We start from the raw sequence: 102,913 nt of genomic DNA on the forward strand, positions 1-102,913 counted from the left end.
TCATAAAAAGGGACATTGGGAGCGTGTATGTCACTCTAAAGCGGTGAGAGAAGTCACTGAAGAGGTTAAACAGCTGTACTTTCTGGGAGAAGTTGGCAAAGAGAGCAGTCAGGAAGATTGGACTGTTAGTTTAACAATAAGTGATGTACCAATAACCTTTAAAATTGACACGGGGGCTGACGCTACTGTTATCAACCAAGGGACATTTAAAAAGCTGAAGCCAAACATAAAACTGGGACCTCCTGACACATGCTTCATAAGCCCAGGTGGAAACATCAGCTGCATAGGACAGTTTCAAGCCACAACCAGCTACAAGGAGAAACAATACTCCTTTCCAGTGTATGTGATCAAGGGGAGAGGCAGCTGTCTGCTGAGTCGTCCAGAGGCAGTGGAGATGGGTCTAGTGAAGCGGATGAATGAGGTCAGTGGAGTTTTCGGCTCAAGTGGACTGCTGAAAACAGACCCAGTGAAAATAGCTCTGGTGGAGGGTGCCCAGCCATACGCGGTGCATACAGCCAGACGGATACCGCTGCCACTTGTACCACTGGTTAAGAAAGAACTGCAGCGCATGGAAAATGAGGGCATTATTGAAAAAGTGACTCAGCCCACAGAATGGTGCGCCGCTATGGTGCCGGTGCTGAAACCGAACAAGAAAGAGGTTCGCTGCTGCGCTGACCTCAGGAGGCTGAATCGAGCGGTGAAACGTGAGAAATACGTGCTGCCCACTATGGAGGAAATAATGCCAAGGCTCGCAGGGTCAAAGTTCTTCACAACGTTGGATGCAGCAAGTGGGTTTTACCAGATCCCCTTGCATGAAGACAGCAGGGGGCTCACCACTTTCATCACCCCATTTGGGAGGTATGCTTTCTGCCGCCTTCCATTTGGTATAACGAGTGCTCCAGAGATTTTCCAGAGAAAGATGGCGGAAACTCTGACCGGGCTAGAGGGCACAGAGGTGTACATGGATGACATCCTTATACATGGAGAGACTGAGGAAATCCATGACCGGCGCCTAGCAGAGGCGCTGGGGGTCATTGAAACAGCAGGTCTCAAACTGAACCAAGCAAAATGCAAGTTCAAACAGAAACAAGTCCGCTTCCTTGGTCATATCATCAACGAGGCAGGCATCAGACCTGACCCGGACAAAGTGGCCGGAATAGAGAACTTTCCTCAGCCCCAGAACGTGACGGAACTCAAGAGGTTCCTCGGGATGGTGAACTATTTGGCAAAATACGTCCCAGAGCTGTCCACTGTAGGTCAGCTGCTTTATGGACTGCTTAAAGCAACGACAGAGTGGCTGTGGGGACCTGCACAGAACACAGCATTCCAAGACCTTAAAGCAGCACTCGCCACTGCCCCGGTACTCACCTTTTACGACGTCACTAAGGCTACGGTGGTGTCAGCAGATGCCAGCAGCTACGGGCTGGGAGGCGTTCTGCTCCAGCAGCACGGGGAACACTGGAAGCCCGTGGCCTACTGCTCCCGACGGCTGAGTGACGCAGAGACAAGGTACGCACAGATCGAGAAAGAGTGCTTAGCCAGCGTCTGGGCATGTGAAAGGTTCGAGAAGTACTTGTTTGGGCTTGACAATTTCAGACTTGTCACCGATCATAAACCACTAGTGCCTCTCATGAACAGCAAAGACTTGGATAATGTGCCCATTAGGTGCCAGAGACTGTTAATGAGGCTGATGCGTTTCAATGCAGTGGCTGAATACGCACCAGGCAAAACTTTAGCTGTGGCTGATGCACTCTCCAGAGGCCCAGAGCAGCGCTACGGAGATGGTGCTTCTCATGATGATGTTGCAGCGCACATTGATGCCATCGTGTGCCAGGTGCCTGCCACACCTCAAAGGATGCAGGAGATAAAACAGAGCACGGATGGGGATCTGCAGCTCCAGACAGTGTTGGGCTTCATCAGACACGGCTGGCCTGAGTATGTCGATAAAGTGCCGGAGACAGTCAGAGACTTTTATCAGGTGAGAGGGGAGTTATCTGAGGTAGATGGTTTAGTCATCAGAGGCAGTCGTATCGTCATTCCCACAGAGATGAGGGAGGTGATCTTAGACAGAATACACGACGGGCACCAGGGGATAGTTAAGTGCAGAGAGAGAGCTAGCCAGTCAGTGTGGTGGCCCAAAATGACAGAGCACATTACAACAAAGATACAGCAATGTCAATTCTGCAGAGAACACAAGAACACACAGAGAAAAGAGCCTTTAATGTCAAGTGAGCTCCCATCCAGACCATGGCAGAAAGTTGGCATAGACCTGTGTGAGTACAAAAAGCAAAACTACTTGATAGTGTCTGACTATTATTCCAGGTTTTTGGAGATTCTAAATCTACCAACAACTACTAGCAGTCAGGTTGTAGCTAGGCTGAAGGCTACATTTGCACGTTTTGGTATCCCTGAAATTGTAGTTAGTGATAATGGGCCACAGCTAGTTTCAGAAGAGATGAGGAGGTTCAGTGAGGATTATGATTTCATCCATGTGACTTCAAGCCCACACTACCCCCAGAGTAATGGACAGGCAGAGAGGGCTGTTCAGATAGCCAAAAGCATATTAAGGCAGGAAGACCCTCTCCTCGCCCTGTTGACATACAGAGCTACACCCTCTTCTTCCACTGGAGCCAGTCCAGCGGAATTGCTCATGGGTAGGAGACTCAGAACCACCTTACCCACATTGCAGCATAACCTGAAACCGGCCTGGCCTAAAGAGGAACTGATCAAAACCGCTGACGCCGCAGCCAAATCGAGGCAGGCTTTCTACTACAACCGCAGGAACGGCGTGCGGACACTGCGCCCACTGAACTCGGGTGACGCAGTACTCACCAAACCTGATGGACAGAAAACATGGACAATGCCAGCAGTTGTTCACAGTCAGAGCTCCACTCCCAGATCCTACATAGTGGAGACAGCTCAAGGTGAACATTACAGAAGGAACAGGCGCCACCTGTTGGCCACACCTAAAACACTCACCTTTGTCAGCAGGGATCCTGACCATGTCACTCCAGGGGAGAGTGGAAACACGGATGAGTCCCGAGCAGCAGAAATGCCAACTTCCACACCATATGTTACTCGCTCTGGCAGGGTGAGCAAGCCTGCAATCCGGCTGGATTTGTGAGGCGTATGGACTTGTGTACTGTGGGAGATTTTTTATTTTTTTGTGAAAAGGGGGGTGATATACAGGTTAAAATTGTTGGCAGTAAATGTTCAGAGAAATGTTTAGAAAATAATCTTAGAGGGGGAGATGTAATGAATGAAAGGTCACGTGTTTAACTTGACCTACTCACGGGTGTACGTGCAGTGCGTGTGACGTATACAGGAAGTGAGAAGCGCATGTTATGAAGGTTGTATGTCGGATGAACGCTAGTAAAAGCTACACAGTTAAGAACCTACGAAGTCGGCTCGTTCTTGAATCATTCTTATGTCAGTAAGACAAGGCGTCTACGGACATTACACGTGGGTTTCCTCCGGGTGCTCCGGTTTCCTCCCACAGTCCAATGGATTTTGGGATGTATCAAGTGAGGTTTCACTCCTTTAAACTTCATTAATCTTTTTGTTTGCAGGATAGAGTGAGCAGCCCGCACTAATTTTCTTATTATTCAGCCTAAAAAGAGAGGTGAAGGGAAGAGGATTCGATGGGATGAGGGTGACACGCCTGGTAATGTACAGATGTTTAGATTTCGATTTCTTTCTCTCTCTCTCTCTCTCTCTCTCTCTCTCTCTCTCTCTCTCTCTCTCTCTCTCTCTCTCTCTCTCTCTCTCTCTCTCTCTCTCTCTCCACCCTCCTGATTATTGAACCATCTGATTCTCGGGCACAGGAAGGAGGGCAGTGCAGAAATATGTGAGGAATGTGGGTGGGGCTTGGCAGTAAGTCAGGACAGCTGATGTACAAGACATCATCCAGACTGTAAATTGTGCACTCTTATTGTGCATCCTCCCATTAAAAAAAAGCCATTCTATTCCACAGCGGTTTTAAAATCCCTGCTCTTCATCAGTTTTCACGACCGTGTAGTTTGCACCTCTAATGCTGCTTTTAACAGAACATTTTAGTTGACCTGCATTCTTCTATTTGATTAATAGTAGCCAAGATAGGTTTTCTATCTAAGTTACAGAAATATTTTTGGGAGTAGTTTTTTTTTATGTTGTTGAGCCGGCATCTAGGCACAGGTCTTCTGTAGTTTCAGGTAGATTGAAAAGATGGCAAATTTTAGCGCAGCTTTGTAGATTTTTATTTTAACATGTGAATGAGAAAATTTGCCTCCGGTACATGTAAAAAAAAAAAGCAAAAATCTAACCAATTCAAGTGGCCAGCCTTTGGTTATTATGTCTCTGTAATACAACAATAACAACAGGTTGATAGTAAAATGGTCGCTTCGTCAAAAACGTAATTTGCTCAGCTCTTTGTAATACGGGGACGCTATCTCATTCTCCACAGAGGTAAAGCACAGTTTCTCTTTCGTTTATTGCAGAATACTCAAAAGTGTAACGTTGTCGCGCCTGCGTACTGACGTGTAATTAGTCAGCTGAAGGGGCAGGGGGCGGAGTTAGAGGGGGCAGCCCGGGCATAGCCGACCAATCAGATGACGGAATGAGACGCTCCGGCTACCGGCCGGGTGACAGCCGGGGCGACAGCCGGGGCGACAGACTGACAGCGGCTGAACGTGGCAGACAGACAACAGGTCTCGAATTCACCGACCCGTCTGTATTGAGCAAGGTACACGTTTTTTTTTGTTTTTTTTGTTTTTTTGTTTTTTGTTTAATTTCTAACTATTCACATGAATCGAATCTCACCCGAATAGATTTCGTCAAAGTTGGGCCGGCCCTTGTTTGTTTATTTCCTCTTATACAGTTACCGACCACTCGGGATAACGCTGTGTAAAAACTACGCTGTCCCGGCCGGTAACCGGACTACGGAACTCGACCTGATAGGATACGGCGCCGGGTCTGTCCGCGGCTTAAAGAGCCCGCATGTGTTTGTTTTGTTTTGTTTTGGTTTTGGTTTTTTTAGGTAATCGAAAGTTAGTTGGTTTTTCACAAACGAAGAACTTCAACTTCATCATAACTCTTCAGGTTAGATGGAGGGTGTGGGGGTCCAAGCGTGACGCATTACGTCACTACTTCCCCGGTCCCATCCACTGTCCGTGCATTCCTGAGTCTGTGTGTGCGCGCGCGCGCGTGTGTCTGTGTGTGCGAAGTCATCGTGGGACCAAATAACATTTCGCTAAGTTTTAGTCGGCTATTGACGATACTTATGAAGGCTATTTACTAACAACTGAAAGATGACGAAGAGAAAGAGTGCTGCCGAACTTAGCGCGAAAATGAAAGCTGAAACTTAAGTTGCTGAGGGTGTGTCCCTCCTTTTGTTTTCCCCCAGTCCAGAACTGTCTCTCCGGTCCTGCTGAGTCTTTGTTGATTTGTATGATGTATGGCACACACACACACACACACACACACACACACACACACACACACACACACACACACACACACACACACACACACACACACACACACACACACACACACACACACACACAAACAAAACAAAACAAATCAAACGGATGACTGCTGCCATTTATTGCAAATGCGTGTTGCATATTTCTCTGTGGGGCGTAATGGCACTGCGAAAGTGTTAGTCTTTGACTTTGCAGTAAACGAAACCGTGTGCTTTCCATCTAGAGTTGGGAATGTAACTGGCTGTCAACAACAGACCCGAAAAGATGCCTTGCATGGAGAAATAGACAGGACTAGTTTAACCACACAACAGAAGTAAAAGAAAACATCCATCCATTATCCCAACCGCTTATCCTGCTCTCAGGGATTCTGGAGCCTATCCCAGCAGTCACTGGGCAGCAGGCGGGGAGACACCCTGGACAGGCTGCCAGACCATCACACACACCTAGGGACAATTTAGTATGGCTGACTGGCCTGACCTGCATGTCTTTGGACTGTGGGAGAAAACCCACAGAGACAACATGCAAACTCCACACAGAGGACGACCCGGGATGAACCCCAAGGTTGGACTACCCCGAGGCTCGAACCCAGAACCTTCTTACTGTGAGGCGGTCATGCTACCCACTGCGCCACGGTGCCACAGACAAAAAGACAAAACAGATTGTATTCTTATTTATAACGTGTGTTTGTTTTGTCTTAATTACTGTTGTCTTAAATGTCAGAAATAAATAAATCAAGCAATCAATCAACCAGTTAATCAAAAACAAAGAAGAGACAAGTGAATTAACTTGCTATTATTTTAGACCCCTTAAAAATCATGAAAGTAAATATCAGTGCAATAATTGATTGAAAATAAACTTTTTATTTGCTCATTTGAAAGGGAGAAAAGACAGCGGTGCCAAAAAATAAAGAAATTATGCAAAAATAAGGACTTACTTAATTGCTCTGTCTCCTAAAATAAAACAACAGCCACAAAAAGGTCCCCAACGCCCAATTCACAGTGCCCCCCCTCCACCCCCACCCCCAGGCTTGCATTGAAGAAAAGGACTGGAGCCTGAGGGAAATTCACTGAGTTGACATTTGTGTTTAATGTGGAAATCTGATCAGGGTTTGGAATAGAAACCTGCCTAACAAGTCATTGATTTGATCCGCGGGGTAAATTTAATCCGGCGCTAGGCCACTGCCATGAACTGAGAAGCAAGCACGTACTGTCAGCAACATTTGAAAGGGGTTGTGTTATCATCAGCTGAAGTCACATACGGACCTACCACGAGCACTGACTGCATGTATAGGCAGCATTGGCACTTGCAGAAAATGTTGAATGAGGTGACTAAAGTGATAATTGTGGGCGGTGCACAAACTCTTCTCAAAATTTAGAGCAACTGCAGCTTACATAGGCATGCAGTCAAGAGGAGGAGACATCATTTGGTAAATTAATGCAAATGACTATATTAGAATGACTACGAATATTAGTTTATTTTTGTGTGTGTTTACTAATTAGACGGTCGGAGCTGGTAATGCTGCTTTTAGATATCCTTATCTGCCGGTGCATGAATCTGTTATTTATTTTGTTTATTGTTTATGCTATATTCTTTCCTCTTCTTTTCTATTTTTTGTTGTTGTAGATGGCTGATGCTGAGCTGGTGAAGAAGATGCTTCGAGCCATCCTCCAGGCCAACAAGGGTGGAGTGTCATTGTCCCGCCTGCAGACAGAGTACAAGGAACTGACAGGGGAGCAGATACCAAACAAACAGATGGGACACAACCAACTGGATGCACTGCTGGCCAGCATGCCCTCAGTTGTCCGCATGGAGCGCAACCGCTCTGGAGAGGTGGGGGGGGGTTGGCTTGATCTGTATTCATTAGTGCGATGTCATGACATAGAATTGCACGTATGAAAATTGACGGTACACACACATTTAGTCTCAAGTTTTACACCCTCAAATATGCAGTGTGATTCACCTCATTGTCAGCATCTGCTTCCAGCTCTCTCTTCTGCTCCTCTTACTCTCTCGTGTCACCTTCCACTTCTTTCTCCCTCTCATCCTCCTTTTTTCTCCCACCTTTTCTCTTTCCTTCTCCACCCTGAACCCTGTCTTCTTTACAGACGGTTTATTTTGCTTCAGTGGCCAATGAGGCAGCTCATGTAGCCAAGGTGGTGGCCCGTCAGCGCAGCTCCAAGAAGACGGGCCGACCCCATCTTGTCAACACCCAAATGAGGGTCAAACCGGCTGCACCACTCGTCCTCAATGGTAAGGCTTAAATGAAACCATAATTTCTTGAGACGTTTGATACGTTGTTTGACACCTGAGTATTATTAGTGCCAGGTGCATAGGAGATGATCAAATAGTTAAAAAAGCTGGGGCGTCCGGGTAGTGTAGCAGTCTATTCCGTTGCCTACCAACACAAGGATCTTTGACTTGAATCCCTGTGTTACCTCTGACTTGGTCGGGTGTCCCTACAAACACAATTGGCCGTGTCTGCGGGTGGAAAGCCGGATGTGGATATGTGTTCTCGTTGGTGCACTAGCACCTCCTCTGGTCGGTCGGGGTACCTGTTTGGGGGGAGGGGGGGACTGGGGGGAATAGTGTGATCCTCCGACACACTACGTTCCCCTGGTGAAACTCCTCACTGTCAGGTGAAAAGAAGCGGCTGGTGACTCCACATGTATCGGAGGAGGCATGTGGTAGTCTGCAGCCCTCCCCGGATTGGCAGAGGGGGTGGAGCAGTGGCTCGGAAGAGTGGGGTAATTGGACGAGTACAACTGGGGAGAAAAAGGGGGAATTTTTTTTTTAAGTTAAAAAAGCAAGTGACAAAACTTCTGCACACTGTCTCATACTTATTTTTATATTGCAATGTCCTTAAAAGTGTAACAGAATAGCAGAACAGAAGTGATGTTTCTTTTTCCATTCCACTGTGGTTTGTTTCTTTATGGCTTGGAACCTGAATCCTGTGCGGTATCGTTTGTGGCCAAATGAGCACTAGCTAATGCACCAATAAGCTAATATTGACTTTTATTTTTCCACAAAACCCAGTGACACAAAACAGCCACGTGGGCGATGTCCTAATCCAATATTCCTCACAGTGCTACAGTTGCATGCATTTCTAGCATGGGTGGCCCATGGCCCAAATGAGAAATAAACCCCTAATGCCAGCAATGCTAATGGCTTTGCGCTTTCACTGATAGCTATACAGGGCCAGAGGTATCATATGCCATAATGCTTCGGTTTCTTTTAGGGAGAATGAAAGCTCATGCACTCATGAAATACACAGAGAGGCATTGACTTATCATTACAACATATACATGAGAAGACTACAAGACTTTTTTTTTTAATTGCAAATAGTACACTCGAACTCTAATGTAATACAGCAGAATGTCCCTTTCATAAATGTCCAATGATAAAACACAATCAGCCCTATGAAATTATACACACAGTTTATACTTACTTTCTACACAATTGCTTCATGCTCTATTCTGTGGCACAGTGGGTCGCTATGTAAGACTAAATGTACTCCGAGGTCTCTCTGTAGTTTCTAACGAGTCCACCAGGATTTGGATTGCCATTGTAATTACAAAAATAACGGTATAAACACTGCATATGGAGTTTAGATAACTTGAGCAATGTATATCAAAGCACATCCAGAACATTTAGCTAGGGCTGATATGCTCAAAAATCATTCTTTAAATTATTCACACAACTAAGTCAACACAGAAATTGAAAAGCTTGATTATATTGAACAGCTCCACATTTCAAGTGCTTGATCAACCTTTGTGTGTTGTTAAGAATTGGAATAATAGCACAGCAAGTTCTCATAAAAGACTGCTGGCCTGCGGCTAAGTTTGCAGCTCCCAAAACACACCTGATGACTGTAGGACAGACAAATAACTGAGCAACGTAAGCGAGGTCCTTGGCCTGCACAGGTATACTGTGTCACACAAAGTGCCCATTGACCTTCCTTTGTGCCGTTGTTTCCTTTTGCTGCCCTCGAGGTTGATATTACATCCCTTTTAGTACATAGCCTTGAACACTTTTGTCTTTGCTACCTTCCCTGCCTCCCCTTCAGGAGCTACATTTTGACTTTGCATCATTATGAATAATGTCGGCTGCACACAGAACACAGTTTTAACTTTTCAGACTTTCTCTTTGGGTTGCCTCCTCAGTGCAGCCCGTGGTGCGGCAGGCATGAAGTAAAAAGTCAAACAACGTCTGTGAAAAGTCTTACTCAGTTTCTGACAAGGGTGTAGCAGGTAGTAGATGAATGACTGTCCCATTTTGCTTGTCATGCTGTAGGGGATCTGCAGTTCCCCTAACCCTTACAAAAGGGAACAGCTGGATGCATGTCATAGAAACACACACACACACACACACACACACACACACACACACACACACACACACACACACACACACACACACACACACACACACACACACACACACTCACACACTGATGTCTGGTGTACACTGTGTAGCACCATTTGCAGTGCATACACCCCCCACCAGACTGTGATGCTGCAGAAAGGGGACATCTGTATTCTGAGAGAGAGAGAGAGAGAGAGAGAGAGAGAGAGAGAGAGAGAGAGAGAGAGAGAGAGAGAGAGAGAGAGAGAGAGAGAGAGCAGTGGTGGTGGTGTGTAGGAGGAGAGGAAGGCGAGGCGGAGGAGAGCAACAGCAGAGGCAGAGAGGAAGTGAGGAGAGGGTCGTCAGACATGAAAGGAGGGGATTTGAATTTCATTGAAAAGCAAGAGTGATTTTGTTAAGAGAGAGAAGACGGGGTAACAGAGACAGAGAACAGGGGGCGGTTGGAGAAAAAGGGGGGGCTGAAGAGGGAGGGGAAAGAAAATGGGGAACAGTGGGAGGGAGAAGCCAGAAGAGAGGGAAGGCAAGAGAGAGAGAGAGAGGGAGGGAGGGAGGGAGAGAGAGAGAGAGAGAGAGAGGACCATAGAGGTGTGGAGACTTTAGACTAACACTGTCTCAAAGCAGCCAAGATTCAGCTGCACGCGGAGAGCAGCTGATTCACATACCAACGCAACCTCTCTCTCTCCCGCTCTATCTCTGTCATCCTCTCTCTCTCTCTCTCTCCCTCTCTCTCTCTCTGTGTCTTTCTCTCTTTTCTTTTTCACTCTCTCTCTTCTAATCTTTTCCTCTGCCGGCTGCACAATATTGATATTCAGAGAGAGAGAGAGACAAACCGGTGACTCTGCTTCTACGCTGGTGAGATGACGTTGCGTCTGCTCTGAGTGTGTGTGTGTGTGTGTGTGTGTGTGTGCGCGCATGTGTTTGTGTGTAGTGTGTGTGAGCATGCTCACTGTGCCATGGCAAATATAGTATGTGTGTCTGTCCACACTTGTGCCTGCCTGTTCTTGGGTCTGCTTTGTATATGCGTGTGTTTTTAGTGTGTCAGCGGATGTAGGCGTCCACTTGCTGCCTGTGTGTCAGTGGATGTCGACTTGGTTAACCCTAGATGGTGCGGCAGAGCCTTTGGGAGATGAGGGAGAGATGGGGGCGCATCCTGTGGTGCACTGTAGTAAGTTAGCGAGGGCTGTTTAGTTCGGGAAAAGGGTCAATTCATTGGGGTTAAGAGCACATAAAGCCAAAGGAAAGGGACAGACGCAGAATGAGACTGCCAGAGATTTAAGGGGGGGGGGCAATGGAGAGAAAAAGAATGACTATTGATTAGTTTGAAAACAGGGGTGAATGTAGCTGCTGGCTTTGCTTTGTCACAGCAAACAGTGAACTGTTTTCTGCGGAGAGAGCCGGTTGAAAGAGAGAGGATGTGGAGGAGAGAAGAGGAGAGATGATGAGAGCAGTATCGGATGGAAAGTACCAGATTATTCTAGGAAAGACAAATGATGGGGTGAGAGAGAGAGAGAGGAGGTTGGAGGAGAGTGGGAGCTGGTATGACTCAGGGATTCAAATAAGGAAGCTCTGTGGTGATGTCACATTTCAGATATATGATGTCATGTCAGCCAAACTATGTGAATGCCTGAGTGTGACTGCATGTTTTATGTATGTGTGTGTGTGTGGGGGGGGTGTGTGTGTGTGTGCACATAACATGAGGTGGAACATGAGCATACATGTGTGCATGTGTATAAAAGTGTGTGTATGAGCTGAGCAACACTGCTGCTTTGCAGAGTAACTATAATGGGTTACAATTAGTATATATAATCAGATTACTGTAATCTCATCACAAATTATCCCCTGATCTCCGAGCCTGGTGTGTTTCATTAGCCCAGGATGGTGCCATGAATGGGGTCAGTAACTCAGACAGTCAGTCTGAAGCCGGTGAGACTGTACCAATGTGATATTTAATTAACGGCCCGTCGGTGTTGTGCTGTCTTCTCGGAGAGCTGCATGACTGGGTCAGACAATTACGATAACCAGACAACCCCGTTTTTAAAGTCCCATTTTTTATATACTTGGATGCACTGCTGCTCCACCGCAACAATGACTGGTTTGGAACTTTCCACCATGCACACGCAGGGACAGAAGCAGGGTTTGAATGCAAGAAATAAAAAATAAAAAATGGGACATCTATGGTTACCAAAGGTGTAAACCATGCCTACAAAAAGCAATTTTTATCCTTCTCTAAAGAGCAATGATTTAGAAAATCCCACATCACAAATGCAGAATTGGGTTGGGGGATATTTTCCACAGCCACCGCTATAGATTTTGGATTCTGTGGATGATGTCATCTTAAAGTGACAGCACATTGTTTGTGCTGTTGGCTGTCTGTCTAATGAGAGCTCTCCTGTTAGTCAGCATAACAACCACGCCTTTAATACACACTTGACTTGTGACTATGCAGCTTTTATGGCACAGACATGCTGCCCATTGTCAGCACTGCGTGTACAACTGCACATGACGCATGTGACACATGAACAAACATACGGACCCAGGATGATGAATGTACTCTTGTCCATGGACAAACAAACAGTCACACTTGGAATTTCCGGTCAGGGATTCAGTACAGGTCACTTTTGGACAAGGCAGATTGCAAACAAAGAGGGAACATTGGCTGGCCAGTTGCAATCATCTCTATGCGTGTGTGTGTGTGTTTGTGTGTGAGTATGTGTAGGCCTACTAGTTTGTATCTTAAGTCTTGCCATGTACACTTTGCAGATTTGTGTTTATTTATTCCATAATTTTGCATCCCTCCATTGTTCGATCAAACAATTAAAACTTTGTACGGCACATTTTGTGCATAAAAGTGGAATACGGTGCATTATAATTAGGGGAAGTTAAAAGTGAACCAAAAAAATTAGCATTTAGCTATGAATAGAATTAGAGCATATGTGGGCTGTGCATGTGTGTTGTTCTATCTCTGTCTCGTTCTTTCTTACTCACTCATTCTTTCTCTCTTTCTCTTTATCTCTCTCTATTCCTCTCTATCGCTCTCTGTCTTCACACAGCCAAACCTCAAACCTCTCTAAGGCAGCCCGACCACCGTGGGCGAGGTGGAGGGAGAGGAGGGGGTGGCGGAAGGGGAGCAGGCCATGGAGACTTCAGACAGACGAGGGACGTGAGGGACGGCCAATCAGAAGGCAAGGCTGGGACCCATCCAAACAAGGCATCCAATCAGAACACATCCACTAAGAAATCGCACACGCCCACAGAGAAGTGAGTAGCAGAGATAGAAAAAAGTTATTCCATCACTTGACTTTGGATCAGATTGTGCTTTTGAGTGGTTCATGTTGGGGTCCATGGTAGACGGGGCTTGCACAGATCTTGTCGCTGCACTTTAATTCACAGGTGTTTATCATTCTGTACTGTTTACTGCAGGGCTGGAGGTTAAATTTGTGTTTGCAGGTCAACTTGTTTAGATGCTCATATTGTTTTTTTACCTTGTCAGCTTCATTCTGCACATCATGCAATTAAAGTGAATTAGTTAAAGAACCTAAGTACACTTAACTATACCAAAGCAAAAATATGTATGATATACAGATATACAGTATATTTAAGAAAATTCCCTTTGAATCCACACAGTCTGACTTGCTTGTAACTGATTTAGTTTGCAAAGAAACTTAGATACAAGACAGAATATTGGATTCCTATTTTCACATTGTTTGCTTTTATTTAGCCAACCTGCAAGCAAGTTACAAACAACCCACATTTTATTATGCTATATTCCAAAACCCATACTAAAGAAGAAATTATTACTGAAATAGTGTTATAACTATTGCCCACTCATGGCATTGTGCCATAACCAGTAAATCATAGACCGTTATGAGGTTTTCTCAAGCCACTTGAAACTAATATTGGTGGTGTCTGCCCCGGCATCTTTGGGGATTAAACGACAGCAGCTATATTGTTAAAACCTTTGCTGCTAAGTCACTGCATCCATTTTACCATATAAACCCTTCCTCTGAAGACCTGGTTGTGTGTGTGTGTGTGTGTGTGTGTGAGAGAGAGAGAGAGAGAGAGAGAGAGAGAGAGAGAGAGAGAGAGAGAGAGAGAGAGAGAGAGAGAGAGAGAGAGAGAGAGAGAGAGAGAGAGAGATTTGCATGTGCATATGTGACTGTATGTGTGTGTGTGTGTGTGTGTGTGTGTGTGTGTGTGTGTGTGTGTGTGTGTGTGTGTGTGTGTGTGTGTGTGTGTACAGGTCTGCTTTTTGTTTTTCTTTACTCATTATTTTTGTTCTGTTTCCGTTTTTTCTTCTTCTTTTTTTCCTGTCCTTTCTCTCTGTCTCACTTACTTTTTTTGTTGTTCTTAATTCCTGTCTTTTCTTCTGCCAATTTATCATTCTTTATTTCTTTCTTTCTCCAGCTTCATTTTCCTACTCTGAGTTCTCGGTCCCTGTCTTCCCTCTTGCAGTCTGAGCTGAATCAGAATAGGTTGGTGGTGAATGGGAGACTGCCGGAACAGTGGTTGAATTCTGAGGGCCTTCAGCCTCCCTATTCATTCATTGGCTTTCCTGAAGCGCCCCCCCCCTCTCTCTCCTCCCCCCCTCTCTCTCTCGCTCTCTGTGCATTGCATGCTGGGAGGTTGAGTAAGTGAGGGTGTCGAGTGAGCTCGAGTGTTTTTTGAAATTGTTATTTTTTCTACTGCTTTTCACTTTACTGTATGGTATGGTAAGAAGAGTTTACTTTTACGTCGTTGCTGGTTGTTGGAAAGTGGCTGGAGTCAGTGGCATAACCAGGAGTATTTTTTTAGGTGGGCCTGAGTGAAAATGGGTGGGCCAAAATTTTCCAGCAATAATCCTTCAAACAAGACGCAAATTCGAACACATTACAGCAGTAAACACATAACACAGGTTTTTAGTACGTGACCAAGAAACATACTAAAACTTTAATAAAAACCCACTTAAACAAATACCACGCCAGTCATTCTCGCCAGGCTCTACACAACCATTTAAACATCACTGAGGAAAACAGCCCGACTCAGTCTAAAAGATCATGATACAACATGTAAGCTATAGGCCTATAGTACATGTTTTACAGTACAATGTGTAGACGCCGAGGGCGAGCGTTGAAGATCGAAATTATTTCATCATAGTCCAAAGAGTCAGTAAGTTCCCTTTCAAAGGACAACAGGGATAGATTGTTGAGGCGTGCAGTTAGCATGGAAGATCTTGGACATGTTTTGATATGGCCTGGTGTGGAGAAGAGTCTTTCAACAGTACATGAAGTCAGGGGAATGGTGATCATTGCCCTTAACAGTCTGTTAATGTTTGGGAAAACGTCAGAGTTGCAGCTGTCCAGCACTTCAATGAGGGATGGGTAACACTGACCCCTCTCCACTTTACGACGCAGTGCCTGAATGAAAACGGTCCATTCCGCGTCCTCGATAGATATCCGGTAATGATCACACGAATGCTGCAATGATTCTTTCTGGGCAAACGTAACTGATCCTGGTAAACAAGCAGCGGCTGCTCGCATGATGCCATACTGATCTTGCTGAAAGCGACTGTCCAGCTCAGTAATCTGCCTGTCCAGAATGTTAATCCATAGCTGCTTCAGGTCAGCGTTGTTCCTCACGTTTGTAGCTTTGCCCAAACTAGTGGTAACCACCGACTCATTGAATCTCGCGGGCAGCTTTCTCGCCCGAGCGCCGGTGACATCCCAGCTGGAGACGTCATTCTTTTCCATCAGTTCCTCTGTTAGTTTTAACACTTTGTTGAAATCACCTTGTGAATTATCTCTAAACTGTGCAAAACTGTCTTTGAGGCCTTGAATTAGATCTATGCAGTCAGTGACAGTCAATGAGCCACTCTGTAAACCTTTTGTTGCAAAATCGCTGCTCTCGAATAATTTCCCGAATGTAACCAGCAAAAACAAACATTTCTTCGTCTGAATTTGTTGCAAAAGTGATTCGGCTTCAACTTTAGTGTGACCACTAGTTTCGGAAAATTGTGCTAGCGTTTCCAAGATAACGTCAAGTAACACCAAAACCTTGCTCACTGATCCTGACTCCGAGCGCCACCTGGTGTCTGTTGAGCGCTCTAACTCCAGGCATCGCCTGTTAGGATGAAGCTCTTTCTGTATTTCGAGGAGTTTAGCGTGTCTGTGCGCACCTGTCATGAAACTGTATAGAGAGTTCAGTGTCTCGAAAAAAGTGCTGACGTGTCCCGACACTTTCCATGCGGTGCAAAGAACTAAATTAAGACGGTGGGAATTACAGTGGACGTATACCGCGTCTGGAAAAGTGCGTTTTAAAACAACATGCACCCCCCCCTCTGTTCCCTGACATTACGGAAGCCCCGTCAAAGCTTAACCCACGCACAGAGAGGGATCAAGCTCCGGTGGTTGCAGCACTTCTAAAATCTTCTCAGATATCGCGTTTGCACTCATATCACCAGTGTCTACAAATCCAATTGCTCTTTCTTTTATTGTCCCTGCATGAATGTACCTAATACACACAGCGACCAGTTCACGCTTTGACATATCCTTATATTCGTCCGCTAATATGGCATGGTAGGTGGCGGGTGATTCACGCAGCTCTGCTTTTATCTTGCGCAACAGTAATGAGGCAGCAGATTCCAGCAATTCCCTCTGAATTTTTGCACTCATGAGCGTTGCATTTTTAGGCATTTGTTGAAGGCGACTTTGAATTTCTGGGTCGTATTTGGAAATGAATTTAAACAATTCTAAAAAATGTCCCTTGTTTAGTGCTTCTGCTTCCTCGCTTTCTTTGTGTCCACGTAATGACAGTTCTTGTTTTGCACAGAACATAACAATGTCCAGAACCACCTTTAAGTGATCACGATTTCTTTCCACAAATGAGCGGTCCATTGCCTCAGAGTTTAGTTGGTCTAGAACAGTCCCCCGACCTTGCAGGCTTGCTCTGTAACCCTCAAATTTACCAAGTGCAATACAATGGGGTTTGCTAGCCTGAAGTTTCGAGCATGCCTGGCGGAGGTGCTTCCAACCTACAAACCCGCTTCGAAAAAACGTGTTTTCCATATGGGGCTCGGGGAAATGCCTACACATCTTACAGAAAACAGCGTTCCTTGCTGAGCTGTATTCAAGCCACTTAAATTCTTCATACCACTTATGGGAAAAAGAACGTAATTTTCCTGAAATGTTGGTTGCGGGGAACACTAATTTAGGCTGCGTGGGTGGCTCATCCACAGCAGACAAATCTGACGGTGGCATGGTCAAGGGAATCGTCTCACCGTCGTCAGAGGGGGGAGGAGAAGCTGCCTGCAACGGAGAAGCTGTAGCCTCCTCTGTCGTTCTCTCCGGCGGTATCTCACTCTCATTGGGCGGCTCAGTCGGTGCTGGAGCAGGTGTGCTTTCCTCCTCCTCCATCCGTGGCTTTTTAAAAAAGCGGAAGATTGAACTTTGTTTCGCCATTCCATAAGTTATGGCTAACTATTGGCTATTGGCTAGTTAGCAGCAGTGAAAAATACAGAGCGTGATGGTATGCGCGCTCAGATTTTGCAGTTCTACGTACGTAAAAGGGGCCGGCCTACGTGCTTGTAAGCCAGCGTGGTTGGGTGGGCCTGGACTTGAAATGGGTGGGCCTGTGACAGGCCAGGCCCACCCGTGGTTACGCCCCTGGCTGGAGTATCCGGTCGGAGTTTGGTGGTGTACAAAATGGCGCCCACCCCTGGTGAGGGATGGCCTCGCTTGCGTGTTCGCAACAAACGCGGCGCGGATTCCCGCCTCGCTTTACGTGCGCGAGTTTGATCGCGGGATCATTTGTTTTTATTCGCGTTACTCGCGCGACTTCGGCCGCAGGATCGAACCCGCGAATTCTCATCGGGAAAATAGGCGAGGACGTTGAGATGCGTTGAAATTCTCACGACTTTCGCGAACTGCGTCACGCGAATTTCTCGTTCAAGTATAATATTTTCAACTCGCAAAAAAAAATAAACAAAATAAAATAAAATAAATGTATATATTTCACGTATATATTTTTCATTCATACATTTTTTTCAACTCGCGCGAATCGCGCCATCGCGTGGCGTTATTAGCGTCATTCGCGTCGCCCGGCGCGAATACGCGCGAACTCGCTGCTTCGCGTTTGGTGTGAACGCAACATTAGATACGGATTAGCGTCATGGCTGACTCGCGGTACACTGCTGAACAGGTTCTCTTGGCTGTAGGACAACAGGTCGGCCATGAGGACCATCACACATCTCTACTACTACTACTACTACTATCGCTGCTCCCGTTGAGAACATCACATGTATGGCTCTCAAATGAATAAAGCCGCGGCGGCTTTTGTCCGAGAGGGGCGTTTGGTCCACCTGTTGGTAGGGCTGTCACAACTATTACGTAATCGCCTGATCGCGATTATTTGACCTGGCCGCGATCATTTTGCATAATCGTTAGAATCATTTCCATTCATTTGTATAAAAACAGCTGGATGAAACTAACAGAAATGTCGTCTTTCCATCACTATTTCCACGTCGTTTTCCACCGTTTGTTTGACTGTCGCTCTTAATGAAGGCATCTTGTTGCGCCCCTTCTGCGATGGTTTAATGGCAACTGGGTGGTGAATTATCGCCAACAAACTGTTTATCTTGAGACGCTTATTCTCTAATATTCGACGACTGCATTTCGATGAGCATCAATTGACATTAACATCATGGATGTAGTTGCAAAGCCAAACACCACAGCAGCGCTGTGGGCAGATTTTGATTTTAAGCCAAATGAAAAAGGAGAGCCCAATAACTTGGAGGAGGTGATTTGTCGGATTTGCAGCAAAAAAAAAGTGGCGCTCAAAAGCGCGAATACCACACATTTAAAACATCTACGGATCCACCACCCCACCCAATTCGCCGAACTTGGAAAGCCAACCACCGCTGCACTTCCATCCCGGCAATTGGCTGTTCCTGAAGCTTCTGGACGAGTGTCTAACGTGACAGTACCAGATGGCGCACGTTAACAGACAGTGTAACGCGGTATATAGCCACAGAAATGCAGCCGTTCAATACGGTTGAAAAACCAGCATTTAAAGAAATGCTGCAAACATTTGACAAGCTGTACGAATTACCAGGAAAAACGTGCATCTCCAAAACTGCAATCCCCAATTTATACAACCAAGTGAAGGATAACATTCTCAAGGATTTAAAAGAAACCGACTTTTACTCAGCCACCACAGACATGTGGTCAAGCTCAAATATGATCCCATACATGAGCTTAACAATACATTACCTCACCACGACTGGACTCTACAGTCGTAGTGTTTAGAAACAAGATATACACCAGAGAACCACACAGCTGATACACTTGCAGAATGCCTTCAGTCTACTTTGGCAGATTGGGCATTAGAAGAGCAGAAAATATCCTCCATAACCACAGATAACGGTTGTAACATTGTGGCTGCAATAGGCAAACTCGGCGGCCATAGCTAAATTGCTTTGGCCATAATCTCCATTTAGCTGTCACAAATGCCATAGCAAGTGAGAAGGAATGCACAACTTGCGCCTTGGGATTGTGTGGAAGCCTGGTCAACACTTTCAACTGCTGCTGGTTAAAGAAACGAGACCTAAGAAAGGCACAGACTGAGGCCAATCTCCCCCAACACAGTCTAATTCTGGTGAGTTATTCGTTTATTTATTTAAAACATTTATATGTCAATTAGTAAACATAGTCATTTTTATTCATACCTTTTACATTATTTATCATCCATCCATCCATTATCCAAACCGCTTATCCTGCTCTCAGGGTCGCAGGGATGCTGAAGCCTATCCCAGCAGTCATGGGGTGGCAGGCGGGGAGATACTCTGGACAGGCCGCCAAGCCATCACATGGGTTTCCTCCGGGTGGTACGGTTTCCTCCCACAGTCCAAAGACATGTAGGTCAGGTGAATCAGGCATACTTAATTGTCCGTAGGTGTGAATGTGTATATGTGTGTGTGTGTGGGGGGGGTCATTATTTATCATTTACACTTGAAATCAGGGCATGAGCAGTGATTTCTCTCTATTAGATGCTGTAGAAAATGTTTTGAAATTGAAACCATAAATGTTAGGTCATTGTCATGTAATGTTGGTATATTGAACAAAAGCTTAAATAAATGTGTTAGCTTTCCTGCAGGATGTCTGTACATGATGGGGTATCAAGCCAAAAATGGTAACGAGAGTGCTGGAACAACCCCCCCTGCCATAAGACGCATCCTGATCGATGACAGAAAACATGGGCAGCTAAACCTGACCTGGCAGGATACAGCTGTCTTGGAATCCATCAATGCAGCACTGAAACCAGTTTACTGATGTTCTATCAGGGGAAAGGTATGTGACCGTGTCCTCTGCAAAGCCTATGCTAGACCTTCTAAAGGAGGAACTCTTATCCCCAGACCCCAAGGACACCACACTCGCAGCAAACATCAAGAAAAAAATGTGCTGTGTTCTTGAGGAAAAGTACAGCGCAACGGCACTTCAAGAGCACCTGAGAAAGGCCACCCTCCTCAATCCAAGGTATAGGGGCAACATCGGGGATGCAGTGGTCGTGGATGATTCTAAGGACCAGCTTTTAAGAGCGATGGTGGATATTAGAGAGGAAGGAAGCAACAGTGACGTAGGTGGGGACTGTAACAGAGCTGTGGCAGAAGATGATGGATCTGCATCTCCTGCACCCAAGAAGAGGCTGTGTGACCTGTTGCAGAACAGAAGAACCCAAATTGCTAACCAGGAAGAGACACTGGATCTCTTGGCGGATCCTCTGATGTGGTGGAACGACAACCAAGCAAGGTTCCTTTTGGTGGCCAAGTTAGCAAGAAAGTACATGTGCACAAGTACTGCCTCTGAGAGAATGTTCAGTACGGCTGGCAACATTGTGACCCTAGTGTGATGTTGCCTTAGGCCAGATGAGGTCAACATGTTGGTGTTCCTTGCCCGGAATCTACCTAACCAGTGAGAAGCATGACTGGCTGTGGTTGTGGTTGACAAGAATATGGCCTGTTTTGGCCATAGTAAATTGTTTATTTTGATTATTGGTATATTCCATTTTTAGTCATTTCTTTGTATATTTCAGGAATTGGCTTTATATATTTAAGTTGTTATTTATGTCATATCTGCCCTGTGTGATTTTTGTTTACAAAGTCAAACAGAAGTTGAATTTTTATTTATATGTTCCAATGTTCAATGCCAATAAATGGCTCTTCTTCTTCATAAGGTATTTGTGTATTATTAAACTATGATTAGGCTTATACTATAATAGTGGCATAAAATGATCAGAAAAAGACAATTAAATTGTTAATCGCAATTATTTGTATGACAATCAATCGTCAACTAAAATTTCATGATCGTGACAGCCCTACCTGTTGGTTGAGAGAGGTCTGGTGCTAGACAATCTGTTTGTAGCCGTCTCGCCATTGTTTGTGCCATCGACATGTTTTACAGTGTCAGGCGTACCTCTGTTTTTCCCAAACGAGCTCCTTGAAAGAGAACCGAGTCAATTCGTAAAGTTTGCTAGTGGGTTCAAAGCAATTCGTCTGGGTTGTCAAGACGCTAGACTACAGCATGTTCACTCCCTGCGGAGACAGGCGTGCATGTATTTAAATGATTCTTCGCAACATCTAGAAGTGTCATTTAAAGTCAAAGATGAAAACAGTTTCCACACTGTGTATGCAAGTTCTGGCAGTATGAAATGTTTTGAGTGTGGCGATGTCGGCCACAAATGTTTGTCCTGCCCGCACAGGGAGCCCACAGTGGGCAGTAGTTCAGGCGAGCCACAGCCCGGAGGCGCCGCTGAGAACGGCAGCCCACAAACAGCGCAGCATGCAGCAGGAGATACCGCAACTGGTGATTCGCAACCTGGTATAAAGAAAAATGAAACTACTGAGCAGGATAGCAAGAATGACAATAACAGTATTCTAAGTGATATTGAAGCAGTCTATGGATGTATACAGATGAGGAGGACAGACAGAACCAGTGAGAGACAGTCAGAAAGCTGAGGCTGAGAGTCAGGTCTCAGCAATAGGTGATTCACACTATGAAAACATTGAAAATGAAGATGAGGAAATGTTAGCGGGTGATAGCCTATCACAGTTTACTGATATTGTGTAACAGGATGATCAGCAGTCATTCATTAAAGGAGATTAATGATTTCCTTGATGAAACTTATGGCAGACAGTCTGTGGAAATAACATATTTCTTCTCTAATGTGGACAGTTTTGTTAACTCGGTTATAGGGAGTGGAAAAAAGCTGGATATGAAGAGTTTAGTAAACAGAAGAGGTTTCATCGAAAGAAGATTTTGACTAAACTTAGGAAAGAAAAGCAAGGAAATGTTCCTTTAAATGCACAAAATTAAAAGTCGGTGATGCACAAAAGGTGTTTTCCTCTTGGAAAGGTTTCACTGTCTTCTTTTCCTTCCTTTTCTTTCTTTTTTTATGGAAAATTTGCAGATAGGAAGTTTAAATATAAATGGAAGACGGGACAGGAATAAGCAAGGTATGGTAGCTGAGCCGAGGAGAGTTAAAAACGGATGTGCTCTTCTTACAGGAGACACATAGCTCAATAGACAATGAGGTAGAGTGGGGAATGAGTTGGACAGGCCAGTTTTTTTTTAACCATGGTACCAACCTTAGTGCAGGTATAGTTGTTCTCACAGCACCTCATTCTAACAAATGTTTTGGTATGTGAAGTGAAGCAGGGCAGAATCCAAGTAATTCAGGCAACAATCCGACATATGTATACCTTTTGTTTTCATAAATATGTATGCTTGTAATTCTGGAACTGATCATTTGAGATAGTTCAACAAATTGAATGAAAACAAACAAACAGTTCAATAGTAGCTCAGTAATAGTAGTGGAAGGAGGCTGGAATTGCACTACACATCCTACAGTTGAAAATCAAAATCTCAAGAGAGCCTCATCCACCATCAGCTTCATTTCTGTCCAGTGTGGTCACAGAAAATGACCTCACAGATGTTTGGAGAAAACTTAACCCAGCAAGTAGGCAGTACACATGGGTGAAAGCTGTCGAGGGTAGTATGAGGGCAGCCAGGTTGGATAGGATTTATCCAAATCAAACATATAACAACAGGTTAATTAAGTCACAGTATCCCCTGTTGGATTTTCAGATCACCATTTAGTCGTGGCAGATTTTTCCTTACTAGTACGATTTCAATGCTGTCCCTACTAGCACTTCAATGTACAGTTAACACATGATAAAGCTTTCTGTCAGTTCTTCTCTGACTTCTGTAGTCAATGGAGGCTGAGAAAGAAAGATTTTGAAAACTTAGCTCAGCAATACATAAAACACATTAGCTGTAGAGAAAATCTGCTTTGAAGAATTAGAGAAAGAAATTAAGATATTAGAAGATGAAGTGATTATTGGGAATGATGGCAATAGCAGGACCTGGAAGAGTCGGAGGAAGGCTTTAGGTAGGTTTTTACATGAGAAAGCAAAGGGTGCTATATTCATAACTCGAATCTCTACCATCAAAGATATGGATGTTCCAATTTTTTTTTCTTTAAACTTGAGAGAAAAATTAGAAAAAATAATGTGATAATGCATCTCAAGCTTCCAAATGGGGCAATAACAACTGATCCATCAGAGATTAGGAACCTGGCCATAGACTTCTGCAGTGGCCTGTTCGGTGCAGAGAACCATGACTCTGATTGTGTGGGGGAGATACTGGAGTTACTGCCTCAGCTGGGTGAAACACAGTTAGCCTCGCTGGAGTCCCCCATCTCCTTTGATGAGATGTCTGCAGCGGTTCAGCAGCTTCAGCTGTGGCAAAACCTCTGGACTTCCTTCGGGGTTTTACAAGATGTTCTGGACTCTAATTGGACAATACTTACATGAAATATTTAAAGACTGTTTGGATTCTGGGACTTTACCCTTTGAGTTGTAGAAGGACTGTTCAAACATAGTTACCCAAAAAGGGAGAACTTGGCTTACTGAAATAATTGCAAACTCTCTTTCAAATAGACTCAAAGAATATATGGATACTGTTGTACATTATAGCCAGATGTACTGTGTTCCTCTTGGTAAAATCAAGGATAATCTGTTTTTGATACAGGACATTATTGATATATCTAAGCTCCAGGAGATGGGGATTGGCCTTCTCTCCATCAAGACAAGATCAAGAGAAGGCTTTTGATAGGGTTGATCATTGTTACTCGTTTAAAACACTTGACGGTTTTGGTTTTGGAGAAACATTTCATGGGTCAAATTGTTGTATTCTGGAGCCAGTGTTGTGTTAAATTTAGGCGGTGGACTCAGCTGACCTGTCTCTGTTCAGAGAGGTATAAGATAGGGTTGTCCCTTATCTGAAATGCTGTATTCCCTGGCCATTGAGCCTCTTTTAATTCAGCTCAGGCAGGGTTTCTTAGGGCTAACCTTTTCTGAGAATATCACTAATTTGGTTGGTTTGTCAGCATACACTTATGATGTCATAGTTTTCATATTGAGTTGAAAATTATGTTAAAATTCTTAAGCAGAAATTGGCCTTATACAAACAGGCTTCTTCCACAAAAGTCAATTTGTCGAAGTGTGAGGGTTTATTACTTGGGAATGGAACAATAAAGGGAAGCCAATATTTGCCTCGATGTTCTGGCACCGGTTTACAGTTGTAAAACCTCCGTACACACTCATAAGAGAAATACAAAAGAGGCTGGTGAACTTCTGGGGAGGCTTTCACTGGACTAAATCTGCTGTATTGTTCCTACAGTGTTAGAAGGTGGCCAGGGCCTGACTGACCTCTACAGTCGTATCACAGCTTTTTACCTTCAGACTATGCAGCGACTATTATATCATAAACAACCGCTTTGGAGTGAAACAGCGTCTGTGTTGCTTCATAGGATTATGAACCTGAATTAGGACAAGCACTTGTTCTTTATGGAAGTAGCTGGCATGGAGTTCACTACAACACCTTTCTATCAGGCTGTCCTCTGAGCTTGGGGAACAGTTTTAAATACCAAGCGAGACTGCTCCTAGATCTATGGCAGTGTAGGGGAGGAACCCCAGCTCTATAACCCGCTGATACACTGCAGGATGCTCAGCTCCGTTAGTGTACGAAGATGTCTCACAAGAGCTGGACTTACTAAGACAGTGTGTCTCAGATCAGGAGAACAATGGAAAACGGCTACCATTTTGAGACTGGTTTTAAATCTCTTCGTCTATTGGAGAGGTTGTTGGAGGAAGTGATCAGTGCACTTCCTGGTTTCTTCAGAGAGGCACTAGGAGCAGAGTGTGGGGAAGGTCAGCCAGTTATGCGGCCTGGTTTTCCATCTTTGTCCATCCGTGCTGCAGTGGAGGAGCAGGAGGAAGTGAGCGGGGCCCTTCTGTCTTAAAGCCCTAGAACTACAGGACTTCTCAAGAACATCAAAGACTTTGTATGCAGTCACTGTAAAGGTTCTCAACTGAACATCATTAACCGGTGTACTAACAGGTGTACAGGAGTCGAGGTGGTTGGGTGTGTTGACACCAAGTTCATCTCGCAAAGGCAGCTGGAGGTCCCTGTACAACCCCCCCATAGAGAAACGCACTGCGGATCTACAGTAGAGGATGGTACATGGGGCTGTGGCTACAAACAGACATGTGGCACATATAGCTCATAGAGAAAGGAGTCACTGTTTTTTTTTCTGTAATGATGAAGAAATTCTACAGCACTTGTGGCTCAGCTGTCCCATATTGAGCCCTCTTCTCTGTGCTGCAGCGGTCATGCAGAGGTTTGTGAGAGGTTTTGGAAGACAGCCTGTTTTTCTTTGGTTCTAGGTACACGGCAGCACAGTGCAGATGCGTCACCTTGGTTGACTTTCTGATAGGTCAGATAAAAATGAGCATTTGGCTTAGTAGAAGAAATAAAATGAAAGACACAGGTTCCACAGATGCTACATTCATGTTCAGGGGTCTAGTGGCTGCTCAACTTAAAATTGAGTTCACATATTACAAAATGACTTCAAACTTGGAAGAATCTGTTTCTGTTTGGGGACATGGAGATGTTCTGTGCACTGTAGCAAACCAATTACTTGTTCTTAATTTATGAAAAAGGGATGGTCTGTATCTTTGTTTTTGCTGCGTATGGGGTTTGTTGTTCAATATGTACAGGATTATATGCGTTAATTCTTTTAATGTAAATGAAAAATTGGGCCATTAAAGGACTGGTTAAAGGTCAAAGTCTCTCTCTCTCTGTCACTCTGTCTCTGTCACTCTCTCTTTCCTTCTTCATCACTCGCTCTCTTGTTTATCCTGTCTCCATCTTTGCATTTGAGCATCTATCTCTGTCCCCTTGTCTTTCCCATTCTCTTTCTTTACTCCCACTTGGTCATCTACCTGTTTCTCCCATTTTTCTGTTTTTCTTTTCTCTTTCCACCCTCCCATCCACACACAGACTCTTATTCTTAATCTACAGAATGTTTAAGATCGCGTTGTATATTTACTCTGTATATTTACTCTTGTTTCTCTCTCATTTATTCCAGCACTTGTTTGTGCCCCCTGCAACAGTTAAACATAATACAGCAAGTGTGCTGAAATGTTTTTTTTAATCTGCTGTTCACTTTTCTTTTGTATAAAAAAAAATCCCTCATCCATCCTGAATCATCAAATTCATCTCTCTCTTTCCTATTTCCTTTCCACCTCTCCCTTTGAATCATCTGCACCGGTTTTAGAGCCAACTCATCTTTTTCCCTTGCAAGGTAAACAGACTCTCCAGTAGCCCTGATTCATTCTGCAGACCAAGAAGATGCATTGCTAGCTATCTAACAAACTGTGTTGCTTTGGCAAGTAATCAGGATGAAACCTCTGACTTTAAATGTGCTCTCCCGGTTGCATTCATTGGTGGCTCTGTGTCATAGTCAGCCCATATGAAAACAACTGACATCAGTCTTCTGTCCTTCTCTGTCACTCTCTCGGCGCTCTGTCTGCTGGTGGCCTTCCTCAGCACAATGGGGGCACGGGGTGGGAAGCCTGGGTGTTGGCACCGGACACGAGCCCAGCGCTGGGGGGACAAGAGCCTCGCTAATCCCCCTTCTATTCTCTGCTGGATTAACACTTCTAAACCGACACAGAGTGAATCAGCACATCTCTCTGTGTCCCTCTGCATCTACCTTTGGGCAGTCTGTAGCCATGCAAGCTTTATCAAGCGATATGTGGCGTGTGTGCACGTGTGTGTGTGCACGCGTGTGCGTGTGTTTGTGATGTGATGTGAGACTACAGACATTGCTGGAGCAGAATGCAACAAAGTGGATGAAATGAGAGAGCCGATGTAGTGTCATAGTCACTTATCATCACTTTTATAGATTTGAAAATAAAGGGCAAACGTAGTGTGTTGGCAAACCAAAATTGAACTTCCTCCATGCAGAAATGGGTATTGTTGTTGAGGTTCAAGAAGCAGTTTTGCTCTGCCAAGGGACAGAGAGTGCAAGCTCATGGGGGTGAGGCACGACAGGGTCACAAAACAACAGCGTTAAAGTCTAAGCTCCAAGCTACAGGTTGCCTTATCATGAAATATATCAAAAATATATAATTCGATATTTTTGATAATGATCAAATTCGAGTTTCAACAATTTATTCCTTGCACACAGTCAGAGAGCGTTTGTCTGGATGAAAAGGAAAACAGGATAAGAGTGATGTGTGAGGAACTCTACAGGGATGATGTGTCCTGCAGAGGAAGAAGCATTTTACACTGTGATGAAGAACGAGTCAAACCAAGTCAGTACTGCGAACCTAGAATCCAAGCACCCCATTTTAAGTTTCATGACCTACACTGTCAAAGCCTGCACTGAAATATAATCCTAAAAGAAGGTCATCAGTTGCTTTACTGAAAGCAGCCTCTGTGCTATGTGTCGCTCTGAAATCAGACTAGAATCATTCGAAAACACAGATTTGACTCATAAAAGCTATTTACTGGAAGGGAGGGATGGAAATGGGGATTTGGAGGCGGTCCCTCCGTCAGTTCATCAGTCCGGAACAACCCAAGAAGCAGTGTTAATTTCTACAACAACAGTTCCCATTACCAAATTTCACAGAAGAGTGCACCCAAGTTAACTTAAAGAGACTGTTTTTCTACATTCAAATTCTTTGTTTGTCGACATTATGGCATGCAGTAAGCATGTAGTGCAGTATAATATCTATTCTGATGACCTGTTGTTGTGGACCAATGGATAGAAGAAACAGTGTGATTCATGAGACCTTGGGTCAAGTCAATGAACAGGGCTCTCTTCTCTTCTCTTCTCTTCTCTTCTCTTCTCTTCTCTTCTCTTCTCTTCTCTTCTCTTCTCTTCTCTTCTCTTCTCTTCTCTTCTCTTCTCTTCTCTTCTCTTCTCTTCTCTTCTCTTCTCTTCTCTTCTCTTCTCTTCTCTTCTCTTCTCTTCTCTTCTCTTCTCTTCCCTTCCCTTCCCTTCTCTTCCCTTCAATCAGTCAAAGAAAGTTACCCTTCCTTGACATGTTCTGTTCTTTCTCTATACCAAAAGGTCAGACAAGAGAATGACCCTCCCATCACGGTTTCAGAAAGAGGTGCATGCTCACCTTTCCAGGAACTCCCAACAGTCCAGCTGTAAGTAGGACTTTCTACTTTGGTTTTCTAAAAATAAAGCATTTGGGTCATCCATCAAACTTTCCTGAAAAGAGGAAATATTGGCCAATTGGTGAATTATTTTGATGAGTTCAAATGCAGTGCAGCCACTCTGACTTCCTTCAGAAGATATATGGAGCCTTACCAAAGGAAATATAAATCACCTGTACAGTTAGACAAGAGGATGCTCTTGTAAGTCGCTTTGGATAAAAGCATCAACAAAATGAGTAAATATAAAGGTATGATTAAAGAAGGAAGACAGACATGTTTGATAAGATTTCAAGTTCCATCCAACTCGTGAGTGAAAGTATGTGTTCCCCCGTCCACAACTGTATTGAAGCTAATCTTCCACAGGCCTACACTAATCAACCAAAACAGTCTTTTTAGTCTTCTACCACAGTTTAATTAGGGTTACCCCTACTCTGCCCGGGGTGTCTGCATCAGCCTATAATGAACTACATAGCTTTGAGACATGTGTTTAAGGCCCTGGTTATTGCAAATGTGTGTTTAAGCACCTCGTTATGTTAGATCCCCATAGGGAGACTATTAAAGCCGTGTTATTGGCTGTTTCATGAGCGTCTCCTTCCTGGATGTAAACAGCCAATCTATATGTGAAGAAGAGGAATCTAATAGTTTCTGTAGACGACAAACAAAACAAGGGACCAAAATGTGATATGCTCAGCTGGCCATCCCTCCTCCAGCTGTACTTCTTTTGCACTTTGATCAGCACATTTTGAATATTTTTATAGGCTTGTTTTACTTAGCTTTTTTTTGAGTCTGTTATATCATGAGCGTTTAGTATTTAATTCAGGGTAACATCCATAGCTGGTAAAGACCTGCAGGATAGTTTGGAGAACCATCTAAATGTTACTGAGAACCACTCTCAGGTCCTCATTCTTTTCTTTTCCAGTTATAACAAGAGTGGAAGTTGAACACCGTAAAGTTGAAAGAAAAACCGTGCTTTAGTAAATGTAAGCTTCGTGTCATTCTTCCTGACCTCTTTTCTTTCCTCTTCTGTCAACTTTGAACTTAAAAAGTGTTGCACCACATGCAGAGGCAAAACCAAGAACACCCTAGGCGTGCATATGTATGAGCATTTTCTCCTCTTCTTTTCTCACCCTCTTTTCGGTGTTTTCCTCTTTGGTTTTCAATCAAATCCCTTGAACCTAGACATACTGTGCCCCAGTTTGGGAAGAGCAGATTCATGTCATTCAATGGGTCCAGTAGCAAGTTAAAGAAGCTGTTATGTTTGTTTCATTCTCTCTTATCCTCTTCATCTTCTTTTCAATTCCAATCCTTTCAGCTCCATCAAACTTGAACGAGAGCCTGGGCTCGGGGAAGGGGAAACCCTACAACCCTCAGCAGGTTCAGGGCCGCATCAAGGAGATCCTTGCCAAGTACAGTAACGGGTTCTGGGTGTCCAAGCTGCCTCAGATCTACAGAGAGCTGTACAAACATGACCTACCTACAGAGGCCATCAAAGACCTGGAGACCTGGACGCATATATGCACCGTACGCTCATGCTATCATGGTCATTTTGTCATTCTTAAGTATCATGGCGTATCATTTGAATATGCGCACAGCAGTTGCAAACCAAAGCGTATGCAGATTTTCTTTCCAACTGAAACACTACGTGGGCTGCTTTCCCCTTTCTCTTTGAGTGCCATTGCTTGAAATTGTGCTTCTCAGTTAAATCAGCTGGTGTAGAGTTGTGCTGTAATGAATATCTGTATACACCCGCATGGCGCAGTTGGGAGCTACTGTATTAGAATGAGGACACTGCAAGAAAATCAGCAAGTCACTACCAACTGTGCCACACATTCTGTTCAATTTGATTTCTGTGTTGTGGTGCTTAAGTGCCAACTGAAGGACCAGAAGACAGACATTTTAAATCGCTGCTATGGGTATGATAATATTTTGGGCTTGCTGATGGATTTTGGGTAAACAAAATGTCGGCGTAGGAGCTGTCACACGTATTGTCTAATGCTGGGAATCATTTTCTAAAAGTCCATTTCAAAAAGCAATTTTTCCCAATTTTGAGGCTAAGGAAACACAGTGGGCACCCAGGGCCAAATCTAATCATTGCAAATTAATTTTAGAACCTATTATTAGTATCAAAAACAAACTAATGTAGACTTGACAACACTGTGAATTAAGGATGGATCCTAATACCCGAGTATTCGGATATTCGTTCACTGGGTAGGCATTCGGTTTCAATTTTGGGATTCGGATATTTGGGTTTTGGTTTTTTTTGGTTTTTTTTTTTGCTCAATGTAGGCTATCAATAAAGGCGAACTGCAAACTATATTTATACTTTTTAATTGCACTGTTAAAATGTGTAAATATATTGTAACCATCACGGATGAATAGACTCACTGGCCCTTGGCTAACGGGCCAGGCCCTTTAGTCAACTGGTTAACGTAGTCGCCCGTGGTGCGGGAGATCTGGGCTCACGTCCTGGCTGTGGCGGTTCCCGGCTGACCCCCAAATTTGCTACAATTAAACTCAGCTGCAGTGCCTGAAATCCCTGTCACTCACAGCAGTGGCATCACGCTTCAGTTCACGTAGGCCGTTAAAGGGAGAACAAAATGTCGAATACCTCAGCTGTATGGCGACACGAGGTAACGAGGTAATGTGCCAAATACATAATTTGAAACTGGCCTACCATGGTGGCACAATGAGTATGATAATCATCTGAATGCTGTAAGTAGTAGGCTATTCTTCCATCCATCCAGCCATTATCTTAACTCCTTATCCTACCCTCAGAGTGGCGGGATGCTGGAGCCTATTCCAGCAGTCATTGGGTGGCAGGCGGGGAGACACCGTGGACAGGCCGCTGGGCCATCACACACACACACACACACACACACACACACACACACACACACACACACACACACACACACACACCCATTCATTCATAGGGACAATTTAGTATGACAAATTCCCCTGACCTACATGTCTTTGGACTGTGGGAGGAAACCGGAGCTCCCGGAGGAACCCACGCAGACACGGGGAGAACATGTAAACTCCACACAGAGGATGACCTGGGATGAGCCATCAAGGTTGGAGTACCCCAGGGCTCGAACCCAGGGCCTACTTGCTGTGAGGTGACCGCGCTAACCACTGCGCCACCGTGCCGCCAGGCTATTCTTATACGGAGTAAAAAATTGAGACTACTAGCTAGCAAACTTAAGTTTAGCTCATTTCTGTTTTCCAGTCGCCATTATCAAGCTGCTTTTGTCCACCGTTTAAACTGTAACATTAAACAATAAAAACACGCACTTACTTTGCTTGGAAAATAGTTGCAATGGAATACTTAAAATTCCTCCCATATATGCAATAGTTAAAGTTCCTCCCACAGTCCAAAGACATGTAGGTCAGGTGAATTGACCATACTAAAATTGTCCCTAGGTGTGAATGTGTCGGCCTTGTGATGGCCCGGCGGCCTGTCCAGGCTGTCTCCCCACCTGCCGCCCACTGACTGCTGGGATAGGCTCCAGAATCCTCCGATAGGGATAAGCAGCTTGGATAATGGATAGATGGAATAGTTAAAAATATTACATCTGGGGTTAAGGCAATCATAGGCTTCAAAAGCCTAATAATAATTGTTATGGCTATCTCATTAAAAGTATTGTTATAACAGAAATAAACGTGTTTTCTATCTGTTTGACTTGTTAGGTTCAGGTTGTAAATTTTTTTTTTTTAAGCATGCACGTGAGCGTGCAAGGATTTTGAGAAAATGCGCGTCTTCCGGGAGCTGCCGCGGGGCACACACCAAGCTCTTGGACCCACCACGAGGAGTGGGTGGGGTGGGGGGGGGAAACCTCGCAGCGGGAGCCATGGTAGGACAACTGGGGCAGACGGTCCGGCTGAGCCCCTTCGTAAGGGCTGAGTCCGGAGGAACGCAGAGGAAGGGGCCACGAGAGCCCCTCCAACCGGCGCGTACCCTCTGCTTGCTGAAAATATAAAAAATAATATTGATAATCGGACCCACAAGACCTCCATTACCATTTGCCCATCTTGTCACTGCAGCATTGAATGTTAATGACAACTGGGATTTCTCTGGTCTTGAGTGACAATCTTCTTGTATTTGTCTAACTAGGTGGAGAAACCCTGCAGCAGCAACCCCTCCGAGCTGCTTCTCTACCCCACCAAGACGGAGACGCACCCACCCTCCCCTTCCCCGCTGCCTAACCCCGTCCCCACTCCCAACAGCACACCCGCAGACAAACCCTCGCGATCCCCGGCTACACAGAGACCGCCCACCTCCCATCACCGTCCCCACCCTCGCTCTCCGCCATCCTCTTCCTCCACCTCCTCCCCCAGCCCCCCCTCATCCCCCACGGTGCTCTCCCCAGACCTGAGGCAGAAACTGGAGGAGCTGCTGGTGAAGTACTCTAACGGACTGTGGGCCCACGCACTACCCAAGCTCTTCCAGGACACCTATAAAGTCAGTCAGTCATCTTTTAAGTCACATTTAAATGGAATCGTTTCATAAACTGGCTGTTACCAATTTTATTAACAGACTGTTTGAGTAGTAGAATTTGTCGTAGCAGTAATATTTATTGTTTTTCATAGGTCTTACATTTTTGTACTTATTGTTCTACTTATTGATATTATATTTACTATTATTGTTGTTATTTTACAAGAGCAAACTGCCTGCACATGTCCTGGAGAACCTCCAGCTCCTCTCTGACTTCTGCACCATCGACTACCCCATGCCTGACAACCCCAAGAGGGCCATCTTGTACAGGAGGAGCAGCAGCGGAGACGGGGGGAGAGAGGATGAGAACTGCAACCGGAGGGACTCCTCAGCAAGCGAGGAGGAGCTGAGGGTGAGGCAGGAGGTGGGCAGGAGGCTCAGTAACCAGGCGGTGCCCCCCCTGCAGATCCCCAGGGAGGAGTACCCCTCTGTGCTGGTGGTGGAGGCCACCAATACCAATGGAGTTATACTCAGGTGAAGGGTGGCATGTGTGTCCATGTGTGTTTTTGCGTATGTGTGTATATATGTAAACTGGAATACAGTGTGGATGTGCAATCAGTTCTCTCTCTCACTCTCTCTCTCTCTCTCTCTCTCTCTCTCTCTCTCTCTCTCTCTCTCTCTCTCTCTCTCTCTCTCTCTCTCTCTCTCTCTCTCTCTCTCTCTCTCGCTCTCTCTCTCTCAGGTACATTGGTGAAGGTTACTCACAGGCCCAGGAGTCGATGGAGGATGAGATGAGGGAGTTTTATGGGACGGACCGCAGCAGTCCCACCCCGCTGCCCTCTCCTACCTCAGGCCAGCTCGCCGCTGTCAGGGCTGAGGAAGAGGAGGAGATCCTTAGGGCACAGGTCTGCGAAGTCATGACCGACAAAGTTAAGGTGAGGGGTCAAAGGTCAGATTTGTAGCTTGTACGGTGTTTTCAAATAGTGTTGGGCTGTTTACTTCTACTCACTTCCCCACATTTTTCTCGGAGATTTACAGTCTTGTCTTTCTTAAAATCTCTTCTTAGAGTGAAATGTTAGTTAATTGTGTAATTCGCTCTGCAGGTGTACTATGTGGATCATGGCTTCTCAGAGGTGATCAGCAAAGCCAAAGTGTTCGAGCTCAATGAGAAGTTTTTTAAGCTGCCATTCCAAGCGACCAAGTGTAAACTTGCTGGTGAGTGTGGCTCAAGTACAGCTTCTCACTTGCAGCTTCACTTGCTGTCTCAAACACACACATAGACACAGACACAGACACACACACACACACACACAAAATCAACTCCCTTTCTCAGTTAATCATTCCTACTCAATCACCTGCTCACTCTCACACATCCATTAGCATTCTTATTCATTCAGTCATTATTGACTTATTTACTCGCATAGATTAACTTTCTATATAGACTTTAAAGGGCTGTTCCATCCTGAACGTTTTGTTTCTGTTGTTTCTGATTCTGCACACAGTCAACATCTGATTTTGATTATGACGGCAAGGATTCATCCATGCACACCATATATCGATGCATTTTTGTGTCTCTGTGCATGTATGTACCTGCACTTGTGGAAGAAATCAGATTTTTCTAGATTCGTGTTACCTTGTACACTAGTTCTACTGTAATTTGTTTGTTCAAATTTAAGCCATAATTTTTTCTGTGCGGCGCCATCTTAAATAGCATTCTTTTCTCAACATTTCTGGACGAGAATACACCATAATCTAATTTAGCCGTGTGTGTTAGTGTAGAAAAGACAAGTCATATAAGAGGGATAATGTCCCTTTTTCTGAGAATTAACAGGAGCTAGCTGTTATTGTGTTCACAACAATCAGACTTCGTGATATTGACCTCGAAGTTGGTAAGGGGGATTTAACAAGTATATATGTCTGTGTGTGTGTTCAGGCCTGGAGCCTTTCTGTCAGGAGTCTGCTGTTCTCAAGAAGTTTGAGGCCATGGCCAGTGGAAGGATCCTGTTGGCTGAAATCCTGGAGAGAGGGCCAACCCCACTTGTTGTGCTGTATGACACATCACAAGATGATGATGTCAACATCAATGCTGCCTGCATGAAAGTCCTGCAGGACAAGACGCTAGCCAGCCCTTTACAGGTACAGCAGATAATGTGGGTAGCTCTGCTGGAGGAACACCCACACACACACACACACACACACACACACACACACACAAATAAACTCTCTCTCTTTCTTTCTCTCTCTCTATCTGAGTACTTAACCCTTGGTCTGCGGCTCTCCTCAGGTGAACAGTGCCTATATGAATGTGGCTGTCAGCAGTGTTTGTTCTGATGGGACCATATACTGCCAGTTGCCCTCCAGAGGCCTTGCTAAGCTTAATGAGATCCTGGAAAAGACAGAAGCCTACTTTCACACACAGGTGAAAAAAAAAACAACACTTCATTTGATGTCATGGTGTCCTTGCGTAGCCATTTCGGAAGTCCTGTAAAGCCATTTACAATCCCAACTATAGTACTGGTCAAAGCATAAGAAACAGAAAGACTGCACTTGGCAAGTAAACATACATAAATTTGCCTAGATGCCTAGATATTGATGTGGAGACCAAGTGTCCACGGTGTGTTGTCATATAGATCCTGACAGACAGGATACAGTGAGAACAGGATCACCCAAAGAGAGCAGAGAGGTAGTGTAAATTATGTAGTACACTGTACTCTAAAGTACATACAGTATAACCCAATATGTATGTTCCTTATAACTTACAGTATAGTTGCCAAATGGTGACACACAAACAGACTGCACACACAAACATATGAACTCACAGACACACCACACATGTACAAATATATCCCGCTTGTGTGCTCTCCCTCTCTCACACGCACACACACATACTACATAAGCGTTACACTCCTCCACTGTTATGCTATGGAGTGACTGTGATTCCTGACCACAGAAATCCAGACTAATTAACCACTTCCAACAGCAGTTTACATTTAAATACATCTCTTCACAAAAATGTGGCTAGCAAGCAGTTTGCAACCCCTCTTAGTTTTGTGACTGTGTGGACATTTGTCTGTGGAAAAGATTTAAATCAGTTAACATCAAAGTGAATGCTGTTCAGCGATTTTATTTTTACTCCCACTAGAAGTTTATGATGTGTATGTGTGTGTGAATGGAAAAGACCTCGACTGGCACAGACCAATCAATGTGAATGTGTTTGTGCTGTGTCTGTAGTGGAGTTGTGAACAGATTGAGATTAGGACTATAATCTGGGGTTAGCATTGTCAAACCACTTAATCTGTTGGCAGTACAGTGGAGCTGAAGTTGCTTTGTAGAAGTGTGCTACCATTGGGGTTTACAGGGGTAGTTCACTGTTCAAGTCAATCCAGAATGGAGTCAAAAGGAACTTGAGACTTTTAGTCCCTTATAGTATTTCTAGTCTCTTTAAAATTGTTCAATCTGGTGGAATATTTTACTTGAAAACGAGGAAAAGTTTTACAATGCAAATGTCAATGCGTAACAAGCAGGTCGCACTAAGGCTATTCTCACATATGATATGTCATGGGAGACTCAGGATTTATTCTTACTGTTCTCACCTCAGATTACACTGACCTGGACTGCATGTAAGCAAGGTGCTGATGCAAGAAAACAAAGTCACACATATATTACCATTAGATTTTTCATGTAGCCTCCAATGGTGACGGTTTAATGCCTTGCGCTCCCCTACCCAGAAGTGGGGCTAACTCTGCTAGGACTGAATTAGATCACAAACTTTTCCCCTTAAGTGAGTGAGCGAGAGTACCTATTTTTATGCATAGATATGTCTCTACCAGCATTACAGACCACACAAAGGTATGGCCTAAAGATGCTCCCTGGACAACTGACATTCTTTTTAGTTTCCAAAAAAAAAAATCTGATAAAAAGGTACAACTGTGTACCTTTTGTTTAAACTTTTACCCCCATCTGGTGTGGTAGACCCCTGCCTCAACAGATCTGGTGTTCAGTGCCTGTTCTTGTGCTGCTATGATCACAGCCTCGGTGCTGTCCTTCAGTCCAGCCTTTTCCAGTCACTGGCATGGAGGGGCTTAATCTTCCATGATACCTCCTCTTCTTCTTCCTCCCCACTCTCTCTCTTTTGCTGCCTGAGGTACTCACTCAGCAGTTTGTCTTGGGGGGCCCTCTTTCTGATGTATTAATGGATGTTCCTTGTTTCATCCTGGATAGTGGCTCTTAACACTCACTAACCCTCGGCCCCAATCTCCCATTGATTTATTGTATAGTAATATCTAGGTTATAATTATAATTAAAGAATTATTTTAAACATCGCAATGATATATCTATTGATATATCATTGAGAGTGAAGGCAGGGTGGAGTGGATGGAGAAGAGTGTCAGGAGTGATTTGCGACAGAAGGGTACCAGCAAGACATAAAAGGAAGGTTTACAAGATGGTTGTGAGACCAGCTATGTTATATGGTTTGGAGACAGTGGCACTGACCAAAAGACAGGAGGTGGAGCTGGAGGTGGCAGAGTTGAAGATGCTAAGATTTTCACGGGGAGTGACGAAGAAGGACAGGATTAGGAACGAGTATATAAGAGGGACCGCTCAGGGTAGACAGTTTGGAGACAAAGCAAGAGAGGCAAGATTGAGATGGCTTGGACATGTGTGGAGGAGAGATGCTGGGTATATTGGGAGAAGGATGTTGAATATGGAGCTGCCAGGGAAGAGGAAAAGAGGAAGGCCAAAGAGGAGGTTTATGGATGTGGTGAGGGAGGACATGCAGGTGGCAGGTGTGACAGAGGAAGATGCAGAAGACAGGATGAAATGGAAACGGATGATCCGCTGTGGCGACCCCTAACGGGAGCAGCCGAAAGTAGTAGTAGTAATGATATATCTATTGATACAGTGTGTTTTAATAATTGTAAAGAATGATGTTAAAAGTTGGTGAGAGCTACATCACATGGGCAAAATGGGAAATATATGTTTAATGATTCCACTTCTTTTTGCCCTGTGATGGCCTGGCGACCTGTCAGGGTGTCTCCCAGCCTGCCGCCCAATGACTGCTGGGATAGGCTCCAGCATCCCCGTGACCCAGATTTGGATAAAGTGGCTTGGATAATGGATGGATATTTGATTTGGCAAAGAGGTGAAGAAGAGTGCAAGCAGGGTGGAGTGGGTGGAGATGAGTGTCAGGAGTGATTTGCGATAGAAGGGTACCAGCAATAGTTAAAGGGAAGGTTTACAAGATGGTTATGACGAAAAGACAGGGGGCGGAGCTGGAGGAGGCAGAGTTGAAGATGCTAAGATTTTCATTGGGAGTGACAAAGAAGGACAGGATTAGGAACGATTATATTAGAGGGACAGCTGAAGTTGGACAGTTTGGAAACAAAGCAAGAAAGGCAAGATTGAGATGGCTTGGACATGTGTGGAGGAGAGATGCTGGGTATACTGGGAGAAGGATGATGAATATGGAGCTGCCAGGGAAGAGGAAAAGAGGAAGACCAAAGAAGAGGTTTATGGATGTGGTGAGGAATGACATGCAAGTGGCTGGTGTGACAGAGGAAGATGGAGAGGACAGGAAGAGATGGAAACAGACGGTCTGTTGTGGCGACTCCTAACGGGGGCAGCCAAAAGTAATAGTAGTAGTAGTAGTGATGATCTGACTGAGGTGGTTCAGGCCTATGCAGTGGGGGTAGTGCATCACCTTGGTATATGCCACATTTGATGGTTACATGTGTGTTTGTGTTTGAGTTGGCCTTTATTCTTTAGTGTTGTTTTCCACTGCCACATTGAGTTCTTGATGAAGGCTATTAATGTCCTGTTGGCTTTGTGTAGTGACAAACACTCCAGTAACCATGTGTGGGGCATTGAATTATAGGCTTTCTTGTAGTCAGTCCAGGCTGTTCTCAGGTTGGTCTGTCTGATCTTAGAGTCTTGATTGACTTCTCTGTCAACCAGTGCTGATGCTGTGACCCTCTGGTGTTGTTCTCAATTCCTTTCTGAGTTTCGCTCATGTATTGACTGATGTGCCCATTCAGCTTAGCGGCTATATATATATATACATATATATGCCAACAAATTCCCCCACCCCCCCACCCCACCCCACCCCAAAATGTAGTCGTGTCACACTAATGATATTTTTGCTGCTGTTTTCTCCCACTTCGACGATTATCCCCCATCACAGGTAACATCTGAGTTTCTGGTCTCCAGACCCTTCTGTGGAAAGATTTGTCTGGCTCGCTACAAGGGCAAATGGTCCCGTGTTGAGGTGAGACTGACTGTTACTCACAGATTCTCCAACAGGAAGCATTTAGTTGTTAGTATGCACTGTCAAATAAAGTCCAACATTGCCAGCAAAACATTTACATGGTTTTTAAATCTTTTTTATTTTGCATGATTATAGTAAAGAGAAGCTGTTTCATTCTGACAAAATTCCATTTTCCAAAAAAAAAAACCCTACATAGTTGAACACTTGAATTGAATTGAGTGAGATAAGGTTATTGCAATTGTTGATTACAAAGCTCAGCTAAACTAAAGGGTTTATGTTTGATGGCGTAACTGCTAGCTGTATCATTAGCTTCAGCGCTGTGTAGTTTTCTTATGGTTTAATGGTGATCTTTTTGCTTCTGTCCAATTTCCCTACAGCACCCATCAAACTTTTATCTGTGTTGATCAGATTAAAATTACCCTTAAATCTCAATTTATCCCTCTGGAGCTCTCTCAGCTCTGCTGGCAGGTTGTTGGTCAAGTACCATTCCAACAAAGTATAATAGACCCCCCCCCCCCGCAGAGGCCATGTGTAGACTTTGCCCCCTCCAAGTAATCATATTACCTTGCAGCAAAGAGCCGGACATTCAATTCACCGGCTTTAATGGCCTGGCTTTTTATTTGAACCAAGATAGTTCACGAGACTCCTCTCACCTCTTCGGCTTTCTTTTTGTACACTTCTGTAGAAGTGTTTGACCTGGAAAGACAATGTGAATTAAAGATAACTTCCTCTTGCTCTGTCTACCTGTCTGTCCAACTGTTTGTCTCCTTCTCTGTTCGTAGATCACCAACCTGCATGGCAGCAGAGTCCTAGACATCCTGTTTATTGACCTGGGTGTCCAGGCTTCTGTGGAGGTGTTTGAGCTACGGGAGATACCGCCGCAGTTCCTCCGAGATCTCATCACCACCCCACCCCAGGTCAGTTTGTGTGAGTGTGTGTGTGTGTTTTGTAGGGGGAGAGACAGAGATAGATAAAAAGAATGAGAAACATAGACACACATTTCTGCAACACACTCTAGGGTTTTGTGTGTGTGTGCATTTGCATGTGTGTGTGTGCGCGTGTGTGCGCGAGTGTGTGTGCTTGTTTGAGAGACATTCCACTTTTGCATGTCAAGAATATGGGGGGCGTCTGGGTAGCGTGGTGGTCTATTCCGTTGCCTACCAACACGGGGATCGCCAGTTCGAATCCCAATGTTACCTCCGGCTTGGTCGGGCGTCCCTACAGACACAATTGGCCGTGTCTGCAGGTGGGAAGCCAGATGTGGGTATGTGTCCTCCTGGTTGCTGCACTAGCGCCTCCTCTGGTCGGTCAGTCGGGGCGCCTGTTTGGGGGGGAGGGGGAACTGGGGGGAATAGTGTGATCCTCCCACCGCGCTACGTCCCCCTGGCAAAACTCTTCACCGTCAGGTGAAAAGAAGCAGCTGGCGACTCCACATGAATCGAAGGAGACATGTGGTAGTCTGCAGCCTTCCCCAGATCAGCAGAGGGGGTGGAGCAGTGACTGGGACGGCTCGGAAAGTGGGGTAATTGGCCAGGTGTAAATGGGGAGAAAAAGGGGTAAACCCCCCCCCCCCCAAAAAAGATAAGAATATGGATGCAAATGATGTGGGTCTGTGTATCGGTGCACATAATAAGAGCAAACATCCATCCATCCTGTGAGCATGTCGCCATGTGATCTTACCTCTAGCCATCTGTGTCTAGGCTGTGAAGTGCTGTCTAGCAGACTTGGCCATCAGTTTGGGATCCTGGACACCTGAGGCTGTCCAGTGGCTGCGAGAGAGAGTTCTCAACTCAACTGACTGTAGCATGAAGGTATTCGTGAGTCGTTGCTTTAGATGTGGTCCTTAACATGTATGTGAGGATGTATATTGAGCTCTACTGTCTTTTAACCTAACTGGAATATTCTCATAGCATATGTTTTGCAGTTTCCTTAACTCTACTGTACATGAATTGCACTGAATCTCATCCATTCAAGTCAAACCAAATCGAATTTGACTGTTTGTATTTGTCTGCTGCCGACACTATTACTGCTATTGCTACTACTCGATGTTCATCTCACCATTCCTTCTGTCTCATACCACTGTCTTTCCATCTCTATCTACCATTTCACGTCTTCCTCCATTCTTTCCTCCTTTCTGCTCTCCTTCCTCTCTCTGCCTCTCCACCCCGCCATCCCCTCAGGTTGCCAAGTTGGATGAGGCCAAGCACTGCATCTATGTCCACCTCTTCACCGACAAGAACTTCCACGACCCGGCACGCAGCCTTAACCATCAGATGGCCCAGTCGGACCTCTTCAAGCAGCAACCGGACGTCTTTCTGACCAGCCACAGGTTTCTGTCACATTAACATTCAGCTTCCATATCCTGTTTTTCAGCTTTGTGCCGTTTATCTTGAAACCTAATTTTTCCTATTTTTGCATAAATTGCACTTTTCCTTTACATGCTGTCATCTACTCATGAGACAATTACTTTAAATGTGTGTACTTTAGAGTGTAAAGTAGACAGCTTTTCTTATCTGCTGAACTTTGTAGGTACAAGGTTTTGATTTAAGAGCAGCAATGTACCTTTTTTTGTGCATTTGTCTGTTGGCTGATGCGCTTGTGCAGAACAAATGAAACGGTTTTCTAAAATGCTACGTATCCATTTTTTAAAAATTATTTGCTGCCTTTTGCCTCACTTTGTATTTAAAAATAGACGACTCTATCCCATTAAGACACGTAGGTCAGGTGAATCGGCCATACTAAATTGCTGTGGCTGTATCTTCAGAATAACTTCTTGTCACATGACAGGTTTCTTTTTTTAATGTTTCAGCACAATGTATGTACACTCCTTTTAATAAAGTAAATCTGATTTCATTTCATAGTCCCACCAAGATCTCCACAGCCACCTTGTCCTCCAAAACACCAACCGGTGACACCACCAATGGGAGTCCAACCTCAAACTCTATTCCAGCCAAGCCACATCTCAGGAGGGCTCTGTCAGGGTCTGGATCCAGAGGAGGAGGAGGAGGAGGAGGTGGAGGAGTAGGAGAGAAATCCATCAATGCTACTACCCCACCAGGAACACCCCCACCCCCCTCATCCTCTCTCCAGCTGCCCTCTTTACTCGAGCTCCCTCCAGTAGGTAATGATGATAATTGAAATTCTCTTCTTCTCTTCTCTTTTCTTTTCTGTTTTTTTTGTACTGAACTTAGAATCTCCCTGGTGAGTAGTGAACCTTGGATGGCTAATGTACAAAGTCTAGTGATATTTATTAGCATGTTTGTCAAACAAGAAATAATCCTGTATCCAAATTGACACTGTGACCCCTAAGAGTGAATGTATTTTTCCAGTAAATATTGTTTATTTGACTCTAACCTTGGTTCATTTTCATACAAAATTGTAATTTAATTTGAGCTGATTTCTTGTAATCAATCCACTTATGGTTGAACTTTATGTCTAGATCCGTAAAGTAGCAGTTGTGGGAAAATATAGCTACTTCATTGTAGCTACCAACTCATATATTTTTGTACTATTTACAAAAGGAATTGAAATCAGAATCAACTCCTTTTTCTTTCCGCTGAGCTGAAAGGAGACTGTATGTTAGGGGTGTGGTCGGGTCAACGCAAAAAACTAGAGATATTGGAGAGAAAGAGGAAAATAGAATCCCTCAGGACTCGACATTGGAGGCTGCGATCTCCAGAGAAGATGAATTTCTGATAAATCTTTTTAAAAACCACGTCCTTGATGTCAGTCTTTTCTCCCCTCAGGTAACAACCTGGACATATATGTGTCTGTGGCCTGCCATCCTGGCCACTTTGTCCTGCAGCCCTGGAGAGACATGTACAAACTGGTTGTCCTGATGGGAGAGATGATTCTCTATTACAACAAGACAGAGGAAAAACCGCTCAACATTGAGAAGAATCAAATCTACGCTGCCAAGGTGGAGAACAAGTGAGTAAAGGGGTCAGTTTTGGTGTCTTTTGTCATAGTATGGTAGGAAACAAAGTGCCCCATGTGAAAGACGGATCAAGGAGAATTACATCTATCAGAAGAGATGCAAATACATAGATATGTGACCATGAGGTCTTGGAAGAGCACCCTATTCATATCAGTCTGATGTACACCTAAGATTAACTTTTCCAGATGCCAGATGAACAATCTGTAGTGATGTTCATCCTTATTTGTAATTAATTGATCTGTCTTGATTCTGTCCTCTCACCCTCCCACTCCAGCTGGCACCGTGTGTTGGTGAAAGGAGTTCTGACCAATGGGCTGGTGTCTGTCTATGAGCTGGACTATGGAAAGCATGAGCTAGTCAGCTGTACCCAACTCAGACCTCTGATCAAGGAGTTCAGACAGCTGCCGTTCCAAGGAATCACCGCTCAGCTAGCTGGTGAGTAGAGAGGAGCCCTATGGGCGCCTGAAAATGTAAACCGTATGTATCCCTACTTAAAGAGGAACTAAAACCTTGATCATTTTTAACCTGTAGATGTCCATCTACAGGTTAAAAAATGCAGGGCTGGTCTTGGTGTTATGTGACGTTAGCATAGCAGGATAAACATGGCTGCAGCTAATAACATTAAGAATGGGTCTGTTGAATGTAGGTGTGCCAAAGAACCAGCATTGACAGTACTATTGACAATTGTTAGTGCTGGCTCTGTCTGTCAATGCTGAGGGGTGTACTGGCATACATGATACAATGTGATGCCAATATGACATGATGCAAATGTGCATATCTGAAGTATATGTAGCAATAAACCAAAGCTTTATGACTGTCTAGTTCTCTCGCCACAAATAGGAGTGAAACCAAGGCAGTGGTCAGAGGAGGCATCCATTGTCTTCCGTAACCATGTGGAGAAGAAACCTCTCGTGGCCCAGCTGGAGGCCGTGCAGGAAGCGACTAACCCCTGGGACAGGAAGCTGACAGTGTTTCTGGTCGACACTTCACAGGAGGAGAGAGACATCTGGGTGCATGACATCATGGCTGAATTTGCTGACGAACTGACAAACGAGTTGTAGACAGAAGGACGACAACAGCAACGAGTGAAACTATCCAAGTAATTGACCTGTTCGCCGCACGGATACCATGAGTTAAAAGTGAGCTAAACTAGACGACGAGTCTTACTCACCTACCTATCAACCACTCTGAGGACAGAATGGAAGAAACGACAGAATGGAGGAAAGGAAAGAAATGTTAAAAGAGGAAATGAGAAGTCTGAAAAAAGAAACGGTTGAAAACCGTTTGAAAACTGGCAATGAAAGATGAGGAGTAGAAGTCTAGCTGTTTGCTAGTTGTTTTATGATATGTTCAAAAAGGACATTGAGATGTGAGTTTGAGTGACTACTATGTGATAGATGGACATCATGCATGCATGTTAAGATGCTTTGGTCAAAGCCCAATTTTGTGCTGATGATGCCACAAGCTTGCAACACAAAAAAACACACTTATAACAAGCTGTTGAATCTATCCATAAGGGTTTCACAGAGCTGTGGAAACAGTGCAACATGCATAACTATGCCATGTAATGGCAGCTTTTATCCAAAGCAACACTTAAGAGAACCATGACTCCAAACATTCTTAGGGCAAGCAGTGCCTGGCAAAACTGACCATGTAAAGTAAGTGTCATGACATGCCTACTGAGGACCGTAATACATAATTATGATGCATTCTAAGCAACAAGGCACAAATAATGTTTAATGATACCAGTTGTTAGATTGTTAGAGTCTAGGTTTACAGAAACCCAATTATAGGAAGGTGGTAGGAAGCCTTCAGACAGTCACAAGGTTTACAAGTTAAGTCTACACATTCCCCTATGTGGAGAAGGATAGGAGGAGTCAATGATGTCGTGAGAATCAGGAACTGTGATAACCAGTGGGCAGTTTCAGATAGCAGGATGTGAATGGACAGGGAAACATGCTCACGTCTGTCTTCCCTTAAATACCCAAATGCGGACAAGATTGCCTATGTTTTGTCTGATCAAGAATAGAAGTGTCAAAGATGTAGGAACATAGCTTTGTTTTTGGGATAGGCCTCTACCAACTGGGAGCATTACTTGGGTACTATAGGCCAGAAGTTTATTTAAGCTAGTGAAAAGTATCTTTATCTTTTGGAGATGCTCCTGATTTACACATGGCCGGTTACGGACAAAGTTAAGTAAAATGGACAAAGATTAAAGTTGATATGGTCTCAGAGAGCAAGGATGTCGCTGATGTCAGTTACGATCCATCTTTAACGAAGTGAAACTGGTTATCAGTTGGTGGGTTTTTTTTGTACCTCCTGCTTCTTGAACATTTGTGGAAGTTCCCTGTTCTTGCAGGGACCTCTTTACATTGATAGGAAGAGTAAAGCAAGGTGTTCCGCGTTGCTTTTCCCTCTCAAAAACACTGATGCCACTTTGGCGGCCATTCTATTTTTCTCCCCCAAATCATGTGACTTTTTGCTTTCTTAAGGAGTGCAGTATCTATTATTTATTTTATTTTATTTTTTTCTGACAGCACCATCATTCCAACAGATTACCAGCGCTGCATGATAGGTTGGAGATTTTGGTGAATTGTGTGCACATATAGTTTATTATTATTATTATTGTCATTGGATTATTTAGTTTAAAGTGCCCATAGTGTTAATAAGCTTATGGTGTTTACAGAGTAGGAGATGACTCTACATGCTGCTTGTGGTTGGCATCACTAACAAATGTCGGCTCTGCCAAGTGTTGTCAAGCAGGTGCATGACTTGGATTTGTCTTCTGAAATGTGACCCCCCCCCGCCCCCCGACGCATCTATATAATGGTACGTGACAAAGCTCCGAGCTACATTGCCATTAGTGAGTGACCTGAAGTTAACTTAAATTGCTCACCCCTAAATCTTCTCTGCATTAAAAGATATCACTCCAGCGTTTCCATTCTGTTAAACGGTTAAGAGAGAAAAAAAAAGAGTTTTGGGAATAAAGTTAATTTGAAAAGTCTTGACTTGGTTCATTCGGTGAGTTATTCAGAATTGGGATGTGTGAGTAGTTGCTGTGATGTCCAATACATTGTGTGAAATAGATTTGGAAGACTCGTAATTTTGATTTCTTTATTAAAATAGCAAAATCATACAGCTTTATTTACATGTCAAATCACGGCAGAGTCCACTTATCTGCCGCAAATTCCAGTGTCAGCGTTCATGCCGAATGATTGAACCGTATTTGTCAGAGGCGGCGTACGCGTGGTTGCAGATTGAAGCTTGTGAAATATCCCCACTCCTGAAATCGCTCTGTTCGTTTAAGTACAAAGTTAGGCACACATGGTGGACGCCCATACCCTCAATACAGAGACAGCTTCCCGGACAGTGGAGATGTGTAGTATCGATACAGAAGTGCTGATTTCGGATAATCCTGGTAGCATGGCAGTCTATTCTGTTGCCTACTAACACGGGGATCGCCGGCTCGAATCCCCGTGTTACCTCCGGCTTGGTTAGGCATCCCTACAGACACAAGTGGCCGTGTCTGCGGGTGGGAAGCCAGATATGGGTATGTATCATGGTCGCTGCACTAGCGCCTCCTCTGGTCGGTCAGGGGCGCCTGTTCGGGGGGGACAGGAGGGGATAGCGTGTTCCTCTCACATGCTAACTCCCCCCTGGCGAAACTCCTCGCTGTCAGGTGAAAAGAAGCGGCTGGTGACTCCACATGTATCAGAGGAGGCATGTGGTAGTCTGCAGCCCTCTCCGGATCGGAAGAGGGGGTGGAGCAGCGACCGGGACAGCTCAGAAGAGTGGGGTAATTGGCCGGATACAATTGGGGAGAAAAAAAGGGGGGGATCCCCCCCGAAAAAAGAAAAAAAGTGCTGAATTTTCTGTATGCGGTGACGTAGAGGAATGAAACAAAATGAGGATGTGGCTGACTATCCATATTTCTCCAGTCTTCTCATCAGCCTAGCGAATGGAGAGCATCATCACAAACTCTGAAGAAAAGAGGTAAAAATAAGACGTGAAGAAGGTAAGAATAAAATGGATGTCAAAGTCAAACAAGCCAAGTTAATTGAACTACAGCTGCGTAAACGCCTCTTGCGTGTACTGAATCGGTTGGAGGGAAGCGTATCGAGATGGTTAATGTCATTTTCATGGAAAAGTGACTCATCTGGACGCCTCATCGAATCCAGCCTCTTGATTTTTGTGTCGCCCATATAGTTTTTCTCTCACCTTCAAAGTCGATGTTGCCGTCGGCGTTGATATCCAACTCCTTGAGAATCTCCTCCAGTTCTCCTTTCTTCAGCTTTTCCCCCAGCAGGGTCTTAACCGCCTCCTTCATCTCCTCCTGGTTGATAATCCCGTCTCCATCGAGGTCAAACTGAGAAAGAGACAGGCGGGAGAAGGGGATACAATGAGATGGAGAAGAGATAACAATTGAGGGGGATACTTCTCCAAGACATGTAAGCATATCCTGTCTGGTAACTGACAGAGAGATACTGCGTTTGGCGTCTGGGTAGCATAGCAGTCTATTCTGTTGTCTACCAACACAGGGATCGCCGGATCGAATCCCTGTGTTACCTCCGGCTTGGCCGGGTGTCCCTACAGACACATTGGCTGTGTCTGCGGGTGGGAAGCTGGATGTGGGTGTATGTCCTAGTTACTGCACTCGTGCCTCCTCTGGTCGGTTGGGGCGCCTGCTCAGGGGGGAGGGGGGACTGGGGAGAATAGTGTGATCCTCCCACTCGCTATGTCCCCCTGGTGAAACTCCTCACTGTCAGGTGAAAAGAAGTGGCTGGCGACTCCACATGTATCGGAGGAGGCATGTAGTAGTCTGCAGCCCTCCCCGGCTCGGCAGAGGGGGTGCAGCAGCGACCGGGACGGCTCGGAAGAGTGGGGTAATTGGCCGGATACAATTGGGGAGAAAAAAAAGGGGGGGATACTGTGTTCACCATAATTCATCTAATTGGTAATACTCAATCACAATACATTTGTATGTATTGACTGATATTTTAAATGTTGATTTGAATATTATAAGGCAGATCATGTAAGTTTGCAAGAGAAGTTCCTCAAATTCATTGACCTGCACGTAACTGACACAAAGCAAAGTAATTGGATTCATTGATGGATCAATTGACTGACCTGCACAAAGGCTGATTTGAGCTCCTTGAGCCCAAGCATGTCAGCAGTCTCTCCCATCATCCTCGGTCCCATCAGCTCAATGAAGTCTTCAAAGTCCATCAACCCGCCCACTGTGGAGAGGAGAGAAATTGCATTTTGCCGTTTACCAGAAACCAACAATGGTCTCTTTCAGTAGGAACGAAGGAAAAAGAAGGTGCCGGAACGATGTGATTTCCTTGGAAAGAAACCATTCACCCAACCAACAGATTACAAGTCAAATGCATGAAATGAATGTCATTCTCACTCACATTTTTCCAATTTTCTATTAAGAAATAGGCCACATCTTATCCTTCTCGAATAACTTTGCTTAAATTGACCTTCAGGTCGTCAACAGCTAACAGCATAATGTCCTCTGATGATGATACTAGCATACGCAGACTCCCAACTAACTACTTACTCCTCATTTTGATCTGTTGTACTATTTCCAGCAGCTCCATCTCTGTGGGCATGTATCCCATGGTCCTCATGCATTCAGCCACATCCTTGTAATTCAAGTATCCGTCTTGGTCGTAGTCAAACTCCTTGAAGGCCTCTGACAGCTCTGTGACGGAGGTTAATGGGGGTGAGAACAGAGACTCGGACAGGTCCGGGGAGGGTTGAACAGGGTAAAACTGTTGATGTACGTATGTGCTGCTGCTTTGTCAATGTCCATCTGGAGGGCTAAATTCAACGGCTAACATGACACTTTTCTGTGTTTTGCAGCTCATAACTGGGCCCAGAGATAAAGGCTCACTAGTGTACAGCTACTTATTGTTTGTAATCATGCACTTACCGTCCAGCTCCGCTTGAGCCAATTCTCTCTCCTGCAGAAAGAACGTAACAGAAGTGTCAAAATGAGGACGAAGATCTATTTACTCCTGAAAAAACATAAACAAGCTAGAAATGTGCAGCACTGATAGGTACAATACTGAAAATCCAGAATTGTTTGAATTAGTGAAACTTATTTGCAGCTCTCCCCCCCCCCCAATTGTACTTAGCCACTTAGCCAATTACCCCACTCTTCCGAGCTGTCGCAGTCGCTGCTCCACCCGCTCTGGCAATCAAGAGAGGGCACAGTGAGGAGTTTCACCAGGGGAACATAGCGTGTGGGAGGATCACGCTATTTCCCCCAGTCCCTCCCCCTACCCCCCGAACAGGTGCCCCAACCAACCAGAGGAGGCGCTAGTGCAGCGACCAGGACACACACCCACATCCAGCTTTCCACCCGCAAACACGGCCAATTGTGTCTGTAGGGACGCCTGACAGAGCCGGAGGTAACACGGGGATTCGAACCACGATCCCTATTTGCAGTGGTTTTAGACAGCTCCATACCCCACACATGCAATTCAGATTCAGACGGAGTCACCAGGGCTATTGTGTCAGCATGTCTCACACCACCAAAACAAATAAACCTTACTGAACCCGAGCTTTAGCTACTTATGTTGTAGTATGTGTTGGTAGAGGTCTTCTATGAGCTTGGTCTACTGTCTGCTTGTGAGCCGCACCAATGTGTCCTTCAAACTCTCCACTACCTGCCCTGTTCTTCTATATTTGGCTGCTATGCTAAAGACTACTGTAGGGTTCATTATGTCAACCTTGGTGCACAAAGGGGCTGGTGTTGAAAAGAGACGGTAGACATGATAGGCAGCAGGGGAAGGATTAAGGACAAGTGGAAGCGTCGTATCCAAAAACAGTCGTTTCCTTTTTGTGCCAGTCTGGAGCACTGCTCAGTCTCATCCCCACGCAACATCAGCAGCTTTGAGGTTGAATGGATATATGCACACAAATCTATACTGCATTTGTTCTCCTTTTGCAATTTCCGAAGTAAATTCTAAGTATGAACAAAATGATATGCCAACGCTCGAATCAACAAGGTTGATGAAAAATAAAGACGTCGAAGAGATAGCAATTCACTTCTTAAAACGAGAAGGTATATGCATTGATACACTGAATATTTACAGACAGTAGAGACAATAAAACAAAAGTCTGTAGTATGAAACAACAAAAACACAGATGCAATAAAATGTTTTAGCAGCGCTTCTCATCTGGTTAAGCCAAATCAAGTGCGGCGTTCAGCTTCAGGTACTTAGCTATTAATGCAGCCTTCACAGAAGGCTTAGTCTCTGAGAGGCTAACCCACTACCTACCAATGGCTTAACACACACACACACACACACACACACACACACACACACACACACACACACACACACACACACGGAAAACAAGCTACAAAAGTCAAGAAGTGAGCTAGCTGTACATGGACTACCTGACTTCTACCTCTGGGAAATAGCTGTACACAACCCCATGCTTTCAAAAACAACATGGGATATTTGAATGTTTTCATCCTCTATAAATGTTTTAATTTGAAAAGTTTAATTTGGAACCACTTTCGACATCTGAGTAAAGCCCCATTTACACCTCATGCATTCATTTCATTTTTCTAAAATCGAATAGGCGCCTCTTCCTGTTTGCTACGAGTAAAGTGAGCGGAGAGATCTCATCCCAAAAAAAGAAACAAATTACAATCCTTTTAAAATAAAAGGGTGTCTTTTTTATTGTTAGACAGCCCTACCCTTAAAGGTCATGCTATATTTGCAGTATTGTATCCTATACAGGTCAAAAGTCATTTGTTCATAGCAAGGGTCAGTAGATACTATTATATATATATATATATATATATATATATATATATATATATATACTGCAAAGAAAGCACTACTGAACCCTGAAATATCTCTATTTAATAAAAAGAGGTGTGAAGGTGCGTGACAAAGAGCAAGTGATAGTCACACTTAGATGAGCTGTTGACAAATAACGCTGCAAAATTTGGTTTGTCGTTTATGCAATAGTCAATTCCTGCAGGTTCATGTTATGATAGTGAGATGCTACGTACCGCTCCAAAGACACTATTGAGCACGGAGGTGTACACTTTGTTCATGCTGTCGCTGTTTTTCTTGGACTTTTTGGAAGATTTCTTGGGGGTGTCAGAAGCAGAGCCTGATGAGGAAAGTCTCTGCGTGTCTGCGTTACTGTAAAGTGAAAAATACGGGGAAATGTGCACACTGGACTGCTCAAGGACAACTTGATGACACTGACTGCACAACAACTGATAAACATTAAAAAGAAAAAGTGAGGCATTGTTACAGCCATTTGTTCGTTTCAGATGAATTGCATTAACGCTACGCAAGTGTTGGCCTTACCAAAGGCTTCCTCTTAACTTGAACACAGAGAGAAAATATGTGCAGAAACGAACTACTATCCATCCATTCATCCATTATCCAAACCGCTTATTCTGCTCTCAGTGTTGTGGGGATGCTGCAGCCTATCCCAGCAGTCATTGGGCGGCAGGTGGGGAGACACCCTGGACAAGCCGCCAGACCATCACAGGGCGAATTACTATCAATTTTTCTAAATGTGTACAATTTGCCTACTGTTATGGACCAGTAAGCATTGGGGTTGATTGATCCATGTCTTTTTTGCATTTTGTCTGTCTAACAAGTCTGCCTTGGATTATGAATGCTTGGTCATTCGAGGGTAATTGTGACTTTCTGCATAAGATGCCTTGACCTGTTTTGTCACCCTCACCAACAAAGACATGAATGCATTTTGCTTCACATACAAGTAGAAAGCTCCACTTACCTCTCTGCCACGGCTGCAGAACTGACCGAGGCTTCAGAGGAGGTGCTCCCACCTGCTTTGGACATGCTATGGATGAACAGAGGCACAGGTTAGGTGTTGTTGCTCCAGATATAGACATTGTTGTGGACACATTATGGGGGAGTGTTACTCAAAAAGTAAGTCAAAACCTAAAAGGTGGGATGACCGAAAACATATTTTTATGGAGAAACTGGAATCAAAGGTTATTTGTGCTGCTACAGTAAATGGCCAAACTTAAACTATGTGCAATTCAACGTAGACTTAAAAGGTTAATTGTCTAAAGATTTGTGAATTTTGTCAAATTAATATGCTCATAAGGCCACACTTTGATTTGTGTGAAAAAATATTTTGGAAATGTTGCTTCCCAAAAATATAGTTTAAAATCCAACTGAAAACAAACACCTATTTACCTCTAGCCAGGGGAAGATATACCATCTACCCCCAGCATCCTAAGTGTGACAAAGATTATTTAAGTGCAATTTTCTTACCTTAATTCCTTCTACTGGAAGCTAAGGGGGAAAAAAATTAATGTAATGCCAAGCAATAGGTCCAACTTGTCCTCTTTGAGTTTGAGCACTGTGAATGGCTGATCTCCGGTCCCCTCTAGCTCCTTTCTACCAGCCCCTTTCTGACCTTCATCTATCAGAGAGGCTTACGAAGTCATTTCCCTGCTAAACCTGCAAGCAGAGATTAAAAGGCAAAACGTGGCAGTGCGGCTGATTTGAGTTTAGCAGGAGGTCAATTACTGAGTTCCTAGTGAAGGAGCATACAGGACTAACGCAAGGCTTGCTAATTATTTATAAAAGTTAACTTCCCACCTAAAATAACATTTCAAACACTCTCTTTGCAGTTTCTTTCCATCAGAAATGAATTGTCAGCTTTAGTTTCAATTACAAAAGGCAGTCTTTATCTCGATCAGTAAGGCACTTGGGAATTTATTGAAGGCTAGCCCCTTGAGACGTAGCATCTCATTTTCAAGAGGGTCCTATAGACAAATGCAAAATTATAAAACGCATACAAACAAAAACAGCATTACAAAACAAACATACACTGCAAATACACAGATACAGACAACTCGCTCACCCTCTCCCACCCACACCCCCAGTCCTCAGAAATTATACTAGAAAAATTGGATACAATGACCCAGATAATAAATCAATTACATCAACCTAAAGAGCAACTGAAGCACTTCGTCTTCAAGTACACACAATATAAGAGTTTTAACAGGTTCTTTTAAGATGAGAAAATAAAGATGCCTTGAAGCAACGAAAAGAGGTAATAGATCTTAGAAAAAGAGGGAGATTATTACAGTCGGATGGAGCTTTATATTGGAATGACCTGTGCCCGACTCCTTTGAAAATTCTGGGGACCAAAAAAAAGGATATTGCATATGTCTGAGTGGATATGAAGAGCTACTCATAACCAAAAGCTGTTTCAAAAACAAAGGACAATTAAAGTAAACACATTTGAAGATGAACTGAACCCAGTGAAATTGTCTTCTAGATTTAAGCTGCAAAGTGATATTATTTTTATAATAATATTTTATAATAAAATCCATGTGCGGCTTAAAGAGAGTTCAGGGTCAATCCAAAGTGAACAAATCAACTTTCCCAAGGGATGACCCATCATCAAAATAAATATGCAAATCAAAGGGATATGAATGACTGTGTTGTGTATCAAACACCATGCTTCAGGACTTCTTATTCAATATGAGTTTGTTGTTATGAAACCAGTTTTAGACCAAATTAAAATCAAACTGTAAAGAATTCTCGATTTGTAATAATACTTTTGAGATAGAAGTGTAAATAACAGTGTCATGAGCACAAAGATGAACAAGAAAATTAGAGCACATTTGAGGTAAGTCGTTAATGAAAATAGAAAAAAGAAGTGGTCCCAAGGTAGAACCTTGTGGAACACCCTCTTCAACAATTAAATAGCCAGATTGCGTGTTACCTTCGGCTTGGTCGGGCGTCCTACAGACACAATTGGCTGTGTCTGCGGGTGGGAAGCCAGATGTGGGTGTGTGTCCTGGTCGCTGCACTAGCGCCTCCTCTGGTCGGTCGGGGCGCCTGTTCGGGGGGGAGGGAGGGGGAACTGGGGGAAATAGCATGATCCTCCCATGCGCTACATTCCCCTGGTGAAACTCCTCACTGTCAGGTCAGAAAAGAAGCGGCTGGCAACTCCACATGTATCGGGGAAGACATGTGGTAGTTTGCAGCCCTCCCGGGATCGGCAGAGGGGGTGGAGCAGCAACCGGGGCAGCTCAGAAGACCAGGGTAATTGGCCGTATACAATTGGGGAGAAAAGGGGGGGGGTCAAAAGTAAATAAATAAATAGACTGAGAACCTTGGAAGTCAACACACTGATGTCTATTATGAAGACAGTTATTAAAGCAGAGATCATTTTGAATTAAACCAATAGAGCTTATCAAGGAGGAGGAAGTGATCAACCAAAAGCATTGGAAAGATCGATAAAAATTGCACCTGTGAGTTGGCCTTTATCAAAGGAAGAAAACACGTCATTAGTGAATTTTAGAGGAGCAGTAGTGGTGTAAAAAATAGGTCTAAAACTTGATTGAGATGGAGATAAGATATTGAACATATTGATGTACTGTGATAATTGATTAAAAATAAGTTAAGCAATAGTACAAATAATAGAAATTGGTCGATGACTATTCACATCGGATGGGTCCCCACTTTTGGAAAGGGTGTAACTCTGGCACATTTCCATATGAAGGAATCGAACAAGTAGACAGAGACAAGTTAAATAAATCTGCAAGAGGATACATACACGACCGGCAACTTTAACAAATTTGGCTTCCGAACCATCTGGAGAAGCAATACTATTTCCTTTTAACTCACATATAGCATGAAAAACACCAGTAGGCAAGACTTTTCTAAAGGAAAATAAACCATTAGCAGGAGTAAGGTTAGGGGAACCGGCCATATCATAGGAATTAAAGTGCTGGGAACCACAGATAGATGATAAATGCTGATTAAAAGCATGGGAAATAAGTAAAGGAATCAGAAATAACTTCATTGTTAATTCTTATCTGGTTTATGAAGCTTCTGTTAGTATTATTGAGAGTACAGTTCGGTTGATTCCAAAACTGTCTAAGGTTATGATAATCCTGAGAAAAGCTACATCTATAATAGTTGGATTTGGCATTCCTTGTTTTGGTCTTACACAAATTCCACAAGTATCTGTAGGTTTCCCAATCGGCAGAATCTTTAAACGAGTGATATTTGGCTCATGTTTTATCCCTTTGTTTGAAAAGGCTGAGCTGATCAAGGGTAAATGTCTACATTTAACTCTGTTTTCATGGCATCATCAACAAAAGGAATTAACTGAAATCTATCCCAGTTAATAGCAATTAAGTCTTGAATAAAACAAGCTACATAAATATGCTTGCATTGTCTCAGACTAATATGTTAAGTAGAACCTGGAATTTTGATTTTCCAGACACAAAATATGTTACAATGTTACAATTACAATTTCATTTAGCAGACACCTTTATCCAAAGTGACGTACATCTGAGAGGAAATACAACACAAGCAAAGATCTAGTCAGGGGACAACAATGCAAGTAAATACCAAAAAACTGGGTTCAAGCCTGACAGGACACAGTGCACAAGGGCAATGCATATTGTGCATAGAAGCGATTTCCCCCCCATTAATACCATCAATATAACAGAGTGATCACTTAAACAATCTGACATAACCCCAGATTTAATTATCCTTTTAGGATTAGTGGCAAGTATCAAATCCAACAACGATGAAGACCGATAATGCACTCTAGTGGGTTCATTAATTAACTGGGGGAGGTTTACACTACCAAATAAATCTATATCATTGAAGGAAGAACAACCAAGCCAGTTGCCACTGAAGTCACCCAAGGTAATGATTTAATTGAGCATCTCAAGAGAATTAATTGTCGTCAAAATACTGTAACGTGCATGGATAAGAAGACACGCTGGCCGCTGGCTCGCGAGTGTGACCCTTTAGTCGAGCGGTTAGCGATGTCTCCTGCGGTGCGGGCGATACGGGGTTCGCTTCCCGGCCGCGGCAGTTACTGTGGTTATGTTGTCCCCCGAATTCGCTACAATACACTTTGCAGAGTTGGTCGGAGCAGAGTGGGGTCTATAAACGTTGCCAATAGTTAAATGTTTGTTATCATGAAGAATACTGTTAATGAAAAGACATTCAAAACAAACTGGCTCTACTTTAAGAATGACACACTCAGAAACAAAATTTGCAGCAACACGTGGCGACACCACCTCCTCTAGAAGCCCCATCAGCTCTATACAGAGCGAAATCGCCCATTTTAATTTCATCATCAGTGATTCACGTTGTGGCCATGTTTCACTAATAGTAATAACATTGGGTTTGTATAGTAACCCAGTCTCTGAGGAGAGCTATTTTTGAAACAAGGCTCCTAATATTAAGATGAATAATCTTTAAACCTTTAGCGGATTCAATTATATAGAGAAAATAACAGGTAATACTAACAGGTCAGGAAACTGAGTTGGGGAAAGAGAAGGTGAGGGAGGAGGGGAGCGAGAGCAAACACACGTGCACGAAAACATAAAAGAGGTGAGTGGCAGGTGAACTGGAATAGCGTCCATAACCACTGTTGCAGGTGTAGGTGCATATAAATAACAGACAAGAGTCGGGCTGTGTCGCTTAGTAACATGTATTCACCGGCTGTGCCCACGAGGCATATTACACAGGGCAAGTATACATCAATCAGTGCCCCCAGGGGGAGCTGTTGGCTGCATAACGTTACCCTACAACAACCACGGCCTCTGACTTCCGCTACGTCAAGAGGCAGACGTTGCGGACGTACAGTATCCCACAGCGCTGTTTAGCCTGCAGCGCTACATCATTACGACAGCCCTGACGGGAACTGCGGCTGACGCCACCGGCGTCACAGTTTACGGCAAACATGGACTCACACGCCACGGCATTGTCACATCGTAGGCTAACCAAAATGAAGACTGCATAAAGTTGTTGTTTGCGAATAACAGAAGAGAGAAATAAACCGAATTGTTCGTTCTGAATTGTTGTATGTCCGCATCTTTAAGCGAAACCTTAACTGTCTTAAAGGAAAAACGGCGGCTGCCTGTTAGTGCATATGAATCAGTGCAATTAACATGTTTAGCATGCATTTCGTAACAACTGCGTACTGTGTGCCTGTGATCCATAGGCACCACTCATGTTCTTTGTGAATTTCCAAATTCTTCTGGTGTATCTTGCACCCATTTTTGCTATACAAAAGCACAAATGCATGATACTTGGGCGTCCGGGTAGTGTAGCAGTCTATTCCGTTGCCTACCAACACGGGGATCCCGGTTCGAATCCCCGTGTTGAATCCCCGTGTAGCCTCTGGCTTGATCGGCGGGTGGGAAGCTGGATGTGGGTATGTGTCCTGGTCGCTGCACTAGCGCCTCCTCTGGTCGGTCGGGGCGCCTGTTCGGGGGGGAGGGGGAACTGAAGGGAATCATGTGATCCTCCCATGTGCTACGTCCCCCTGGCGAAACTCCTCACTGTCAGGGGAAAAGAAGCAGCTGGCGACTCCACATGTGTCGGAGGAGACATGTGGTAGTCTGCAGCCCTCCCCGGATCATCAGAGGGGGTGGAGCAGCTTCCGGGACGGCTCGGGAGAGCATGATACTTAAGCTGTTCTGTAAATTGTCTAGAAACTTCTTAGGCCATTTCTCCTTAATAGCAATAACTGCTTGTTAGCACCATGCATTCATGAAAGTGAATTGTGACTTGACAGCAACAGAACATTTCTCTATTTTTACTTCCTTTTCCACAGTCTAGTTACAGTGTAATAATGTGCTGGCCGCTGGTATTCATCCCCCCCCCCCCCAACGATAAAACGATCATGCAAACATGTTCCAGCTCCAATAATGAAATATGGTTTATTTGCATATTTGCGGCAGGCACAGTTTCAGAGACAGTAATGAAACCCTGCCACAGTTCGGTGAAAAAGCTTTGCTTTCACAAGTCTCAATTATTATTGTTTGGTTGTCGTCTTTGATGAGATTTTTTTTTCGTGGCGTTTTTCTGTGATGTTTTATTTATTCGGAACTGAAATTCTGGTAACGTCATGATGGGAAGTGATGCTGAGGGGTGTTTAGGAGCATCGCCCTCTCTGAGGAGACATGCCGAAGATGGTTCTCCATGAATGACCTGATACGCTGGCACTGCACTTTTCCAGTTCATGAGCTCACCACTGCCATGCTATGGTAGAAAGAGCACCATTCAGCACTAGATTAGCCTCCATTGCAGCGTCTGTAGTGCCACTTGAGGGAACTTGTTTCCTGTGCTGGTTCTCTGCTGCAGAAGTGGCACTAGACAGGAGCTTGCTGAGGGAGAACACTCCTTGGTATAATGTAATGTACCGGGATAATATTGTAACGATCACGGATGAATAGGCTCGGTAGCCCTTGGCTAATTGGTCGGACCCTTTAGTCGACTGGTTAACGTTGTCGCTTGCGGAGCGAACAACACAGGTTCGCGTCCTGGTTGTGGCAGTTCCCGGGCTGCCCCCCTAATTCGCTACAATATCATACCTATGGAATTAAACACATCACTATATCTACGAAATAAAATAACATTTGTCTGTGTATGACACAGACAAATCTTTCACACCTTATATAGAGTAAAACTTCTCTTGCTAAACATTTATGAGGCTTGCGACTGAATGACACTTAACCTCAGATATCGACCCCCTTTTCGTATTCGTTTTCTCTTGGTGTCAGTCTCTCTTCAGAGCCCCACTCGGGGCCCCTATCTTCTCCATTCGTTTACAAGTATCCAGGCAACAGTTGAGGCCGTCAGGAAATTAATACAAAGAAAACTTAAGTTGTTCTCATTTATCATATTTAAGAGAACACAAATTTCTACACCATGGTTTTGAACATATGTTCATTTGAAAATACATTTCTAATCATCCATCCACCCATTATCCAAGCCGCTTATCCCAGACGGGGTCACGGGACGCTGGAGCCTATCCCAGCAGTCATTGGGTGGCAGGCGGGGAGACACCCTGTACGGGCCGCCAATCCATCACAGCCCCCCCACACACACACACACACACACACACATACACACACACACGCACATTCACACCTAGGGACAATTTAGTACGGCCAATTCACCTGACCTACATGTCTTTGGACTGTGGGAGGAAACCAGAGCCCCCGGAGGAAACCCACACAGACACAGGGAGAACATGCAAAGTCCACACAGAGGACGACCCAGGACGACCCCCAAGGTTGGACTACCCCGGGGCTTAAACCCATGACCTTCTTGCTGTGAGGCGACCACACATTTCTAATCAGTGACAAAAAAAAAAATTCTCTCTCAGGTTGGGGGTGACACACTAGCGCCATCTGTTGGCTAGCTGCCACCCAAGTCTTATTATAAACCTGTTGCATAATTGATCAGAATATTGGCTTAATTGGCTTAAAGAAGCAACACTGGCCATGGTGAGAAATATTCAAACTTAGAGGCCACACACACCCACACACACACTTTGGTAAATATTCACCCTTTCTTGCTTTTCCAATGTTCCAACGCAGGTGACCTGAACCCCCTAACATGTAAAATGTGCATACGGCACATACCAACTAATTTGCACAAGTCCCTCTACATGAAGACCCCCCTCCCCCAATGGAAGTGGTAGCCTATAGCAAAATTTGAGTTAACTTACATATCTGTCAAAACGATGCCGGTATTAGGCAACAAGGAGACATTCATTGGACTCGTCAGCTTGTTGTTAGACATGGTGCATTGTTTATGTATACATCATCTTGGTGATATCCAGGGCTTCTGGTACATTTCATTGTCTATTAATCGTATATCTTGTTGCAGACGTTTACAAAGTTTGAACTAGGTTGTTAAAACATGCACAATCGTAATGTGATATAACAACGTGGCTGTGTTATTTTCCTGATTTACAGTAGTCGACTACCTGTATTGTTGCATAACCCTATGAGGGATCTCGAAGCCACACTGGCATTATCAGTGGAGAAATTGTTAAAAAAATAGAAAGGCAAGTTTCACTGTGCAAGAAGAGAAAATATTAACACACAGTTGAGACCATTACTTCTTGAGTCCGTCAGACTAAGCTCGGGTCTGCAGAATTCATCAGAGCTTTATGTTCATTGTAGTCTTGCACCCCATACTGAAATGTGCTGCATTTCACCCTTCCACTTGTGTGCCTTTCCAATGCATAGCATCGTTTAGGCCTTCGTTTCTATATGATTTCTCCGCAAAGCCTTTCACACTTTCACGTGAAGGTTGGACTCTACTGGACTCGACAGGGCAAATTTGACTTCTTTTATTGTTACATGTATTATATATTATGTAGACCTTTGCCCTAAACAGTTGTATACACAAATAAACAGTGCATGTACACACACACACACACACACACACAGACACACACAGACACACACAAACCACAAACTTAATGCAAAAACTATTCCGTTGCCTACTAACATGGGGATCGCCGGTTCGAATCCCCGTGTTACCTCCAGCTTTGTTGGGCGTCCCTAGAGACACAATTGGCTGTGTCTGTGGGTGGGAAGCCGGATGTGGGTATGTGTCCTGGTTGCTGCACAGGCGCCTCCTCTGGTTGGTTGGGGTGCCTGTTCGAGGGGGAACTGGGGGGAATAGTGTGATCCTCCCACGCGCTACGTCCCCCTGGTGAAACTCCTCACAGTCAGGTAAAGAGAAGTGGCTGGCGACACCACATGTATCAGAGGAGGCATGTGGTAGTCTGCAGTCCTCCCCGGATCAGCAAAGGGGGTGGAGCAGCGAATACCGTGATCTTCCCACGTGCTACATCCCCCTGGTGAAACTCTTACCGTCAGGTAAAAAGAAGTGGCTGGTGACACCAGATGTATCAGAGGAGGCATGTGGTAGTCTGCAGTCCTCCCCGGATCAGCAGAGGGGGTGGAGCAGTGAATACCGTGATCTTCCCACGTGCTACGTCCCCCTGGTGAAACTCTTACCGTCAGGTAAAAACAAGTGGCTGGCGACTCCACATGTTTCAGAGGAGGCATGTGGTAGTCTGCAGCACCCCCCGGATCGGCAGAGGGGGTGGAGCAGCGACCGGGACGGCTCAGAAGAGTGGGGTAATTGGCCGGACACAATTGGGGAGAAAAAAAAGAGGGGGGGGGGGGTAAAAAAAAACAACTTAATACAAAAACATATTAAGATAAACATCTGCATTTTGACAAGTGTACCATTAGCGAAAAATAATCTTTATTGTTGAAAGACGATACTTGGGTGAGCTATTCATAGCAGCATTTTCACATTTACATACATACAGCTCCATCTTGTATGTGTATGAGGTGGGTGTGTGTGCATCTTTGACAGTGTGAGTTAATGAGTGTGTGTGTAGACATGTTTGTCTAGGACAGTGGTCCTTGCATACAGTACAGCTGGTAGACAGTTCTGCTCAGAGCTGGACCGAGGTTCCTGGAAAACAAAAAACAAATCACACAATCAAGCTGTGGGTTGGAGCAGGTGATAACGGGCTTCATAGACATAACCCCCCCCCCACACACACACACACACACCTCTCACTTACTCTAAAGGCATCTGTATTTGAATCAATCAATTAATCACACTTTATTTATACATAGCAAATTTTAGGACATTCTAAATAATTTAAAATGTGAAATAAAATGTGGTATAAAGCGACCGAATAAAACGTAAACTAACTATGCCAACCTTTTGAGTTTTCCATATCTGATGGAGGAGAGAAGTTTTTCTTTCTCTGCTTCGCTTGTGCACTGTTCATATGCTGTGAGAAGACTGAAGAGAGAGTGTGAGACAAAGAAAAAAGGATTGAGAGAGAGAGAGAGAGAGAGAGAGAGAGAGAGAGAGAAACACCGACACTGACAGACAGTGATAGGAAGAGATGGAGAGAGAAACCAACCGGGAACAAGACAGTCAGAGAGGGACAAAGAAACAAAGGTAAGATCAGTAAAAGAGACAGCGAGATAAAGTCTTTAGTCACAGAAGCAATGTGGTCCTCCATAGACGGTGTATGATTATACACCTGCTCAAGACAGAGATGCAAACACAAAACAGTCTTCAGTCTATTTCATTCGCCTTGAAAATCAGTTATATACTATCCGTCCATCCATCCATCCGTTATCAAAACCGCTTATCCTGCTCTCAGGGTTGCGGGGATGCTGGAGCCTATCCCAGCAGTCATTGGGCAGCAGGCAGGGAGACACCCTGGACAGGCCGCCAGGCCATCACAGGGCTGACAAACACACACATTCACACCTAGGGACAATTTAGTACTGCCGATTCACCCTACCTGCATGTCTTTGGACTGTGGGAGGAAACTGGAGCGCCCGGAGGAAACCCACACAGACACGGGGAGAAAATGCAAACGCCACACAGAAGATGACCCGGGACGACCCCCAAGGTTGGACTACCCTGGGGCTCGAACTCAGGACCTTCTTGCTGTGAGGTGACCACACTAACCACTGTGCCACCGTGCCACCAGTTATATACTATTTGACCCTAAATTTTGATTAAACAGAATTTTGGTTATCTACCAAGAGCCTGTGTGTGTATATCACCTGTGTGGAGTGCTGTATTGCTCCAATATAGCAGCTGCCTTGTCACCAGACAGTCCACTGATCTGCATCAACTGTCGGGCAAACACCTCCTTAACTGTCTGACACTACAGAGGGACACACACACACACGCATGCATGTACGCACCCCCCCCCACACACACACACAAACACACACAAAATCACATTTTCTAAACAGTGTGGACAAACCGGGACAGACCAAGAGAAAGTGAATGAGATGCACAACTTAAACACACAAGCGCACACCTTGTTTTTGACCGCCCCTTGGTTGAACTCAGCGAATGAGATGAGAGAACAGGAGGGGGAGGGTTCCCCTCTTCCAGCCCCCCCCTTCCCATCCTCGCTTTCTCCATCTCCTTCTAGCTCTCTAGAACGACACATCAGGGTCCGGTTCTGGTAAAGCAGAGGAAGAACAGAAAGGGTGGTGGGCGGCATTGAGAGGTCAGGACGTACAGAAGATGAAAAACAAAACCATAACTGAGATGTCAGAAGAGATGCTGGTAACTGTGCTTTACAGATTCAAACTTATTGATGCTTTTTGACCAGACTTTATGGGAAAATTCTGTAAAAGTTCATCTATAAATACTGGCTGCATATTCACAAGGAACAGACCTCAGTGTGATGTGTGAGTGTTACCTGATAGAGTTTAGTGAGGTATCTGGTCATGATGGTGAGGTAGGCTGCTGACTCCCTTACATCCTGAACTCTTTTCACAAAGAAGCCATCCACAACCTACCACACACACACACACACACACAGTGCAAACATATAGTATACACACAAACCAATTACATCTGCAGCCCATGAACACATCTTACTACAACATGTTTGATGTCGTGTTAAAACTGAAGTTAAGCATAGTGATGGAAATGGGGAGGTATGTGTGTGTGTGTGTGTGTGTGTGTGTTTGTGTGTGTGTGTGAGAATGTGCACCTGTGTGTTGATTATAGCTTGCTGTAGTGTGGCCTCAGGTATACTCATGTGCGCAGCCGCTGCCCCACACTCCTCCACCAGATAGATGGGCCTATGAAGACCACACCGCTTTAGACGGAACTGATGGAAGGAGGAATAGGAAGAGACAAAGATATGGTGATGAGAAGAATTGTGATGTTGATTGCTGAAAAAAATGTCACAAAAACACAGAGTAATTACAATCCCCCTAAAATCTTACCAAGTCCCTAAATTATCCACTCTCAACCACAACTACTGTGCCATAAGCCTCTACTAACTTAACGTTATATTTGATATTGCATTCTGTTGATACTGTATTCTGAAGCGAAAGGTTCACCTATGTGACCATATTTCCCCCCCTTTTTCTGCCTAATTGTATTTGGCCAATTACCCCACCCTTCCGAACCCGTCCCGGTCGCTGCTCCACCCCCTCTGCCGATCCGGGGAGGGCTGCAGACTACTACATGCCTCCTCCGATACATGCGGAGTCACCAGCCGCTTCTTTTCACCTGACAGTGAGGCGTTTCACCACAGGGATGTAGCGCGTGGGAAGATCACCCGATTCCCCCCCAGTTTCCCCTCCCCCCCGAACAGGTGCCCCGACCGACCAGAGGAGGCGCTAGTGCAGCGACCAGGACACATGCCCACACCCGGCTTCCCACTCACAGACACGGCCAATTGTGTCTGTAGGGACGCCCGGCCAAGCCGGAGGTAACACGGGGATTCGAACCGGCGATCCCGGTGTTGGTAGGCAACGGAATATTATTACAAGAAACATTTACCAAGTAAGCCATGCCGAGACCAGCCTTTATGAGGAAGATGGTCCCCTTCACAGACTCTTGTTGACATGGGGACTCGGGTTTTTTAGTTGCAGGATGATCTCTGTAAAGCTAGGTTAACCAAACATGTGGACGTGGAAACATACACACAAACTGACCCACCTTCTGCTCCCTGAAGCGTCCATCGATGATGCTGCCACACAGGTCGTCCATCCTCTTCCTCTCGATGATGTAATCAAGGACCAGCTCCTTGCCTATGGGGGCACGCAGTTGACCTGGAAAGACAGACAGACAAAATGAGGGGTCCACCAGCAGATTAAACATTAAGCTTTTATGATTCCCATTACATTAACAACTGTAATAAGAGCCATGGAGATGGTAGATTTGAATAGGAACTAATTTATAAGCTCAGAGGGCAAAGCACTTGTAGTGGTACAGGGATGATGTTTTTCTTTTGTAGGCCAATCCTGAAAGAGGAACTCCTTCCCTGAAGAGAGAGAATGGGTGTCACTCCTGAAGTTACCTGGCACAGGTGCAATTTTCTCCCGGGCGACCCAAAGGAAGTCGCCGACATTTAGCTTCCGGATGTCAAAAGTCACGCCGTTCCGCTGGAGCTCTTTTACCAGCTCCTGTTTACGGTGGTGGCTGCCACTACACACACACACACACACACACATTGTGCCCCCCCCACACACACACACATACACACACACACACAAAGTATAATCATACACACACAGGTGAAGCAACATTCGTTTTGCAATCAGAAATACTTTATTCATCCCCGAGGGGAAATTGGGTAATCTTTTGGGATTACCCAATTTGGGATTACCCAATTTCCAAAATTTTTTTCCTAAAAGATTTCCAAAATTGGAAAAAATCTTTTGGTTGGAAAAGATGCACATGGATATTTAAAGATAACCAATTGTGGGTAGGGACAAACACACACCCAGATAGATGCATGAATGACAAATATTGCATTACTCAACAGCTCACACACTCATATGTGTGCGTACACACACACACACACACCCCCCCCTTCTTACCCTGTTGTTTCAACAAAATCAACACAGAGGATAATCTCATAGGTGCCAGGTAAGAGACATCCTCCATTTGCCCGTCTACTCGTGGACCTTTCTGAACAGCTCTGTCCATCTACCTTATTGCTGGGCTCAGCGACACAGGCCGGCTGGTCCACAGGTCTGAGAAAAAGAAAAAAAGATAAGACAAATTTATCAGGGAGGTTAGAGTGCAAAATTGATGTCCCCATTAATATTCTACTGTTTTATCACTTACCGTATTCTCTCCTCTTCCTTTTCCTCATCTCCATTCGCCGTAAGGTCAATGAGTTCAGGGACTCTTCCTCTCTCTTCTTCATCTCCCTCCTCCTCCTCTCCTTCCATTCTATCCATTTCCCCATTTCTCAGTCTCTCCTTTCCTCTGTTGGTCTCTTGTTCTCCTGACTCCAGTCGCTCTGCCAAAGCCGCACCCTCCTCTGTCAAAGAGTACCTGAGAGAGACAGACAGAAAGAGAAAGCAAGACAAAAAAGAGAGAATCCCCATTCTTTATTTCCAATATGTTTGCATTCCTTGTGTGTGTGAGTGTTTGTGTCTATGCTCAAGCATGATATGTCCTCTGCATAACATGCAGTGCTGTGTTTATAGGACCTTGTTCAGCATTTTTGTCTGAACTATGTTTGGGTACATTAGTGTGTATAAATATACATTTGTGCGTGTGTGTGTGTGTGTATCACTATGTATAATCTCTGTGTACCTTGCAGGGTTGTGTGTCTTCAGAACCAGGTTCTTCTGGATCAGGGTGCTGACAGATGACCAGGCTGTATACATACTCCCTAGGTCTGGCTACAGACAGAGAAGATGAAGTTCAGAGGTGAGCTGCTGAATGCCACAAAAAAAAAAAACCAAAAAAAAATCCGAATCATTTTTTCCTTTGCTGTACACTTTGACTCAAAGTAGCATTGCACAATAGTACTCAAACTATTAACGTGCATTACGGTGCATCAGTGTGGGCGTGTGCATGCATGTGTGCGAGTACGGTTGGGCAGTGTGTGTATGGGTGTGTTTGCACACACGTGTGAGTGTGTGTTTGTGAGTATTTAACTCACCACTGTGAAAGACTTATCACAGAGCAGCTGCGCCTCGGCTTGCAACTCCATCTTAAACATATAACCTTTACTACCAGGTATCTGAAAAGAACGAGAGAAAGAGATAGAGAGTGAGAGAGCGATCGACTGAGTGAGAGAGAGCGATAAATAGAGCGGAGCAGGGAATAAGAGGTGAGGAAATGTTTGTTGACAGAAAAGGACAGATAAATAGAAAGTTAACAGTGAGGACGTGTAAACTCCAGTTGATAATGTGTTTTTAGACACAATCTCCATAACAGCCAGCGAGTCTCACATTCACGTGTCCATGAGCCACTGGTAAACACATCATCCTAACACTGACAGCGGTTATGGTTACAAGTGAAGAGTAATGAGGGGAGGAGAGAGCACCTGAGATTGTCTGTAGAGCGTGAGGAGGAGGGCATAGCCTCCAGACCTATTCTGAGGAACATACTCCCTCTTTTTCTTCACTCCTTCTCCACTTTTCCCCTTCCCTCTGTCTCCTGGAGCATTCCTCTGCAAGGATGGACAGACATCATGCAGGAAAAAGGTGTGTTATTCCAAAAAAAAAGCTCATTAGCTTACCTAAGATCTAAGTGCTTGGCTGATGACAGGATAACACCCCCAGAGAGTGGATACTCTTACATTGGAACAAAAAAAAATCAAGTAGCTGCTTTTCCTTGTTTCATTAAATACAGTATGTCAAAAGCAGAATATCAGAAACGTCAAATTACCAAGTGACAGGAATTTCTGCGTTTTCATTCTTCTAGGACAACAAACTTGCATCACCGTCCCCACCTACCTTACTGGATGGAGCCAGGTTGTTGTTATCGGGTCTATTAGGCAGGGGTGCTCCTTTTGGGACACAATTGATCGGGGCGTCTGGACCTGGAACATTGAAAGGAAGGAGAGAGAGATGACAGAGGAGATGGAATAATCCCAAACGTAGTCCGATTAATTCTTACAAAGTTCATTTTATACTGGCCTTACAGTGTTGTCATAATAACATGCTATTCCACTGTGCATACATTTTTATGAAGTGTGTGTTTCCATTCTCTTTGTAAATGAAATGAATACATATCTAAAAACATCTATTGTATCTGGACACATTGTTTTATATCTATTGTCATGATTATGAGCCCTGACCATTGCACTGCTTATTGCTGGTGCCTTGTAATGTTGATTATCCATTAACTGAATGGTTTTCTTCTGTTGCACTCACAGTTGAGTCGCTCGGGATAGATGTCATTTAACTGTCCTTGCTAGCATTGGCAGTTTGTAATTTTAGTGATCAGAAAAGTGAATCTCACTCTACTGTTGCATCTCAGTCACTCTAGGGAAAAAAAACACAAGTTGATGCTTAAAACTTAAAAAATAAAAAACAAGTAACTTCTGGTTGCCAGGTTAACTTCTGGAACCAGAAACTGAAGTTAATTCTGTCACTGAACTCATTTACTTATTATCCTTTCATCGATCCTCTTTTCCCAAACACAAATTGCTCACCGTTTTCACTGTAATGTCTCTGTAGTTTCTCGTCGAGTATTTTACAAATCCCGTCACCAAAGTTCTGGAGGATCTTTGCCTCCCTCGCATTCTGGAGCGGTAGAGGGTACTTCTTTAATGAGATGATGGCCTTATGAGGGGGGGGGGGGATAGTCAAGTAAATTTTATTTGTATAGCCCAATATCACATATTTGCCTCAAGGGGCTTTACAGCAACACAACATCCTGTCCATAGACCCTTGCCTCCCTTTAACCCCCTTTTCAGTTTGTTTGGCTTTCCATAGGGCTCTCACATTTTCTTCTATTTCAATAACCCTTTTTCAAATCTTAATTTCTGTCCCTATTTGAATTTTTTTTTTTGGTAGACCATAACATCTATATTACTGAACAAATTCTGCACATCTAAAATCACAATATAAGTACCAACTAGTGTCAAAGTATAACAAGTCAACTACGCATACCACTCTATAACACTAATACACAATATAACTGATATCACAATGATGGTAAATTTAGCCATACCACTCTATAGAAGCACATTATTGTACACTAAAACTAACATAAATATGATACATATCCATGAACTTTGAATATAGATTTGTGGTCAGATAGGCTTCAGGACTGATCAGCTGGATTTTCTGAATGTGCCTTGTTTCCTTTATAATGGAACTTATGAATTGATTTTCATTTTTCCAGACAATGCAGACATGTGTATGAACCCTGATTTCTATTCTCCACTCTTCTCAGTTCTTAGACTTTCATTAAATGTTGTGTAATATATGAAGTTAAAATAAATGCTGACTAATTTGCCTGGGCAAGACCTGTTTTATCATTTACCCACTTTGTTTTCTTCAAATATTTCTTGCTACTTCACTCTACACTTGTTTGATTGCTGCAGCTATAATTCTATATAGAAAGCCAAATGATGAACACTGAAACATCTGCAATGAGATTGAAAATGCAGCAGCATGGGATAATCGATTACCTTCTGATAGGTGTGTTGTGTCTTCAGTCCTCTCTCCTTGGCCTGGTCCCGTAGTTCGGTCAGCCACTGGAGGAAGAGCGGGTTTGGACAGGGGGGCAGGACTCGTTTCCGACCCAGCCGGACCGGATCTGAACCGGCCATTACTTTGGCTTTACCAGGAGGTTCCAAGGCCTACAGTATCATTTCAAAGCAACGGAGGAACGATGAACGGCATAACCCACATGGGTGTGGAGGAAAAGTGCTGCTGTTGTTGTTTGCTGACGTCAGAATCATTCTATTCACCAAAAGAGGGTGCGCAGGAATTTGAGTTGGCATGAAATCACATGTGTAAAAAGATACAACTTATGTGTGACAACATACAACACATTTACAAAAATACAGCAGTTTGTCGGGACTGGAACAATTCTGTGCAAGCGGATAGGAGTAACGAGGACAACATAGAGTTTGTTAATACATAACTGTTTTTTGAAAAAGGGACAAATACGTAAACACTTGCATGCTGCATTATGGAGGCTAGGTTAAACCACATAGTGCAGTAACAGTCTGGTTATTCCAGGGATTAAACTGAAAGAGTGCGAGTATGAAAAAGTATAGTATTCAAGAGTAGTCCTTCAGTGAATGAACACAAGGAAGACTAGAATCCTATTTAACAACAAGGCAAGTCAACTTAATCTGAATGCGTGCTGGCGTAAATTTACTGCTTAGCCTTGCAGCAACTCGTCTGAATCGCGTGCAAGTTTGCATGAAAAGAAAAAAAACCCTGTCGAAATCTGACGTTACCACGAGAAAAGGACGAGCAGGGGGTTGTAGGCCAGTGCAAACTGCTGCGCGTGTGTGTGTATGTTTACACATAAACACATTTATTTACCTTTAAACGAATCTGCCACTGTTGTTAACGCGCCAGGTATTCAAAGTACTTCCTTCTTCGATGTAGGTCACGTGACCGGAAGTGACTTCGCGACCCGCAGCTCATGTCAGTACAATGGTGATATCTAGCGACCAAAAATTGTACAGATGAACATATTTAGATTTCATAACGAGAAGATATCCAGAGTCAAAGAAGGTCGAATCAGTTCATCTGGATACTTTTATTGACGAATACGTTTCATCACTCAACCACATCTTCAGTCTGACTGAAGTCAGAGAAGATGTCACTTAGTTGAGTGCTGAAACTATCTTGTCTATAAAAGTATCCAGATGAACTGATTCAACCTTCTCTGATCTTCTTACCTGGATTATTGAGCATGCATCAAGACAAGATATCCAGAGGTTTCCGCGTACAAATTAGCCATAAAATGACGCACGCCAGTTCATGTTCACTGTAGTATTTGCATGTGGATTATAGTATCCGACACCATTAAGTGTGTTCCTGGTATTTTGGTTATCGCACTTCTCTATATTGGAAATATTTTCCACACGATCTTCAAAATGAAAAGGTAGGGCTACCGCGCCAGGGTTTCGTAGAAGTATGAGGGCACCTTCTGGTATAGCATCGAAAACAATAGCATACTCCTTTGGTTTTATGGCTATTTTGAATTTATCAGAATAAATATTTTGTACTCCAGCTCTCTTTTAACTTATTTTTAGCTTTTGGTCTTCGTGTGTGTCTATTTTATATTGCGTTTGCTGTGTTTGTCTGTGTCTGTCTTGCACTGTTTGGTGAAGCCACAGCTAGCTCATTTCATTTTTAACATGTGGCTGGCTGCACATTGTTTTTAATGACAATAAATTGAATTGAATTGAATTCTTTATAAGATAATAAATACTTTATTAACGAATTTAAACAATATAGCACCATTTAATTTAATCTTAAAAAAGAAGCTATTAAGACCTTTAAACTAGGTGAATTTAATATCGTGCACGGATAAGAAGACACGCTGGCCGCTAGTTGGCAGATCTGACCCTTTAGTCTAGCGGTTAGCGATGCCTCCTGCGGTGCGGGCGATAAGGGTTCGCGTCCCGGCAGCGGCAGTTCCTGTGGTTGCGTTGTCTCCTGAGTTCGCTACATTGGTGTCAGAAGTGGGATGGAGCGACCGTAAGGCCATCGGAAGCGTATGCGCCCTGGGGCGTGAAGGAACTGATATGTTTAAACGCGGGGACGCGCTCCCCAAAGGAGGGGGGTAGTGAAACGTGCATGGATAAGAAGACACGTTGGCCGCTAACTCGCGGACCCGACCGTTTAGTCGAGCGGTTAACGATGTCTCCTGCGGTGCGGGCGATACGGATTCGCTTCCCGGCCGCGGCAGTTCCTGTGGGTGCGTTGTCCCCCGAATTCGCTTCAATATACTGCGTATATCAGAAACTCTGGCATTGTAAAATGTGATCTTTTTTTGTTTATTTTTGTCTCTTTTTTATTTTTGTTTTCTTTTGTTTATGTCTTTGTTTGTACCGTTCAATAAAGAATGGGGGAAAACATGGATTATGCTGTAGCGATGGGGAAAACGGTCGCTGGGTTGATGACGGCTATGCGCTGGGGAAACGCGAGGAATCGTGGGGCTGTTAAACGTTCATGTTGAAATTGTTGATTTACGTGTTTAAATGACGTGTTAATGTTCTGATTAGTGTTGTTGTTCGGCTCGGGACTGGGTGGACGACCGTCTTACTGGCTGACTGTAGGACCATGACTTTATTCATGTTTTCCAGCTGACCTCGTTAGGGGAAGCCATTGCTCCGCAGCCACGGGGAGGGGCAGCTTAAAGATGCACTCATCGGGCTGTGCGGTGTCCGGGACACCGGAGCCGCCTTGTTTCTCCTTTCCCGTAGGTTCCGCCCTGACGGGGTGCTACAGTTAAACGTCGTACTCGGGGTCGTGCGGCGTATGAGACACGAGAGTTGCGAATGAGAGATCTTTACCTCTCCTTCCACGCCGGCTCGCCACAATACCAATAGACTTGTCCACTGCGTTGTGTCAGTCATACTCAAAACTCTCCAGTCTGGAGTTCTACCTACCATGGTGCTTTTTCCCCTCGGTTAATGTTCCGTTTTTTGGGACCGTTATGTGTGTGTACTTGATTTCGCCGTCGGGAATCTGCACAAAGTAATGTGGGACGCCTCCGACAAGACCCGACAAAGACCAGGAATTCAACCTCACACACAGTTACACCACCCACACAACCCTCTTTCCTCATCTGTCTGTCCGAAGTCTGTCTGTCTATCTGTCCAAATTCTGTCTGTCTGCCTGTCTGTCTGTCCAAATTCAGTCTACATGTCTGTCCAAATTCCGTCTGTCTGTCTGTCTGTCTGTCTATCTATCAGTCCAAATTCTGTCTGTCTGTCTGAACGGCTGTCCAAATACTGTCTGTCTAAATGGCGATCTAAATGTAATTCTGTCCGTCTGTCTCTGGCTTCCGCTTCCGGTGTTGGAAGATGGCGGCGCAAATTCACATTTGCTGCGGCCTCACCCAGTACCGCCCATGCTGTGTCATTGTCCACGTCCGCGTCTAAGTTTTGTCTTCGTTTGATGGCTGGGAGACCTGGCGCTGGATCGGCTGGGAGAGCGGGGCATGCTAAGCTAACTGCTAGCCTCATGCAGACCGGCAGTTCCGATAACACCGAGGGCGGTCTGGCGGCGGCCTCACCTGGCGTTGACTGTGGTGTGTTTGTTGTCGTGAGGAGTGCGGGGTGGTTGGGCTGGGAGAGCTCGGTCCGCTTCGTCCGGTGGGCCTGGGGACCACGGCCCCTGCCTGGAGCTGCGCCCGAGAAGGAAACGCCGAGGGCGGTCTGACAGGAAGCGGAAGCGGGGCAGGCTAAGCTAACTGCTAACCCATGCAGACCGGCGGTTCCGACAGTCATCGTGGCTGGCGTTCGTTCCCTTGGGCAGTGATCTTTTATTATTATTTTTTAGTTTGGGTATAGTATGTGTTAGTTTGGGTATGTGAGTTCTTGTATTTTTTGGATGTGTTTTTGTCTTTGTGTTGTACTGCTGTGGGCTGGGGGTGGGGGGCGGCATTTCGTTTCATTTCATGTACGCAAGTGCATGAAATGAGATGACTAAGTGTTCCTGAAATGGCTGTCTAAATGTCTACATTCTGCCGGTCTAAATGTCTAAATTATGTCTGTCCAAATTCTCTTTCATTTAAACATCCGCCTGTGCATAATCAGAAAACGATAAATATTGAGATTTTAAAGAATTATTCTGTCTTGCATTGCTCTGCACCATAATACAACCCTTAATATATCGACCAGAAGGAATACATTTCTATAATATTGCTCAGCTCGTCAAGAATTAAATCAATATGTGATTTGATTAGTAAAGACGTGTATTTCGGACATTCCCTACTACATTATCCGCTGGTTAGCAGGATCTTAAAACTTTTCGAAATCTTGTACTATGGAAGATTTGAAAGTGGGGAAAGAACCCAAAGGCTCGCTAAAGCCAGTCAGCATGCTATTCGACACATTGACAAGACGGTGTCCAGCCCGAGACTTTCTGATTTATAGTCATAAAAATATGAATTAGCAGCAGTTTCCTTTGTTGTTGTTTGGGCCTTTAAGACCATTTTCACACACTGGTCTCCAGCAAATCCTCCAACGTAGTTCAAGACATGACTTCCTTTTAGTGATGAAAACAGCTTGTTTTGTTTTATTTTACAAAGCCTTTGGAGGGAACCCCTCATTTCCTACAAGAGACTACAGCAGCTATCAATTACAATGAAGGAAGGGTTAGACTGAAAATACAGATAGCATATATACGATTACACAATTGGCCCTCTTCTAGGTATGGGTTGTTTGTTGTGGACTTTCTTACCAAAACTGTGTGGTGGTTTGAAGCAAATTACCATGTCAAATACATCCAAAGGAATTGAATTAAGTGCAACTGAACTTGGTTATATATCCGTGAAGACGTTTCGCCTCTCATGCAAGAGGCTTCCTCAGTTTGTGTCTTTCTGACTAGACCAAGCTAGTCAGAAAGACAAGTACGTCTTCATGGATATATACCAAGTCCAGTTGCACTTGATTCAACTCCTTTGGATAACCATGACCTGGATGAATGAGAACATTCACAGACATGTCAAATACATGTTGAGTACTTGTAGGTTACACACGCTTATATATAGACACACATTCACGTACACATGCACTTGTGCAGGTGAGAGAAGTACTCTTAGTCTGAAGGGTCTTTCACTGTTTTGCACATGCACACTTGACTGAAAAAAATCCCCTGTGGCACATTTACTTATTTATTTGTCTGTTTTTTGAGTTGTAAATGCACATTCGCACAAGGTGAATGAATGTGTGGATCACATGCACACAAACACTCCACACACACACGAGAGTTTAGAATCAATCCGCTTTCTGCTACTTCATCTCAAAATAAAATCTGAAATGGGGGCCTCCATAGAGACAGGCAGCGTCCTTGTTGTCGACCATCTATATGTATTGTTGAAGCACACTGACATTTAAAGAAATTTCACAGCTGATAGAGTTCTGCAGAGACGGAAGTGACTCAGACCCAACCCTTACACACAGCACTGTTTACCCTAGGAGGGACTTAAGGCCAATGTCTACTGGCCTACTGCCACCTGATAGCACGGCAACAAAATAAAACGGTATCTTGAAGTTGTCCATTTACCTGGGAATTAGTGGTGAAATGGGTCATGTGGTCATAACGGGCTCTTTCAACTTTCTTGTCACTCCAGATACCAGAAGTCTTATTGGAAGTCCTGAGCTGATTTCAAGCTGGGAGAAGCTGGCATTAGTGACCCAATAGTTTTCCATCTAAAAAAGCACTCTGCTTGTTTATTCATATGTGGACTAATGAAGTGTGAGTGGAAGAAACTCTGCACACCAAACTGAGATCTCAGTCTTGGTCACTTTATTTATTTATTTTCTTATCATTATTCCCCCCCTCCTTTTTTTCTGCCCAATTGTACACTCTTCCGAGCTGTCCCGGTCACTGCTCCAGCCCCCGCCCATCCGGGGAGGGCTGCAGACTACCACATGCCTCCTCCGATACATGTGGAGTCGCCAGCCGCTTCTTTTCCCCTGACAGTGAGGCGTTTCGCCAGGGGGACGTAGCGCGTGGGAGGAATCACGCGATTCCCCCCAGTCCTCCCCGAACAGGCGCCCCGACCGAACGACTAGAGGTGGCGCTAGTGCAGCGACCAGGACACATACCCACATCTGGCTTCCCACCCGCAGACACGGCCTGTAGGGACGCCCGACCAAGCCGGGGGCAACACAGGGGTTCGAACCGGCGATCCCCGTGTTGGTAGACAACGGAATAGACCGCCACGCTAACCCGAACACCCTATCGTGGTCATTTAAAATAGAAATATGAGTACTTGTCACGTACTTCGACAAATCCTCACAGGATCTCGATCATTCCTTTGAGAAATACATCAGATTCTTGAAATAGGCAGTCCGGTAGATGGACCTCATTCAGCCCTTTGAGGTGTTTCCCATTTGAGTTAGAGGAATATGAACTTACGTTTGCATCTGAGGGACTCTATTGCCCCAGTGCTTGAAGTGGAAAAACGCACGCGCACATTGGTATTTTGGTGTGTGCATTTCAGCAGTGAATAAATCAACATGAAGAGGTCATGCCGACTTGCACGTGCATCTCTGCAAAGAGGACAATGAAATTCAGTTGTAAATTTTTAATTAGCAGTTTACAAGTAGAATGATGACAGAGACATCCGATTTTCTAAAACAACTGTGTTAATCAAACACAACGTGCAGGCCGCGGTCTCGTTTCCCCAAAGTTAAAGTAATAGACGAGAATGAAAACGTACCAAAAAAACAACACAAAAAAACAAAACAGGATACACTTTCATTTAATATATTACCCCCTTTAAAGACTAAAGTATATTCTACAGGAAATGTTTTATTCTACTGTACAGAAAACCCCGTCCTTTTTACATACAAAACAGTACAGTGTTAAAATATCATCTGAGGATGATGATGATGGTCCTACCGTCAGTAATATGGTATGTTTATAACCTCATCAACCTCAAAAAAAGGAAATTACAGCACAGACTTGGCCTTATGTGCTACATGATGCCATGATGCCCTTTGAGTTTAGTTTTTAGATACCTCAGCCATTCTAAAATCTGTACATTTATTTGTCTATCTGTCCATCCATCCATCCATCCATCCATTGGTCGGTCTTTTGTCTGACTGGCTTTCCATAATGCCTTCTGTTTCCATTTCCATTTCATCTATCCACTCCTTTTGAATTCATACTCTTCTTTCACTGTTTTCCAACCCATCCTCTCTCATCCCTCCTTGCTCCTACTGCCCCTCCGACCCCGTACTATTGTTGCTGTCGGCACCTTGCGGGGACCCTGGTGCGGATCCCCCCGTGGACAAACCTCCCTCTCTGTGCCCCGCTCCTCCCCGCTCCCCCGATCTCCTCGCTGCCTTCCCCTTCAGGAACGGGCAGTCAGGGTGGCGGGCCTGGTGGTGGAAGCCCAGCTCCTCCTGGGTGCCCGCCGTGTGGCCGCACTCCTCGCACACGTACAGCTTGTTGCGGCGCTCCTTGTAGGCGTACTTCTGGGTGACCCCGTGGATCTTCTTCATGTGCGACTCGAGGGAGCAGCGCTGGGTGAAGGCCTTGTCACAGAGGCTGCACTTGTAGGGACGGACCCCTGCCGGGGGAGAGAAAGAGGGAGAGAGATGGATCCATTATTAAAGAGGCTGCACTTGGGATGGACTAGCTATATGAGCGACATATTTTTTTTTGATTTCGATATACTTTATTAATCCCTTTAGGAAATTATTCTCAGCATTTAACCCCTCCTAGCTGTGTAGCTAGGGGCAGTGGGCAGCTGCCTTGCAGCGCCCGGGGACCAGTTCCAGTTCGTCTTGCCATGCCTTGATCAGGGGCACAGATGGGACTATAAACCCTAAAATACATGTCTTTTTGATGGTGGGGGAAACCGGAGCACCTGGAAAAAACCCACCGCATACACGGGGAGAACATGCAAACTCCACACAGAGGACGACCTGAGATAACCCCACCCCTGGGGTTTGCACCCAGGACCTTCTTGCTATGAAGTGACAGTGCTAACCACTGTGCCACCGTGCCGCCTCATATGGGAGGTATGGAGACAGAGAGAAAAGGGAATTGGATGTACAAGGGATGAATGCATGCTGAGTAAGAGGATGGGTGTTGGAACAGAGAGAACGACAAAGCATGCTCGGGGTTATGCAGGAGTGTAAACGGGTTCTCATGTTGCTGCCTTCTGTATGTGTTAGCGTGTGCATCTGTGTGTGTGTGTGTGTGTGTGTGTGTGTGTGTGTGTGTGTGTGTGTGTGTGTGTGTGTGTGTGTGTGTGTGTGTGTGTGTGTATGTGTCGAAATGCTCATGTGCATCAATTATCAGTTTTTCCGTTTCCATGTAAAGTGCATGTAAAGCCCGCTCCTTACCTGTGTGTGTGCGCACGTGTCGTTTCAGGTCGAATGTGTCATTGAAGCCTTTGCCACAGAAGGTGCAGAGGTGCCTCTTGGTCTGGTTGTGACACTTGGCGTGTCTATTCAACATCCGCTGGTGCTGAAAACCCTTCTGGCATACCTGCACGCATACGCACACACACACACACACACACACACACACACACACACACACACACACACACACGGTCAGTGTCCTCTGAATACGGATATTACTGCTGGCTGACCCTAAATGAGAGGGTTCGTTTCCATAAACACAGTGCATCCAGCCAGGTTGAACATTTTACAACCGGAAAACCAAACACCAATTGGTGTTTTTGAAAGTAAAGAGGATCAACAATACAACTACTTGATGATTAAAAGACGCAAGAATTTATCACGTGACTCGCTGAGCCAGACATATTTGCACGGCGAAACTCCAAACATGTCCACCGTGACCGCAAAATAGCAAGTTTTGCCACACTCGTTGACTTACCTTGCACAAAAACGGACACGCCGCCGTCTCCGTTGATGTACTTTGACCTTCTGTCGACCTGGTCACCATGGAGAACGTCGTCGCATCGGAGGTGGCTGTCGTCGGGGCAACTGGAGTCACAGCGACGTCCGGAGTGACAGTGGGTTGGGGAGGAAGAGGAGGAAGGGAAAGGGGAGGGGGAGGTGACTCGGGTAATTCGCCTGTAGTTACCTGAAGAGAGCGAGAGGGAGAGAGACAGAGGGAAAGAGAGAGAAAGAAACCGAGACAAAATAGTGAGTGATAGAAATAGAAGGTGTAAAAACGAACAGTGCAAAATTATTTTCTCTCGCTCTCGATGCCTCTCCTCTCTCTCTCTCTCTCTCTCTCTCTCTCTATATATATATATATATATATATATATATATATACACTACCGTTCAAAAGTTTGGGATCACCCAAACAATTTTGTGTTTTCCATGAAAAGTCACACTTATTCACCACCATATGTTGTGAAATGAATAGAAAATAGAGTCAAGACATTGACAAGGTTAGAAATAATGATTTGTATTTGAAATAAGATTTTTTTTACATCAAACTTTGCTTTCGTCAAAGAATCCTCCATTTGCAGCAATTACAGCATTGCAGACCTTTGGCATTCTAGCTGTTAATTTGTTGAGGTAATCTGGAGAAATTGCACCCCACGCTTCCAGAAGCAGCTCCCACAAGTTGGATTGGTTGGATGGGCACTTCTTGCGTACCATACGGTCAAGCTGCTCCCACAACAGCTCAATGGGGTTCAGATCTGGTGACTGCGCTGGCCACTCCATTACCGATAGAATACCAGCTGCCTGCTTCTGCTCTAAATAGTTCTTGCACAATTTAGAGGTGTGTTTAGGGTCATTGTCCTGTTGTAGGATGAAATTGGCTCCAATCAAGCGCTGTCCACTGGGTATGGCATGGCGTTGCAAAATGGAGTGATAGCCTTCCTTATTCAGAATCCCTTTTACCCTGTACAAATCTCCCACCTTACCAGCACCAAAGCAACCCCAGACCATCACATTACCTCCACCATGCTTAACAGATGGCGTCAGGCATTCTTCCAGCATCTTTTCATTTGTTCTGCGTCTCACAAACGTTCTTCTTTGTGATCCAAACACCTCAAACTTGGATTCATCCGTCCACAACACTTTTTTCCAGTCTTCCTCTGTCCAATGTCTGTGTTCTTTTGCCCATCTTAATCTTTTTCTTTTATTGGTCAGTCTCAGATATGGCTTTTTCTTTGCCACTCTGCCCTGAAGCCCAGAATCCCGCAGCCGCCTCTTCACTGTAGATGTTGACACTGGTGTTTTGCGGGTACTATTTAATGAAGATGCCAGTTGGGGACCTGTGAGGCGTCTGTTTCTCAAACTAGAGACTCTAATGTACTTATCTTCTTGCTCAGTTGTGCAACGCGGCCTCCCACTTCTTTTTCTACTCTGGTTAGAGCCTGTTTGTGCTGTCCTCTGAAGGGAGTAGTACACACCGGTGTAGGAAATCTTCAATTTCTTAGCAATTTCTCGCATGGAATAGCCTTCATTTCTAAGAACAAGAATAGACTGTCGAGTTTCAGATGAAAGTTCTCTTTTTCTGGCCATTTTGAGCGTTTAATTGACCCCACAAATGTGATGCTCCAGAAACTCAATCTGCTCAAAGGAAGGTCAGTTTTGTAGCTTCTGTAACGAGCTAAACTGTTTTCGGATGTGTGAACATGATTGCACAAGGGTTTTCTAATCATCAATTAGCCTTCTGAGCCAATGAGCAAACACATTGTACCATTAGAACACTGGAGTGATAGTTGCTTGAAATGGGCCTCTATACACCTATGTAGATATTGCACCAAAAACCAGACATTTGCAGCTAGAATAGTCATTTACCACATTAGCAATGTATAGAGTGTATTTCTTTAAAGTTAAGACTAGTTTAAAGTTATCTTCATTGAACAGTACAGTGCTTTTCCTTCAAAAATATGGACATTTCAATGTGATCCCAAACTTTTGAACGGTAGTGTATATATATGTTATATACACACACACCACACACACACACACACACACACACACACACACACATTAAAAGTTTAGATGATTCATTGGTGTCAAAGCCGGACATGAGACTTATAACAATTCAGCCTCAACCAACTGTACCCTCCAAAAGCAAATAGCAGGAACCAACTTTTCAAATGCACTTTCTTCCAAAGGTCGGGACCGTAGATCTCACATCTCGAAAAACATCAAACGCTGTTAAATCCAACACGGCCCACTTTCCCACCGACAACCAGCGATGCTTTGGGAAAGGACACATGTACTTTGAAGACATTTTACCTTGATTTTGGAGCGGACGTATGTGGAGTTCCCCTGCGTCCTCTTCCTGACCTCTGACCTCTCCTCCGACAACACTGTGGGGCTCTGCGGTTTGCCCAGCACCGTGCATGACGGCAGCTCGGCGTGCGCGTGCCTATCGGAGGGGGCATTTGTGTGCTTGGTGAGGCAGAGCGGGACTGTCTCCGCCAGGCTGGCTTCAGCCCCCGTCATCAGGGTGGACGGAGGAAAGATGGAGACTGCAGAGAGAGAGAGAGAGAGAGAGAGAGAGAGAGAGAGAGAGAGAGAGAGAGAGAGTGAGGTAGAGAAGGATAAAATCCCACAGCAGTGCAACACAAAGACAAAAACACATATCCAAAAACTAGAAGAACTACAGGAACACATACATCAAAACTAACACACATATCTAATCTAAACAAACAAAAATCACTGTCACTAGAGAACGAACGCCAGCCAGGATGACTGTCAGAACTGCCGGTCTGCATGGGCTAGCAGTTAGCTTAGCCTGCCCCACTTCCCCGTCCTGTCAGACCGCCCTTGGTGTTTCCTCTTTGGGCGCAGCCCCGGTCACAGCCGTGGTCCCTGGGCCCACAGGATGCATTATACCAAGCTATCTCAGCCGATCCAATGCTAGCTCTCCCAGCCAGACACCCTTGACACACCTCCCCACACGCCACACAATGACACTGTAAACACAGTCAACGCTAGACGAGGCTGCCACCAGACCACCCTCTGTGTTATCAGAACTGCCGGTCTGCATTGGCTAGCTGTTAGCTTAGCCTGCCCCACTTCCACATCCTGTCAGACCGCCCTCTGTGTTACCTCTTCGGGCACGGCTCCAGGCAGAGCCGTGGTCCCTGGGCCCACAGGATGCAGCAGACCAAGCTCTCCCAGTTGATCCAGCACCAGCTCTACCAGCCATCAAACGAAGACAAACTTAGATGCAGACGTGGACAAAGACACTGCATGGATGGCACTGGGTGAGGCCGCCGCAACTGTGAATTTGCTCCACCATCTTCCCACACCAGAAGCAGTGATAATAAGAGAGGAGAGGGAAAGACAGAGGTGGTGGGAAGCATCATAACAAAACAGGAGCAGGAGAGGAGGATGACGATAAGGAGGAGGAGGAACGGAAGGAAAATGGGGTCCAGGGACACCCAGTTGTATCTGAAGGGGTCACAAGGGCCCTCAGCAAGATAAAAGAAAAGAAAAGGACACTCTAGGTACAGGGTTTTCATGATCCCATGAGGTTGTGAACCCAACTATTCTTGTCATATAATAATCCTGAAGTGACACCAAAACAACCACAAGAGTCTCTTAAAATGACACCTGCCTTTAACACCAAACCTTTTCTTTACATTCAGGCTAACAACCACTCTGAGCAGTGAAACAGCGGATATCAGAGTCAGAATCTGTTTTACCGAGCCAAGTTAGTTTGCAGGTACAAGGAATTTGATTTGAATCTCAAATTCCTTGTACGGGCAAAACTTAGTTGTCCATAAAACAGAGTCTGATTTGTGATATCTTATTTCAGAATTATACTCCGACTTATAAAGAAAACCTCAATGACAACAATGAATACTTTGAACTGAAGTCGACGATGACAAAGGCCAACGAAGAAACAAGATTGGAATTAGATTAAATGGATAAATGTCAGATTTAGAGTAAAATTTCATGATAGACTCCGGAGACCGTGTGCGCTTGTATAGTGGGATAGCTTTTTATTTGTACAATCTATTAGCAAACTTGAAGAGTTAAAGTGTGTGTGCATGTGTGTGCATGCTGGTGTGTGCGTGTGCGTGTGTGGCCTGTTAGACAAGTCTGACCAGACAGTCCTGGTCCTGTAGCACCAGCCCTGAACCTTCCTCAAACAATCCACCTCCACAGGCCTCACAGGGTGTGTGTGTGTGTGAGTGCGTGCATGTGTTTGTTTGTGTGTGTGTGTGTGTGCGTGTGTGTGTGTATGCATGTGTGGGCCGCTCAGAGAAATGTATGGTTCAGCGAGGGCAGTGACTCTACTGGCCTACGGTGGGGCTCAATCGGATAACATGCAAATACGTATGCAAATGAAGCGCACCTCTGGGTTATGACGTAAACAAAAAAGAATAGATATCCATCTATGTATACTAACGTGAGTAACGGTATGCCTGACACAAAGAGACAGACATCATAGTCAAGGTAAAGTTTGTCCATAGCCAACATCAACATCAACGACCGTTGCAAGGAACTTTGCACCACCAGAGCCTGCATGTAATTGGGGGGGGGGGGCTCGTTATTTTGCATGTTTAAATGAATGTCAGTGCGTTACACAGGCTACGAACGGGCGTGGATTAATTCTCTTTAGGCCGATACAGCAAAAAAGGCTTATGTGTGCCCGATCTTTTCTCGTGACCCATGTGAAAACAAACGGGCTAAAAGAGACATCCCTATGGTGGACAGGTTTATGTTTTCCCAGTTGTCCATTAAAGCTAGATTTCTACTGACAGTGGTGGGGAGAAGATGGGCGCGGTGCCTACGTGAATCTAGATTATCTCATGGCTGTCTACATAAGATTGGATGGTGCGTGCAACTAATATCGGAGGGCAGCAAATTAGTCTATTGTCTTTTCTTTTCTTTTTTTGGTATATTTTAACATTTATGCAACAGCCTAATAAATCCCGTTTTCGTTTCACGGCAGCTTGGATGTGCAGCTGAGCTCTTCTGGCGCTGTTTGATCGCCCCTCCTTTCGCGCACGCGCGCACGTACACAGCCCGGCGTAACTTGGTGATATACCGGGAGGAGGGGCGTGCGCGGGCGGGCCCAAAACGCTGCGCTATTTAAATGAGCGATAAACAGAACAGGAAGGCGCTGACCCGTGGTGATGGGCCCGAGAGAGGGAGAGAGAGAGAGAGAGAGAGAGAGAGAGAGAGAGAGAGAGAGAGAGAGAGAGAGAGAGAGAGAGAGAGAGAGAGAGAGAGACTTTTGACTTTAAAAAATACATTGTCACACAGCAGCTTTGAAACAATGACTCACATAAATAGCACCAGAAAAAGTCACTAAACATTTGATTCGTCATTCATCACTGAACAAATTATATCATTATAACGCCACTGATTTACAAACACAGCCACGCTAGTCATTAATTAATGAAATTTAAAATCAATTAAAACTCCGGCTTTTACGACAGAGGTGAACAGAGAGAGAGAGAGTGAGTGAGTGAGTGAGTTTTCTGAGGTGTTCAGTATGTGGGACTTGCTGTCCATTTGGCTGTACCATTTCGGTACACGCCATGGTCAACATTTAGCTGTCTTTTATCAAACACGTAGAACAAAGAGTGCGTGTGTGTGCGCGTGTGTGCGTGTGCGCGTGTGTTTGCAAAAGGCGTGCAGTGCTGGTTTATAGCGGCGGCTCGCTTCCTCGGGTGGGGGGGGGACTCCCCGCCTGAGTGTTTGGACGAAGTCCGTTATATTTCCTCCCTCCGGTAGACATCCAGTAAACCTGAGGTCCAGGCTCATTGACGGACCCCCCCCCCCCCGGAAACATCTGTACCGTGACGTTTCTACTCCCACACAACCATCTCCCGAAATCCCGTTCAACAAGTGTCGACAAGAGGATAATTTCACTATCCCAAAAAGCTGCCGCTCCACGCAGGCTCGAGGGTCGGCTCCATCCAGCGCCATGCGGATTTATATCCATTATCCCTTCATATTTTTTCCAAGAGCGGAATTATCTTAATGTTATTTGTTTAATTGTCAGAAGCATGAACATCCGCTGAGAGACGCACACGAGCATTTGAGATGCCTCGATGCATACTCGAATAATCCAGGTGAGGAAATCACATAGGATTGAATCAGTTCATCAACACACAGCGTTAATTGAGAGAAACGCTTCATCACTCATCTAAGTGACTTCCTCCGCCTCAACTGACTGCAGGTACCCCCACCCCTCACAAACAATACAGTGGCACAGCAACCGTAAACAACGATCGCTCTCATATGCAAATGACCAAGAATGGCGAGTCAAATAGGCCATCTACGTGAAGAGGGAAAGACCATCCTGAACCGAGAAGGGGGGGTGGGGGTTGGGCTAAGAGTACATCTGTCATCATCTTACAATGCTGTGCTTGCAAACATTCTCCAATCCTCCGTGAATAGTAATAGTACACACGGCCAATGTAGCTCTAGTTAATGGTCACGGCAATTTGCAGTTGATACTGAAGAGGCCACTTAGATGAGTGATGAAACGTATCTCAATAAACGTGTCCAGATGAGCCGAGGATGAGTGGATAAGGTACTTACTTTGGATAGGGTGAAAAAAAACGGGGGGGAGGGTCACTAAAACTGACCTGACGACATGCAACTACAATACACGTGTATTTATCATGGCGTGCACATGGGCCTCATATTTTTGTACAAACTGACCATGCATCCATTATGTTGTGCATAGTAACACTGAATGACAGTGTCGCATCATGAATACTGCATGCAGGTGAAGAAGACTGCATGCATGTGAAGGAGACAGCACAGTCGGTGCACGGCGTTTGCAAAGTTGATGCAAGTGGTTGCCTGAATTGGGGAACGGGGGAGGGGGGCGGGGGGCGCAGCCGTCGCTTTTCTTAAACGATAAGACCTCTTTTTTAGATAAAAAAAAACAACGAGTCGAAATCCGGTTCAAAAAGGGCACTTTAGGACCTCCGGGGCAAAAGGGCAGGGACTCGAACGCCCACTTCGGGCTTCGACCCCTTCCTTCAACACGTGCCCCCACCGAGTCCCCTTAACGTGACGTTGAAGGGAGCTCATTCTAACATGAGGGCTAGCTGGGGAGGGCGGAGCAGACTGGTGACAACATCCCGATTCGTCATCGCTCTTCTTCCACACGTCAAGGCTCCGTACTAATTACCACAGGCCGGGCAGGACCATCAGGTAACGGCACATACCAGAGACTGGAGGCGCGGGACCGTTGCTGCTAATTATAGGCGGTGCAAGTCTTCACCCAATCACGCCAAGATGGCGTGTCCACTACGGAAAACTAACGTCTTATAGCAGAGGCCTAGCATACCCATTATTATTTTTTTGCAACCAAAATTGTACTTAAGCCTATCAGTGTGCTATTATCTACAAGTTAACTAGACTCTGTATTTAAATGCATGCTTTTAATAAACACTAAAAGTATTCAGCGAGTCTAAAAGTACAAGTTTCATTTGTTGACCTAAAATAAAAGCACGCTAGACATAATAAACGCACGCAATTGTCCTCTTATGAGGGACACTCATATTGGTGGTGATGATATGGGGGGGGGGTCAGAATGGATTGAGTTTCACCGACATGACTGCCCAAGTCCAGTTAAGAGATTTGGGGCTCAAACAAGTCAAGAGGATGGAGAAGTCAATGATTAAAAGTTAACGATGTCGCGATGAAGAGAGAGAGCGAGAGAGAGAGAGAGTGGGGGGGGGGGTGGAGGTGGTTAGGGGGAAGGGCGTCCCATTGAGGTAAAGGGGACCTAGAGAGTGATCGAGGGGGGGGACAGGGTGTAGTCCGTTAGCTGTTATCTGATACCGATGTGGTCTAACAATAAAACTCCGCCGAAGGCAACAATGAGGATTGTTCTCAAGTAGTAGTGAGAGACAGACAGACAGATGAGAGAGAGAGACACACACACACACACACACACACACACACACACACACACACAGACAGCCTGGGAGAGACAGACGGATCGCTACGTTTTTATTTCAGTTTGAACTCCACTGTGTCAAATAGCAGCGAGGCAGTTAATCAAGCATGCTAATTGGCTACAGCCGGCAGCGCACTGCATTCAGTCAGTGTGGTCACACAGATCCTGGATAAGACGGTCCTAATGTACAGACCACACACACACACACACACACACACACACACACACATAACCCGCTGCTGGGCACCACAGGCGACCCGTCTACACATACACGCCAAGCTTCGCCATTACTGCAGGCTAACGCGTGTTTTTCGTGCGTCTATGAAAAAAAGCACAGAGATAAAGATGTTTGTGAAGGTCCTCATTCATCCAGGTCATAGTTGTCCCAAAGGAACTTGATCAAGTGCAACTGGACTTGCTTATAACCACGGATATATAACCGAGTCCAGTTAAACTTGATTCAATTTCTTTGGGACACAGAGATAAAGATTTCTAATGGGTTTACGATGTCATAAGGTGCGATAAACCGATCCCCACCCACCCCCAAAGACAACAACAACAACCCTGAATATATATATATATATATATGTGTGTGTGTGTGTGTGTGTGTGTGTTAAGTGAATCAGGTAGCCCAAATAACGACTCCTTGATAGATGTAAGGCAATGTAATTTAAATATGAAACACGGTAGAAATCTGAAATTAGGTTGTTTTTTCCCGGGGTCGATATGAACTCCATGAGGAAGAGCAGAGGGCCCATAAATTACACCGGCTAGGCCCTACACACACACACACACACACACACACACACACACACACACACACACAACACAACAGAATACAAACCCTAAAAGGTTTAAACATCTTTTTTTACACCTTTGGGATTTCGTTTGAATCCCATTTCAACTCGATGCCCAGATATTCAGTTGCCTCGCCGCTCGGCTCTGTCCAACAATTAGGCTCCGGGTCGTGGCGACCTGTCGGGCCTGTAAGCTGTCAACTCTGGCTGCACAGAGAGGGAGAGCTCCGCTGTCTCCAGCGACACAAAGTCTACACCTTTTTCTCTTTCTTTTTCTAGCCCAGATCAGATCATGATAGAGCACAGATGATTAGATCTTCACTGCACGTCCCTCTGCGTGCTTTCCCGTTACTCGGTGCCCCCCGTGCACGCGCCCCGTTACACCGCTGAGGGGGGAAATGGATCATTACGGTTCGCTGACTCACCTGGGACGTAGACGTCCCCGCGCTCATGGTCTGGCAGCTCGCTCCAGTTCCGTTTTCCGGGCGAAACGCTCGTCTTCTTCACCAGAAAGGCCCGCGGCATGTTCCTTAATTTCTTTTCTTTTCTTTTTTTTTCTCTCTCCTCGAGGAGCCCACGCGCAGTCCAAAGTGTGTCCCCCTTCCAAACAATGCCGCACTAAGAAGCGGAACTCAGGCGTCTTTCCACGCCTCACCTTGGAAAGGAGGGGGGGGGGAAGAAAAACCCCGAAGGTAACAAGTCTTTTCTCCCTTTTCTCACCCCTGCGCTCCTCCCACCTTTCTTTTTCTCAATTCCGCCGTCGAAACTTTGTTTCCGTCGTCCTTTTTTTTTTCTTTCAGTTTCCGAGGCTGGTTTTTTCTTGCCTTTTTTTTCTCACGGTGGCTTCAGTACAGGTGAGCTCAGGTGAGCCGGCGAAATCCCGCGCAGGTAAAAGAATACGCTTCCGAAAATAACGGGTGAGGGTAGGTAGCTATATACAGGCCTCCGTGTGTGTGTGTGTGTGTGCGTGTGTGTGCTGAAAAACGGACTGAGGCGGATAACGTATCCCGGTCACACACTCGGCGGAGGTGGGTCAAAACACGCAGGTACTCATTTAAAAAGCAGGAAACGGACGCCAGCGCGCATGCGCACGAGAAATAACGGTGACACCGCGAACCTGAGGCCGAGCTGCACCGCTACCTGCTGAACCGGTTTCCCCCCCTCCTCCTCCTCTCCTCTCCCTCTCTCGTCTTTTCTTCTCGCTCGCTCTCGCTGTCTTTCTCGGCCTCTTCTCCATTCCGCTCGAAGGTGGGGACGAGAAAGCGGAGGAAAATGTAGAGCAAGCAGTTGGAAACCATTTAGAAAAAAAGGAGAAGAAAAAAAAAACAAGACAGAGGAGGCCATGGATTTTAGGCCTGTGTAGCTTAACTGTCTGACACATGCACATACATGCCCTGAAGCTGCACAACTTAAATGATTTCAAAAATCTGGTTATGGTTTGAGTGTGCACGGGGCATCGACGTTATAATTATCTGAAGGGTATGGTATATGTACTGCACTTTAGGGTAAAATGCAGCGAGGCCTATACCCAGAGCAGAAAAAGATCAAACTCAGGTATGCTCTTTACTTAATCTTATTTCTTTATGTCTTGATGCATGCTCCATAATCCAGGTATGAAAATCAAAGGTTGAATCAGTTTATCTGGACACAAAGTTTATTGACAGATACGTTTCATCACTCATGTGAATCACACACTTATGTCTTCATCTATCACCTCTCTATCTTGTATCATATCTTGTATTGGCATTTTATCAATTGCAGATATATCTTTGTTGAATCTAAGTGGATGTTGTGGTTCTAAATCGTGCATTCCTCTCTCATTTGCTTGCCTTTGGATAACTACTGCTCCGGATGATAATGTCAGCTAAATGCGTAAAATGAAAATGTAAGCACATGTTATCTGATTCTAGATGTCTGGCTATTATCTGTTTTCTGCATGCACATGGATTAAAGGGATTTAATGTTGTTTATACATGCAATGATGTGCTACACTATCTCAGCTGCATAGCTGCCTTGATTATCCTTGGGTATGACTTAACTTTTTCAGCCATTGGACCGAAATTAAAAATTGGCCAGGGCACTAATTTAGAGGCAGAAAATAAACCTTCATTTCCATATTTTTTTGTGGGGATGCCTGTCACTCTAACCTAGCATGGACTTGAGCCCATGGGTGCATGAATACAGGGATGGCACGCAGCGCTTTACCTGTGCCCCCATCCATGAGGTTAGCGGTTGTGTCAGGAAGGGCATTCAATGTAACATTTTGCCAAATCATTATGCGGATTGATAAGATGATACCAGATTGGTCGAGGCTCCATACCGGATCGGTCAAGGCCCGGGTTAACAACGGCTACCATTGGTGCTGTGCCCTCACAGGGTACCGAAGGAATTGTAAAATCTGCTGTGGCGACCCCTTGGTAACAGGGAAGAAGCCGAAGAAAAAGAAGAAGTAGCACAGGCTGCAAAAGCATCCACAAATTTTTTTTTTCAGAAAACAAGACCACCGGCATCATAGTGCTTCTGTTGCCATGATTGATGTTTGACGTCATGAGGAGTGCGGGTTGGGCTGGAAGATCTGGCACTGGATCAGCTGGAAGAGCTTGGTCTGCTTTGTCCGGTGGGCCTGGGGACCACGGCCCCTGCCTGGAGCTGCGCCCAAGAAGGAAACGCTGAGGGCGGTCTGCATGGGCTAGCAGTTAGCTTAGCCTGCCCTGCTTCTGCATCCTGTCAGACTGCCCTCGGTGTTTCCTCTTCGGGTGCAGCTCCGGGCAAGGCCATAGTCCTTGGGCCCACCGGACGCAGCAGACCAGGCTCTCCCAGCCGATTCAACGCTAGCTGTCCCAGCCAGACACCCTCGCATACCTCCCCACACGCCACACGATGACACTAAAAACACTGTCAAGGCTAGATGAGGCCACCGCCAGACCGCCCTTGGTGTTACCTCTTTGGGCGCAGCTCCAGGCAGGGTTGTGGTCCCTGGGCCCACAGGACACAGCAGACCAAGCTCTCTGAGCCGATCCAGCACCAACTCTCGGAGCCATGAAATGAAGACACAAACTTAGATGCAAACATGGACAAAAACACTGCGTGGACAGTACTGGGTGAGGCCACTGCAAACGTGAATACACGTCGCCATCTTCCCACACCGGAACTGGGTGAGGCCGTTGCATCATGACCACCGCGTAGTCTGAGCCCAGCTTAAAGATGGAAATGGAGTGTAACGAGTTGACAGTTCTGTCTGATATCAGGTAAACATATTCTTACACATTTTCTCAGTGGAATACCGTCTAGATAATTGAATCATAGTGAAATTAAAGAATTAATCCTTACTCTTAATGACTCCCCAAGACTTCGCTTTACCTACTGCTTGTTTACACGTGAAGACAACTGGATTCGGCATGGGGTTGCAACTCAAAACTGCATTAAAATTCAGGCACAATGCCAAAATGGATGCCAAATTTCCACAACTGAAAAATAATTGCTTTCTTGGCTCTGAAACCCGGTTTATCCGAGTGGTATTCTTCTCATTAACTATTTGCAACCAATAGGTTCCCCGATATGTGATATGAATGATTTTATGGCTAACAGCTTGGACGGCAGGCCAAGAGAGGAATATAAACAATGTTTTTTTCCCTACCTGAGTGTCACATGTCATGGTGTTTTCCCGTGTTTTCCCTTTTGGCAAATTTAACTGAACTGGTGTTGAGGGTATGCAAAACCTGTGCATGTCAATTTCTTTAATTTTTGTAGGGACCCTGTGGAAACCCCCTGAATGGCCCCTCCAAGTCGCCGCACCTCATTTTTGCAGCCATCACAATGGAACACACACAATTAACAGCCTCGTTCCCATTGAAACCTACATGTCAACTTTATACCTTCCTCTTTGACGAAGGGCACCAACTGTTGACCCTGAGCCCGGTTTTGGACTTCATCACAACTTATTCATACTGCTTTTCTCAATACTTCTTCTAAAATAATGAAGAACTTTTTTGTAAATGACTTTTTTTTTAACCTGGTTTATAGAAGTGCTTCAGTGTCAACATGAAAGATGATGAGCAACATGAAAAAGGCCAGCAGCAAAAGCAGACATAGCCTGTGGAGGGGTGGGAGAGAGAATGAAAGTGAAGAAGAAAGCTTCTGTATGTCAATGTGTATGTATGTATCGCAGAAAGGTGAATCAGTTTATCTGGACTCAGCGTTTATTGAGAGAAACGCTTCATCACTCATCTAAGTGACCTCTTCAGTCTCAGCTGACTGCAGGTACCCCCACCCTTATAAACAATACAGCAGCATAATGACTGAAACGATCGGTTTCATATGCAAATTGATGTGACCATTAACTAGAGTTACAGCGGCCATGTGTACTATTCACAGAGGATTGGGGAATATTTGCAATCACAGCATTGTAAGATGGCAACAGATGTACTCTTAGCCCCCCCCCTCCCCCATCAGTTCAGGGATGCCTGTTCCCTCTTCACATAGATGGCCTCTCTGACTCTCCGTTCAAACCAGCGTTCCTCCCTATCAAGGATGTGCGCATCCTCATCCTTGAAAGAGTGGCCACTGGCCTGTAGATGGGTGTAGACTGCGGAGTCCTGGCCTGACGTGTTTGCTCTCCTGTGTTGTGCCATCCTCTTGGCCAGCTTCTGTTTGGTTTCTCCGATGTACAAGTCACGGCCATCCTCCTGGCACTTAACAGCGTACACTATATTGCTTTGTTTGTGCCGGGGGACCTGATCCTCGGGGTGGACCAATTTCTGGCGCAGCATGTTTTGGGGTTTGAGAGCAACTGAGACATCTCAATTTTTCCGACACTCTCGCCACATACGGAATCACCACTGGTTTGTGCTTAGGCAGCTGATGTCCTTCTCCTCTCTTTTATTGACTGGTGCACTGTTTGGGCGTCTTCCTGGCTTTGACAGTCGCCCAGTTAGGATAGCCACACTTAACCAGGGCCTGTTTAACGTGGGATTTCTCCCCTTCCCCAGCCGCTGTGTCGGTGGGGACGTTGTCAGCTTGGTGGTACAGCATCCTAATGACTCCTGGTTTGTGCTTCAGTGGATGATGAGAGTCAATCCTTAAGTACTGATCAGTATGTGTTGGTTTATGGGAAACATCAACATTCAAAAGTCCCCCATCACTAATTGCAATTCCACAGTCTAAGAAGGCTAACCTGTCACCCCCCCCCCCCACGGTGAACTTGATGTGGTTGTTCACAGAGTTAATGTGGTCAGTGAAATGTGGTACATCCTGAGATTTGATTTTAACTCAGGTGTCGTCCGCAAATCTGAACCAATGGCTAGGTGGTATCCCTGGATAGGACATCAGAGCCTTCTTTTCCATTTCCTCTGTATACAACTTGGTCACTACGGGTGAGACTGGGGAACCATAGCACACCCATGCCTCTGCTTATAGTTCTGCCCCCTGTATGTGATGTGAAGTATGTGGACCAAAGACACATTTTCAGGAGCAGATATGCTTGGTCAGTGTTAAGGGTGGTGCTATTGCTAAAGGCGGGGTCGTTTTGTAATTTCACACAGACTACCTCCACTGCTTCATCAACAGGAACACACATGACATCACCAGAGACCATAGTGCCATCTCCCTCCACGATGATGTCCCTCACCTTATCCACAAAATCCATAGTGTTCTGAATGTCATGTTTGTGCGTTTTAGTTGTTAGTTTTGTTGTGTGTGTGTGTGTGTGTGTGTGTGTGTGTGTGTGTTCGCGCGCGCTCACATGTGTGTATGCGCGTGTATCAGCAAATGTGGCGGATCAGAGAGATTGGTCTCATCAGTGTTGCAGAGAGAATGAATGGCATGCTGTCTGGGCTGTCAGAGTAGTCCGGGCAGATCGGCAACCACCTCTCCTCTTCTTCTCTCATTTCCCCCCTCACTCCTTGTTTCTCTCTACTCCATCTAGCTAGCTAGTTAGCTAGCTAGCTAGCTATGTGTAGGGTTAGGGAGACAAGAGGGAAAATAGATACAGTTATATTGTAGATTTAGTTTTTTAACGATACTTCAATAAGAAAACCGGGTAGTCTTAAATGTCAACTTTCAAAGTGTCTTTCAGTTGTTCTGTCTACACCAAACCATCAGCTACACCATGGTTTCGGTTTCTCTTTAATCTTCTCCGTTTCTATCTCTCCATCTGAACCGACCCCCTCTTTCTCCACACACACACACACACACACACACACACACACACACACACACACACACACACACACACACACACACACACACACACACACACACAAACTAGTACCTGTCCATTTTGATGGCTTCACAGAGACCTGGTGAGCAAAGAGAGATGAAAGGGGGGGGGGCACAGGATGAAGAGATGACAAGAAATAAAGCAGGGGAGAGGAGGAGGATTGAAAAGAAGGGTGTATTTAACACAGGCTCAACTCGACTGACAACCTTTTCTCCTGTTTCCATTGAAAGAGTAACCACCCCCTCTCTTTTTCTCTCTCTGTTCTTTCCTAATGAAGGATGTGTGTGTGTGTGTGTGTGTGTATGTGTGTATGTCGTCCTGGTCTATATCTGTTCGGATGGATAAGTGAGTCAGCCAGTCAAACTTGATTTGTATATCACATTAGGCACATTGTGATTCATTGAAGTGCAATGAATAAAACACACAAAAAAAAGAAAAAAAGAAGAAATTACTTGGTGAATTTATTCAAAAACAAGCAACAAGTTTTCTGTGCGTGACTTTTTAAAACTTGGTTGATTTTGTCTTGATACATGCTCAATAATCCAGGTGAATAAATCAAAGAAGGCTGAATCAGTTCATCCGGATACATTGTTTATTGACAGACACGTTTCACTCAGCCTTCTTTGATCCAGCTGATTTTGTTGCCCTCGGGGCCACAGAGAGGCAACACTTTCTGCATAGAAAAGCAGCCTCATATTCCGTTGCCTACCAACACAGGGATCGCCGGTTAGAGTCCCCGAGTTACCTCCGGCTTGGTCAGGCGTACCTACAGACACGATTGGCCATGTCTGCGGGTGGGAAGCCGGATGTGGGTATGTGTCCTGGTCGCTGCACTAGCGCCTCCTCTGGTCGGTCAGGGCGCCTGTTCGGGGGGGGGGGTAGCATGATCCTCCCACGCGCTACGTCCCCCTGGCGAAAGTCCTCACTGTCAGGTGAAAAGAAGCGGCTGGTGACTCCACATGTAACGGAGGAGGCATGTGGTAGTCTGCAGCCCCCCGCCCCCCCTCCGGGATTGGCAGAGGGGGTGGAGCAGCGATCGGGACGGCTCGGAAGAGCGGTGTAACTGGACGGGTACAATTGGGGAGAAAAGGGGGGGGGGGGAAAGCAGCCTCGTAACGGAAATTTATGGACATATTCAATAAAGCGAAAATACATTTTAACCAAACAGCGGAGACAACGCCCATCCTTTAAATTTAAATGGATTCCAAAGATGGCGAGACTTTAATTTCGTTGTCACTCAAGGCACTCGTTTCTGTTCAGGTTAATGAGATATAAATATATCAGCATGATTGATGTTCCCGCTCTTCCGTCGCTTTACTCATCTCCTTGTTATGAGGCCGGTCTGCATAGTTTGTTTTTCTATCACTCCGAGCTTTCGGTCATGGGTGGAAGCACTGGTTGGGTAACATACCTGTCAGTTTGTGTGTATTTTGTGGGTGTAGGTGAACACAATTATGTGGCTGTTTCAGTTCTCAAACATGCATGGTGTGTGTGTGTGTGTGTGTGTGCATCTAGTTTTTTCTTTTTGGATTTTTATTTTTCATTTTCAAACCCATCCTAGCAATCAGAACACAAAACAAACACACATACACCAAAAAAAACAACAACAACAAAAAAACCCTACCCTATAAACGGAAGACGGGTGGAGGAGGCACCGCATGGAGTGAAATACAGAGGCACCGCATTAACTGTGTGTTATGTCCTTTAAATACACCTTCTGGCTAACCAGAAATGATCACATACCTATGGTAGCGTCAGGGATGTGCCTATATAACAACAACAACAACAACAACAACAATAATAATAATAATAATAATTACATTTATACAGCGGTTTTCTAGACACCCAGAGCGCTGCAGTGAGTTACCCCCCCTTGAAGGGGGGGTAACTCACCTCAGCCACCATCAATAGCACCCACTTGGGTGATGCGCAGCGGTGGGTAGAGTAAACAAAAACGGTAGTCAAGTAAAAGTATCGCTACTTTATAATTATATCTACTCGAGTACTTTTGAAAATAATTACTTGAGTAAAAAAGTACCACGTAAAAAAACTACTCAAGTAGTGAGTAACTTCATTAGATGCGATATATGACGTCAATTACATTCAAACCGAGTCCCAACGGGTAATAACCAATGTAGTTATTTTTCATATCCAGAACCAGACAAATGACAAAATACGTGCTCTTAAGCACTGTTTAATGTCGTAAACAACGAGAAAAAAACAACAACATTGTGTCACTGAATCCTCAAAGAAGAGGCTTGGATGCAATCTGCATCGTGTGTGTGTGTGTGTGTGTGTGTGTGTGTGTGTGTGTGTAGGTGCATTCAGTGTAAAAAACATAAAAACATAATAAAAACGTAAGCATAATATAACTGTTATTCCTTGAAGTCTGAAAAGCAAACAGGTCCCGGATGTGCACGTGCCTCGTCGTCTTCTCCCGAAGCAGGCGGAGGTGTTTCATCTTCCACCATGATCATGAACTACTACGTTGGAAGGGGTCGAGGGGAGGGGGTCGGGCCACACGCTGGTCGCTCTGCGGTGTGTGATTGGCTGGTAGGCTACCGTATCTTATCTCTCACTGTCAGGATATCGCTGTCTTGAGTGTGAGCTCAGCTGAATATAAAAATTATTTAATGCGTCAGTAAAAGTAGCGAGACGAATGTAGCCCAATGTAACGGAGTAAAAGTAGATATATTTTTTTATCACAAATGTACTCGAGTAATAGTGAAAAGTATTCTGCAGAACAACTACTCTTAGAAGTACAATTTATTTTTTAAAAGTATTCGAGTACATGTAACGCGTTACTACCCACCACTGGCGATGCACGGCAGCCATTTTGCACCAGAACGCTCGCCACACATCAACTTGAGGTGGCGAGGGAGGAATCGCTGACCAATTGCATATGGGGGGATGATTAGATGGTCAGATGGAGAGCGCCAGATTGGGAATTTTGCCGGGACACCCCCCTACTCTTTGCGATAAGTGCCGTGGGCTCTTTAATGACCACAGCGAGTCAGCAGCTCGGTTTAACGTCTCACCCGAACGACGGTAGCTGCTCCAGCACAGTGTCCCAGTCACTGCACTGGGGCATTGGGATTGTTGTTTCCATTAGTACCAGAGGGAAGACTGCCGCCTACTGGCCCACCAACACCACATCTGGCAGCAACTCAAGTTTGCGTTGGAGGTCTGCCATCCAAGTACTAGCCAAGCCCATACCTGCTTAGCTTCCGCCATTTGGCAGAGCCAGGGTACATGTTGGTGTACTCTAGCTGTGCGTGCATCTAGTTATTTTTCTATCAATAGAAATGTCAACATGTTGAGTAATATAGGCCTGCCTTGTGTGTCTCAAAACATCATGACCACTCACAGGTGAACCGAATAACGTTGATCATCTCCAAACAAGGGCACATGTCAAGGTCTGGGTAGATTAGATGGCAAGTGAACAATCAGTTCTTGTAGTCAACGTGTTGGATGCAGGAGGAATGGGCAGCAATAAAGACCTGAGCGACTGTGACAAGGGCCACATTGTTATGGCCAGATGACTGGATCAGAGCATCTCTGAAACGGCAAGGCGTGTGGGGTGCTCCCTGTCAGCAGCGGTGAGTACCTACCGACAGTGGTCTGAGGAGGGACAACCACAAACTGGCGACAGGACGTTGGGCGCCCAAGGCTCATTGATGAGCGAGGGCAATGTAGGCTATCCAGTCTGGTCTGAGCCAACAGAAGGTCTACTGTGACACAAGGCACAGAAAATTTGAATGATGTTTTTTTAATCTCAGAAACATGTACTGAATGGTTCAAGCCAAACATGGAATACAAATTAAGAAAAATAAAAAAGGCCTCATTCTATATTTGTTGATACGGCCTCGTAGAAATCATTTCAAAAAAGATCAAGAAAATTCACCACCCCCATCCACATCATTTCCATGCTGTTTTGAGCCCACTGCAGCACGATGGCAGGGACCAGTAATGCAGTACAGGGGAAACCCCTCTTAGCCTCTGGCTTCACTTTTAGCATTCACACATTTTCTCTGAGTCTCTCAGCCAGGACACATGATCAGGCCAAACTCCCTGCTGCTGCTGCTGCTGCTGTATGTGTGTGTGTGTGTGTGTGTGTGTGTGTGTGTGTGTGTGTGTGTGTGTGTGTGTGTGTGTGTGTGTGTGTGTGTGTGTGTGTGTGTGTGTGTGTGTGATTATACTCAGCCGTAACAGGAAATTAAAAGTCTTTATATTGACACACACAGAGACAGGAACTGTCCGCTGTGTTCTTAACACATCAGATGGAAGGCAGATCAAGCTTAAGCGGTCCCATTCAAAATTAGGGTACAGCATCCTGTCCGACACCACTAAACACCTCCACACGACCAGCTTTGCTTCGGAGGTTTTTGTCTTCCAAACAAGAACAAAATATTAACAAACGGTGTGCAGTTGTTTCCACTGTTTTGTGTGTAAATATAGAATCAAGAAGAATCAAGAACATTTATTTGTCATTTCATCCCATGCACCTGCGCACATGACATGAAACAAAATATCGTTTCCCTGGCCCAAAGCAGTGAAACACAAAGAAAAACCCCCCCACATTTATCCAAACTACAAACAAACAAACTACAAAAACACATATATACAACATATCCACACAAAAAAAATAAAATTAACAAGCATAAGGATGACTGTTGGAACTGCCGGTCTGCATGGTGTAGCAGTTAGCTTAGCCTGCCCCGCTTACATGTCCCCTCAGACTGCCCTCGATGCCCCCTCCTCGGGTGCAGTTCCGGTCAGGGCCATGGTCCCTGGGCCCACCAGACGCAGCAGACCAAGCTCCCTCAGCCGATCCAACGCCAGCTGTCCCAGCCAGACACAGGGGCGCGGGAAGACATCCTTTTCTTCTTTTTTTTTAATGATGGTTACGAGAAGGATGTGTCACAGTATACAGTGCCATGCACTCTGCTGCGTATCGGGCTGTGTAGCCGCAGCCCGATCAGAGTGCCCATGATTACCCCTGTCCACCATCGAAAGCGCCTACAATGAGCATGCGAGCATAGGAACTGGACCTTGGAGCAGTGGAACAAGGTGCACCAGGATGCACTGTGGGAAGGCGATGGAGAGAATATGATGCTCTGGGTATTGTTCTGCTGGGAAAACTAGGGTCCGGCTGTTCGTGTGGACGTCAATTTCTCACGTGCCACCTACCTAAATATTGTTGCAGACCAGGTACACCTCTTCTCGGCAATGGTATTCCCTGATGATAGTAGTGGCCTCTTTCAGCAGGATAATGCGCCCTGCCACACTGCACACATTGTTGGGGAATGATTTGAGGAACATGATGAAGTGTTCAATTTGTTGCCCTGGCCTCCAAATTCTCCAGATCTCAATCTAACTGAGCATCTGTGGGATGTGCTGGACCGATAAGTCCAATCCATGGCGGTTCCACCTTGCAACTTACAGGACTTGAGGGATCTGCTGCTAATGTTTTAGTGCCCGATATTACAGGACACCTTCAGGGGTCTTGTGCCTCAGCAGGTCGGGGCTGTTTTGCCGGCACACGGAGCACCAAAAGCATAATAGGCCAGCCCGGTATCACGCCAAAGCGTGTAATATACACGCTGGTCCAGTGTGTCAATGTCACGGATTGCCTCGCTCAAGCGTGAAAAGTACACGGTGCAGTGCCAGCAGGGGGCGATGATTAACTCAATGCCAGCAACTCCCCACGGAGGAAAAGAAGCGTACAGCATTTTCCAAAATCCCTTGCCTAACCCTACCCTAACCCTAACCCAACCACTACCCTAACACAACCCTAACCATAACCCTAACCCAACCCTAAACCTAACCGTAACCATAACCCTAACCCAACCCTAACAAGAACCCTAACCCCAACCCTAACCCTAACCTTAACCTTAACCTTAACCCTAACCCTAACCTGCCTTCACCTCTTAATCATCGCCCCCTGCTGGCACTGCACCTTCATACAATTTTTCACAGCAGCCAAGCAGGCCTCTAAATTAGCCATTTGAGTATTATCATCAGCCCTTATAGGCACATACAGCTGAGTATTATCAGCATAGCAATGGAAATTTATTCCATGACTCGGTATAATTTGACCAAGAGACGAAATATAAAGAGAGGAAAGTAAAGGTACAAGAACTGAGCTCTGAGGTACGCCTTATTTAATGTCAGAGAATTTTGATGTAATATTGTTATAGCAGGCAGCAGGTGGCACAGTGGTTAGTGCGGTCGCCTCACAGCAAGAAGGTTTTGGGTTCGAGCCCCAGGGTGGTCCAACCTTGAGGGTCGTCCCGGGTCATCCTCTGTATGGAGCTTGCATGTTCTCCCCGTGTCTGCGTGGGTTTCCTCTGGTGCTCCGGTTTCCTCCCACAGTCCAAAGACATGTAGGTCAAGTGAATTGGCCATACTAAATTGCCCCTAGGTATGAATGTGTGTGTGTGTGTGTGTGTGTGTGTGTGTGCGTGCGTGTGCGTGTGCGTGTGGGTGTGCGTGTGGGTGTGTCAGCCCTGTGTGATAGCCTGGCGGCCTGTCCAGGGTGTCTCCCTGCCTGCCACTCAATGATTGCTGAGATAGGCTCCAACATCCTCACAACCCTGAGAGCAGTATAAGCAGTTTGGATAATGGATGGATGGATTATTATAGCAGACACAATGTGTTCTTCCAGATAAGTAGCACTTAAGCCAAGAGAGAGCTATGCCAGAGACACCAAAATTACCATTTATTCTGTCTAATAGTATACAGTGGTCAATGGTGTCAAAGGCTGCACTGAGGTCCAATAGTAGAAGCACAGAAGAAGAATCAGAGTCCATAGCTAGTAGAAGATTGTTCACCACTCTGGTCAGAGCAGTTTCAGTGGAGTGACAGGCCCTGAAAGCTGATTGAAACGGTTCATATAGTTAGTTTTCTTCTTTATGGGTCGAAAGTTGTTGATACACAACTCCCTCTAGTACTTTAGAAAAGAATGGCAGTTTAGAGACTGGTGGATAGTCATTAAGAGAGTACGTGCTAAATTAACAACGTTAAGCATTGTAGGTCACAGGAAAGGCCAGAGGTCTTTAAAAAGTTTTGTAGGTAAGTAGTTGGTTTAGAAGCTGACACGAGCCTAGTCAAAGAGAGATAGTCTCAAAAGCTGTGACAACAGGAACTATCACTGACTCATTGTATAGATATGAATTTGGTAAGACAGAAACTGCAGTCGTTAGAACTGAAGGCTAATTTTGTTTCCACCTTATTGCAGAAAAAAGTCTAGAAACTCATGGGCTGTGAATGGTGAGCAGCTAATAGACAGCTGCTTTTTAGTAAGTTTAGATACAGTGTCAAAGAGAAATCTACATTCAATTTACTTTATTTTTTTCAAAACTGCTTGTTTTAACGGGAATGCCTGGGTTAACTTAAGGACATCCTCACACAGCTAGATCATCCTTCATGATCTGTTTGTGTGTGTGTGTGTGTGTGTGTGTGTGTGTGTGTGTATGTGTGTGTCGTTGTTTGTCTTTGACATGTTCTCAGATATACAGATGACTCATATGAATGTCAGAGAACGTGTTTCTTAGATATTTTTGTCTGCATGGAGTCAAACCAGTTATCCTGACAATAACATCAAATGGCAAATGGTGTGTGTGTGTGTGTGTGTGTGTGTGTGTGTGTGTGTGTGTGTGTGTGTGTGTGTGTGTGTGTGTGTGTGTTTGTATGTGCGTGTGCATAGGTACAAGATTGTTTTAACTGCTGTGTGTTTTTATTTCACCATGTGTGTGACGGCCTTGCTAGCCGATGATGCCAACTATCCAACCCGATAAGCACTCCCAAAAAACTCCATGGCAAGGGTACTGATTTTCACGAAGTTCACTGAGAAACTTGTGAAACTGCAAGTACAACGCAGATACGGTGTCAGAATTATGAAACAGTATTAAACGATGAGAACTGAACAGTTCACGGTAGATATCTAGGCAAATACGTAGCAGAGGTGCAGAGCTACCTTAGCCATAGTCAGCTAGCGTAGAGATACAGAGCTAGCCTAGCTTAGCCACATCGCGCCACGGCTACCATATACTTTGACATTCATTCGGACACAAATTGACCTGCTGGTTATATTTACATAGCTTTTCAGATGAACTGTACTTACAGAGCTAGCAGGACACTGAAGAACGGCGGTTAAACTGAGTAGCTGATGACCGATAAACGAGAAGTAAGAAACAACCTTGTACATGAACTTCTACAGGGTGGTGCTACTACACAAGTTAAGCAATTTAAACACACTAAGCTACATTTGTAGGGGCAGAACAATGTGTAAGCTACATTATGAAAGCTGCAATGTACAAATTTACAAACTCCATTGTAAGCTATATTATGACAGTCATTCCCAACCATCATCACCATGAATAAATAAATCAATGCCAATTCCAACTAGTTTTTTTCCCCTGATTACATCCAAGGTAGCCTAATAAGCTCTGAAACGTTTACTTTGTAGATTTGTTGCCAACAGGCAGTGTTATTTACATACTATGTACATTTTACTTGTTGAATGACAAATAGGCCTTCACCTCATGACTGCGGATATCATAGGCCAGTACAAGCATACAAACAAAAGAAACAAATATGAAATAAAACACAAAATTATCAGTATCCAACCCCTCCCTCCTCAAAACAATAACAAAGGCAGTTTTTAATTATTAAGCAGTCCAGCTCATGACATACAAGAGTGTACATCTTCCCCCAGGGCCTGTATTTTGTTATTACATTTTGATATTATAGTTGGTATTACATTTCTCCAGTATTCAACATTGATGTACCTCTATGGGCATATTTCTTGCATCTCTCCCTCTATCCCTCTAATCCCCTGTCATTATGTCATTTTTGAAGGGTCCTCTTCCTCCACCCGCGACCCCCCCCCAGCATTTTCTGCCTTTATTTGACAGTAGGTGGGTTTCCATTAACCTGCTTAATGCGCAATTTAAAACTGTGAACTAAAAAAGCGAGTAATGGAAACATGACAATTTCGAAAAAAAAACTAAAAATATTGCAAAAAAGGTTACATGCTCACTAGGGGGTTTTTCAGGTGAGTCCACCAAGCAATATTTTGCAAAATTGAAACAGAAATACATTTTTTGCATTTAAGTCACATGACGCAAAGAGTCATATGACATTCAAAATCATGATGCGTCTCGTGTGGTCAGATGACTCAAAACTCATAATAATAATAATAATAATAATAATCATCCTCATCATCATCATCATTACATTTACACAGCGCTTTTTAAACACCCAAAGCGCTTCACATTTTCTCAACTCAACAAATATTTCGCGGGTCATTGGGAAGTTTTGGATCCACAGGACCTCTGTAAAGTTGCTGCGGACAATGACCTCCCATAAATCCCTGATACGTGGCCGCTGCGTGCATCACATGCCCTCATCGCCTTCGATTAAGCGCTACCATGGCTATTGCGTTGGATGTAATCGAAATCACCATGCCAACACTTAGTAGGTCTTGGATATCCGTCGCCATATCGCGAGAGGAGAAAACCCAGCTTTAATTGCATAACATCAGGGGAAACAGACCATTCGCAATTGTGTTTTGTCAGTTTGTTTTTTTTAAATTTTTTTAGTCATTTCTATTTTGTCCAAAACTGCAATGGAAACCCGCCTAGTGACAGGTGAGGCAGGGGGAGCGAGGGGATGATATGCAGCAAAGGGCCCAGGCCGGGTTCAAACCCAGGCTGGGCCGGGTTCAAACCCAGGCTGGGCCGGGTTCAAACCCAGGCCAGGTTCAAATCGGGCCGGGTTCAAACCCAGGCTGCTGCAGTAAGGACCAGGTTCAAACCCAGGCTGGACCAGGTTCAAACCCAGGCCAGGTTCAAATCGGGCCGGGTTCAAACCCAGGCTGCTGCTGTCACCACAGCCTTATGTGGTGACACCGGGGAACGCCACTTCCTCCACCTTATAAGTTTGTCTCTCTGTGTCTGCCTCCTTTCTGTCCTCGTTCTTTTATTTTATTTTATTTTATTTTTTGTTGGCTCATTCTCTTGTCCCTCCTCTTTATTGCATGCTTCATCCTGTCTTTTTCTTTTCTTTGCATCGCTTTGTCCCCCCGACCTTCCCTGCGACTCATTGTGTTTCTCTCTTTCAGTGTCCTTCATTCTCTTTTTGGTCAGTCTCGTGCTGTGTATCTCTCTGTATCTGCACATATTCAAAGGAAGGTCAAGTTAGTCCAGAACTGTAATCCTTTGGACACCTAACCTTCAGTAATGTGATTTGAAGTTT

The 102,913-nt window shown here is 44.9% G+C and overlaps 4 protein-coding genes across 4 annotated transcripts; 1 reads left to right on the plus strand and 3 right to left on the minus strand.

The window, feature by feature from the left end:
• Nucleotides 1-4,619: 4,619 nt before the first annotated feature.
• Nucleotides 4,620-45,979, plus strand: tdrd7b (tudor domain containing 7 b). The gene is made up of 20 exons (XM_056300321.1): nucleotides 4,620-4,720; nucleotides 7,086-7,292; nucleotides 7,568-7,712; nucleotides 12,875-13,082; nucleotides 28,275-28,357; nucleotides 29,679-29,887; nucleotides 32,481-32,828; nucleotides 33,028-33,335; nucleotides 33,544-33,736; nucleotides 33,905-34,016; nucleotides 34,735-34,937; nucleotides 35,086-35,220; nucleotides 38,983-39,066; nucleotides 39,849-39,983; nucleotides 40,767-40,877; nucleotides 41,247-41,395; nucleotides 41,928-42,187; nucleotides 42,813-42,996; nucleotides 43,278-43,438; nucleotides 43,844-45,979. The coding sequence occupies exons 2-20, from the start codon at nucleotides 7,086-7,088 to the stop codon at nucleotides 44,062-44,064; spliced, it is 3,456 nt and encodes a 1,151-aa protein (XP_056156296.1). The 5' UTR covers nucleotides 4,620-4,720; the 3' UTR covers nucleotides 44,065-45,979.
• Nucleotides 45,980-46,954: 975 nt separating this feature from the next.
• si:cabz01076231.1 (calcium-binding protein 2) lies at nucleotides 46,955-51,855 on the minus strand. Its single transcript, XM_056300180.1, has 7 exons — nucleotides 51,791-51,855; nucleotides 51,045-51,180; nucleotides 48,942-48,972; nucleotides 48,567-48,710; nucleotides 48,131-48,240; nucleotides 47,222-47,369; nucleotides 46,955-46,983 (listed from the first exon to the last, which is right to left on the minus strand). Exons 1-7 carry the CDS (start codon nucleotides 51,853-51,855, stop codon nucleotides 46,955-46,957), a joined length of 663 nt encoding a protein of 220 aa, XP_056156155.1.
• Nucleotides 51,856-61,083: 9,228 nt separating this feature from the next.
• Nucleotides 61,084-69,717, minus strand: mus81 (MUS81 structure-specific endonuclease subunit). Its single transcript, XM_056300633.1, has 17 exons — nucleotides 69,651-69,717; nucleotides 68,783-68,953; nucleotides 67,799-67,928; nucleotides 67,098-67,183; nucleotides 66,686-66,811; nucleotides 66,299-66,379; nucleotides 65,947-66,035; nucleotides 65,470-65,682; nucleotides 65,220-65,375; nucleotides 64,697-64,824; nucleotides 64,336-64,448; nucleotides 63,377-63,496; nucleotides 63,080-63,175; nucleotides 62,690-62,836; nucleotides 62,427-62,530; nucleotides 61,561-61,644; nucleotides 61,084-61,305 (listed from the first exon to the last, which is right to left on the minus strand). Exons 2-17 carry the CDS (start codon nucleotides 68,921-68,923, stop codon nucleotides 61,239-61,241), a joined length of 1,881 nt encoding a protein of 626 aa, XP_056156608.1. The 5' UTR covers nucleotides 68,924-68,953; nucleotides 69,651-69,717; the 3' UTR covers nucleotides 61,084-61,238.
• Nucleotides 69,718-75,372: 5,655 nt separating this feature from the next.
• On the minus strand, nucleotides 75,373-86,970 carry ovol1a (ovo-like zinc finger 1a). Its single transcript, XM_056300700.1, has 5 exons — nucleotides 86,862-86,970; nucleotides 79,990-80,225; nucleotides 77,652-77,861; nucleotides 77,153-77,297; nucleotides 75,373-76,371 (listed from the first exon to the last, which is right to left on the minus strand). The coding sequence occupies exons 1-5, from the start codon at nucleotides 86,959-86,961 to the stop codon at nucleotides 76,016-76,018; spliced, it is 1,047 nt and encodes a 348-aa protein (XP_056156675.1). The 5' UTR covers nucleotides 86,962-86,970; the 3' UTR covers nucleotides 75,373-76,015.
• Between the last annotated feature and the right edge of the window lie 15,943 nt (nucleotides 86,971-102,913).

The sequence above is a fragment of the Lampris incognitus genome, chromosome 20 (genome assembly GCF_029633865.1).
Source record: "Lampris incognitus isolate fLamInc1 chromosome 20, fLamInc1.hap2, whole genome shotgun sequence".
Lineage (NCBI taxonomy): Eukaryota > Metazoa > Chordata > Actinopteri > Lampriformes > Lampridae > Lampris > Lampris incognitus.

What these genes read in the sequence shown, in the direction of transcription:
- tdrd7b (XM_056300321.1), top strand. Translation starts at nt 7,086, where the DNA reads ATGGCTGATGCTGAGCTGGTGAAGAAGATGCTTCGAGCCATCCTCCAG. An exon ending in TGCACCACTCGTCCTCAATG is followed by an intron (nt 7,713 to 12,874) that starts GTAAGGCTTAAA and finishes GTCTTCACACAG; the next exon opens with CCAAACCTCAAACCTCTCTA. An exon ending in ACCAATGGAGTTATACTCAG is followed by an intron (nt 33,336 to 33,543) that starts GTGAAGGGTGGC and finishes TCTCTCTCTCAG; the next exon opens with GTACATTGGTGAAGGTTACT.
- si:cabz01076231.1 (XM_056300180.1), bottom strand. Translation starts at nt 51,855, where the DNA reads ATGTCCAAAGCAGGTGGGAGCACCTCCTCTGAAGCCTCGGTCAGTTCT. An exon ending in GGCTCAAGCGGAGCTGGACG is followed by an intron (nt 48,711 to 48,941) that starts GTAAGTGCATGA and finishes CCTCCGTCACAG; the next exon opens with AGCTGTCAGAGGCCTTCAAG. An exon ending in CGGCAACATCGACTTTGAAG is followed by an intron (nt 46,984 to 47,221) that starts GTGAGAGAAAAA and finishes TCTTTTCTTCAG; the next exon opens with AGTTTGTGATGATGCTCTCC.
- mus81 (XM_056300633.1), bottom strand. Translation starts at nt 68,923, where the DNA reads ATGGCCGGTTCAGATCCGGTCCGGCTGGGTCGGAAACGAGTCCTGCCC. An exon ending in CGCTCTACAGACAATCTCAG is followed by an intron (nt 66,380 to 66,685) that starts GTGCTCTCTCCT and finishes CGTTCTTTTCAG; the next exon opens with ATACCTGGTAGTAAAGGTTA. An exon ending in GATTTTGTTGAAACAACAGG is followed by an intron (nt 64,825 to 65,219) that starts GTAAGAAGGGGG and finishes GTGTGTGTGTAG; the next exon opens with TGGCAGCCACCACCGTAAAC.
- ovol1a (XM_056300700.1), bottom strand. Translation starts at nt 86,961, where the DNA reads ATGCCGCGGGCCTTTCTGGTGAAGAAGACGAGCGTTTCGCCCGGAAAA. An exon ending in CGGGGACGTCTACGTCCCAG is followed by an intron (nt 80,226 to 86,861) that starts GTGAGTCAGCGA and finishes CTCTCTCTGCAG; the next exon opens with TCTCCATCTTTCCTCCGTCC. An exon ending in CGTGTCCGTTTTTGTGCAAG is followed by an intron (nt 77,298 to 77,651) that starts GTAAGTCAACGA and finishes GTATGCGTGCAG; the next exon opens with GTATGCCAGAAGGGTTTTCA.